We start from the raw sequence: 144,179 nt of genomic DNA on the forward strand, positions 1-144,179 counted from the left end.
AGGTCTAGTTGATCCGGGTCGAGACCTCTTTTGAATTGGTTAAGAACTGAGCGAACAGTTCGAATTGCCAGATCGTCGCATTTACTGAGCTCAATCTCAACTGTCCATGCTTGCATTGATAGAAGCCGTACCAGCTCCTTTGCCTCAGGAGAGACATCAATAGACTCCAATGGTAGCACATCAAGTGCAGTAGCAATGGATCGTATTTGAACCCGAAACTCTGATAGCACCAAATTCGACCGCATCAATATCCAAAATCGGGCACCCCTCTGGCCGCAGTCGTGAAGCAAGAACTGGATTTTTTGTAGGGCGAAATGGAGCTCCAACAAACACACAACTGCCGACTCAGGGAGGTCCCCGAATCCGGAACTGAAAACTTCCTCGAAGAAAACCAAAAGGAGGCCAACCTCCCGAACGGCTTCGAGAACAACTCGTCGGTGGATTGGATACAAACCCGAAACCCGCTTTGCAAGGATTTCACGGCATAGAGAGATGAGAGAAGGGAGGAGAGTGTCAGGCGAGATGGCCTCGCATGGATACACAGCTGGTAAAGATAGAAATTTTCGTTTTGGTAAATGGGTCATTTGTTTAGAACAGAGGAGGCAAAAGGAGACGGACTCGATGATTTGATTTTCCTTTGAACAATTTTCAATGTCTTGGTTTCAGAGAGTGCTCGACTAATATATATACTAACTGATGGAACTGTGATATGACACGTGTCAATGTCCGAATTCTGAACAGATTCTTCCATCTTGTGACACGTGTAACAAGGGACACGTGGAGATTGATAAGAGAAGAAGAGTCGCTTCGAGGATGGCGGGCGGCTCTCTTTAAAATATGAAGAAATGATGTTAGTTCCTAATGAAACACTTCATATGAGCGGAGAATGTAACAGGTCAGTTGATGAAGGCCAACAGGGAACTGCTACATGAAACGATGCAGCTTGAAAATATTAGATCAAGACTTGAGAAGAAAGGAAACAGGTACAGTACTATCCCCGCGCTAGCCCAATCGTATCCTCTGAGATATCTCAAAGTTTGCGTGATTTATGGAAAATCTCAACCGTTTAAATACGTTCTGCACCAATCACAAAGCACACATAATACTGACCCTATATCACCCCCGAATAGGCACCGGACACGTCGGTCATGCAAAAGTTGAGATATCTCAGAGGATACGCACTGGCGCTAGCCAGGGAAGAAGAGTTAATTGGTTAGCGGATAATGTTTGCAGTAGAATAGTTACGGGCTTAGCGGGTCCCACCAAACCGCCTTTGACACGTGGCACGAAATGGGGCCGCAATATGAGCTAGTGAGCAACCCTGTGACTCCAAGCTCCAGCTCGTTTGGACAATTTGTCCTCTCATGTTTATTTGTAGAATTTCACGCAGTAAACAAAATCAAAGCTTAATTTGGTATTTTCTTCTTCTTATTTGAACAATTGAATTTATAAACAAAGACAGCGAGAAAAGGATAAATTAAGAATATTGTATCATCATATATATATCATTTTTTTTTTCTAGAGAATTTACAAAGTGTGACCTTTAGGGGATTGGACCTCTATAAACAATTAATAGTCAATCTTCTCAATTAATGATTGAAATATTTTCTTCTTCTTCTTCGCTTTTATTCTTAAACAAGTTAGAATAGGATAGAAATGAAACTCAACTAGAATCAACAACACAGTGACTTCCCAGGAGGTCACACATCTTAGTATTATTCCTGCACGAATTGAGAGTTTTATTTCCAAAAAGAGGCTATTTTTTTTTTTACCGATGACTCGTCAAGCCTACCACGAACTCTTCTTTTTTATGACTTGAGATAGGCTGTGTAGAAACTACACAGACAGAGTTAATTAATGATTAAAATATATGAAACAAAATTAAGATATATTTTCTGAAGTAACAAGAATCTTGAATAGTTGTATGACTAAGGACAAAATTTGAAAGTTGAAATAGGAGGGGATTGGATAAATAAGTGTTCAGTAACTTTTATTTTATGATGACGATTAATAGTATTTTTTTATAATAAGTTGAAAATTTAAAGAACAAAATTGAATATTTTCAATCTATAAGAGTGTGTTTGGATCGTCAAAAATAACATGAGGTTAGTACTGTTTTTGAGTTAGTTATTATTATTCTCTACTATTTTACGTTTGGATCACTCTAAAAATAGAACTATTTCTAGTATTAGCGAAGAAATAACGCTAACTCCAGATTAATATTATTCTTATTATTCTTGAGGTAGCATCTAAACTCACTCTAAGAAATATTTAGCACATTTTTCCCTCTAATTACTACTATCTATGTATATGATATCAATAATACCTACAGTAATAAGATAACTTTCTGATACATCATCATAATACTTATTGCATTAATAATTCAATTTTTTTTTTTAAACCCTAACAACGGCTGTCAAGTAATAATTCAAATATTATTAGACGATCGAGCTATATATATATTATCACATTGCTCTATCATGTAAAAAAATATTTATTCACAGAAAAATAAGTTTCAAGGTTAAGAAGTCAAGGTGGATCGAGTCCACGTGACACCTAGGATCCTTTGCCATCGTCAGGGATAAACCACCTGGCCGACATTAATTGCAGTTCTCATGCTGTTCAACAGCAAACAGCAAACAGATCGGCATGCTCGTCTAATGAATGCCACATAATCTCATAATCTCATAATCTCATACTAATTAACATTAAGCACGCTAATGAGTGGAGAGAGACGGCACTAGTGTAAATATTTAAACTATTGGAAGTACAACTTGGACCAGCTTGTGAATGAGGACAGTGTGTCTCACGTCTGGGGATGCAGCCACAGGAGGGTCTACACGGATATATAATTGTACCATACAAAAAAATCTATGGCAGTATTATAATTGGGACGTGGCAATTTATATTTCACTAGAATTTCAATTACCAAAACAATGGATAACAAAATAGTGGATAAATAGGAATGATGTATATATATATTTTCCAGTTAAAACGCCCTTAGGCTTTCATTTCAAATATTGAATAAAGATCTCTTACAGCATGTCTCTTGATAGAGTAGAGAAAATCAATGCTTAAACTAAAGGCTAAAACAACCAAAACAAACCTTAGATATCCCAAAACTATCCTATTTCCCTATCTATTATCAAAAACTATGTAACTCCATCTGAGAATAACAGAATCGGGTAGGTGGATGTTTTGAAATTCCACTGTTCTTTAGTGCCCCTCTTCGCCAGTCTGTCTGTCAGTTCCAGTTGGCATCTTGGGATCTTAGAGCACCTGTAGCCTCTGTTCTCCTTAAAAATTTTCCATATTTGCATAACTTTCCTATAGCTAAATGTTGTCCAGTCCACTTTTAGAGGAGTCTGTAAAGCCATGACGGCTTCAGCTAAACTCTTGTTATTAGTTTCAAAGTGGCAGTCCGCTACTCCTAAGATTATCATGCGTTGTACCGCTTCCAACAGAGCCCTTGCCTACATTGGAGTAAACACCTTCACCCCCTTAGATATGTCTTCCTGCAATTCCTCTCCTAGCAGCACCACAATTCCCAGTCCCCCTCCCAATTATGCGTCCAAGAGCCATCCACCTTACATCTATAATGGGTCAGATCCGGTAAGGCAGCAGTATTATTTTGCATAATTGGTGCCTGAGCTCTATTCCCCATCTCTTTTCCCTTGTTGGATAGCATGGTTTCACTCAATTGCTTTGAAATATTTGGTGAAAAGCTCAAAGGTCACCTCTTTTGCAGCATAGGTTCGATCATTGTGGCACCTCCATAGGGCCCATACCACTAGTGGTTCTTTTAGGTCTAGCATGATTTTAACTTTAACAAAATGATGGCCATTCACAAACCCCTGCACTGGTGCCGAAACCGATGTTCCAATTGCTCTTGCCACCACTTGGATCCCTTCCTCATTCAAACAGTTAAAAGGGATGTTATAGAGCTGGACCCACGCGTCCACATACCCCACCAACTCGAGTTTCAATTCTAGTTGAGAGAATACCTGTTTTGTTGCCACTACATCTCCACGGTAGGTCCACAAGCCTCCCATCAGAGCCTTATCCAGATCCTCCTCATTGTTTAGTTCAATGACATAGCATTTTCTTGCCACTGGACGTATTATGGTGGTCGGGTCCGCCCCCCACACATTGATCATGGCTGCTGCAAATGGACCATCTTGAACCACCCTATCTGTGATCACTTTTGCTAGGATGCACCGACCCCAGTCAGTGCTTGTGGTGGCTGAGGTTGGGATGTTGACCACTGGGCACTGATGATTTGCTGTGCTTAGGCCAATGAATTTCTCTATCAATTCCTCATCCTCCTTAGTGAAAAACGACATGGTGCAGGATCTAGGTTTTGGGTGTAGTGACTGTGGATAATGATGGTTTATGCTTGGGCTGTTAGGGTATTTTTTTTCCTTGGTTTTAGATGTAAATTATGGTATGGCGGCTTTCCCAAAATGGATTTATATAGGGTCCCTGCTGATGCAATTAGGGTTTTGTTGGCAAAGGATTTCCTTGTCGTTTCTCGGATGCTTCTGGAAACAGTATTCATTGGGAGGTCATATGAGTGATGCAACATTCTTGTAGTGTCCTGTAGTATTCCTTCTTGCTTTTTTCCTGCACTCATGCAGATGGGTACAATTTGTTTTTTGTACAGGTGTCCCAAGCGTCCTCTTTCTCCTGCCTTTTGGGTGGTAATTCATGCCCTGCATCCGGTCTATTGCTGGCCTCCATAGACCAATCCTGTAAGGAGGCCAAGGTGGCTACCGCCGCCCCAGTTCTTGCCGGGTTTGGGTATCTGAGGATCATATCGTGCATATTCGTAAATTGGGGAAATCTTCTTGCCCAGTTCCCTCCTTGGTCTGACCCCGAGCTATTGGAGGATTGATCTGAGATATCCAGGGGGTCATCTGGAGGTGGCTTATCCCCCGGTGGGGATGTGGGCTCCGTTCCTTCCCTGTGAATTCGGCATAGGGTCCAAACATCATCGTGAGCTACGTATAAGCGACTTGGGATTAGACTTGAGTCATGGCATTCGAGAACAATGCGAGTATAGGATTTTGTAGTCCCATTCATACACACTGGATCTATTTGAATCAGTTTTCCCATCATTGCAGTAGCTTGTCGAAAATAGACTTCATGCCAAAAGTCTAAAGGAAAATCTTTTATGACTATAACCTCACGAGTGGGATTGGTAAGCCTGTGGGCTGTTCTCAAAGCACACCACTTAGTCATGGTGATGCTATGATGTACTTCCCATAACTCGGAATCCAGAATGGGTTCATCTGAGAAAAGCCAATCTAGAGATGTGAAGAGATACCAGATGGAAGGTAGCTCGCCCCCCCCCCCCCCCCTCCCCCATATCTTATCATCAGCAAGGTGATGAGGTGATTTCTAGAAGGGAGGTCTTCTCCAGGGATTGGTAGGAGGAGAACTATGCGAGAGAGATCTTGGAGGAGAGACTGGTGGTGTTGGAGAGGGGAGAGGAAACAGTATTTGGTGGTTGTAGTGGCCATTTTGGCGGCGCTAGTGTGAGGTTTTTTGGGGATAGCTAAAAGGTTAGGAAAGAGCAAAAAAGAGCCATGAGATAACCATATCCCCGGATAGGAATAAGAATACCTCACGTCTTAAACGAGAGCCATAGGAGTATAAGAATTGGACTTTGGAGCCCCAAGCAAATGCATGGTATTACTAGAAAATTTTATATTACCACTAGTGGAAAATGCAAAATGCACTTTTAGTATCAGCACATCAAGATCGAACATAACAAAAAAACGATACTGATATATATCTAGAACGAATAAAGTAAAGGGCCGACCTTAGAAACAGGAACGATTATTTATTAAAGAGATGTTTCTAAAAGAGTCTAGACAATCAGGAACGGTTGTTTATAAAGGTCTGTTCTTGATAGTGACCTATCAAGATCGGCTATTTATAAATGATCGTTCCTGATAGTTCAGACTATATTAGGAATGATTTTTTATAAACGATCATTCCTGATTTCATAAACATGAATGGCTTATTAATTGACCATTCCTTATTGTATAAACAAGAACGGCTCTTCGACCGATCCTGATTAGAGGTACTATCAGTAACTCCCTGGATCAAGAACACCCATAGGTCTGTTTCTGTTATCTGTTTTTGACCGTTCATGATTGTTAGTTCTCCACTAGTGTATGTTAACATCAATAAAATGTAATTTGTTCAAATCTACTGAATAAAATTTCAACTTGCAAATTAGAAAATAGAATTGATGTTTTCTAGTTTAATTATATTCCAAGTAGGTAACTCCAAATACCGACATTTTTATTTTTATTCAATTAAAAAATTATTTTAATAATAATAACCAAAGTTTAGTAATAATTTTAAAAATACCCCACCCGTGAAATTTTTCCACGGGTTGGAATTTTAATTCCATTTTTTTTTATAAAATAGAAATTTTTTTGTATTTTTTTTTTGTATTGAAATATTAGAAATGTTGGATATATTTCTTTGAAAATATATGGAATACAATATAATTTGATTTATTAGAAAGACTGTAACAAATAACCCGGATCAATATTTTTCAGCCCGGATTTTTCGCGGATGTAAGAAAAATTAATATATTTCTTTATGTGTTATTGGAAAAAAATAAAAATGCTTAGATTCTGAGTTATTGATCCCGGTTCAAAAGTCACTTCTATGTAATTTAGAAAATGTTGTGATCCTTCTAGGACATTTAATTTATGAAAAGTTGTATCTATTTTTGAAAAAAAAACAAAAACTTTAAGTTATTTAATAATTATTATTCAGAAAGAATTCTCAAAATAGATACAACTTTTTATAAATTAAATGTCCTAGAAGGATCACAATATTTTCTAGATTACATAGAAGTGACTTTTGAACTAGAATCAATAACTCAGAATCTAAGCATTTTTATTTTTTTTCCAATAACACAAAGAAATATATTAATTTTTTTTACAGCCGCGAAAAATTCGGCCTGAAAAATATTGATCCGGGTTATTTGTTACAGTCTTTCTAATAAATCAAATTATATTGTATTCCATCTATTTTCAAATAAATATATCCAACATTTCTAATATTTCAATACAAAAAATAAAAACAAATTTATGTTTTATAAAAAAAAAAATTGGAATTAAAATTCCAACCCGTGAAAAAATTTCACGGGTGGGGTATTTTTAAAATTATTACTAAACTTTGGTTATTCTTATTAAAATAATTTTTTAATGGAGTAAAAATAAAAATGTCGGCTCCAAATATATTTGGTGTTCTTACTAGCTTGGTCGGTACAAAAGGTTTCACAAAGACTTAAATAGTCAACATATTCGAAACCACACGTTACTTCAGGTCTTCAGCTAGTTTAGTTTGTCAATTTATAAGCAAACTTTAATAGTTCGCAATGTAAAACATATTATAAATTTTGTTAAAGTAAAGTTTAATCACACAGGTCACTACGGTTATTATAATATTAGACAGGAAGTAACCGTGTTCATTCAAATAATTCTTATTCATTTTAAGAATATAAATTCATATTTCCATTGCCCGCAATGAAACATAAAAACAATTTAAACATCTAAACAGTAATAAATTATATTCAATATCGGACTCATTTCATTCCTAAGAACTATGAATTATAGGAATATTATTCTAAAACTAAAACTAACTTAAGCTTACATATTTATACATTATTATGGGAGCTCGGGGGAAAATGGCAAGGAGAAAAAGAAATAATCAGAGCCGAATCAGAAGAGAAAAGGTGGAGAAAAATGTGCAAATGTTCCTGTTGCGGGCAAAACAATGCGCTATTTACATACTTCTACACGAAAACCGCATCGATTTATCCAGAGATGATCAGAAGGCAGAGCATTTTCATGTAGCCGTTTACGTCTTTGATTGACAATGATGGCCACTGTACCTGTGGAATATTTTAATTTAATTGCTGCGAAGCAGCAGAGCCAGAGGCCAGAGCGGGTCTACACGGAGAAAAGAAAATGAAAAGAAAGAATCCGTTAAAATTAATGAGGGGGACGTGGCACAGCACAACGCGTCGCGAGAGGTGAGATGGCGCCCTGAGTGGTGATGGGGACACAGCATAGGAGATGTGTACACGCTCTTGAGGCGTGTGGGTCCGACGTCGACTTAATTAGATACGATCGACTGAGGAATTCGGATCCTCTGAGATATCTCATATTTTGCGTGACTTTTTGGAGAATCTCGACCGTTCAAATACATTCTGCACGAATCTCAAATCTCAAATAATACTGTCCCCGCGCTTTTCCCGAATAGGCACCGGACACGTCAAGCAAAATATGAGGTATCTCAGAGGATACGCACTTGGTATGTTGGATTGTTTGACGCGATCAACTTGATCAATCAGCTGGAAGCCTGGAATTATGCTGCTGATTTGCGGTCACGCCTTGTTTGCTTGTCAATTGCAAGTTTGTAGTACTAGCGTTACTTCTAATGCACGGATGAAATGGATTCTTTCAAGGGGGGAAAAGAGTGGCAAATCAAGAACGATTTTATACTAAATAATTGTTTTCTGATATGCCGTAACTAGATGTGGCAACCAGCTAGCTCGGTCTGAGTTAGATTCTAGCTCAGCTTGTTAATTTTGAACTGAGCTACAGTTGAGCGAGTTAGATCTAGGACATCTAAGGTATAATCTCAGTTTGAAATTATGACAAGTCAGTCTGAGCTAGCTTGCGAGCTGACGAACTAGCTCGCTAAGTCTTGCTCGATCTTGTTTTAAAAAGAAAATGAATTCTACAAAGTTTTTGGATCGAGCTAAACTGAACTAGATAGTATAAAATGCACACAAATTCACAAATTGATACCTAGCCGAGCTGGCGAGTAAACAAGGCTCCAACTTGAACTCGTTAATTCCAAACCGAGTTGGCTCGTTAACAGCTCAGTTCAGTAACAAGCGAGCTATTAGCAAACGAGTCAGATGCGAATCATAATTGAACCACGAATTACGAGCTTTTTTGTCACCCCTAGCGGTAACGTTATCAATTTGGGGAAAGCTTTCACTATCTTTGTATTTTTAAAATTTCAAAAACTCAAAATTAAAATCAAAATATATTTTGAACATAATCTGTGCTATTTTATTACGACATTAAAAATTTATAAAATATTATTGCAATAATTTGTAGACGAACTTTTCACGGTCTTGATTACAATCAAAACAATTTAAATTGTTATAATATTATTATGTGCGTGTAAAAGATAATATAGATTACATCAAATCAAATGATTCCATTATGTTATTTGATTTTAAAAATATTCATTAAATATCAAGATATTTAAACCGACCATATTTAGCTTTAAATAATGGATGGATACAATCAATGCATCTGATCAAATGTTCGAAAAAAAGATTTAGTTCTGCAGGTTCCTTGTATATTATAATATCAAACTCCAGCGACACGACACCGCCCAAAAAATATCTCATATTTGATTCTTTTTTGTACAAACCGAAGTAGTTCGACAGGTATGGGTTGGTTGGAGAACATAAGGGTCCGGATCCCCTGAAGTAATTCAACTTTTGAGTTTTGGACCATGACTGTTCAATTCTAATTTATCGTTCGAGATTGCTTCGGGATTTGAATTTCTTCCTCGGGATATGTGCACTTTACTTTGAATGGATTGTCACGAATTCGAATAAGACAATCTCGATCTAAAATCCAACAATTGAGTTACTTTACTGGATCTGAACTCATAACATAATACATAGATATAAATTCGAATTCACATCCTCTAAGATATCTCATATTTTGCGTGACTTTTCGAAAAATCTCAACCGTTCAAATACGTTCTACATGAACTCAAAGCTCAAATAATACTGGCCCTGCGGTATCCCCGAATAGGCACCGGACACGTTGGTCACGCAAAATATGAGATATCTCAGAGGATACGTACTCTATAAATTGAATTCACATCCTCTCAGGTTACCGGACTGAGTACAATTGAATCGGATGATCCACAATTATTCTTTTTAATTTGGCACGAATCTCAAAGCACAAATAATACTGCCCCCCTCTGTCATCCCGAGCAAGGATCAGCTGAGAGTAAATCTGGGCCGTCCGTTTCAATTGTGTTGAGTCAGGTACCTGAGAGGATACGGATTCCTATAAATTCACCATTCCGGTATCTTGTCACTTGCCTTTGTTTAATGATCCCTCCATACCCACCCAATCAGCATATTTGTTTAATACGACACGCCTTGTTATCTATGATTATGACTTTCTAGTGCCATAGTAATTAATTAATTATTATAATTATAGCTATGTGCATAGATATGTTCAGGATCGAATTATTCGTACCATCTGTTGTTCAGGTGTGGTGCAAGTACAACTGCATGTCTAAAGTTGGCTTGGAAAAGAATTTTCAATTTTTATTTACACTGGAAACACTGTTTCTATCTATTTCTAACACTTTTAAAAGAATATTACTAAAATTTGAGAATTTTTTAAAGGACTAATTATAAAATATTGGGACAGACAGAGAGACAAACGACACTTGCTCTCAAATTGGATTTGAGAAAGGGAGAGAGGGGACAAAGTGAGATGTTCATTTTGTTTTTTTGTTTTTTTTTTATTTGTTCCCTTCTAATTTACAAGTTACAATGTAAGAAATTTATTCTCCTCATTATTTTATTTCCTTTTCTCTTTTTTTTTTCTTTTTTATTAACTCGAGTCGAGGGTTAACTATTATTCGGAGAATGATTACTAAATGCTCGTCCGGACACTAGCAAAAGCAATTGAGAACACGTGTGCACGTTTTGATCGATGCACCGGAAATGATAAATTATGTACAAATTTAAATTGTACATTAATTATTGATCATCGCAACGCATTAAAATTTTGTATATAAGTAGATGACATATACTTGTAAAAAAATTCAGCGTACTCGCATAAATTTTGATGTAAAGATGTAAAAAAACATGATTTTTGTATATTTTTTTAATGCACCGAGATGGATAAATTAAAACTATATGCAAATTTTAATTTATACCGAATTCATTGCTTTCGGTCCATCAAATTTTGCGCATGCAAATTTTTAATTTACTTGCGATAGCTCAGGCAAATTCTTTGAACTAGCCAACTTTGTCTCCCAAATATTAAGTGCAATGATGCTTCTATATATCGGCTAACTTAGCATCTATTCTAGTGTTTAATTATCATGTAAATGCTTGTGATATCTTGGTATATTTTAATAAGTCGGATGCGTGATAGAATTGAACTCATTTTCACGTGTAAAGTGTTAGCTATGGAAGATTGTAGCTACCTTACTATGTATTTGAAAATTTAGACCAACAAAAGAAGACAAAACTATTGACCAAAAAAAAAAGGAGAAATTAAAAGGGTAGGTGTCAAAATGCCATTCTACCCTTGCTCCTCTTCAAAAGGAGTTTGTATATTGCAGAGGATTATCCTCACTTTACGGTTTGAGATTTGAGTAACCATAGAGGGCAGTATTATTGGACTTTGAGATTCGTGCCAAGTTAAAAAGAACGGTCCAGATCCAATAATTGTAAAAGATTCCCTATTACGGTACTGGAGAGGATCTGAATTCCAACAATACAACATGCATAGACTCACATGAAATCCAAGGTATAGCTAATTTTTTTTTATTGCCACTTATACATTCATGAGCAAGGGTAATAAGGATAGAAAGGCAATTTGTTGCTTATTGATCAAGGCCAGTTAATTAGCATGATCACAATTATTTCTAGAATAATCTTCAAATAATAATACTCGAAATACACCTTAAAAGGTATTATTTATTTATTCACAGGAGAGGCATAAATGATTTATCCTTTCAATTGGTGGCTTCAAAATTTTAAATGTTACTTTATCAATGGAATCGTTAGTAGACATTTAAAGCCACTAACTTTCAAAACAATTGAATACAAAAGGCTAAAAATCAATTGATAAGACTATTTTCCCCTATAATAAAAAAAAAAAGCATAGACATTTTCCTAACTAATGTGCAGGCAATTTTGAATTATGAACATAGTTTATCTGGTGTATACCTGTATTTGTAAATTTTCTTGTCTATCTTTGTTTTCTTTTTGAGTAAAAGTTGAAGGTCAAGTCATCCAACTATTTAATATTCATAAAGGATTACTTTTTTCGGGTTTGACCTCCCATGAGGAGAGCATTGCCTTTGCCACTAGACCAAAGTCTGGTTCTCTGGTCTGTCTTTGCTTTCTTTTACTTGATTTCTGGATTTGCTCATATTCGCTATGTACTATATATTATTGTTGAAATTTGGTAGGAATGGTTGCTTTTTTATATTAATGATTGAAGGGTACCATGAAAGATGTTAGAGGAGAGAAGGCCTTCTTCAGCAGTGGAAGACAACACCTTATTATTTTGTGTTTCGGGGTAGAATTAAGTACGTTTGCTTCCATCTGTTCTATGCAGGATTGATTGGCCAATTTTTTTCTGATAATATCAGTCATATAACTTTCAGTTGTATGTTTGATATTTTGGAAACTATGTTGGTGTTATGGAAATTCTGACTGGTATTATCAGAACTATGTTTCATGTGCTTATGTTTTACTTAATTCACTTTCCTAGTGTCCTTAATCGTACTTATTTATTGACTAAATTGTATATGTGGAATGTTTGGGTGCTAATTTGCAAATTTATATTAGCTTTGGCTGTTAGCCTGTTACAATGGGTATTGTGATTTTTCCTGACAATTATTATCAAAACTATGAATTTGATATATTATGACTAAAATATCACCTTCATATTACTTGACCATAATCTGTTATTTTGGTATCTTTTACTATATTTTGATGATAGACATGTTTAGGTGATATGTTGTAAGTGATTTGGTACCAGAGATGGTACCAGTAAACATTTTAAGTAGTATCTTGGGTTAAAAGAATGAGTTAAGAGCATAAACCTCAAATTTGGCTCCAGATTCAAGTTCTTATTTTATGATCTGATTTATAGAAAGATTATAAGGCAAGTACAGAAAACATCCAAGAGGCAAAAGTGGAATAAAAGAAGTTGTTCTACTTCTCTCCAAAACCAAAATAAATGACAATGGATTAAAAATCGTGGGCTTGATCGTAATTTTGAAATACAAGTCCATCATAACTCATAAGGTGAGGGACAAAGATGTCAAAGTATTCAAAACTTAGAAGAACCTTAATTTAGATTTGCTTTGTATTAATCAGTGATCTAGTAATAACTCCTCACTATCTCTATGTCTTTCCATGGATTTTGACTTCCAACAAAACTCTAATTACAACTATGATTTTTAGAATTAAAACTTTTTCTGCTATAAACTATATAGTGTACAATCATATTACCAGTATTGACAGTTGTTGTTTCTTTGTTTGTTATTGTAATATAATCATTTTTCAGCTATACGTTCCAAAACAATTTTGTGACAAATAGAATCAAAACAGAAAAAATTTCCTACTCATTAAGCAATACTAAACAAAACATCAAAATATAAAAAGAAAAATTCATCAATTCACAACATCATCCACTTATAAAATGTTGCACAACAGGGGAATCAGGTGTCCATACCAGCGACGGTTATGGTCAACGAAAGCACCACCTAAGGTCAGAGTTTTCTTGTGGGTTCTACTAAAAAATAAACTTTTGACAAGGGCGATGCTAAGGAGAAGGGGGTGCCAAGTAACGGAGGGTTGTGTATTGTGTGGGGGTCGGTTGTTAGAAACCGGAAAGCACATCTTCTGGGAATGCCCTTTTCCTTACAATTCTGGAAATGCTTAATGGTGGCTGCCAACCTTGGTGCAATACCGAATGGCATACGGAACCACATACACTTATGGAGGGTGGGAGACCTGGCGCAAGAAATGTCAATAAGAAGGATCTGGAAGACAGCATGGGCAGCGGCCCTGTGGGAGTTATGGCGCGAACGCAACAGACGCATTTTCACTGATAAAAGGAAAACTCTCACTATTTTTTTTAGTCAGTGAAACAAACCAGGAAATTATCAGATGGTTTACGAATTGCTGAGACTTAAGTAGTTCTAGATTATAAGGGCCTATTTGATGTGATGTTTTCAAATAGAATTACCAATGCAATCATACGTGTAATATATCAGTGATGTATAGGACTGTGGACACTAGGGCTTTAAGACTCTTTATTTGTAATTAACTTTTTTATCAATCCAAAATCGTAAGATAGGCAATTGCCTTCTTACCATCAAAAAAAAAAATCATCAAAATCCCTCGATTAGTATGATGGTACAGGCTGGTACTGAACTGTACCAGTTGAATCGTTATTAGTCAAACAATGAGGTAAATATTTACATAAATTCTGAATTTCAAATATCTAATATAGAATATTCACAGAATCACAGTGGATTATGTTTCATATTTGTTTTCCGACTAACAGTGTGGCAACACTAAGATCTATTTTTCCTTGTTGTACAATGGGAGTTCAGATCAAGTAAAGTAACCCAATTGTTGGATTTTAGATCAGAACCGTCCGATTCAAATCCGTGACAATTCATCTGAAATGGAGCGCACATATCCCGAGCAAGGAATTCGAATCCCAAAGCAATCTCGAGCGACGGATTCGAATCGGACGGTCTCGATCCAAAACCCAAAAGTTGGGTTACTTCAGGGGATCCGGACCCGTACAATGGAGCATGAAAAAATTATCGGCTCATGTGATGATTTTTTCATCATATCATTCGTTACTCTTTAGTCTTTAAACTAACAGGCTATTAAATGTCAACAATAGTAGATTAATATTCTTTTGTGTCCTTTTTTTATTTATAACACTTTAATTATGTAATTACGAAGCAAAGGAAGCAATGTTTTCATTTTAAAAAAAACGTTTACACTATATATATATTACCCTTTACTAATAAAAGTTCAAAATAGATTACTGATAGTCTGGTAGAAGAATATTTATGGGCTTTTAATAAATGTAATATGGCCGGAGCCTTGAATACGCCTTTTACAAATTAGGTTTTGAGTTTTTAAGATACAGGCCTTATGAAGTGAGCTTTTAACCAGACCCATTATTTCAAGAACATGCAACAACAATATTTTTCTTTAACCAGCCTTAGTTATGCCTTTTTACCTTTCTTTAAATTTTGTCGGAAAAAAAAAAACGGTATGTATTTGGTGGATGGACATAGTAGCACCAGCTATTAATCATTTTACGACTAATTGATTATATTTTAACGCACAATTTGACATTCTCATTTATCATATGAAGAAATTCATATATGTTTTTTTTTTTTTAAATAAGATATTTATCTATAAATAATTGGATATGTGTAATGATAAGTTGATAGCACAATTATACAAAAACTTATAATCATAACATCACATAAATAACTCAAGTGTTTACTAAATAACCTAAGTTACTCAAAAAGTTGTTAATATAAAATATCATAGTTCGTCCTTAATGCTTCACAATAAAAAATATTTCGTTTCATTTGGTGGTAGACTGGTGTAGGGCATGTTCGGATGTGTGGGAACGGATGGGTTTTGAAATAATTCCAATTATAATTCTGACGCCCGTTCGGTTGCTCCGTTTTTTTCCCGTCCATTCCTATCCTGTTCCCAGCTTCCTGCCCCCACACAGCATAAATTCGTCGGAAAACTAAAATTTAGTCGGACTGAATTATTTCTTGCCCACATCGTGCGACAGGTCTTTCGTGCGGCCTCCCAGGCTCATGTCGCTCTACTTCTCTCCATCTCTCCATTCATGGTATGCTCTCTCACTCTCTCTCTTTAGTTTCTTCAATTTGTACAAAATGTAGATAATGGACTGAATCTTTGAGTTTTCTTGTGTATTAGGGGTTGACTGGAAATTTTAATTAATTTTCAGAAACTTGAGGAGTTGAATTTGAGGATCTGACAAGTGTGTTGAATGTACATTAACAATACAATATAAAGCTGATTTGGCAAAATAAGATATCATTTTTACAAGTAATGCTAGCAATGACTAGGTACGATCACAAGTAGCAAGAGAAAAAAAAGAGAACTGTCGAGATGGTTATTTATAATTTCCAATTTTTATTTAAATTTGTCTTTCGAATTTTTCATGTATGGATAAGTTATGTAAGCCTATTTTATGAAAGAGAACAAGTATGAAACAGTGAAGAACTAAAATTCTGAAATAGTACATAATTAGTTTGTTTTCATTACAGAAAAATTGACAAAATTGATGATGTTTTCTTTGCAACATTATTTTCTTGTGCTGGTATGAAGATAATATTGCAAAATTAGTAGGCCAATATGTATAGGTACTGCACTGAAGCCAAACCTGACCAGCTCAATATGAACTCGTAGAGGCCAACAATTAGATTGGAAAACAATTTTTATCAGTTGACTACTTCCAGTACCGAGCACTAAATTAAAAAATTTAACATTAGAGCAAATTTTCATCTACTTTACATTCTTGTATTATGTATATTTGTACTTAATAGTTTCTCTGATATGTTTTATTAGGTTGGAAAAAGTTTGTCAAAGAATGAGAAATCACAAAAGCTTGCTCTCCAGCACTAGCTCGAAGAGGTTGGCAAATTTACCTTTCAATTTATATAATTTTATTAATTGTTCTCTACTAGAGTGTGCGTGATTTTGTTAGTAAATATTTCTAATTGTGGACAATTTTCACACAGATTGATCCGTGCCACCGATATGGTCACAATTTGCATTTGTATTGTGATAGTATGACTTGTGGTAATCATAGTGACAAATTAATTATTCGGGTTCAGTTTGGCAGAGTCAAAAATTCGTGATTTGAGTATAATTCGGGAATGATTCGGATTATATATTTTAATTTTTTTAATTTTCAACATTTAAAAAAAAAAATTGGAGGCAAAAAAGAAGAAACTGTGCCTCTATTTGACATTCAAAATCTGCTTAAAAAATTAAATTTTTGATGTAAGATGGTGGTCACGTGGGGGGAGGGCCCACTTAGTCCTTTCAAAATTAAAAATTGTGTGTCTCTCTCAAAAACAAGTGGCACAGCTTTACCCACGTGTTGCTTTGAAGTGTGAAATAGCTACAATGCACGGATTACGGAGAGAAAAATGCGACGAACTTTCCGACTAAAACGCGAATAATTCGCAAAATATGTATTATACGCGTTTTTTTCACGAATAAATCGGTAAAAGTTCGCGGTTCGGTAACCTCTGAAAAACGTTTTATTCGCGTTTTATTCGCGAATAAAAGACGAATCATGTTACTATGGTGATAACTATTAGTCTATGATTTAACAGCGAAAGCACAGAGACATTTTTCTACTGATACTATTAGTCTCTTAATCTCCACCTTTCTATAGAACAACAAAGGCGGCTTCAGAACACTTGGCTGTAAATGAAAATCTTTGTTATAGCATTGTTGCATTTTTTGGTATTTACTGAATGCTTTGTGTTGCTGTTAAATTGAGGGGCCAAATTGTAAATATATTAAGGTTGAGGGTGTGCTTTGTAAATTATGTGAATGTGGTAATATTGCTTTCATGATTGTGTCGTTTAATTAGATAACATATTTGTATTCATACCTGACGATATAATAGATAACATTGTATTCTCTGATCGTTATTTTTTTCTTTTGGTTTTGATTTTTTCTTTTTCTTTTACTCAAATAAGAATTCATGATTCATGTTTTTGTGTGATGCTAGTTTCTCGATAGTTTTTAGGGGGTCTTCTAATGATGCCACTTTGATCGGATAAGTTTCTGTGTGATTCATGTATGGTCACTAAAATTATCTTGGTCGGATAAGTTTTAGGAATTCAAATATAAGCTCATCAAGCACAATTGTGTACCAGGTTGGTACTAGTACAAGCGTACTGGACTGATGCTGGTACAAGTGTACCGGACTAGTATGGGCTGGTGCTGGTACAAACGTACCAGACTAGTACAGACTGGTGCTAGTAAAAGAAACTGATGCATGGACAAAGAAGAAAGAGTGTACTGGACTGGTACGAACTGGTACTGGTACGAAGGGGTGATGACCCAGAGACCTTTTGCATAAACTTTTAAATGTCAGGGACTTCATCCTGACATTTACAATTATTATTTTAAGAATTTATAATGGCAACTTCATCTTGACATTTACAATTGTTATTATTTTATAATTTATAATAGCAGCTGATGCTTGCAATTTAATAATTATTTGGATACTTTTCTAAAAAAAGATTACTTGGATACAAAATTTGTATTGTTGTAATACTATTTAATATTTAATTATAATATTTTGGCTATATTATTATTTTGTAAATTCATAATTTTATCCACGTTAAAATTCAGCATTTTATTGAATATGATGTATTTTATTTATATTAGTATTCATTACGTTATTGTTCATTAATCAAAATTGAAACATTTTAGAAAGAAAAATAGAATTTCCTACTATTAATCCCATGGTACAACTGAACACTCATTTCAGCAAATTCTCATAATAAATCCCGTATGTACCCATATATATGGGTTCCCACTTTTGAAAAAGTGGATTCCCATACCCGTCAAATCCCACCCCGTGTAATTCCAAGCTATGGGAATTGGAAGCAGTGTTGTAAAAAACATCCGTTTAGACTAATTAGTCGTTGGTGGTAGTCAAACCGTCACAAATTTTATCAATTAATCGGCCAATTATTTTTTATTATAGCCAATTATTTCCGATTAATCGCTTGGCGGTACTATGTCCGTCTGATAACCGCATACCGTTATTTACAACACTGATTGGAAATATGGAACGAAAGTGGGAAATGGGAAGTATTGGACAAAAGTATGGTTACTATTTGAACTTTGAACTGTAGCGAATTTGTCATCTTGATTACTTAATACAATATGTATTTGTTTACAAAAATCAGCTGAGAAAAAGAGGTGAATTGACTGGAGATGAGAAAGAAATTTAAAATAAAACAAAAGGGTAAAAAGAAAAGTATGGGATTAGACAGTTCTCCAACTGCTGTGATCTCATGCTTCGTTTATTGAAAGAAACAAGGCTGCTCTTACGCAAAGCACCTTGTTTCTTCCTTTTTCGTTTGTTTTTTTTTAAATTTGTTGTTGCTTTTGTTTCGCCAATGCATTTGATGAGCTGCATAATGACAAAGGAGTCCGCATCTTCTGCATTAATGGATCTAGGTCGTCTGATTAGGATCAGAGCCAATCTGGTCCACACATATGTCGCAGGGTCTTTTAATATTTAATGCGGATCTCAATCGGAATAGATTAACAAGTTTGAGAAGTTAATTAACAATTAACCATCATCTTTAGTAATCGGATAAGTAGGACATTTTTTTAATCAAATTTTGTTTGACAAAGAACGAATCCTCTCCGACACCTTTTCGTCATCACAGAATTCAATATGTTAGAAAAATTGGATGATGGGTCCATTTGTTCATATCAGACGTAAATAGCGGCCTACTGATTGGGCTGGTTCACTTATAGGAAAGAAATAACTACGATAGTGACTAGACGGTCATTTTTATTAATATCCTTAAAAAAAAAATTAATTTTAAAAATAACTATACATTTAATTTTTTATTAAAAATGCCCCAACCGTCAGGTCCACGGGCGGCCCAAAACACAAGCGGAGCGCCCGTGGCTGGGGCGCTCCATACCACTAGCGGAGCGCCCCATGGCTTTTTTTTTTTTTTTTTTAGAGATCTTAGTATTTTGATTTAAATAATTTTGTGAAAAAAAAGTTTTCTTATTTAGAGTGTATGCCAAAAAATAAAATATTTGATATATTTACGAAGTGATATCGTAAATTTTTATAACTTTGATTTTTTTTATTTTTATGTTTTTGGTGAACTTTGATTTTATTTGTCAGTTGGATATCACAAGTCTAAATATAACACTAATAAGGACTTGACCTTTATTATGGTTTTTATAATATATGTATAATATACACATATACACATATACACATATACATATACTAGTATTTTGATTTAAATAATTTTGTGAAGAAAAAGTTTTCTTGTTTAGAGTGTATGCCAAAAAATAAAACATTTGGATATATTTATGAAGTGATGTCGTAAATTCATATAATATGCAATTTTTTTTTTTACAAAATTGATTTTCAGTGGTTCGTATAAAAGTTATACAGATTCAATTAATTTTATGTATAGATATTTTCTTATAATTTTGAACGAAAATTTTAAGTGAGAATTTTTATTTTTTATTATGTATGCACATATATGTTAATGAATGTCATTTGGAGATGCAATATGTTGGAGATCTTTAACCAAGAGACATCATGTCATGGATCACATGCATACTCTTTTTTTGATATGTTGGATCTAATACGCTTTAGTTTGTATAAAATTTCAGTCCAAATTAGATCATAACCAAGCATTTTGGCAATTTGAACTTACTGAATTTTGGGTCAAACCTTAATCACATGGTTACTAAGTGATAAGGACATAACTTTTATACAAACATTGTATTGGATCCAGATGAGTATATGTAGGGGTGTACAAAAATACTGTCGACCCACCCGACCCGTCTGACCCGTCCGACCAGATCCGTATTTTACCGGGTTGAGATGTTATTGGGTCGGGTACGGGTTGGATTTTGACAAACCCGTTACTTTGGGTTGGGTTATGAATTTGCTCTTAACAACCCGTTTATACCTGGACCCGGTCTCAAATCTATGTTTTTACATTTTTACATAACTTGTTAATAGATTTGTATTCAGAGAAGAGAAAGAGGAGAATTAATGAATCAATTTTTTTATTATCTTGATTGAATGATTTTACAGAGAGAGAGTTCGCATATATAGGTTCAGTAGTCAATTGTTATTACATGATTCCCTAACTGCTATTTTACATATTGGTACAATCTAATTTGCCTAATTATATAAATGACCTCTATTACTTCTCTTTCTATTTACTCCTCCCCTCACGTTTAAAGCACCATTTATTTCTACCCAATTTTAGGATATTTAAGAGTTTTAAGTTTAATTTGAATTTGAATTGTTATGCTTTTTTATTTCATGGATTTTACATGCGATTGTTATATGTCGCTACCTTTTTTTTAGGATGTTACATTTTAGATATATATTTTTTTGTTATGGATGTTATATGCTAAATTATTTCTATTTTATTTATGTTTGTCACTTTTATTTGTACCTAGTTTTAATAAAAATAGTAAAAAGATATATAATATATTTTCGATCAAAATTATAACCTGTTTAACCCGTCTAACCTATATAACCCGTAATAACCAGTATATAAAAAAATAGATGGGTTGGGTTAGGTTATGGGTGGATCAAGTAAAGAATTATTTTAACCCGGTGTAATCGGGTTGGATTCAAATTTTAACAAAATATCATCGACCCGCCCGTTGTACACCCCTAAGTATATGTTATGTTTTATCACATGGGATTGCATGTGTACAAAAGGCAATATGTATATATGTTGCATGAATTGAAATCTTCTACCTTTTTTTGTTACTAACTAATATCAAATTATAATTGTAGTATGGACCAAAGCAAAAGTGTATGTGTATGTGTATATGTATATTAATATCATTTGTTAGTTGGATATCACAAGTCTAAATATAACACTAATTAAGGACTTGGCCTTTATTCAAAATAGTAGTTTAGAGCTACTAAAATAGTATGTGTATATATGTAGCTTTGTATATGTATATGTATATGTATATATGTATATGTGTACGTGTATGTGTATATGTGTGTGTATATGTGTATATGTGTATGTGTATGCATATGTGTATGTGTATGTATAAGTCTTTATTAGTGTTATATTTAGACTTGTGATATCCAACTGACAAATAAAATCAAAGTTCACTAAAAAAAAAAAAAAAAAAAAATCAAAGTTATAAAAATTTACGACATCACTTCGTAAATATATCAAATATTTTATTTTTTGGCATACACTCTAAATAAGAAAACTTTTTTTTTTCACAAAATTATTCAAATCAAAATACTAAGATCTCTAAAAAAAAAAAAGGCCATGGGGCGCCCCAGCCACAGGCGCTCCGCTTGTGTTTTGGGCTGCCCATGGGCCTGGCGGTTGGGGAATTTTTAATAAAAAAAATAAATGTAGGGTTATTTTTAAAATTAGATTTTTTTTAAAGATATTAATAAAAATGGCTGGCGACTAGAGGAAGGAAGGGAGAGAGCGAAACATAAAGAAAAATTTTATAAATTATTCTATTTAGTTGAATATTTGATACAAGAATAAAATTAATGGAAGTCATATAATCTTTTAATTTTTTTTATCTCTTGATTTATATTTTAAAAACCTAGTATTTAATCTTCGATCAAATTTTCCAACTAGTAATTTTTGACCGAAATCATTTTGTAGAAAATCGCTAACATATTAGGTATTTATATTTGTCGAAATAATATCTTAAATTTAAAATTTGGTATGATTGGCGCTAGTTTTAAGAACTCCAACCATATGAGAGCAATTTTTCTGCTGGCTTGTATCTAAAGCTACTTTTAGTTGTTTAGGTATTTTATTTTGGGATGGACTAACTATTTTTCAATCAATTTCTTTCATTTATCCTCTAGTCAATAACTACTTGTGGGACCGTTAACTAACTGAACTTCATTAATTACTTGAGACCACCTAATATTTAATAGATTTTATAACTGCTGCGTGCAAATATGGATACCTATGCACGCAAGTGTTAATATATAATATATCAAGTATTCATACCTAAGATACCAAGTATTTCAAAAAGAAAACTGTATACTATCACACACACATCTTTTACACGTTTTTAGAGTTGGATTTTTTTTTCTCTCCGTTCAATCTCGTCAATATTTCTGACGATCTGTGAGGAAATTTGCAAATCTAAAATTATGGACGTCTTCTACGTAATTTTCTTTTTCAAATGAGATCCATGATGACGTACTTTCGAGTTGTCCGTCGTGCAAGTATTCGTACCTCGTAATGCAAGTATTCATACATCATCATGAATACTTTGTCATGTAAGTATTCATAACTTGTCAAGCAAGTATTCATATCTCGTACTACAAGTGTATATAATTCATGTCTGAAGTATTTGTACCTAACATATTTTATCAATTTTTTTACATATGATACAGGATGACGTCTGAAAAATATTAATATTAATATTAAGTAGTGCAAGTATTTATACATCGTCATGCAAGTGTAAATAGTTCATATGTCAAGTGTTAGTAACTAACAGAATCTATGAAATTTTTATTTTAATTTCCATATGGCACGGGATGATGTATGAAAGTATATACCTTGTTATGCAAATGTTAATAGTTTATGTATCAAGCGTTTTACCTAAAATATTTTATCAACAGTTTTTTTTTTCTTTTGGCATCAGATGACGTTCGAAAGTACTAATATAAAGTATGCAAGTATTCATACCTCCTCATGTAAGTGTAAATAGTTCATGTATCAAGTATATGTATCTAACAAATTCTTTTTTTTTCATATGGCACTGGATGATATCTAAAAGTATTAATATAAAGTATTGCAAGTATTCATACATCGTTATGCAAGTGTGAATTGTTCATGTATCAAGTTTTTGTATCTAACAAATTATATCAATTTTTTTCACATGACACTGGATGATGTCTGAAAGTATTAATATCAAGTATTGCAAGTATTCATACATTGTCATGCAAGTGTGAATAGTTCGTGTATCAAGTGTTTGTATCTAACATATTATCTATTTTTTTCCTTGTGGCACTAAATGACGTTTGAAAGTATTAATATCAAGTATTGTAAGTATTCATACTTATAACTGAAGTATGAATTGTTACGTTGAAAAATATCTTAATTTAATATTTTTTTACAAATATACTCTATTTGGTGCTTGATTGTATTAACACGTAATATGGAAAGTATTCACCCCCTGTGCATTTATGTACTAATATTTACGTTGTAGACTATGTTGCATGGATACAGGTACGGATATCATATCAGATACAATATAGATATGATACAAATACAACGATACTGAAGGATTTCATGATACGGCAAGGCAGCAAAATAAAAAAATTTAACTCTCTTACAAGCATCTACGTATCTACTTTGTTATGTTATTTTTTATTCAAACAATTCATATGCACAAATAATTATCTACTCATCCATTCATCACAAATCTATCTACTAAAGGTGATTTGGATATACCTCTACCAAATGTCAATTTGGTAAATAGAGAGAAGTCGAATTCTCTTCTAGGTCTCTTGGATACCTTCGTTTGTTGAAACGGCCTCCTAGTGTTCACCTTGAACTAAACAAGAATTAGAAAGACCTTGCTAGAGATCTTAATCTAATCTAAACTTAGAACCTAGTTAATAACCCTTCTTGTTCTTCTAATAATTCTTCATTAGAGAAACCAATAATATGAGAGGAAGAGGGGTGGCGACTAGGAGGGAGAGGAAGAGAAGGAAATAAATTTTCAGAAAATTGCTTGCTTAATGAATACCTTCTCTACCTCTCCTTATATACAAATATACTAGGGTTTTCATTGTGTAACCTTCCTAGTATATGATGAGTATTTTGGAGATAGGAAATTGTGCTTATTTTTATACTCTTTAGACTTTTAAATTTATAAACCTAAATACTCAAAGAAAGGTTAGTTGCAAGCGCACAACCTATCCTTGTAGTACTTTGGGTATCGATCCACAGGGAAATCGGAAAATACTAGTCTTTAACTCTATTGATTTGTTTCAGATTTGTGCAAGAAAGTAAAGGTTGATTAGGGGATTTTGTTCTAACAATCCTAAGGTTGGGGTTCAATACCCGAGAAGAGGAGGTTTAAAACAATAAAAGTAAAATAGGAAAGAAAGATTGGTTTGCTTTCAAGTTGAGAAGATATAGGGGTCTTTGGTCTACAATCCCTTAATAATTCTATCTATTCGGTATTTGTTTAAATTCATGTATAATTTGACGAGGTTTCTAACCTAATATGTCATTAAGGGTCACTTTCGTGAATTAATAACATGTCTAAGTAATTCGGACTTCACGATTAGGTCCATCACGCTAGCTACCTAGACCATAAGCTCTTGTTAGTCTCTCCTCTCCTCAAATATTGGTAATTCACGATTAAATCCATCATACCAATATCTGATTCGATTTGATATGTCCTAATTAAGGTTTGACTTCACGGTTAGGTCCTTCATCAAGTTCATAATCTTAATTTCTGTAGTTCCGACTTAGATTACAAATTGGTTAGATCCTAATCCAAACCTAGGGTATTTGCATTCATAATTTGGTACTATCCTATTGATCCTAGTCAATTTTGGTTCTTTCAAATCCAAAACGGGATAACTACAATTCAAGTACTAATTATGTAATTAACACAAATGATAAATCACAGAAATTAACAATCAAATCCAAATAAACAATCATAATAAAAACAAATAACCGAATAAGATAAAATTAAACAAGTTCATGCATTGACTTAAACCCCTAGAGAGAGATCTACTCCCTCTTGGAGAGATCCATTACAAAGTTTGACAAAAATAAGAAGAAATGAAATAAATAAATGATGACACCCTTTCTTGAATCAAAATCCTCAATCTTGCCGGCTTCTTGCTCGAATCTTCTTCTTCTCCTTCCTTGAAAAGCTTTCCTTGGCTGCAGAATTTTTACGCTAAGTATGTGATGGAAATGGACATGCACCAGGGGTGTAGAGAGAGATGAGAATGGATGTCCCTTGAATGAGAATGAACCCCCCAATTTATAGGAAAAGACTATGCCCAATCAAGAGGCATAGTTGTGGGGTGAGTGGGGTTAGTGGGTGTTATTTTTGGATTGTTTCCCATGATGCCTTGTCCAAGTTTGATAGTAAAAACGCGTCCATGATGCACTAAAAATAGAAACCGTGTTGAAAACGTGTAATTTTGGATGTCTGTGATCAAGGTGCGTTCACACTATGCTACTCAAGTTGTAGATCATCTCACTAGCTTTCTGAAAAGTGGTCATATGCTCTAAACGGAGTTACGAGTCAAAATCTACGGCTATTATAAGTTCAGGCTCCAGTTCTGCGTTCTGCTACAGTGCGTCCGGATCACCCGCACTGGCTGCTACAGTGCGTCCGCACTGGGCTCGGACTTTTTCTGTGCGACCAGAGTGCGGCTGCATCGAGATCCGTGCATTCGCACGGATTTTGATGTATAGCTTATTATACCTTTTTAAATTGGCGCGTGTCCAGAAATCCATCTGAGTACTTAGTGCGGCCGTATCGCAAACCGTGTGTCCGCACTAGACATTTTTCTTCATTTCCTGCAAGTTAAAACCAAGCAAATGCAGTAACTTGATTCGAGGTGTATTCTATTCTTTTTATATTCAAAATACAAGATATTTGGTGTTATTTCGTGATAAAAATCATATCGAATATGTATATAATTTAGGTCTATCAGCATAGTAACTGCTACAGTACCAGCCTCAACTCATATTAATTTTGGGTTTTAATAAACTTATGTTATAACAATGTTTTACACATTATTATATTTATGTGTCATGTATATTATACTATATAATATGCACCATATTATACCAAATAATATACATGCACACTTCTCATAAATTTATCTTCGTTCTAAGCAGTCATGATATTTATTTATCACTTGTATATTATTTCATGTCATATGAAACAATATACATCATATAAATAAAATATCCTTCTTGTTTCTCGTTCAGTTGGTGTGACCTATATGGAGGATCTGTGTTATGTTAGCAATGACATAAAACATTTTATTACTATAAACTATAAGCGGTATTCTAGCTATACATTATAGTTACTCAAATAACATAGATGTAAAGTATCTTTTTTTTTACAATACATGACTTACCACATGATATTATGAATAATATACAAAGTCGGACTGCATGCATTATAACTGAAGTGCAATTATATATCATTTTTGTTTCTTGGTCTCTTAAGTGAATTATAAATATATAATTGCACTTCAGTTATATTGCATGCATTATAATTCTACTTTACCAAGGGGCCCATAAAATATCATCACTCATTATAAATGAGGGGCAATGATATTATTGACATATAACTTTCTCCCGCATAAGTTATATACAAAGAACTAATATTTTTATCACCACTTATGATAAGCAGTTTTTAATACTAATTACATTATATACTTCTCCTGTGAAAAAAAAATACATCTCATATCTTAGAATTCCGAGACACAATGAAAATATTAATGATACTAACATAGCCCATATAATATTTTCAGTTAGGTCTGTTCAATATATGAAACATTTCATATACTCATGTTATTAAACGATAAGCCTTTATCAACATTTATAGAACTACAATGTACTTTAATTAATATGACAAACTTATCATGGTATATTAGTGTTCCATATTAATAACCAAGTTTGTGAACATTTTAGATATTTATATTTGTCATCGTATAGAGTTCTATAGTTCAAGACCAAGAGCATCTTTTTGAACACTTATATAGATAAACATAAATTTCATAGAACAAAATGCATGTAGCATCAAATTTATAAACATAACATGTAAAAGTAATCAACATAAGATAACTTTTAGAACACATATCTAACAGATACGGTAATTTTTAAAAATCTAGAATACAAGTATTCATACAATATCGAACAAATATTTATACATTCGTAATGCAAGTATTCATACCTAAGGTACCTAACATATTTCTAAAATAACTGGATGCAAGTATGGATGCTTATGCGCACAAATATTAATACCAAAATAACAAAAAACATAATAAAACATATTAAGATTTATCAAATTCAAGTGTTTATACCTGGTAGATTTTATCAAATTCAGAAAATAAATATAATCAAACATTTTGAATTCCAAAAATACAAACACTTATTTCGTGAATAACAGAAAACTGATAAATTTATTTAGCATTTCATTATATTACACGGTTTTTTTATAAAACATCCACTATGTACTAATATAAGAAGTAAATTAAAAAATTACTAATTTTTCAGTAAATATTAGCCATCCTTGAATATAAGAATTGAAAGGATTTTTCTGAAAAATTCCAAAAGCTGCCACTTTAGTTCCTCAAATTGCTCCAGGCAGATCGATTCTTATTTTAATTCGAAAAATATAAAGTAAAAATTCAAAAGGTGAAATTGCGGTGAAATTCAACCACATCTTTTTGCTCTGACGAATCCATCTCTTATCATCTTCAATCCATGTCCAAATCTGTTTTCTATTTCTCTCTAAATGATCTCAAGATCTCTCGCCATGAGTTTGTGACAGTGCTTCGTCGCCTCTGTATGGATCCGTCAATCAACGAGGTCTCCTCCATCTTCGCGACTGGAGATGGCGAGGGGTGCATAACCATAGCGGATCTCACAAGATCTACAAGTTTGATGGGGAAGAAGAGCTCAAAGAGACGTTCAAGGTTTTCGACGCGAATGGAGACGGTGAGGTCTCGACTGAGGAGCTTTTAGAGGTTTTTCTCGCCATAGAAGATGCTTGTACGATAGAAGATTGTTGGAGGATAATATGAGTATTTTTGTTTTTCATTGGACTGGAAGGGACCGGAAGAGAAGGGGTTAGACAGTTTAATTAGTTAGAGTGATCCATTAGACAGTTAATTGAGTTGGGGGATAAATGGGGAAAATAGGATGGGAGAAAAAATCTTTTCCCTTTTATTTTTCTTACATTCTTATTCCTTCGTCTCAAATTTTGTTCCCTTTTCTTGTATCATATAACTTTGACACAGTTTGTATCTTCGTAAATAAAATTTGAGAGTTTGATCTTTATTTTCTCCTAAAAAACAATTGGTATCATTTCGTACAAATTTCCCAACCAATGATTTTTTACTAGGACCAATGTTACTATATATTAAATCTTTATAACAGATCAAGCCCTTATATCTAACATATCAAATCTTAATATCAAGATTTAAAAAAATCAAAGTACAAGTCTCAGTTAACAACATTATTTAGTATTATTTAGTCTTTATATCTAGCATATCAAGTTTTTATAAAATTTTAGTGCGGATTTTTATATCTCATGAAAGCTTTTCCATTTATCCATTCTAGAAGATTAGAATTAGTTAACAACACTAAAGAGTACTCGTTCCAGATCTCTATACCTAGTCTTTGAAATGTTTAGAGTTGGAATTTAGATGGGAGATTTGATGCTAGAAAGGAAGAGATGAAATGAGGGAGTTAATGCGGCGAAGGAGGCTTGAGGCAGAAGAGAAATTGGAGGTATGTTTGACAGCGGCGGAGGCGGGTGAAAGAAATTGGAAAAGAGGGTAGGAGAAAAAATCACAGCGACGAAGATTGAAAATCATGAGGTGTGACTAGGGGTGAAAACAGAGCCGGATTATCGGATCTGAATCCGGTTACTATCCGTATCCGAATTAAGCGGATCGGATAATAGGAGGATACGGATCCGGATAGGATTATCCGATCCGAATCCGGTTACTATCCGTATCCGAATTAAGCGGATCGGATAATAGGAGGATACGGATCCGGGTAATTTTGGAAAGCTAAGGAACAGTAGCGGATTCGGATAAATTTTCTTACCCGGAAACGGAGCAGGTATCCAGATATCCGGTAGTAGAGCCCAGAGCGGGTATTAAGATCCTATTCGAACTCGCTAGTCACTTCTCCAAATAGCTAATCCAGCTACTTTTTACTTTGCGAAGGGTCAAATCCAGCTCAGCTCATGCCTTTTTCATTTGGACTCCAATCACATGGGTTCTTAGGAAAAGTTCTGCTATATATGGCCTCACAACATTCATTTATTATATTTGTGCGACTATTTATTTTACAGAAAACCGGACAGTGGCGTAAATTGGATCGCACCTGTTATTTGTTAACAAACGAAATCTTATCTCAACTATCCGCTTTAATAGTGGTAATCCAACATTCGTGTTTTAATTTTTGTTTTGTATTACTTTAAATATATATATATAGAGAGAGAGAGAGATAGGCCAATGTGCTTTCAATAGCATATGGGTCGAAATACACACGGTCCAAATTTGAAATTTGAAATTTCAAAAAGTCGATCTGAACCGTTCATCTTGTTCTTCATATTAATATGTGCTTGGAGACCAAATTTTACATTTTTCTGAATTTTTTACTATTTATTAAGCCACTTGGAAAATTGCTGATCCAACGGTGGCTTAACAAAACAGTAAAACCGTTGGATCAGCGATTTTCAAAGTGGCTTTATAAATAGTAAATAAATTCAGAAAAATATAAAATTTGGTCTCCAAGCACATATTAATATGGAGAACAAGATGAACGGTTCAGATCGACTTTTTGAATTTTGAAATTTCAAATTTGGACCATGTGTATTTCGGCCAATATGATACCGAAAGCACATTAGCCTATCTCTATATATAGAGTAAGGCTACGCTACTTCGCGAATTAAACGGGCTGTTTTAATTCGCACTCATATCTCTAGTTTCGAAGTCCAAATAGCTGATTCAAACTGTTAGATGTTTAATCTATATTAAAATGTGCTTGGAGACCAAATTTTATATTTTTTGGAATTTTTTACTATTTATTAAGATAGTTTGAAAATCGCTGTTTTTATTGAAATTCTGCACCATTAGAAAACAGCGATTTTCAAACCATCTTAATAAATAGTAAAAAAATTTCAAAAAATATAAAATTTGGTCTCCAAGCACATTTTAATATAGATTAAACATTTAACGGTTTGGATCGGCTATTTGGACTTCGTAACTAGAGATATGAGCGCGAATTAAAACAGCCTGTTTAATTCGCGAAGTAGCGTAGCCTTACTCTATATATAGATATAGGCTAATGTGCTTTCGGTAGCATATTGGCCGAAATACACACGGTCCAAATTAGAAATTTCAAAATTCAAAAAGTCGATCTGAACCGTTCATCTCTTTCTCCATATTAATATGTGCTTGGAGACCAAATTTTACATTTTTCTGAATTTATTTACTATTTATTAAGCCACTTTGAAAATCGCTAATCCAACGGTTTTACTGTTCTGTTAAGCCACCGTTGGATCAGCAATTTTCCAAGTGGCTTAATAAATAGTAAAAAAATTCAGAAAAATGTAAAATTTGGTCTCCAAGCACATATTAATATGGAGAACAAGATGAACGGTTCAGATCGACTTTTTAAATTTTAAAATTTCAAATTTGGACCGTGTGTATTTCGACCCATATGCAACCGAAAGCGCATTTACCTATCTCCTATATATATATATATATATATATATATATATACAGAGAGAGAGAGAGATGGGCTATGGTGCATTGCAATGCATAGGCCCCTTGTGCATTGGACCATAAATCACCGATTCAAAGTCCAAATGACCGATCCAAGCTGTTCATCTTATTCTCCATATTAATATGTGCTTGGAGATCAAATTTTACATTTTTTTGAAATTTTTTTACTATTTTTTTAGATTTATTAAAAATCTGAAAATTTGGGTGAACAGTAAAAAACAGTAAAAATTTCTGGACCATCAGATCAATGATTTTCAAATTGGCTTAATAAATAGTAAAAAAATTCAAAAAAATGTAAAATTTGGTCTCCAAGCACATATTAATATGGAGAACAAGATGAACAGTTTGGATCGGTCATTTGGACTTTGAATCGATGATTTATGGTCCAATGCACAAGGGTGCCTATGCATTGCAATGCACCATAGCCCATCTATATATATATATATAGAGAGAGATAGGCTAATATCAAAACGTTTGCACCACGCCTCCCGTGCAACCAAGTCATTTTCCAATTTTTAAAGTCCAAATGATCGATCCGAACCGTTAGATGTGTTCTCCATATTAAAATGTGCTTGGAGACCAAATTTTACATTTTTTGAAATTTTTTTACTATTTATTAAGCCACTTTGAAAATCGCTGATCCAATGGTGGCTTCTGATTTTACTGTTCCAAACAGCCACCGTTGGATCAGCCATTTTCAAAGTGGCTTAATAAATAGTAAAAAAATTCCAAAAAATGTAAAATTTGTTGCACGATAAACTGACAAATGTTGCACGATGTTTCTCAAACTAGGCAAGTTTATAGAAATTTATCAATTTTTAGCTGTGTTTATCAATAAATAACTTGTATTCATTATTCTTTTTTTTATTTTTTTCTTTTTTGAAAAATATTCAATCGAAATGTCAATGACACTTTTTTATTCGTTTATCCGACCGTATAATTATAACGGATACGGGTATGAAAATGCCTCCATCCGACCCGTATTGTATCCGTTGACACTCCCTAGTGGGGACTGGAGAGGGTATAATTGTTCTATTAATTTTTAATGAGTTTTTAAAATCAATTTAATTAGGATAAGAAATATTATGGGTGAATTTTCTAATTATTAAAATTTTAATGAAAATTTTTACATTTGAAATTTCAACGGATACATATTCAAATAGAGAGGATTTGATGTAGGGGTGCAAACGGGTTGGATATTATCCGACCGTATCCGACTCCGTATCCGAAAATTTAATACGGATATCTGATATCCGAATATCCGTGCGGATACGGATACGGATATGGTTTTGAATTTTAATTATCCGTATCCGAATAGTTATATAATTTAATATGTATTTTGAAAAAAATTATGTCATTCACTATTATAAAAAGCGGATATCCGTATCCGTATCCGGTTAATATTCGATCCGTATCCGTATCCGGAAAATAAAAACGGATTAAGATATGATTTTACCACTATCCGATCCGTTTGCACTTTGCACCCCTAATTTGATGGGTATATATCCGATTTTTACTTAATTTTATAATCATATCCACCGCCCAAATCCAACACGCCTTGCGTACAAAACCAGGTTTACCCAGCATGATTCAGGGAGGACAAAACTCGGATCTCTTATATAAGAAATAAGTACAACTATCTCTGTAACGGGTAGTTAAAACGCTTGCTATTCTCATTTGATGATGTATCTGACCTGTCGGTCCCACCAATAATGAAGTTATACAGAAATAAGTACCAGATTAAATACAGACGATCTGTTTGTCGGAAAAAAGCGAGTCGCGTAAAATAGTCCAATCAGTGAGGAGAGTGTTCCAACAATCCAACACTCCCGCGAAGAAAAAGCCAAACCAATATAAATCCGATACAAAAACAGCTCAAAGTCAGATACAATAAACGTTTAAAAGGAATCACATTAGAGAAGTGATCAACTACAATGGAGGAAGAAGAAGATGGGATTGAGGAGGTGGCGAGCAGCGGAGGTACGAGCGCCGCGAGGTTGATCAGGTCCGAGTCGCGTTGGGTCGACGGGAGCGAGGTCGATTCGGCTGAGTCGCCTGCTTGGTTCAACGACCTCGAAGAACCTACACGAACCTTTTCGGGTGGCGGTGGCGGTTCGATCAGGAGACGGTTGGGGAAGAACCCAAAGCGAGTCGATTCGCTTGATGTTGAAGCCATGGCTGTGCCTGGGGCCCACAACCATGGCCACAAGGTAATACGCGTACGCCGTACTTTTTTGTTGCAACAGTTAGAAATTTGGGTTTTTTTAATCGTTCTGGCTTTGATTGTTTGATTACTTACTGAGGCGAAAGATTTTATTTTCTACATTTTAAATTGTTGCAAAATGAAGATCACAGCATCACTGAAGGTCGTATTTTAATTTGGGGCCTTCTAACGTTCTCTGAATAATGCAACACATATTTTGAACCAAACATTACTGCTGCAAGTGACTTTTTTGTTAAATAAAGGGCCAAACAGAATTTAGTATTTCAGTAATAACCAAATCATTTACATTCTGCTTTAACTGCGTTAAAATAATTCCAGATACCCAAATTCAATTTTTGATGGAATTGTCAGTGGCAAATTACTGGACCTCCGCCGCAAAGTCGTTTTATAGACGTGGTTATTTGGAAATAGAAGTATTTAGAACATTCTTCATTCTCTTTTCGTTTTTCTGAATTGCAAAACATGCAATGGGTTCTCTTGTGTTCTGTTTTCGAGCAAGTTTTTAATATACTATCCAAGGGTTCTTTTTGCAAATCACCAATGGATACAGAGTTGTGGATTATTTTTGTCAAGCACTCTGTCGGTTTGTCTATGCAGAGATCAAGGTGTAGTAGTACTGCTTGGATGAGTACTAAAATAGAGGGTATGCAGTGCAATGTAATGTTTTAAACTAAAAAGACTAAATTTATGGGTGAACATTCTTCTTAGACAGAATAAGAAATTAAAAAGAGTGATTTGTTTGGAATCATGTAGTTAGGTGACAATCTGGTCTTTATCCTTATCCCAATTTCTGTATACAAAATTTAATTAAACATGACAATGTTTCTAACCTCCAAGTACAACAGGATTTGCCAATCTGGGCCACGCTTGCAATGGCTTTCCAAACCCTAGGCGTCGTGTATGGAGACATGGGAACAAGTCCTCTCTACGTATTTAGTGATGTATTCAGCAAAGTCCCGATAAAATCCGAGGTTGAGATACTTGGTGCTCTTTCATTGGTCATGTACACAATAGCCATAATTCCCTTTGCAAAGTATGTGTTTATAGTGCTCAAGGCAAATGACAATGGTGAAGGTATGTGTTATACTCGTTCAATTACCCATTTTGTTGGTTCTGTAAAATTAATTGCATCATATGTGCATTTATGATTTCAGGTGGTACATTTGCATTGTACTCCTTGATATGCCGTTATGCAGAAGTTAGCCTACTGCCAAATCAGCAGCGTGCTGACAAGGACATCTCCAGTTTTCGGTTGAAATTGCCAACCCGTGAGTTGGAGAGAGCACTTTATGTTAAAGATTGTTTAGAGAAGAACAAAATTTTCAAGAATCTTCTCTTGCTTTTGGTGCTGACGGGTACTTCCATGGTTATTGGAGATGGCATTCTCACCCCATCCATGTCAGGTACTTTTCTGTCTTTTCCTGTTTCTAGACCTCATTGTCTGTACTTCATTTAACTGATAATTTATTACAATTAATTATTCTGTCTTCTTGCTTAATTGCCTTCTTTCGTGCATGTTTTGTTTGCAGTAATGTCTGCAGTGAGTGGTCTTCAGGGTGAACTCCCAGGATTTAACACAGGTTTGAAATTTACCTTGTTTCACCATTAGACCTAATTATACCAGGACAGCTGTTCTTTTGTGTTTTTTTTTGGCCTGACATGACCTATAGTTGTTTTACTGTAATTATTTTTATAATCATGTTATCGAGCACAACTCATGTTGAGGTCCTGAACTGTCAAAAATAATCCGATTCTGCATCTTTCATCAGTCACTGGTAATTCATTGCCAACTGAACCCAGACCAACCTGTCCCATGTGGCCATCTCTAAAGGGTTTCAATTTGATACTTCACAGTTAAAATTGTGTATTCAGTTAACTCAATCGTATTCTTCGAGGTCTCAATTTTAAAACAACGCTAAATAATACCAGCAACTCTTCAAAAAAATATACATATTTTAAAATTGTAATATTTTGTTCAAGTGCTAATAAAATATGGATGAAACTTTGTCGATTCAAACATGTTAATTTTCTGGTTTGATTTTCTTTCTGGTATGATGAACTTGTAACGTTTTTCTACATTAAATTTAAATAACTACAAAGAGACTGCTTTTAATAAAACGTGCTGCTATTTGAATTGATAATCTTCTAAACAATCATCTTATTCCACAGAATAATTAAATATTGGTATTAAAATAAGTATTTGAACTGCTCCTAAAAACCATCCAAATTGTCATTGTTGAGATATGTTGCCTAAAAATTGTCAATTATCAATAAAAAAAACAATTATCAACAACAATTCATCAACAAGAATGGAGAACTTTGTTATTTGGGGCTGGTGTCTATTATTTTTCAAATATGGAAAGAAGGTAACTGGATAATCTAAAAATTTCTTGAAATGATTTGCAGATACGAAAGTAACATAAATAAATTAGAAGCATACCTGATGAACTGATGAAAATACCTGATGACTTTCTACAATTGTATTTTTGATACTTTAATTTGTTATTTTTTTTTCGCTCTTGCTGAAAATTTGGAAGAAAGAATTAGACAGTTGGGATTTGGAAGCTTGTTATATGAAGATATTTATGGGTCCACTTAAGTTGCACACAGCACAAGAGCTAAATATTTTTCTTGAAAAGAATACAGATGTCATCATAGGATATTTTGGGAAAAAGCTTGGGGTCAACTTGAAGTACACATAACATTTTACTTGAAGAATGCAGTAAAATTACATATAACAGAATGGATTTTTAAAAAGAATGGTCACCCCCACTCCTTGAGCATGTATCCGCCCTTGAATGCTGTGATGTGTGCCCAACGGGACTGAAGTAACTGATATCGCTTGATGTGGCAGCATGCCAGGGCACTGGTGTGGCACAATGCTTGACCCTAACAAGAGGATATTTGGGCCCCAAAGTCAGATACATATCATGAAAGGTTGTATTAAGCGGCTGGTCTCAATTACATGATGCAAGAGATATGTGATATGGCCCACCGGAGATACTTCTGAGAGACAAAGTAGAGAGAGAGAGAGAGAGACAGAAAGAATGAGATACACAAACCTCCTCATTTGTCATGGACCTCATAATTTAGAAACCCTTCTTTCCAAAAAAAATACTAAAGACCCTTATGGGGGAATGGGACCTAAAGGATAGGCAAGACTAATAAAGATGTGCATTTTCTCGACTAGTAGCTGTTTCATCATCAACTAACTATTGTTTTTATTGGCAGATGCTGTGGTGATAGTTTCGATAGTGGTGCTTCTGTTGCTGTTCAGCATACAAAGATTTGGCACAGGCAAAGTTGGCTTCTTGTTTGCCCCTGTTCTGGCTCTCTGGTTTTTTAATTTGGCATCCATCGGCATTTACAACATCATAAAGTATGATGTGTCTGTTCTGAAGGCATTCAATCCGGCATATATCTATTTCTTTTTCAACAGAAATGGAGTAAAGGCTTGGTCGGCTCTTGGTGGTTGTGTGTTGTGCATAACAGGTTTTCTTACTCATCTTCTTTAATACACTGTCACTGTCAGTAACCAGCTGATCTATTCTTGTAGGGTTCCCAAGATGGTTTTGTACCTTTCAAATGTTGCACCAAACAAAACATAATAATGAAGTTGTTTTATACCATAATTAGCATACTTATTTACGGAAGTCACTTTTTTTCTTCCTTTTTCCTTGTTTTGGACAGATTTAAATGATGTTATCTTGTATATTTTCACCTGTCTCATCTGTTTTCGTTTCTCTTGATCTAGGGGCTGAAGCAATGTTTGCAGACCTGGGTCATTTCTCTGTCAAATCTATCCAGGTCAAACTCTAAGCTTCCTCGCAACTAATCTATCCAGGTCAAATCTTCAGCTGAATTTATGATGTACAACTAATCGTGCTCAGCCTCTTATTTACATGCAGATCGCTTTCACATTTGTTGTTTTTCCTTGCCTTTTGTTGGCATATATGGGTCAAGCTGCGTATTTGATGAAAAACCCTCTTTCAGCCGATAGGATTTTTTATGACTCAGTACCCAGTAAGTCGTCAAACTAAAAAATAACTTCTGAACAAAATACAATCTGTAGTATAGTAATATATTTTGGTTTTTTTTTTTTTAATTGCCTAAAGTGGAGTCCAAATTAGTCCTTTCTCGCGCTCTATGTGCAACCACTTTCATGTTAAATAAACCTGATGATGGCATCCCCCGACTCTTTTATATTAAAACAAGTGAGAGTAAAGATTGTTTGAGGACTTGCTTGCAATTTTCATCTTTTGAGAACTAAAAGGAAATTTCGTCAATGCTATTTATTTTTGTCAAATAAAAGTTCTCAACTTTAGCTTTAGTTGCTAACTTGGTTGCAAACAAAGGTGCGTTATTCTGGCCGGTGTTTGTGATCGCTACACTAGCTGCCATGATTGCAAGTCAGGCGATGATATCAGCCACATTTTCATGCATAAAGCAGTCAATGGCACTCGGCTGCTTCCCACGTATGAAGATAATTCACACCTCCAAGCGAGCAATGGGGCAGATCTACATCCCTGTGGCCAATTATTTCCTCATGGTCATGTGCATTATAATTGTTGCCACTTTCCGTAGCACCAATGACATTGCCAATGCATATGGTTAGTTATACAATTTGTTAAATTAAATGAAAATCATGACTATGTTTATTCTGGATTTTGCAATTGAGACTAAAGTCAATTTGATTATGCATCAGAGCAAAACTTTAATTCCATAATCATGCTCGAATCCCTATCTGCTGGACTCTTTATTCACCTTTAGTTGTTAGTTAACAAAAAACAAGCCAGTTGGGAGAAAAGGAAAACCTATAGTACACAAGTGCTCATAAACTGCATAACTCCATATTGAGCATATGCATAATAGTGTAACTCGTTCCACTTTCCTCCTTTCAGGTATAGCTGAAGTAGGGGTTATGATGGTTAGCACTATGCTTGTGACACTCGTCATGCTTCTTATCTGGCAAAGCAACCTAGTTTTTATACTGCTATTTCCAGCTGTATTTGGTACGATCGAATTTGTGTACCTGACCTCAGTTTTGACAAAAATTAGTGAAGGTGGTTGGTTGCCGCTTGCATTCTCATCATTCTTCCTCTCCATCATGTACATTTGGAACTATGGCAGTGTACTCAAGTACCAATCTGAGATGCGGGAAAGGATATCTATGGACCTTCTTGCCGATCTTGGGTCTACACTCGGTACAGTGCGCGTACCTGGTATAGGTCTTGTATACAATGAGCTGGTACAGGGTATCCCTTCCATTTTCAGCCAATTGCTTGTGACACTCCCCGCAATACATTCTACTATAGTTTTTGTTTGCATAAAGTATGTGCCAGTACCGGTTGTACCATTGGAAGAGAGATTCTTGTTCAGAAGAGTTTGCCACAAGGATTACCACATGTTTCGGTGCGTGGCTCGGTATGGTTACAAAGACATTAGAAAAGAAGATCATCGTGTGTTTGAGCAACTATTGGTCGAAAGCTTAGAGAAATTTTTGCGAAGAGAATCACAAGAAATCGCACTGGAGGCTAGTACCATAGAACCTGATGTAGTAACAGAGCCAGATGAAACATCAGTAAGGTTTAGTGATTCTCAATCTGTTGAAATGACTAATGAGTTGCATGTGCCATTACTGTTTCGTCATACGATAGGTGGTATTGAGGACTTACCAGCGAGTGCTTTTCCCGAAGAGGAACCAGGTTTGGAGTATGAACTGTCTGCCTTACAAGAAGCAACTGCTTCAGGTTTCACATATTTACTTGCCCATGGTGAGGTCAGGGCAAGAAAGGAATCTTTTTTTGCCAAGAAATTAATGGTAAATTACTTCTATGGATTTTTGAGGAGAAATTGCCGGGCAGGTACAGCAAACTTGAGGGTGCCACACATGAATATTATTCGTGTAGGTATGACCTACATGGTATGATCATTAATCTAGTATGAGATCGCTACTTTTTATAATTCCAAAAGCTGTTTTCATGAGCTCAAACTGTTATCAGAAATAGCTTATGTTCTATTTAGAGTACCTTATGATATTTATGGGTGGCTCCAAGTTCGCTAGGACATATTTATGTTTTGCATAATGTTAATGTTTTATTGTAACTTATAAAAACAGCTGGTTCTCTTTAAAATAGACAGAAAGTGATGTACTTTAGAGGTCAAATTTTCTTTGTTCTAGCACTGGGCAAGTGATTCAGAATTTTCTGTTTCTCATTTTTACTGAGAACCAAGTGGAATTTAATTGTAAACAGTTTGAATGGTAGAAAAGGCACAAGGAAAAATTACAGAAAAAAATAGAGAGATAATATGTACCACTACCAACAGTGGTAATGGTGCAAAACGAAAGATTAACCAAGGACAGGCTTTACCAAAAAAGTAAAAGAAATAATAAAAAATAAGGCGAGCCAACCACTAATCTTTACCAAAGCGATGCTGCCAACCTCTTGGCAGAATCAGTGGAATTTTACACACCAGTAGCGTCTCTCATGCCAAATTGTAAAGATAGAATACTAGTAATAGAAAGTGAAGTGGTATTGCCAACACCAATAGTTTATTCTAGCAATTTGTAGATAGAAATTAGTTCACTATTTGAAGCACCTCAAATGTACATGGAATGTGTTCAGCAGAACCTTCCGCCACATGGCAGAGGAAGCAAAAATTGGTTAAAAGTGAGGAATATACATAGTTGGTGAACTTTTGTGAACCACTTTCCAAGCAAAAACTTGTGATTTTGTTGGTAAGGTGTAACAACCGGAGCGCTCAAATTCACTGGGTGTATTCATGTAGTAAATGGTATACAATTCGTAGTGAATATAACGCTTTTGTGATAGCCATGCCTTGGGTAATTACTTGCACTGTGTATAGTTGCTGTTGTGCTTGAGGTGGTAAGGTTGTTGAAATTGGGTCCTATGGCTGGTTTGAAGTGCCTTGTGTCCTGTGATGTCAAGTTCCATAGTAAAGGAGTGTGATTTGGAGAAAGGTTAACCCAACTCTGACTCGGCCCAATTACCATGTCAGAATAGGGTGTTTGCTCCTTTTTCTAGCGTTTCTGATTTGTCAGTACAAGAAGAATCAACTGAGAAATGCTTTGTAACTAAATGGTTACTTTTAGTAATTTAAATGCTTAAAGACTTATTTAGGCTGGTATCTGGGCACTTGCTATTGCACATGCAAGCATTTGGCTGCATACTCGTGATCAGGATTTCATTGATTGAGAATCACTTGTTCAGTAGATTTTAAATTCAACTTGTTAAAATGCAGGATTTTCCAGAGGAAATTTGATCCTTGCAGCCATGGTGACTAGACTAATTAGGGGCTGCCTCAAGCACTCCATATAGGCTCAACATGAGAAAAGAAAAGAAAAGAAATTATGTAATATTATTGAAAATCTATAAATTTAAGCAATGTTATGAGTACACAAGACAGACAAATAACAGTCAACCACAATCAATGGACAAGATTTCATAATGCCATTAACAGTGCAGATGCTACTACAAACTATCACTAATTTAAAAGCCAAGCAGTAGCAAATAATCTTATAATTTCTACTCGGAGCGAGCAGCAAACCTCTCAACCTTGGAATCATTGAGGTTGATGCCAACCATGGCCTCCCCAAGCCCGCTGCTCACCTCTGCCAGTATCTCCGGGTCAGTGTAGTGGGTCACTGCCTGCACAATAGCTCTGGCCCTACGTGCAGGATCCCCGCTTTTAAATATCCCCGAGCCAACAAACACCCCATCACAGCCCAATTGCATCATCAGGGCTGCATCTGCTGGTGTGGCCAATCCACCTGCCGCAAATTGCACAACGGGCAGACGGCCAAGCTGCTTTGTCTGCATGACAAGGTCGTACGGCGCTGCAATCTTTTTAGCAAAGGTAAAGACCTCATCATCATCCATCGTGCGGAGGGAGCGTATGTCCCCCATAACAGCACGCACATGGCGCACGGCTTCGACCACATTGCCCGTGCCAGCCTCCCCCTTGGTGCGGATCATGGCCGCACCCTCGCGGATGCGGCGCAAGGCCTCTCCAAGGTTACGGCAGCCGCACACAAATGGCACGTTGAAGTTGTGCTTGTTGATGTGGTGCTCCTCGTCAGCTAAGGTGAGCACCTCGCTTTCATCCACATAATCAACCCCAATTGCCTCAAGGATCTGAGCCTCCACAAAGTGGCCAATGCGCGCCTTTGCCATCACTGGGATAGTAACAGCGCGCTTGATGTCACGGATCAAGCCGGGGTCACTCATGCGAGCAACACCGCCCTGGGCACGGATGTCAGCAGGGACACGCTCCAGGGCCATCACCGCACAGGCACCAGCTTCCTCGGCGATGCGAGCCTGCTCAGGTGTGACCACGTCCATTATCACCCCGCCACGTAGCATCTGTGCTAACCCGATCTTCACGGAGAAGGTCGCCGTCGTCGATTTCTTTGGTTGCTCAGACAGCTCCCCGCCGTTTCCGTACACCGCCACCACTCCATTGTCAGCCATATTTTATTCTTTTCCTTCCTCCTTTGTCTTATCTGGCGTTCTCCTTTGCCTGCCTTTTCTAGTCTTCTGGAATCCAGAGAGCAGATCGATCGATGGGAACCGCGAGAATACGAGGACTTACTAGATAGCTCTAGAATCGCTGGGTGACCTCCACGTAGCGTTTCACGAATTCGTATCCCCTCAGACGGTCCGAAAATGAAACTTTTAACTTGGCACGCATCTCAAAGCACATATAATACTGCCCCGTACTGCCCTTCCGATCCCACCGGCTGAAATTAAATCTGGGCTGTCCACTTATAGATAATTCGGGAATATGCTTTATTTCCTGGTGAGGTGCGTCGGTCTTTTTGTCCGTTGGACTGCGGTCTGTGACTCTGTATAAAGGGCTTGTTGGGCTTAGCAAAATGATCTGCCAATAAGAAGTTAACAGCCTAGCTAGGTTCAGCATCCTCTTGGGCTGTAGATAAAAAGAGAGAAAGAGGCATGTATCTCAACTTGGGCTAACCTGGCGGGCTGTTAGGTTCAACTAATTAAGGATCATTTTTTTTTTTTTTTTTTTACGTTTCTTTTTTTTTTTAATTTGTGAGATTGCACTGTGGTTCACTTAACTAGGGCTGCACAAAAAGTCTGTAGTTCGTGATTCGATTTGAGTTTGATTCGAAAAAAGTTTGTAATTAATTCAACTAAAATTAGTTCGTTCTGAAACAAATCAAACTCAAACTAGATATAATTCGTTCGAAATTGATTCACGAACTATTTAGGTTCAAATCTCAAATAATACAACTAATGGATTCAACTATCAATCTTTAATAATGCAGGAACCAAACTTGTAGCAGACCTCAAAATTATTAATATAGTGGTAACTTGTACTAGGAAAATGTTTCAGCAGCGTAACATATTAACAATGGAATAAGTTCAATTTGACTAGGTCTATACCGTGATTTTAATCAATCCAGTTGCGTAGAGGGTAAGGGAATCTTGAGTTGGTCCATAATCCATCAGTGTGAATTCGTGAAAGGAAACCATGTGAATATTGTTCCGCGAAAAGAAAATTAATACATAAACTATCGATATAACTAGGACTGCCAAAAAAATGTTCTTCATAATATATATTAAACTATATAATATATATCTACTATATATAAAATTATATATGTATCATATGCACACAAATATATAAATATCAGATATCCATATTTTTTTCTTAATCTTTTATATACAAATACGGATCCGATATTAAATTGATATGGTTCAAATATTTATTAAAAACAAATAAAAAAAATATTATTAAAAAATACTTAAGTTCATAATATTTATCAAATTATTAAACTATATAATATATAGAGTATGGCTAATATAACATCAGTGTCATTTCAGTCTATATAACACCAACTCCAAAACCTATCAAATTGAATTCAAATGGTGAATCCAAACCGATCTATTTCATTAGTTGTGCGTTTACATGTAAAATTTATAAGTTTTTGAGTTTATTTGGTATCAAGTCAAGCGGTCAAATGTTTGAGTTTTTAAGTTAATTTTAATACATTCATTTTTTAATTTTTTTTGCCGCTTGATTTGATACTAAAATAACTCAAAAATATAAAAAGTTTGCATGTAAACGCATCACTCATAAAGTAAATTGGTTTGAACGGTTTGGATTCACCATTTGAACTCGATTTGATAGATTTTGGAGTTGGTGTTATATAGACTAAAATGACACTGATGTTATATTAGTCATACTCTAATATATATCTATTATATAAAATGAGGAGGGTTCAAATGCCTCCATTTTTTGTGCCGCCATCATGCCTCCATTTTTTAGAACTTTAATAACTCAAAATTTAAACCTTAAAAGTCAAAATAAAACCGTTAGATGTGATCTATGTTATTTTCTCTATATGCTCATAAAAAATTATCACATTTCAATTTTGTTTTTATATGAATCAATAAGTTGAAAAATCAACGTCTATAAATTATCCACATTAGTACGTTTTTTACAAGCTCTTGATGACATCTAAAATAAAATTGAAATGTCATAATTTTTTATGAGCACATAGAGAAAATGATCTAGATCATATCCAATGGTTTTATTTTGACTTTTAAGTTTTAAATTTTGAGTTATTAAAGTTTAAAAAAATGGAGGCATGATGAAGGCACAAAAAATGAAGGCATTTGAACCCTCCTCATATAAAATTATATATGTATTCATATGCACACGAATATATAAATACCAGATATCCACGGCCATTTTTATTAATACCCAAAAAACAAAACTTAATTTTAAAAATAACCATCAGTTCTGGTTTTTTTCAAAAATAACCAAACCGCCAGAACTACGGGCGGTCTCCTATGGGACCAAACCGCCCCCCCCACGGGCGGTTTCCTATGGGACCAAACCGCCCCCCCCCCCCCCCCACGGGCGGTCCTCTATAGGTATTTAACCCGATTTTTTCTCTCTCCTGTCCACTCCAACCATTCTGTAAACCAAAATTTTACTGTGCTGCGATTTTATTGTTTGAGAGAGAGAGCTCTGGCGATTGTTGAGCGATTTTACTGTAGCAACAGGTTTTTTTTAAGTTTCTTGTTAATTTTTTGCTAATTATTAATTACTGTGTGTAACTATTGCATTTACTGTACAAATTTACTGTAACTGTTGCAATTTTTGTAATTACTGTAATTGTAGCAAATTTACTGTTACAATTTACTGTAACTGTTGCAACATAAATTACTGTAGCAATATGTAATTTTTTTATTTTTTATTTTCTAATTTGCCATTGATTACTGTACCTGTTATAATTACTATACAAAACTTTAATCCTTATGAAATAATTTTTTTAAATGTAGTTTGTTAAGGAAAATATGTTAGTTGCACTGTATGTGGGCGGCAGGCTACAGAGAGGTGAAGATGGCGTGCAGTACACGAAAGATGCCGCATTTGCCTTCGAGATTAATGAAAATACCACATTTCAGGAACTGAAGCAGCTAATATACGAAAAGACTGCTGTAAACCCCAACAGGTATGAAATAGAATTGGCTACACGGATTGACAACTCACCTGGGGTGGGGGGTAGACCTTACTTTGTGAAGTTTCCAATAACAGATGCGAATTTGCGGAGAGTTGTGTACACTCAATTTGCGGCTAGTGGGGTCCCGATAATGGAAATATATTTGAAGAGGGTTCCTCGGACTAGGGCTGGACCTTCAAGTGCGGCTGGGGCTGGGCCTTCAGGTTATGACAATTCGGGTTATGACAACCAGGGATACCACCACCACTCCCCTTATGACAACCAGAAGTACCACCACCACTCTCCTTATGACAACCAGGAGTACCACCACCACTCCCCTTATGACAACCAGGAGTACCACCACCACTCCCCTTATGACAACCAGGGTTACCACAACTCCCCAGAAAATACTGAAGTGTTACCACCACCACCCAGACAGACACCCATAATCCCTAGATTTATTCTACATTGGTGCTTGTATTCAAGCTGTGCCATACATCAGACCCGTTATAAGCATTGATGCATGCTTCATGTCTGGCCGTTATGAGGGGAGGCTACTGATAGCATGTGCATATGATGCTGAGAACCAGCTGTTGCCTTTGGCGTTTGCAATTGTTCATAAAGAGGATGGTGAGAATTGGGGATTCTTTATGGAGTTTTTAAGAAGACGGGTGATTTGGGAAGGGAAGTTTTTCTGTGTGATATCAGATCAGCACAAATGAATAAAATATGTTTTTGATCGTGAAGATTATGGTTGGTCAACCCGTACTGGCCAGTGTGTGCACAGGTTGTGTATGCAACACGTTGCGGAGAACCTTTCCAAGGCAACTGGGGGCGACAAGTGGGTTACTGATACATTTAGATGGAATTGCATAAAGAAAAAGTCGAGAAGGGTGGTAGAGATGACTAGCAGTTTTGCAAAGGTACATGTATTTCAATTGTTTACATATATTATTGTACTTTAAGAAAATAATTTTTTTTAGTACAATTGTTTACTTACATTATTCTATTTCCTTATTTTTTATGTAGTACATGCCAAAGGAAAATCTCTACTTAATGAAGGTGGGCAAAAATAATCCCCGAGATGTCAACGAAGATCCAGCATACGAGAAAATATATCAATCCCGTGATGGAGGTTGGCGTTGGGGAATTATGACCACCAATGGATCCCAGTCGCTGAATGCAGTATTCAAGCAGAGCTGGATGTTGCCTGTGGCTGCAGTTGTAGAGGACACATTCTACAAGTTAAATACCTGGTTTCAGGAACGGCGTGCTAAGGCCGCAGAATTAATAAGGATGAACCAGTAATTTTCAACAAGGGTGGAGGAGAAACTAAGACGACACAGGGACAAAGGTGCAACTATGACCGTGATCCCGATGGGTAATGATGGAACAGAATTCGAAGTGCAAAATCCAAATGAGTACGTTCCTACCAGCCGTAAACCAGATGGCACTATGGCGTTTGTCAAGAGGGCTTGCAAGTATGTGGTTAAATTCGGAGATGCCAGGGCGGTAACCTGTACATGCCAAGGACCCCAGCTAAGTCACATACCCTGCAGTCACGTGATGGCGGTATGCCGAGTGAGGAACTACTGTGAGGATCACTATGTTGCTGACATATACCGTACCGATTACCTTGCTTCCACTTGGGGTGGATCTTTCCATTCTTATCCCGATCAGCGTGAGTGGCCTGCATATGTCGGTGATAGAATACTCCCTTCAGAAGGATGGATAAGAAAGGGGAGGAGGAGACACAAGCGTATTATAATGACCATGGACGAGATGAGTGGCAGGCGACCGTCGGGAAATCAGGCTCGCCGTTCTGTTTCTGACAGGCGCAGGGCAGGTATGTAGCATTGTACGAAATTCATTTATGATCTTATTATATTACTAACTGAATTGTGTTCTTATGTTCAGATGCCATAAACGAGCACAACGAAAGAGAAAATGCCAGAGTTGTTGCTGAAGCAACTGGTAGAACACAAACCCCCCCCCCCTCCTCCGAGCCAATCATCTAGTTGCCAAGGCTCTACAAGTAATGTCGCACCTGCAGCTGGTACCAGTAGAACTAGTCGTTTGTTAGATCTATTGAGACGTGGTGGCAGGGGCAGATAAACCTGCTATTTTGCTAGTGTGAGCTTATTTCGATTTGTTATAATTATGTTGTAACTAATTAGTTATAATTTGCTAGTATATGGAATTGCTTTGTTTTAAAACTTGCTTAGTTATAATCTGATATGTTTTCATTCGATTTGTTATAATTAAGTTGTAACTAATATGTTTTAATTCGATTTGTATATGTATATATTTATATATACATATATACATATATTATAAAAAAATGAGTTTATAAAAAAAGTTATATTTACACTTGTGATATCTAACTGACAAATAAAGTCAAAGTTATAAAGAGTAACGACATCATTCATAAATTTATTAAATATCTTAATTTTTTGGCATACACTCTAAACAAGAAAACTTTTTTTTCACAACATTATTTAAATCAAAATACTCAGATGTCTCTCTTAAAAAAAAAAAAAAAAAAAGAAAAAAAAAGGAGACCGTCCGTGGGGGGGCGGTTTGGTCCCATAGGAAACCGCCCGTGGGGGGAGCGGTTTGGTCCCATAGGAGACCACCCGTAGTTCTGGCGGTTTGGTTATTTTTGAAAAAAATCAGAACTGATGGTTATTTTTAAAATTAAGTTTTGTTTTTTGGGTATTAATAAAAATGGCCGAGATGATACAACTATTTTTTTGAATACAAATCTACGAATATTCTTCACACAGTTTTTACCCCATACGAAATCTTTACCTTTGCAAAGCAAATGATAGAATCTAGACTTTACCTCATGATATTATCCAATGATACTTTTCCCAGTAAGTTTCTTGTACGCTAAACTTGGCGGCTGCAGATAAGACTGGAAAGGATTGGGGTATTTGTTCCTTCTCCAATTACTTTACCTCAAAAAAAATTACTTTACCTTTTTACCATCTACCTTAGTTTTTTTTTTTTTTTTTTTTTTTTTGCAAAGACATTAGTTTCTTTCACGTTTCAAGAAATGACAATTGGATGTATAATTGAATTTGTCAGAAAAGAATGTTGTATTTATCTTTCCGACTCCTCTGTGAATGTCCTTCAAAAGTTATGTTTAATTGAAAAATTAAGCGAGCGTTCTAAAATGAACGAATGCGCATCGTATGATATTTGAAAATCTTTAAGAATATTTCGAGTAAGATAAATAGCATAAGATTTTCCGTGCTACAGTCTCAAATATCTATCGTATAAATTTTAAACTTTGATCTAAGTAGTTCAATAAAGTAGTTATATAATGAGCTTGTAGAATATCAATTTTTACTATTTTTGAAAGAAAAAAATTATGACAAAAAATATGGCAAAAAATGGTGTGGCAGTTTTTTTTTTATTTTTAAGCAATTTTTTCTATTTTTCATAAATTATAAAAAATAGCAAAAAAAATTCAAAAATAATAAAAATTGATATTCTACAATTTCATTATATAATCAATTATTAAGCTACTTAGATCGAAGTTTAAAATTTATACGATAAATTTTTTAAACTGTGACATGAAATAATTTATACTATTCATAGCACTCAAGTCTTACTCGAATATTTAGGAGTTCAAGAGAAAGTGTTGTACATATGATCTGTTTAAAAAAAAAAAAAAATGAGGAATTAAACAGAAAGTTCTACACTTCAATTTTTATATATATTGAAGCCTGACTTCCTTATCCACAACGACTTGACCAACAGAGGCAGAGAGATTTGTTAGATAACCAAATTGGTGTTAACAAATATAAATTATCCTTATTGATTTAAAGAAGAATTTTGATATAATAAGTAGAGTTTAGATATGTATTGGACTTTTCTTTTGGCGGAAAGTGATACCAATTGTAGAAATTTATCATCTATAGGTCCTAGGTCGAGGTTGGTGCGGATAGAATAGAATGGTTGGAAACTCTGAAATTTTTAAAAATATCATATTCCAAAACAAAAAAATTAAATTACTACGGTTTTTGAAAATTTTAAATTTTGACACGGCTGCATCTAGGAGATGCGGACCATTAATAGAGGCTGCATCCCCTAGATGCGGTTACTTTTTTTTTCTTCTTCTTACAGCGCCTTCAATTCAAATAAAAAAACAGTCGAAAATTTTGACCAACTGAAACATTGACCGAAATATCTTACCAATTTAAAAACGTTAACAGATAAAGAAAAAAAAAAGTGGCTGTAACACCCCGGTATGCATTTTTAATTATTTTGTACTTATTTGTAATAAAAAAAATTACAAGGTTTAAATGTTAAAACATAAAACTTAAAAGAAAAATATAAAAGCCAACGTGGCACTAAGGCCACGTGGTCTCCATGCATTCATCTCCTTAACACCCTTTTAATTTGTTTTCATCTTCATATGACTCGGTTAAAAAATAAAAACAGAGAAAGAAACGAAAAGAAAAATAGAAAAAAAAAATAGAAATATTTTGATTGTATATTCGATTGGAATTCGGACTACGTCGCGTTGATTCTGAACAAGTGTTGTATCTCGAATTGGATTCCTGAATTGATCGTTATCAGGTAACCAGACTTCTCTATAATTAATACGTGGTTTCGATTTATATGGTAGATTTGGTATTGAATTGGATAATCGGATTATGATGGTATGTTTAACTGGAATATGGGATCTGGATACTGAAATTGTTTTTAATGGCCTAGAAATACTGGGAATTGCCTGTTTCAGGGATTCTAACTGGATTGGAACTGATTTTACTGAAAACCTAGACCCAACTAATATTACCGGTTAAATATGCATACATAATTTGATTTTTAATTGTGTGGATTAATCCAGTCCTATTGAAATGGTTGTTTATTGTTAATATGTTATTAAGCCAATTATAGAGAAGCTGTGTCGTTAAATAACTGGTTACTCGGCTTTGTAGCTGACTCCGTATTGTTTCTATTTTCTTTCTGTTGCGACGTAGGTTGACAGGACGGCGGATGGATGCGAAGGTGTCGTTCTGTCGCGTTGCATGTCCGGCCCAACTGCTGGGGCGTGACAGACCGCATTTAGGAAATGCGGCCGTGTCAAAATTTGAATTTTTCAGAAAACGTTGTTTCCTTTTTTCTTTTCTTTTTGGGTATGGTATATTTACAAATTTCGGTTGGAAACTTGATAAAATAACAAAAGAGATCATTTCATTGATTGCGTTCGCTTTCCTGAAAAAGTAAGGAAAATTATCCTAGTTCAATTCTCGTTCTTGCTGGGTCGACGAAATAAAAGACTCCAAGAAAAAAAAAAATCCTTACAGCAGAGATATAGCTCTGGCCTCTGGCTATTTTTTTTTTTTAATTTTTGATAAAATCATGTCATACAATATTTATGTTCAATATATATATATTACGTCTCTTTCCGACGAGACAAAATAAAATCCTCCAGGACCGAGCAGATTTTTTATTCCCACCGAACATCGTGTATAAAATCCAAATACTATTATATCTGGATTCATATCTTAAACATATTAGGTTTCGAATTTTTATTAGTATATATTTTCAAATTGGATCGGACACAGATTCAACCAATACGTTGTAATTTGTTTACGTGACGTGATTAAAATGATAGCGGACAATCACATACATGTAGTTCTGTCGTGATCATATGTGACGTGACATAAATTAGTCACGTCAAACTTTTTTTTATCTTTTAATTTAAATGGTTGAAAATACAAAAAAATATATATATATAAAAAATATGAAAAATTCTAAACTAAGTAATAATGTTGTAATTTATTTTTTTAGAAAAGATCGTTGGACATCTGACATTACTTCAAAAAATTTAATTATAAATATTTATTAGACTAAAATAGAGAAAATAAAAACCAGTACTACATGAGTACTAGTATTACTTTAGCTACACTAAAAGAGAAACCTAGATATTCTATACGTACCAAAAAAATTAATACTAAGTTTCATACCGTGACGTGATGTGTAATTTTCACTCGAATGCAGTCACGTCACGCAACACGCGAGTCACGTCACATAATCGACACACGTGACATGACATGACTGATCACACTGTAACTAATTTACTTCTTTAATTCAGATACTGCATTTAATAATAAAAAAAAATTAATATAACATAACGTGATGACAAATTTTAAATAACAATTCTTAATCAAGTTATAATCTATCTAAACATTAAAACATTTTTCACTCATGCAACTTATGTAAGAAAAAACAAATCATTATTTTAGAATTGGAGAAGGAAGAGACAATAAATATGAAATTTTGACAAATTTTTATCTTCGAACGGTTGGATTTAAACATTTAGGAGCATTAATTAGGTGTCATAAATATTTTTGCCCTACATAATATGAAATATATTAAACAATGCTTTCAGGTGTTATATAAATGTACTTGTGCTAAATTAAGCAAATATCCCAAATATTACGCATGCAACTTTACTAAAATGTATTTTCAAGTGCATCCGTTTGTTTCTGTTCAGATTTTGTACCAAAACTAACAAACAATTTCAAGCTTATGTCCAAATGTCCAATGCATGTACATTAAAAATATTACATGTCTAATTTTACTATATTTTATTTATTGTGTATCTGTGTATGCTTATTTAATAGTTTATCGGAGCTCCAGAAGAAGGTAAGAGGTAGGTTGATGATTAAGTAAAAATAAATAAATGTTGACCAGTCAAAATATTGACTAGTCAAATCAAATGTTAACCGGTAAATATTTGCAGTTTTTGAGTGGTATATATGAAATTCTCCCTATTTAAAGGGCACTATCATGTAAGAGTGGCAACGAGCTGGCTTGGTCCGAGTTAGGTTCTACCTCAGCTTGTTAATTATATACTGAGCTACAATCGAGAGAGCTAGATTTAGGGCATCCGAGCTAAAACTTCAGCTTGAAATTGTGACGAGTCAGTCCGAACAGGCTCACTAAGTCTATCTGGATCATGTTTTAAGAAGAAAGTGAATTATATAAACTTTTTTGATCGAGCTGAACCGAGTTAGATGGTATAAAATGCACACAAATTTATACAAATTCACAAATTAATGCCTAGCCGAGCTAGCTTGCGAGTTGGCGAGCAAGCTAGGCTCCAGTTTGAACTCGTTAATTCTAGACCGGACTAGCTAGTGTCGAGCTGACTCGTTAACAGCTCGGTCTAGTAACAAGCGAGTTATTAGCGAGCGAGTCAGGTATAAGTCACGATCGAGCCACGAGCTACGAGTTTTTATCTGTTCGTGATCAAGTTGCGTTATTGCACGGACTTTGTTAAAAAAAAGAAAGAGAACAAAAAAAAGCGGAAATGCACAAAGAGAATAAAATGAACGAAAGACACAGATCAAAAGATGTAGGCGGAATAGATTTCTGGAGAAGTTATTTTTATTTCAACAAATAATAAAATGTTTGACTCCAAATTTTTAGATGAGCGTTGACAATTAGTTTAAAATTTTGAACTGAAAAAAGACAAAAAGAAAGGAGCTGACATGTCTTTTTAATAAAACCGAAAGTCAATTAATGCATTGTTTTTGTTATAAGAAATCGATACATTTGAAAATGAAATATTTTGTATTAGAAAAAATAAAACAGTGTACCGGACTTTTTCAAGAATGTTGTTTTAGCAAGCCAGCAAGGAAACAAAAGCTTGAGAAATTTAATAGATGGAAGCAGAGAAGTGTTTCTATATTACAACTATAAATGGATGAAAGTGTTTCTATTTTACAACTGAATTTTAATTATACAAATATATTAAAAATAAAATATGTTTTTCTCTCTAACACTGTCAACTAAATTTGTTTTTCACCCATTGCCTATATGTTCTAGAATCCATATCCTCTGAGGTAATAAAAATATTTATGTTTGAATCGCAGTCATCCGATCATAGTCCAAACCAATATGGTCTGAAATAGAATGCACGTGATCATTTTAATAGTTGTGCGGATTTTGATTGAACGGTTCAGATCCAAACATAAAATATTATGTTATCTTAGGTGATACAAATTCAATGTTCTGTGTCTGATGATTCCTCCGTAATATTTTTTTGTCCTGAGTCCCCAACTCCTTTTTTTTGACAAAATTAGGAGGTCATATTTTCCATTCTTACTCTTTTCAAAATTTTATATATTCATAATTAATGTTCAAAATATAATTACTGCATAAATTTTTATATAATGATATTCATGAATGAATTAGTATATAAATGCTTGACCGTGTAATTTTAAACACCATTTTATTGAAATATAAATGCTTGATTATCCATGTGGTAATATTTTGTTTTGTATAGGCAAGGTTTTACGTAGGTTGTTTTTTTTATAAAAGTGGTCTAGACCACCTCTTTCATTAGAAACTAGAATGTCTTACAAAAAGTGACTAAAAGTCACTATCTAAAATATGAACAAAGTTAGAAATAAAAGATCCCTCAAATTGTGAAGCAATAAGAGAAATATCTAAAGTACTAAACTGAGAAAATAAGCTAAAGTTTGTTTGGGATTAAGAACAGTCAAGCCAAAATTATTACAAACTAAATGACATAATATTAAGGTGCTACCGAAGAACTGGCATGAGAAGAGCTAGGGTCATTAGGGTTTGTTGAGTGAAAGTATGCTACATTTATTGCATCATATTCCGCTCGATCTCGGAGGTATTCAAACAGGTCTGAACCCTCTAATCCAAGAAAGAGTTCTTCCTTTGAATTCCAACTTGGCTCTTCCTCTATCGTATCGGTCTCCAAGAGGATTATAATGCCGTACTGAGACAAGAATGAAGTATCCATAGGTAGAACTAGGGTTAATTTAAAGAATGAATCATCGGAATTAATTTTGCACCAAAAAGTAGTTAGAGATATGATTTGTGAACCTAAGGAATAGGTATGGCTGTATGATTAAAACATACTTTATTCCTAACTAATCAAACAATCCAAATAGTTGCAGCTCTTATAAGTTCTATTAAGAATCTGTCTTTTAGTGGTATCCATGCATCTAATAACCATAAATCAGTTAAGTGTTCACAATTGAAGATAAAATTATTATGTAGTGCAATCCAAGACTATAATGATGATATAACATGGCATGTTACAAAAAGATGGTCTAATGTTTCTAAATCATTACAAAAAGGACAGAATTGGTCACCATTCCATCCCCTCTTGGCTAAGTTATTCTTAGTCAAAAAAATTTATAATTTCTCTCCCTAACAAGTCAGATAAATTTTTTTTTATCTTAAGTGGTATTTTAGTTTTCCAAAGAGTTGTGCAGTAAGATTCTTGATGGTCCCATATTCTAACCATTTGTATAAATAATTTACAGTGAATTGTTTTGAGGGGTGCCATCTCCATATTATTTTATCAGAATTTGTAGGTTTTACGTAGGATAAAAGATATAAATTTTTAACAGTGAAGGTCGGAAGTATAAATATTAAGAATTGATAGCGTAGGTATAAATGTAAAAAAATTAAACACATGTTTCCACAAGAATAAACAATCATAATCTATGTTATTCTAATATTTTATATATGATTTTGTACTCGTATCTGATACGTATTAAATATATATTTGATACTTATATCTGTATTGTCGTATCACTTTAAAAATTATCGTATCATCGTATCCAATAAAATAACTTTAAATATGTGACAGTTGAAGTATTAATACGAGTGAAATAACTTAAAACACGTAAAAAATTGAAATTCAAACTCCAAACTATTCAGTTATTAACATTTAGTTTTGTAATGCACAAGTACTTATGTAGAATTTCTACATAAACATATAGATTAATAGTAATATAATAAATACTTAATAGTATTGATATAAATATTTAATGGTTTAGAATTTAATACTTGTACATAACTAATTACTGACAAGATGTTTGGTTCGAACACAGATTAAGTGCGCAAATTTGCACGTGAAATGTGAATACCAGCACTATTGCATGTTCAAAATGTGGTGGAACACTTTTTGTTAATTATTAGACAATTTTTTTTTCTAAAATGGTTTGAAAATGAATTTAAAGAATTGAAGTTGGGTAGCGACTTTTTGTAACAATTTTTATTTATTGAATAAAAAGTTGTTGTCTATTAAAGATAAAAAAGGAAAAGGAATGGATATAAAGTGAAAGATCAGGTCAGGAGGTCCACGAATCCGAGGTATATTACTGGTAAAGTAATAAAAATAAAAGTTTAATAACACCCCACTATTAATAAACTTTTCATGTACTATTTATCAATTTATTATGGCAGCGTCAACATTCGATGAGAAACCCGAAACAATACCGTGGCCTGTTAATGTCCCTCTGGACCCCACCAAAATCGACCAATGGATAAGATCGAATTATCTCGGAAATCTCTCATGAACTCGTTCTACTCTTGGAAGGTCTCATGCCGTCATGCGCATGCGTTCCACCTTCCACGCAAAGTGGTCGTCATATGTTGGAATTTATTGTGCGCTACCGACGCAATAAATCTACAGTTTTGTAGACCAGGTCTATCGAAAGTTCCTCATGGAAAGCGGGCCCCGCAGTTCCCAACCGCTTTCAACGCGCCGACCGATGTGGCGGAATACGCGGCGACCCGGGTTTGAACGTTTGAGTATTTAATTTACGTTCTTATACTCACGGCATTGTACTTTTCAATGACGTGGAATGTAATCAATGGTTAACATCGCCATAATTCTGAATGATTCATGGAAAAATCAGCGTTTATGTAAAAGAGAGTAAAATAGTCGTGTGGATGAAGAAATAGCTTTAATTTATCCGACTGGCGCTTATTTTTCGCTGCCTTTGCGGACTGGATAGGAACCGTTGGATGCAGATGAATATGGGTCGCCCGTATGACGTGTTTGGAGTTAAGTGGTTTGTGGTGGGGCCAGAGCAGAGGTGATGGTCTGATCGATTGTTGCGTAGCTGTCGTGGTCGTACGGAGTCGGATGCATTTATTAGCATGCGGATCCGCGTTTATCCTCGTTGGGCTTAGGTGCTGTAGAATGCCCCTATTAGTTAAGGTAACTACAAATATGCCATTGTAAAGTGTGAACCGAAGCGCTGCATTGTGATTTGTGGCTAAGAATAAGATATTTCTTTATTCCAAAATCAAAGGGACAATGAGATCGTTTTAAAAATGGTAAACGACAGTTTCAAATAACCAACCAAGGAGAAGAAAAAGAATACTTAAGACTCCAAACTTATCGGATTGAGCTCACCAAGTAGAATTAGTATGATAAGAAACCTTTGCAGTCTAAGCTTATTATCTATCAATTTGAGCATGTCAAATTAAAGGCTCATCTTTTCTGTTCTGAGTACGGTTCTATTTTTGTTTTTTGTTTTTAATTTTGTACATAAAAATTCAGTTGTAATATTTTATGTAGTGGTATAAATTGATATATGTATTCTTATGTACTGTTTCTATACTGGTATGAACTTATATATGCAATTAATTTTTCATGAGTAATGAAAATGTCTACGGTTTGTTAATAAAAAAAAGTAGAATTAGAGTAGAACTAGAGTGTTCAAATCTAATCGTACTTAGAGTAGAATTAGAGTGTACTTAAGCTCAACATGTCTCTTAATAAGGTTAACTTCAAGATCTATCATATTGATTTAAATAACGAATTTAACTGTTAAAATCGATCTACTTCACGAGTGATGCTTTCATGTATCAAACTTGTAAATTAATTTAAAAAAATGATGACACGTTAAAATTAACCTATAAATCATTTTTTTTTACCGCTTGACTTTATACTAGTTAATTTGAAAAATAAAAATTTGACATGTAAACATATCACTCGTGAAAGAGATCGATTTTAAAGGTTTAGATTCGTCGTTTGAAGTCAGTTTGATAGGTTTTAGAGTTAAACTCATGAAAAACTTCGTGAAAGTAAGAACACTGAGTGGAGGGAAGAAGAGATTATGGAGGTCAATTGATTCTATTTTTTTTTGTTTGCTTGTGTATTATTTTATTTATAATTTAGAGTAAAATAACATAATATTGTAAAATTGACTCTCATTTTCCGTAGAAACTTTTTTGTATAATTGACTTCTCATCGTATGAAAATTTGTTTTTATTTATAATTTAGCTTTTGTTTTTGTTTACTTAGTGGTCTGTTGTTGTTTTGTGTAGTTTTTATTACTTTCTTGGTTGTTTTTTGTATGTTTTATTATAATAAAAAAACTATATATTATAAATATTATGATAAAAAAAACTATGTTACTCTGATACTCTACATTGGTCTTCATATTCTTATTGGGTGCTTATCGGATACCGATACGCGTACAATATGTATCTAATACGCCAGTCGGCATATCCTTAACCACCTAATATGGTTGTTGGTACGCGATTAAACGCGCCGATATGGCTCCTCTCCTCTCGGATACGGAACCAATACGCCAACAGACGCTTTTGATTCCTCCTGTGGGTTGTGTGGACCAAACTATTCTCTCCATTTCACTTTTGTGTGCACCGTGAACCGCACATAAATTGGTAGTTGAGCAACAATCAGAGCTATCAACAAGAATAGAACCAGAAAACTATGGGCAATGCAACATACACCTTTGCCAATTCATTCAACTTTATTGTTAGAATATTATATTTTAAGTATTAACATATATAATATACTTTATTCATAATTTGTGATATATAATTTATATACTACAAGTGTTGAATTAATAATATAATTCAAATAATAAAAACTATATATACAATAGATGTATCATATTCAGAATTTTTGAAAATTACTGAAGTATCGTAGTATCCGTATCGACACAACATAGTGAAAAAAAAAATAAGAATGAGAAATCAGCAGAGCCATCATCCAAGAGAAAATTTGAAAGGCAAGAATGAGAAAGACCAAAAGTCAAAGTGTGGTTCGAGAAGGAAAATTGTAGCTTTCGGTAAAGAGGTCAAGAAATGTAGGCTGAAAAATCCTTATTCCTTAGCCACCGGCCTCGCCCCACAACCACACCTGACCCTGTGTGGTTCACTGTGGCGGTCGGGTGATTTGTAGCCCCCACAAAAAGATTGGTTTCGCTCAAATCTATCCCCACAAAAGATTGGGTCCTCGTATAATCCAGATCTCCTAATACGACGGCTGTTATATTAATTAAAACAAGTGCATTCTAATTATAATATTCATCGTGGGGTTGGAGATCATGGATATATATGAAGCTAACTGATATTTCAACGAGAACACTAATTTATTAATCATATTGAAACAAGTACATATATACCTTCTAATGAAAATTACAATGTTTATTGTAGGAATATAAAGCTAATTGATAATTTTAACAAGAACACTCACGTACTAAATTGCAACAGATTTCAAGGAAATATTACATACATATAGAATTACTTTTTTAAGTACGTATTATGATGACTTAGTGGATTAAAATGATTTGAGATTTAATGACTCATGCTCTGTTAAAAAAAAAATTATTAGGACAACCAACACGCCTGTTGTAGACCGTTGTGAATTAATCAATTCAGACTGTAAATTATCTAAAAATGACAAAATTTTCTACAGAAGTAGGTAACATTCACATATACCTACATCTAATTTTATAAAATTCACATGTAAACAATTACTTACCTCTTATTCAATGTCGCTCCTCCGCTAATTGCATGACATATAATTTAAAGCACCGCATATGCCACACAAAATAATTAAATAATTTACAATTTTGTAGTTGTTATATGTCATAAGATTTTGTTATAAAATAGGACTAGATGAAATGCAATTAGGTCGGAGTGGATTAACAAAGACCGTCATTATAAGTCGATGAAAATTTTTACTATTATGATTGAGTTCTTAAGTAAAATGTTGTACTGTTATATAGTTACAAAACATTATCAAAATTTCTATCAAAAAATTACTAATGATAGAATAAGTTCACGTTTAATGTTGTAAAATATGCAAAAACAATATATAAAAATGAGAAGAAAAAAATCACAGAATATTTTACAAATAAATTAAGATTGCTCAATCACTAATTCATCTTGTATTGATTATATTTAATTCTAGTTATGATCAGTCTAAAATCACATACACTCGATTTTGCAAGCGTTTTTAGTTATTTTCTTCGATCCATCTACGCAAATACTTGGACCATATTGAATTTTTTTTTTTTTTTTTGCCTACCCTACATTTCAAAATAATAATATGACTAGTTTTGTTTTCAAATATTTGACATGATTGCGTTTAGTTTCTGAAAAAAAAACCATCAATAATTGTAACCGCATTCATTCGTTCGGCTGACTAATCATTTTTTTCAAGTGCAAATTAACTTATTAAAGCAGTGTTAATATTAATACTTTATACATTAAAAAACTAATTATAAATTTATTATGTTTAAAAATACAAGGAGCAAACAATTTAGATTTCTTGAGATAGTTATGGGATTCGGAGAAAACCAAATGCGATTGACATGTTTTTTTGTTTATATTCGACCAAAATGATTTCATAAAAGTGTTCGATTTTTTCTGGCAAAAACATCACGCTCTGCTCTTGTCATAAATGGTCACAACTCACAATATCTGTAGATTTGGAAGATCCAAAATGGGACCCAAGAAGGGCCAGAGATGCATTACCATTTACCACTTGTTTCGCCACCAGAGAATTCCAGTGTCCTTATCCGAAACCCCTTTTTATGGATAATGACATTTGACTCCTCCATAAACAGATAAACTCTTTATATATATATATATATATATATATATATATTTGCTCACACTCAGTGACTATTTTTTTAAAATAAAATAAAATTTAATATTTTTAACAAAACAAGCACTATAAAATAGCTCAACTGATCCGCAAGATCAGTGCAGGCACACATATTTGCTCAAGCGATTCATTTTATGACTCATATATATAATCTGACTACAAAAATCAATAGTAAATAAGTGCGGATTGGTGGAACAAATCTATTTATGTCTCGTTTACTGCGGATCGGTGGAGCTTTTTTTACAAAAACCAAACCAATGCTACTTGTTCTTTTAGGGGGTACGTTTGGATAAGAGCTAGAATAGTGAAATTTAAGAATAGAGAAAAAATAGTGATTTTTAGATTAGTGTGAAAATGATGCTATTCGGATTAGTAAAAAAGTTGTTTGGATTGTACATTTGGAATAGTGAATAGTTGTAACTGATAAAATGTTAACAAGGTGCTAATTAAGAAGAAATATAGACAAGTGAGGTCTTAAACAAATTGTTACAACGTGAAGATAACATAAAGTAGTGTCAATTTTGTCATTTCGAGAGTGTGTTGAGGAAAATCCGATAAAGAATCATTTTTCTCTCTCTTCACATTTTTGAATATTAGCTATTCCAACATTTACAAATAATAAAGAATAGCAACTATTATAACTATTCGGAATAACAAAAATGTTGTTTGAATGTACATTGCTATTCCGAATAGCCGCTATTCTAAAATAGCCTCTATTCTTGACAAATTCAAACATAAAGTATTTAAAATTAATTCTATTTAAAAAAAAAAATCTCTCACTGAACTCGCACGTTCAGAATTTATGGGTAACCTAATCCATTAATAGGTTTCACACATTCGATCCATTTAACCTACTAATAATAATCTACGAGAGTCTTGGAAATAAATAAACTTTTTAGCCAGGTTGTTGAGATCGATTTCTTGGTCCGGACTCCAGACTCCTCTCATGCAAGCGTTTGTTGGGACCCAATCGGGGGTCCCACTTGCGGCGGGGTGTCGGTTGCAAAGACAATTGAGATATTTTTGCGCACTTTTAAGGAATATAATAAGAGTGAGTCTATGGTACTATGCATATTACGATTTGATCCGTAATACGGCTCAATATTCGAGTTTTCAAAATTTTAACGGTCGATCTGAACTGTTCATCTTGTTCTCCATATTAATATGTGTTTGGAGACCAAATTTTACATTTTTTGAAATTTTTTTACTATTTTTTTAGATTTATTGAAAATCACTGTTTTTGGATGGTCCAGAATTTTCAGATCAAGTGATTTTCTAAATATCTAAAAAAATAGTAAAAAAATTTCAAAAAATGTAAAATTTGGTCTCCAAACACATATTAATGTGGAGAATAAGATGAACGGTTCAGATCGACCATTAGAATTTTGAAAACTCGAAAATTGAGCCGTAGCACGGACCAACCCGTGATATGCATAGTACCTTAGACTCACTCATATAATAATCAAGTGCACCGCAGTAACTGATAAAAATATTTTTTTTCTTTTTTGGTTGAAAGTCTGTAAACGATTGTATTGATTGAAAAAATACAAACTAATTGTTATTCAAGATTAGACAACGAGTGTCTGTGAAAACATATAACTGTAAACAAACAAAATTGCACAGGAGTATGCACATCTTGTGGACACACAATTAGTTCATTCTCTGTACGCATATTTGAAAATATATTTCGAAAATAAAATTAGAGTATAAAAATATACTTTTTTCTGAAAGAGAAGCATGGGAGTCAAGCTTTCAAATTTCATTGATACGGTCATAAATAGTGTCAGATTACAAAAGGCAAAAAATAAAAAATAAAAAATAAACAATATACAAAAAGCAAAAACTATCTCTTATCCTGTATCATTAGTGGCAAACCAACTGTCTATCTTTGCAGTGAGTTTCCTTACCAGTTGTAATGAGATAGTCCTTTTTTCTGCAAAAATGCATCTGCATCGCTTCCTCCAAATTACAAATTTAATTAACGGTTCATTATTTAAAATAAATAAATAAATGACTAATTAAAGAAAATCACGGAGATAAAAGAAATGTGATGCACTATGAATCATAAAGACACGAAATTTTTTTTTAACTCCTCTTTCAACAAATACATCATTCACTAGTTATCCCTAAATAATGGAATCAAATATGTTAATCTTCTCTTATAAAAGCATGAATCTGATTTGCTTCATTCCAACTGTTCAAATGCTCTCAGGAGTCCAGATTTATTTTCAACAATACACTTTCCAGTTCTAACGGTTAGAAAAAAGAACAAATTGAAACTGTTGAAAATATTTTTACGGCCAGAATGAAAATAAAATTCTATTTTTCTGAAAAAAAAGTAGCAAATTATGATCTTAAATAATATATCACTCAACAGGTGGTGGCGAAAAGACGAGAATTGCCGTGAGTGTGATTCAGTGTCTTCTACAATAAAGTTTGTCAGCATGACAACTTTGCACACAAAGAAAACAACCACTAAGTTACTATCATTTCTATTCAGCAAGAATAATCAAATTTATGTTCACATGATACACATACTCCTGTGCATTTTTAGTTTGATTACAACTGAATATTTTATAAAATACTTGTTATCTAATCATATGTACCAACTAGTTTGTAATTCTTTATATCAATAAAATCACTTGAGTGCTTCACAAATCACAACAACACACACCCAAAAAAAAAAAAAAAAAAAAAAGGCACTGCCGTGAGTGACAAATATCGACTTTCTTTTTTTCTTCAAAAGATCCGTGGGCGCCAAATATCGAAATTAGAAAGGACAGGGAATGGAAAAGTGTGGGTAAGTAATTGGAGGGTAATTGGGTAAATAGCGGTGAAGGAAAAAGATAGTCTTATCCAGAAAACTGCCAGCTCAGAGGTCGCGTGGTCGAGCAGCTGAATGCAATCGGCTGTCACGCGCAGCATACAATATTTATTTTCAAACTCTCTATGCCTCTTTCACACAGACATAGAGATAAGGAGTCGTTTTCCCATAAATGTATGACTCGCCGCACGAAATATTTTAAGTTGAAGATCACAGAGGAACTTTTCTCTTTTAAAGAGCCTTTGAGGAAATGAAAAGAGCGCCTTGTTTATTTCTCATTGGGCGGGTTTGTCTCCAGCTGTCACGTAATCACTTTTGTGTGGAACCCCCAAAGTTAATCCGTATTTAATATTTATTATTAAAGAAAGAAAACCAGATGGTATTGAAAGCGGATCGAGGATAAAAAGGTGGGTCTCATTTCCCTCTACGAGCAAATCTGATCCTTATTCCTTGGTAAACGACCAATGAATTGGCTGTTTGGGGTTCTACCAAGAAAGTTTATCGATTGGAAAAAGTCTAAATTACCCTTCATCTGATAAGTTATTTATTCTGATTATTTGGGATTAATTGGGAACTAAAATCCTGTGGGAGAGCTGCCACCAAATTCGATTATGTTCGCCCCTAGATTTGTATTCTCTTAGGGCCCGTTTGGTAGTCCAGTAGGGAATAGAAATGGATGTGGGAATCAAAAATTTTGAACTGAATTTTACTGTTCACCGTGGGAATAAAAACTTAGCTCTGAGCAAATTTTTTTTTTTCCCACGGTGAACAGTTGTTCACCGAACGAGCCCTTATACTTATACCCGATGGATTATGGCCTTATCTTACGGGATCAATGCTTAAAGTTATTATTGAAATTAATTTTCACGAACGAAACGTCTAATATCAATTGAATTGGACGGTCCAAAATTGTTCTTTTTAACTTGGTACGAATCTCAAAGTACAAATAATACTGCCCCTGCACCATCCCGAGAAAGAACCGTCCAAGAATAAATCTGGACCGTCCGTTTTAATTGTGTTGAATCAGGTACCTGGGAGGATACGGATCCAGTATCAGTTAAGGCCTTAAGCATTGCAAGAGTTCCTTAAACTTTCTTATTAAAAGGTTTTAATCCGTCTTACTCTTGTCAAATAAGAGTATCTTTTGCAGTATTAAGATATGCCTGCATAAATTTAAGATTTTTTTTAAAATAAAATCAATTTTAATTATTTTAATAAAATAAGCACTATTAATTTTTTTTTTTTTATAAAAAACAGTTTCACCGATTCTAGAGATCGGTGGAGAGAGACTAAATTTTGTTCTATGAAATCTGCATTATTTATTTCTACTTATTCTTTCCTCCACCGATCCCTCGGTGGAGGGAGAATTTAAACATATGATTCTTAAAGTTCATGAATTTTGTGACTCTAGTGAATTTAATGGATTTTTAAGAACACTTTTTTTTTTAAAATCTCAACCATTTACAAGTCACCGATCTTCAATCTGTTCCATTATTTTTTTTTAAATTTAAATACAGTGTATTAAATAATAACGCAAAATGTGAGATTGACGGAGATCATAGATATTATAGAAAGAACTTGCCACCGATTTTACGCAATTAATTGTACCGTACAGATTAGGAATTGTCTAACAATTAATAGGATCAGAAAAGCAGCAAACCAAACCAACCATTTGTCTCCTGTTTGAGGTACTGTTCAAATCAAGGGTAGGTGGTTCATTATTCTGGCCTTATATGGTAACATGTCCATTTCCTGTGCTAGATCAACACATCACTATATACGAAGAGTAATTAATATTAACAAACCTATAGTCTGTCATTGCTAAATACACTTTTTATGCAAAGAGAAAAGGAAAAAAAAATAAAATAAAAAAACTTAGGTGATAATGCCAGTAGGTTAACTCCATTGCATGCTTATCTATTAAGAAATCACGTTTTACCACTGAAAGCCAAAAAGGCTTCCATGGCATGTATTAGGTCAGACTAGAGATAATGTTATTTAAGAAACCCTAGTTGTTAATTGGGAATGGCCAAACCATTTTTCCACTAGGTCTAATTTTTCGGGTTTATTGAGCTTGGTAGCACCAGTGTTTTAAAATGCGGCCGCATGGACCTCATATGCGGCCGCATATGCGTATGCGGTCGGCAGCCGCGATCAGAACGGCCATGCAGTCATCCCATGCGGTTTTGAGCATGCGGCCGCATATGCGGTCCGAATATGCGGCCATGCGGAATAAAAAAATGCATATGCGGATTAAAAATGCGGCCATGCGGTCCTCCCATGCGGATCAGCAGCCACCGTTGGATCAAAAATTTTCAAAGTGGCTTAATAAATAGTAAAAAAATTCAGAAAAATGTAAAATTTGGTCTCGAAGCACATATTAATATGGAGAACAAGATGAACGGTTCAGATCGACGTTTTGGATTTTGAAATTTTAAATTTGGACCATATGCATACGAATGCACATTAGTCACACACTTTCTCTCTCTATATATATACGTGGATTTTTATTTTAAAATCCGCATGAAAATCCGCATATGCGTCCGCATACCGCATATGCGGTATGCAGTGGCCTTCCGCATGCATGAACAAAACCGCATTTTAAAACACTAGGTAGCACTGAATACAGCAAGTGGCAAATAATCAATGCCTCTGTTTTTTTAAATACATTTTTCCAAACTGATAAATAAAACAAGTAGACAATAGTCAATAGGCCATAGTAGTGATTATATGTCGAGACACAAAAGAGACAATAACAGTACGATGTGCTGCAGATAGATCTGAAATATTTTAATATACATTAAAAGCAAAGGGACAATCTTGCAAAAGTTACAGGGAAAAATAACATGAAAATGGCTGTGTAGACAGTAGATAGGAATATAGGATGCATGCTTCACGACTTCTCTGTGAAAAAGGAAATATTAATTCTTAAGGCAATATTAAACATAGTGCAAATTTAAAAGTTCATATCAGTGATTAGAAAATAATTTGCTTTCAGGCGCCATTAGATTGGGAAAAATGGCACGACAGAGTCGGCTCTGTCATGAAACGGCACGGTTATAGTACGAAACGGCACGATAGCGTAACTGTCCCGTGCCATAACCATTCGCATGCCGTGACCAGTTTTTGAAAATTTGGCACGGCACGACACGTCACGCGAAAGATCCGATCACGACACATAATCACGTGTAATTAGGGCTGTTAGGTCTTAATCAAATGGTGAATCATTAATAAACTAACTTAAATTATGAAAAAATAGTTAAACGTGAAAAACGTAACTAGTTATGTTTGAACACGGCATCCGAATAGTCACGGCATGCAAGTCACGTACGCTGTGACCACTTCTTAATATTTTTATCACGACATGGTACGTGTCACTCTTCACTTAATCACGACACAAAACCAAAATTATAGCATATTAGTTGCGGCATGGCACGACACGTTTTTTCCGCTCTAGGCGCCATCGAGATGGAGCAGATTTGGGAATGGTTAAATAGAGAAGGATTACAATTTACAAAGGACTTGGAAAGTAAATAATTTAAAAATACCGCCCAACCAATGGATGCGAAGCAATATATATCTAAGGATGGCATTCATGTAAATATCAGAAAGAACAGAGGCAAGACCATAAACCAAAAGGGCGGTATAACTTGTGATCTTGACCTAGCTGGAGTATTTTTATCTCTCTCTTTAGATAAGCAAATCATTATAATAAAATTCGTATATTCGCGAGTTACCTTCTGAAGTTTCGATATTATCTTCTCCGCTGACGTACTTCTCTCCCATAAATAAATATAGAAGAAAGAAGAAACGAAGAGAGAGAAACACACAAAAACCATAATCCAAAATCGCTAATTCCCTAGCAAGGAAAGAACAAATCGACGATCTTTTATTTTCTCACGGAGATATACATACTGGCGGGTGCTTCGCTTGCTCTATTTTCGGTCAGTAATGCTCTTTCTCTTGCGAATTCATATTTTAATTTTAGTTTAAATACAAGATCGATTGGTGCTCTCTTTAGTCTTTGGTTTTTGTTGACGAAGGAGAGATCTTTCATCGTACACTTGATCTGTTTCTTCATTAAAGTTCGTGGATAATAAGCCTACGGACATTTCTAGCAAAAAAGTTCGTGGATAAGGTCGAGAATTTTCTTGTCTATTTATGGTAAATTTGAAGTTCCAATTTTCAGTCTCTTTTTCTATTTTGATGGTACGGTGTGAAAACTATTGGTGTTAGCCTGTATGGTACTATATTAGGATTGTTTATCTTCATTAAGTTTCCTATAAATGGGTATTAACTAATAGCCACGAGTAAATCCTGTTTGAACGAATTACACGATTTTCTTGAAATTTGCCTCTCTCTTTAGACGAATAAACGATGTGCATATTCAATCCTGTGTTTTAGTTATTTACAGGTCATAAACTGCTTTTTTTTCTTTCAAATATAGTCAGACTGAATTTTGTACTTCTATTCTACTTGTATAGTCTTTTTCTTGGTTTATTATATATTTAAGTAGATTGTCATCTACTGCCTTAAATTTTTTTTTTTTTTTTTTTGCTTCTAGTATGAACTGGTATTCCTTTGTGTTTTTGTTAGAATTTACTTCCTCTCATTAGTTAGTATACAGAGGAAGATTTATAAGAAGGCCGTGTAGTATAATGAGATGCTAAACAGATGTTCTATGAAGAGTAAAATTCTGAAATTACTGAAAATGACAGCCCCAAACAAACTGTTATTGAGGCCAGTTGAAATTTTTAATTTCTCAGAACATAATACGGTTTAATATTTTAGTTTTTTAATGACTCTATCCACTCTGGCAGATGCAGATGTAATACTTTTGGTACTAATATATACATGCATGCAGTTTAAGCTGACCTTTTTATTTTGTTTTGAATTAGCAGAACACATTTGCACAGGTGAAGGAAAATTGGAGCTAAAATATCTAGTAAATGGTTTCCATGTCTTGTCCTGACCTTCTCAGTCTATGTTCGGCTGAGTTACCTGATCTTGACCACCCTGTAAGACCACTTCCACGGGTAATCACTTCCCCCACATTCATGTCGGGTCCTGGGTGGGACCCATATGTTGACTCTGATTCTGAGAGCTCAACCCCAGTTACCCGGAAACGCAATATAATTGTTGCAAACTTTCTCCCCATAAACTCCTCAAAAGACCCAGTTACTGGTAAGTGGACTTTCACACGGGATGAAGATGGCATTCTTGTGCAACTCACTGATGGCTTCTCTGATGACACAGAGACAGTTTATGTCGGCAGTTTGAAGGCTGAAATAGACCCGATTGACCAAGAGTACATCTCCCAAGTCCTTTTTAAGGAGCACCAGTGCATTCCCACTTTTTTATCTCCCGAGTTGCATAAGAGGTATTACCATGGCTTTTGCAAGCAATATCTATGGCCTTTATTTCATTATATGCTGCCAATATGCCTTGACAAAGGAGAATTATATGACCGGTCACTTTTTCAGGCATACGTATCAGCCAATAAAATATTTTCAGATAAAGTATTGGAGGGGATAAACTCGGATGATGATTTTGTGTGGGTGCATGACTACCATTTAATGCTTGTCCCAACCTTTTTGAGAAAGAGGCTGAACCGGGTCAAATTAGGATTTTTTCTACACAGCCCGTTTCCTTCTTCTGAGATTTACCGGACACTACCCGTTAGAGAGGAGATCCTGAAAGCATTGCTAAATGCTGATCTTATTGGGTTCCAGACTTTTGATTATGCACGACATTTTCTATCTTGTTGTAGCCGCATGCTTGGGTTGGAGTATGAGTCAAAACGGGGTTATATTGGCATTGACTATTTTGGCCGTACTGTCAGTATAAAAATTTTATCGGTTGGGGTTCATGTTGGGCGGCTGGAAGCAAACTTGAAATTACCATCTACAGTTAGTAAAATCGAAGAGATCCGAGAGAGATTTAAGGATAGAATGGTAATTGTGGGCATAGATGACATGGACATCTTTAAAGGAATAAGTTTGAAACTACTGGGATTTGAGCAGTTGTTGGAGAAAAACCCTAAATTAAGAGGGAAAGTGGTGTTGGTGCAAATTATAAATCCTCCTCGAAGCACAGGAAAAGATGTGCAGGAAGCAAGGAAAGAGGCTGTCTTAGTTGCGCAGCGGATCAGCTCTATCTACGGTTCTCCAGGTTACAACCCGCTTGTGCTGATTGAGGAATCGATGCCGTTTTATGAAAAGATTGCATACTATGCCTCTGCTGAGTATTGCATTGTGAATGCTGTCAGAGATGGCATGAACCTGGTACCATACGAGTACATAATTTGTAGGCAAGGTGCATCTGATGAAAACCCAAAACCTGACCTCACCCATACTAGTACCTTGATTGTTTCTGAGTTTGTTGGCTGTTCTCCTTCCCTTAGTGGTGCCTTTCGGGTCAACCCATGGTCCATTGATGATGTGGCGGACGCATTGTATCGAGCCATTGATTTGCCGGTGTCAGAGAAGCAGCTCCGGCACGAGAAGCACTACCGGTATGTGAGCTCGCACTCTGTGGCTTATTGGGCCCGCAGCTTCATGCAAGACTTGGAGAGGGCTTGCAAAGACCACTACAACAGGAGGTGTTGGTCTATCGGGTTTGGGTTGAGTTTCCGGGTTGTTGCTCTCTCGCCAGGTTTTAGAAAGTTGTCTCTGGATCCTGTCACAGCTGTGTATAAGAAGAGTGCCAGAAGGGTGTTATTCTTGGACTATGATGGTACCATTGTACCAGAATCTTCCATTAGTAAGGCACCGAGCGAGGAGGTGATTGCTATTTTGAATAGCTTGTGTTCTGATCCAAAAAATACGGTGTTTATTGTTAGTGGGAGGGGCAGGGAGCATCTTTCTGAGTGGTTTTCCTCATGTGAGGGGCTTGGTATAGCTGCTGAGCATGGCTACTTCATCAGGTAATATCGGTTGAAATTTTTAACTACTTATCTTTTACACAAGTATTTTAGGGTTCATATATGCTGTTCATATATTTTAGGGTTCATAAATTTGCATTCTGCTTAAAAATTAGTTGAAGAACACAGGAACATTACTCTTTTAAAAAGCCAGCGAGGAAATGAAAAGAGTGCCTTGTTTATTTCTTGCCTTCTCGGTTCTCTTTTCTCACAAATTCACCAAACCATGCAAGTAATTTGCCATCATTTTTTTTTGTAAAAAATAATCAAGAAGGCGAGAAATAGACAAACCCACCTAATGAGAAAAGAGAACCAAGAAGGCGAGAAATAAACAAGGCGCTCTTTTCATTTCCTCATTGGCTTTTTAATGGAGTAATGCTCCTCTGTGTTCTTCAACTAAAAACATTGTGCAGTGAGTTTGGAAAGGAAAATCATATTAATAATACCTGGTAAATTTACTAACTGATAATTTGCACACATGTTAGAAACTTTCAATGTGATATCATATTTTTCTCTACAGATGGAGGAAATCCAGTGAATGGGAGACAACTGGTGCAGCAATGGGGTCTGATTGGAGGAAGATTTCTGAACCTATTATGCAAGTATACACAGAGACAACCGACGGATCTTTTATCGAGCCCAAGGAGAGTGCTTTGGTGTGGCACCATCAGTATGCCGACCACGATTTTGGCTCGTGTCAGGCCAAAGAATTACTTAGTCATTTAGAGAGTGTGCTTGTCAACGAACCTGTTGTCGTCAGACGGGGCCACCAAATTGTCGAAGTAAAACCACAGGTTTTGTTCTACTTTGTCTATATAATGAATTCCAGTTTCCTTTTTGTTCTACCTTTTAGTCATGTCTGCATTCATCCAGAATTATTTATTTAGAATTGAGTCCCAGGCTTGGTGTTATTTGGGAGTGCGTATCCTCTGAGATATCTCATATTTTGCGTGACCGACGTGTCCGGTGCATATTCAGGTATAGTGCAGGGGTCAGTATTATTTGAGCTTTGAAATTCGCGCAAAACGTATTTGAACTGTTGAGATTTTCCAACAAGTCACGCAAAATATGAGATATCTCAGAGGATGCGAATTCGTGATTTGGTGCATGTTATAATATTCTGATTCATTAGTTCAAGAAAGAAAACAAAATTGTACTGGTATAGAAAAACTATTAACTAACTAGCAAGATGCGTGATTTGTAAATAATTTTGTATTGGTACGCGCAACTTATGATTTGGAAACCATCATCTGACTAGCAACTTATGTGGGTTGGTTTTGTAGGGAGTGAGCAAGGGATTGGTGGTAGAGAAACTAATAGAATCCCTGGTTAGAAATGGAGAATCGCCTGATTTTTTGATGTGCATCGGTGATGATCGATCAGATGAAGAGATGTTTGAAAGCACAAGTAAAGCTGCATCCAGTAACCTATTTACCATGCCTCCTGAGGTCTTTGCTTGTGCAGTTGGTCAAAAACCGAGCAAAGCCAAGTACTATGTTGATGACACCAGTGAGGTGATCAGGCTTTTGAAGGGTATTTCTGGCATTTCCTCAAGAAAGGAGAGCATGGTACGTGCGCGCGTCTCATTTAAACTGCCTATTGAAGGGGGGGTTGACCATTGAGCTTGTATATTCTTCCTTCTCATTGCTAATCCAACTTTCTCTATTGGGGGATGCAACTTTTTTCCTTTTACGGAGTGGGAGAGATGTTGCAGGGAGTGAGGTTCTGACTAAAGAAGAAAAAACAGCTGATGTCTAAGAAATTTTGATACATGAAAAAGGGGAGGGGCACTGGATATATAACGTGGCAGGATGAGAAATGAAATAGCCCTGATTGTTTGTACAGGTTGGTTGGTGTTTGTACAGATTGGCACTTATCTACCTTAGCAAATGATAAATTTTCTTTGTTTTTTTTTTTTTTTCTCAAATGTAGAGAGCCATCTGTTCAAATTTGAGTACGCTTTTTTTTGTTACTGGTGTTCTTTACTTTTGATTGGTTGTCTTCCAAGATATAACGTGCATTCAATTTCTATTGGTTGTTTGTGTACTGTGTCCAATCACTGCAATTGGGACACATGCATTTGGTGCTGGGGTTTAGTTGTTTGAATATTCTTTGGCAGAAGGCTTGAAACACTAATCGGTGCTTCACTTTACCAGCCTTAAGCATATTTACTGGCTTGGGTCTAAATGATCTGTGTTGCTTTTAGCTTCTCTGGCAAAACTGTATTTGGATACAAACCAAGGATTTCTATCTCGGATCCAAGCAGAAGTAAATTCCTTTGTTTTTCCTTTTAAGATGGGACTTATTTTCCAGTTTGACATGGGTCAAGTTCATAGTGTTGTACTGTCCATTCAAGTTTTATTGAAGCTGCTGTTTGAAAATTATTACTTGAACTTGCACATATAAACATTATATCTTTGTTTTATTGAGATCAAAATTTCTTCATCCAGTCATAAAAAAACACGGTAAGTTGAAGTTCTAAACAGATTAGCTGTGGTTGACTCTGATCGAACCACACTACACAAATAGTTGGGCTATGCACCATCAAATTAGATTTATTCTGGTCCGTCCGATTTAAATCACTTGTATCATCGAGCTGTGCGGTAAGCCTAGACTGAATTATTCTTTCGTGATTTTTTAAATCATGTATTCTATTGAGAGTTGCGACTTCAAAAGCTGAAAAGCACCAGAATTCACCCCAGCTCTCTTCCAATCTTCACCGGAGAAACATATTCGGAAGCTAATGAAATAAGGGACAAGTTCAGAACTGTCATTGTCATGTCGAAAAATTCAGTGTTCCATAGCCGAACAAAGCACATCAATCTCAAACATTATTACATTCGAGAAACGGTTGAAAATGAAGAAATTCTTATCAAGCATGTGAAAACTAGAGATCAATTAATGGACATCTTCACCAAAGCATTTTCATGTGACAAGTTTGTTTATCCTAGAGAATTATTGGACATGCCAAATAAAAAAACAACAAGGAAGAGTGTTGAAATTAATGTTTTTGATATAATGTTTATTTTGAATTAGCATTTGTCTATTTGAGATGTAATATGACAAAATAGCGGACTCTTGATTAATATAACTATTGTTCTATATTTAGGAGTGTTTAGATGGGTTATAGAAGTAATATTGATGTCATAAATAGCCTATGTAAGATCTAGTGCGAAAATTAGTTTATATGTAAACAAAACAATGAATTAATTAATTATTAATGAATGAGAGAAGTTTTTAGGAATTTTCAGCCGCCATTCTTTCAACACAGAGATTATAAATAGGCCAATACTAAAACCATAACCCTGTGCACTCTTCTTCTCCTCCACATCCTTTTGCTTTCCATCTTCTCATCATTCTCCGATCCCTACTCTTTGATCCCAAGGTAGATTCTGGAGCAATTAATGGTTTATGCGAAATAATTTTGTATGCTACATATTCATGTTTAACAAGTATTTTTGTCTCTTTTTTTCTTTGAAATAGATGAATCCGGATGATGTCACGATCAATTCCGAACCTTCCATAGATGAAGGCGAGGATACTGATCAGAGAGATGCTTGATATGGATCATCTTTATTTCGTCAACAACAAGGATATTCTGAAGTGCACATGTGGATATTTACTCCAGCCACCTGTAAAGCAGGTAGGCATTTATGCTTTAATATTTTCTCTAGTTTTCAATTAGTTCCTAGTAACAAAATTGGAATATTTAAATTAAAAGAACTGTTGTATATGTACCAGTACGGATCTATAACTGATTCATACAACTAGCTAGTTACCTCATCTCTATTGGTAAAACATTTTAATTATATTTCCCTTCGTTTCTCGGTTTTATTCACAAAAACTGAATAGCCCAGATGTTAACTAATGCATACGAGGGATATAATCACGCCACATTATTAATACCAGGTTTATTATTAATGATTTGTCATATTTCAGGCTATTGGTACAATGTTTTTTTTTTTCATGATGTCAATTCAATTTGAAAAATTGAAAGGTGCATATTGAAGGAATACATTTACAGATTTTATTCCAAAGGGATATTAATCCAAGTGCGCTATTTTTATAATTTTGATAACTAGCAACATTTTGTTTGTTTCTTAATACCTAATTATATATGTTGTTATTTAAACACTTCAGTGTGCTGCTGGACACATGTTTTGCTCAGACTGTCATCAAGGTCTCACTGTTTGTGTGTCATGTATGAATAAACTTTTCTTGATACCAAAGGTGGATGCTATTTTGAATGCAATTCTTGATATTTGTCCGTATCAGTCCCTGGGTTGTGACGTTCAATTTCCCTTCTATGAAATGAGAAAGCACATCGCTAGCTGCCCACATGCTTATTTAACATGCCCAATGCCAAACTGTGACCAAGTTCCGCAAGTAAAGAGTCACTTGGCACAACACCTGGCCACTGAGCATTCTGACTTCATAACCATGTTCAAGTTCGGGACCCAGTTTCTGTTCGCTTTTCAGATGGACAGTCAGACCAAAGTTTTTATTGAAATTGAGTCAAACCATATTTTTGTTATTCGTTATGTTGCTCGTCATGATGCTACACATTTTAAATTCTTCTCAGTTTCTCTTGGTGATGATTTGTGTCTGAAGTACACCATTCTTGATAGAATTGGTGTATGCCCTCTGATTGTTACTTCAACAATACCTACCACAGCCTTTAATGAAATGGAAGGTGCGATAGCTGCGAAAGGCCTATCACACCAATATAGGGATGATCAGTCCGTCCTGAATTGCAATTTCCTTGTGCAGTTAGCTTAGTTTAAGGTGGTTTCTAATCACCCCTCGTGACGCCTCGTCTCATCTCTGGTATGTAGCTGTCACATTTCATATTAGTTATTTTGTTATGTTGTTTATATATGTTTCTGTTTTTTTCTTTTTGCCCAATAATCTTGCTTCACAATAGAATGGTTGAGGCTCTTTTTAATTTCACCCTTCAAAAGTGAGAGAGATGTACAAACCAGTACTTTTATATTTTTTTTTACTCAAATCACTTGGACAGATGGCTTTTAAGTAGATTTGTGCTGTCTGTTTCAATTTACAACTTGTTTTCTCTTTATGTGGCACAATTACTAGCAGGTGTTAGGGCAGTAAAAAAACAGGACGGGGTTCCGGTACCAATGGAAGAGGCGAAGGCTAAGTTTGGAGGAGAGTTGAGTGCCTTTCCTTTCCTTTTTTTTTTTTTTTTTTTTCTTTTTTTTTTTTCTTTTATAGTTTATCAAACTGTTTGTTTCATATCAATGTCAGTTTTTGTGGTTGATATTTTAAATGTAGTTGAAATAGTTGGCTTTATTTTAATACGATAGACATTTAGAAATCCTTTGATATCGGGGTGTGATATCAGTTACGAAATTTAGTTTCTAAGATAACCTCTATTGCACAATCTATTTTTATTTCCTTTTATCTTTTAGTTCTTTTTTTTTTTCCTGTGACAAATTTTTGGCATGTCTAGTTCTTTGTAATAACTGGAACATTGGTATTACAAAAGCTTTAATGTTGCAGTTGAGTACCTTAACATAACCTATTTACTGATATTGAGGAAACATGTTCAGTCTGTTATGTGGTGACCCTTGGGCTAATCCGTTGCGTGTCATGTGCTCGATAGAACGTCAAATAATACAAGACTAGTTAATTTCTGAAATTGTTTGTGTCTTCCACTTATGTTTTGATGGTTGCACGTAATCATTATGCTGGCTGCATGCATTCCTCGTATACTGCAAGGAAAAGATGAATTTTGAACACAATTGTTATTTGAGGGGTACCTAAAGTGATAATCATAGGTCTTGAATAGGAAAATTAGTAGTCAAACTGTGATGAAACACAAAAATCATGTCATATGGTGACTTTCTGATTTCAAATTGAAGCAAACTTCAATTGTATTTCTTCTGTCAAATTTTCAAATTTGTTATTGTAGGAATAACCAATCTTTCAGCCTGATGTTCTTGTATCAACTCCTGGTGAACTCTTAAATTAAGCCTACAAATTGCACAAGGTCCCTATACCTATCGTTGATTTATGGTAAAAAAAAGTATTAAGCCTACTAATCCTTGATATCCCTGTAAGCATTTTTCATTACCCAATTGTAATTTGTGAAGCAAACTGTATAGTTAGAGCGAGAGAAGCATCGGATTTTATAGAAGAAATTATCCTTGATTTTATTGTAATAATGTTCTTCTCGAATCTGACCAAACTCTAACACTTCCGGCCTTCTTTTTATGCTGTGCAGATTGATTCTTTTGCTGCTGTATCAGTAACAATTAGATCTTTTAAATGAGACGGTGATTTTTATTAATACCCTAAAAAAAAAAGTTTTTACAAAATTGCCCCCAACTTTGTTTTTTTTTTAAATTGCCCCAACCGCCAGGCTTATAGGCGGCCCACAATCCTAGCAGACTGCCTGGGGACCGGGCAGTCCAATATATATATATATATTTTGTTTTTTTGCCCTATAAAAATCCCGTTTCGCTCTCCTCCCTCTCAAACCCACGAGAATTCAAGGAGAGAAATCTCTGAAGAGAAAGAAAGAGAAGGCGATTTCAGAGGCGAAAAAGGGCGAATTCTAAGGTGATTTCGGATAATTTTTTTAATTAATTATTATCTTAGTTTATTATTTGAAATCATAGGTCTTACCATGTCCATTTCACATAAAGAAAAACATGAAATTATTAACAATTTCTAGACTGGTAAAGCCCTCATGAGAATGCGAATGCAACGTATGTATTCACCTGAAAATTACGATGGATTCCTGAGCACTGTTGATCCGTCAATTAGAAAAATAGTTGAGGAGAATCCTCCAAGTGGGTGGGCAGACAAGAAACCACCAACTGAATGAGGACATTGTCTTTTATGTTAGGTGAAGGGGCATATGGTGGATATGTTTTTTTGTTTTAATTGTGGCATAGTTATTCACCCTAACTGCATGGACAAGAATGTAGATCCAGTGAAGGGGTGGAAGGGATGAAGGCATGGTTTTTTTTTTTTTTGGCGGACGGATTGAAGCAGAGACAAAGGGAGAGAGACGGATCACGAGACGAATCACGAGGGTTTAAGGGGTCCCTAGTGGACTGTCTGGCCCCTAGGCGGTCAAGTATCTAGTGGACCGCCCCTATCTCAGATAGTCCGCTAGGATTGTGGGCTACCCGTAGACCTGGCGGTTGGGGCAATTTAAAAAAAAAAAAAAAAAACCAAAGTTGGGGACAGTTTTGTAAAAACCTTTTTTTTAGGGTATTAATAAAAATCACCAATGAGATCATCTGTTAAATTTTTATTTTTACTGACAACTTTATAGTGGTGTAATTGGTGGTTATATGAAAATTTCTGCATGATCACCTTCCTAGTCCTCAGTATTCCATAAACTCATTCTAGTGCAGTATTGATATAAAATTGAGAGTCAATGAAACAATATCAAACTCGCCAACTCGGAAAATATATAGGTATGCAGCTCAGCAAGAAAAATTTACAATAGATAATATTAAACATTAGTTCCCGTATTCTTATACATAGCACAATATCAGGAGATATGACATCCTGTAGTTAAAAGATCACCACAACTACTAAAACAAACTAAACTGTACTCAGTGCCTTTCAAGTCTCAACTGTATTACGCCTCCTAACGAGGCTTGAACCAGACTTTTTAGATTGCTCCAACACATCCTGCTGTTTGGTTTGGCATGAAAAATCTGACAGGTGAGTCAGAATCATTTCATCCAACCTATTCTTCCCAGTCCCACTATCTCCTATATAAGCATCTATTATCTCCCCTTGTTTACAGAAACCATTACTAACACCAGTATCCAAACACATCAAATCTTTCACACTGTCATTCTTCTTGGAAGAATTAGGATCAGGTGCCACATCTAGATCCATCAAAGAAACAGATCCACTCTCATTAGGGTTACCTGCTACAAGTTGAGGCCTAAAGGTACGGATTATTACAGACATATAGCAAATACTTAACTGAATCAGCTTAACTAAACAGATATATGCTGCAGTGTTAGCAATTGCGTTTCTTGCGCCTGAGAAGTTCATCAGTGTTGCTCTCCCCTGATTGGTTTGGTACTGCTTCTGTATCATGTTGAGATGACGGTTGGCCAGGAGTCCCTGCCTAAATACATTTAAAAAACACCTTAGTGCAATTCACGAACATATAAGTGCAAAATTAGACTTTTCTTTAATAAATCAAAACAATAAGGTTTATCCTATTTTCTAAAGGTAAATACCAGTTTTCACACACATCCCTCTAACCAAATCGGAGTCCTAAATGCCCTTCAATGTACATCACTACCAAAAATACATTGGATAACCAACTGGCAAATACGACACGAGGTAAAGTTATTGCCAAAAATATAACAAGGTCATCCTGGCCATCACACAAATTATATTACAAGACTTGAATCTTGTAGTCTTTCCGAAGGGTAAGTTCAACTGGTTATGCCCTTTACAGCAACCCCAATTTGTGTTTATAATAATTCCAATTGAAAAAAAAAAAAAAATCCTGCTTACCCGAAAGTTTACGAAGGGACGAACAACAAATCCAAGTAAGGATCCTAGCAGGAGAGATGCAATTGCAATCACGGTTATCAAGGCAGCTTTCAACCCTTGATAGAGAAAAGACAATTGATTAGTACTGATGTAACAATGTCAGAGGACAGAGGGTGAATCCACTGGAAAGACCCAAATGTGATAATGTCGTTTCTAGTTTTTAGTGTAACAATCTATTGAATAAGAAATAAAGGATACCTGACTGGGGGTTTTCACGTGCACAATCTTTCGAATTTAAATTTATTTGTCGGATCAGTCTATCTCCCCGATCAACTACTAACAATGCACATTTTTTGTGCATGTACACCAACTCAAAATCGTTTGAAAAGGATGCGTTTTGAGCAGGCCCATCAGTTTTTCCAATTTTCCTCGAGTACCCTCCAGCAATTGTGGTTGTAAATCCTAAAAGAGAACAAAAGATATGCCTTGTAAATATGTTAAGATACTTCATTATTAAAATGGATACAGTTCATTTAGTCTAAATATGTTAAGACACTATTATTTTTTCTATGATCAGAAGAAAAGTTACATTCATCGAGCTTCAAATATCTGGTACATAAGACTAGTATATAGTAACTACTTGTCCAGTATATATATGCTGGTAACAAGAGAATGCTGCACATCAGCAATGATCTTTTTTATCAGGTTTCAGCAAAAGCTTTGTCATGCAATAATCAGGTAGTGTGAAGTACATATGCATGTACAGGATCGACCCCTTTTCCTTTGTTTAATTGGTTCTTGTGTGCACAGCCGATAGACAATTGAGGCTAAATTGACTTAGATTGGAGCACAATTGCCAAATCAATGATTGATTGAGTATGAATTGAACATTTTAGGAAATCTCTACACCAGTTTCATATGAATTCAACTAAGATATACTCTAACAATGAAATCTCAGAATATATTAAAAAAAGTTACCTGATCGATTGATCTTTCTAATAACATAGTTCATTCGATCAGCCACGTATACATTACCAGCCTCATCAACTGCGAAGCTCTTAGGCTTGTTAAAGCTCGAAACTTTGGCATCACCATCCACAAACTCTGCCTTACCATTTCCAGAGAGGTGCTTGATCTCCGCCTCTTTGTCCTCCGATGAAGGAAAAGAGAGAGTATAGAAGGTCGAACCTGTGGAGTCCAGGAGAAGCAGGTCTTGAGAAGAGAGTAAAGGAACAATCGTGTAGGGGTAGACCTGGTTGGCAGGAGGAGAAGAGAATTTGTTGAAATCTATGACCGTAGAAACTGTGTATCCTTCCTCCAATACCAGCTTTGATGTTGATGAGGCTAAAAAAATGATAGATCGATTAATGTAAACGAGTTTTTAGTAATAGTATCTGAAATCTGAATGCTTTGCAGTTGTATTCAATGTTAAACTTTTACCCTTCTATGATACCTGGGTTGATAGCCAGAGCAGCGATAAGCAAAGAGCCGAGTAGCAGAGACGCCATTACGATGGGGAAAGTTCGCTCTAGGAGTGAAGGGTTTCTGGGTTTTTACTTTTTAAAGTATTTCGATCATCTCAGACGATAATGACCGAGCATTATGCTTCCTTTAATTATACGCGAAGATGAAATACTTTCTGTGGCCAATCACCCTGTAGTCAGGCATGTAGAAGCAATGGAAAAACAGTGGGAAGGGTTCTAAATATGTGATGTGTTGTTACTTAATTTATGGAATTTTTTTTAGAAACCATAAATAAAAAAAATATATTTAACCAAACCAACTTGATTGCTTTATTTTTTACAAAAATTATAAGAACCGAGATGTCATTTCAGTCCCAATTGTTTTAACATATTTTGAGAAAAAAATACATTGAAAAATATCTGGAACCAAATTGCCATTTAGGTCAAAAAAAATAAAAAATTTTGGACCAAAATGACATTTCATTTATTATGATTTTTGTAAAAAAAAAAAAGTAATCATGTTGGTTTCATAAAAATCTTTTTTTTTTAATTATGGTTTATAAAAAAAATTCTGAGTTATGTGTCGTGCAGTGATTAATTACTCTATAATTTGCTATAACAAAGTTAGATTTATACGTATCGTATTGTGCCGTAATTAAATTTGGAAAGATGATCACAACACATTAGTCACGCCGTGTCTATTTTTTTTCCTCATAATTTTAGTTTATTCAAGATTCACAATTCATCAAGTTCTAATGATTTTAATTACATGTAACTCGCGTGACTATGTGATTTATTATGACTAAATTTTGGAATGATATGTTGTATCAAAATATGATCACATCACGCAATTCACAGCACGTGAGCAACACACATGCTGTACCATAACGTATCTGATTACGCTGTGATTTTTTCAGATCTCTAGCAAACATATTCTCCAATAATATATTTTCTGTCCTCTGTCTTAGCCATTTATCTATATCAACAGCTTAAATAAAAAGACCTCTTATAAATTGAATTCTCTTTTTATTTATCGAAATTGCACCCGTAGATGTTATAGAGCCTCAAAAAATGTTGTAAAATGCTGAAAAAACAGAAAATGACTATTCAACCCTTCCTATGTTGAAATAAAAATGGGTGATTGATATATGCAAGGGTAGCCGTGAAAAATAATATTGAAATTATCAATTATGTGAATTCAATTTAATGGCTAATTGTTGTTTTTTTTTTTGTTTTTTTTGCCATTTCATCACAATGACTATTTTGTAAACATCGCTCATATCTATTATTTCATTCATCCAAAATTAATCAAATATCAATTTTCTCAAGCAAACCAGGCTCTGAAAATCTGCCTTTATATTCTCATATCTCAATCACCCATTTTTATTTCCTATTGTAATTCCATTCATATAAATATCGATATTTTTTGGAGGAATTTACAAGTTGGATCTCCAAAAGTAGGTATGAATTTTCTTTGTTGTTATAACATATCGAAAATTTTTATGCTTATTTTCTTGCAAATTCTGCTTAGTTGACTAGTTTTTTTACTTAAATTTTAAAAAGTAAAAAAAAGTTATAAATGTCTAATTTTTTTAAACTGAATATAATGTCTAAATTAGTTTAAGGAAATTAGTAAGTTTTAAAGTTGTCATATTTATTAGTTTGTTTGATATTGATCAAATCAAATTATATAATACAATGTATAAATCAATTTTATCATAACTTATTAATCAAATAAAATTTATAAAATATTATGATAATAAAATATAGTTAAATATAAAAATATGATTTTATATTGAATTAATTATTTTATAAATAACGCGTATGAAATAACTCTTAATCATATTTTAATATTGTAGACCAACAAATTTTCTGTTTTTTCAAGCAGAGAGACAAAAAAAAAAAATCGGTCAGGTCCCGTGGTTCAATTTTTTTTATAAACCATAATTAAAAAAAATTATGAAACCAACATGATTATTTTTTTTTTACAAAAATCATAAGAGCCGAAATGCCATTTCGGTTCGGAATTTTTTTTTTGGGATCAAAATGGTAATTCTGTCTAAGATATTTTTACAATTTTTCAACATATTTTTTTTTCTTAAAATCTGTGAAAACGACTTGGACCGAATTGTCATTTTGATTCAAAAAAAAAAGAAAAAAAATGAACCGAAATGACATTAAAGTCCTTATAGTTTCTGTAAAAAAAAAAAAAAAAATGGCTTGGTTTGAACTATGGTTTCTAAAAAAATTCCCCGTCGTTACTCGTTAGTGGGAACGATCGAATATGTCGCAGACTTACTGCTGATATTATAAGCAGAAAAAAGAAAGAAAAAAAACTAACAGAGTTATAAAATGGAATTAGTGAATAACACCTGGATCTACTGCTGTTAATCAATTTGTTAAAATTTATTAAAAGACACAAGGAAAAAGGAGGAGGGGCTACTAGCAAATCAGCGCCCCGCTCAGATCCATTCAGTCTCGCTGCTTCTCTCTCGTCTCTCTCTCAGATCCCTCGATCCCCTCATTTGATCTCCTTTTTTTTCCTCTCTTACCTCGGATCTCTCCGCTCGCTCTGATCGGATCAAGAACTCGGTGGAATTTTAGAAGAGTTTCACCGTGAATTTAGCCATGAATCCCTTCTCGTCGGGTACCCGGCTCAGGTAAGATTTAGTTGATTTATTCCTTTTTTTTTTCTTCGTCAATCGGATAAGATATCAGTTTCTTGTATTTGAATTAACCCGAGCTCTGCCATCTGAATCCAAGATGTGCTGAATCCGTGCTCATACGGACAGGTCCCTAATCGTAGACTCGCCAGAAACGGTTTTCTCACTAATTGTCCTGTCAGGCTAGCTACTTGTTGAATTAACAACTTCTCAGGTTGTCAACTGTTAGGTCTCTTAACAGCGACCAGTGCATAGATGGTTTATTTGGTCTAAACATGGTAATGAAGCACGTGATATGCCATGGCATGAGTCCAACTTAGAATTTACAACTCTCAATCAATCTCATCTTCACTCTGTAGTGGATACTTCCCAAAAATTTTAGAAAATCTCTTTAATACTGAAAATATGCTTTCTGCTGGCACTACATGACACTTAAAATTAAACTGTAGGGACATGATCCGATCTATACGAGCATGCAAAACAGCGGCAGAAGAGCGTGCGGTTGTTAGAAAAGAATGTGCTGCTATTCGTGCAGCAATTAGCGAGAATGACCAGGATTACAGACATAGAAACCTGGCGAAGCTAATGTTTATTCACATGCTGGGATATCCAACCCATTTTGGCCAGATGGAATGCCTCAAATTAATTGCAGCATCAGGTTTTCCTGAGAAGAGAATTGGGTATCTGGGGTTGATGTTGCTTCTAGACGAGAGACAAGAAGTTCTCATGCTGGTTACAAACTCTTTGAAGCAGTATCCTTTTGTTTGTGGAATTAAAATTTAGATATATGATTATATTATACTAAGGCATTGCATGGTTGAGAAGTAGAAACTGAGAATTCCAATCCAAATTTGGAGAACAATTCATTTATGTTTAGTTGTTTAATGTAATTACCTGGAACAACCTGATTAGAGATAAGGGCTGGCAAATTCTAGGCCTTAAGATGGTTCTCGTCATACTAGAGAAGGTTTGACAACTGATAATGTGTTCTCTTTTATTGTCAAATCTTAGGTTCTTTTTTTCTTCTTTTTGCCAGTAGCAAGGTTAATAGTAGGTCCTATTCTTACATGGTTGTACTGTGGCCAAACATGTCATACTTGGTCTTGTTGAATCCCTTCTAACCGAGATTTAAAATGCTTAGAATGCACTAGTGTCCATTGCTCGAGCGAATTTTGGATGGTGTAGTCTTTGTGTGATTTTATTTTTCAAACTTTTGGTAACCTTGATGCAAGATGCACAGAGATCTAAACCACTCAAACCAGTACATTGTGGGTCTTGCACTTTGTGCTCTTGGAAACATATGCTCAGCTGAAATGGCACGTGACCTTGCACCTGAAGTCGAAAGGCTACTTAACAGCAGAGATCCCAACATCAAAAAGAAGGTGCGCCTCTTTCCGTCTTTTAAACTGTATACTTCCTATCTTGAATATCATACCAAATTTTTGCCTAGTATTATTCTTAGCTGCTAGTTAATTGTCCAGTTGTTGTTCAATGCATCTCTTATGCCTAAATTGACCTTACAAATACCTATCTCTCACTAAAATACCCTGATATTGGTACCATTTGCTGGTATTTACCAATCTCGATTCATTTACTGTTGCTCATAACAAGACTCAGATGTATCTTAAGGCTGTACTGGCCTGATACATTTGCCTTGTGCCGGCTACTAAAGGGACTTATCTACATTTTGGTTTTAGGCTGCTCTGTGCTCTATTCGCATTATCAGAAAAGTGCCAGATTTGTCAGAGAATTTCATGTACCCGGCAGCTTCTTTGCTCAAAGAGAAACACCATGGGGTCTTAATATCAGGTGTTCAGCTCTGTATTGAACTGTGCAAGGCCAGCAAAGAATCCCTGGATCATATTCGACGGGTAAACAGTTTTACACATGCATATTCAAGCAATGTTTTAATTTCCTTTTTGACTAAGTCAAAATATTATTGATGCCTTACCGTCTTATTGTCAAATTATACAACTGTAGAACTGCACGGATGTTCTTGTTCGCATACTGAAGGATGTTTCAAACAGTTCATATGCACCTGAGTATGATATAGCCGGTATAACTGACCCCTTTCTTCACATCGGCGTGCTCAGGATCCTGCGCATCTTGGGTCATGGAGATGCCGACTCGAGTGAAGCTATGAATGACATTCTTGCACAGGTATGTTACTGCTCTTCTTTTAGCTTATTTCATCATTTGAACGTTTATAAAATCAGAATAAAGTGAGTATGTATGTATATATATATATATATATATATTTATTTTCTTGTAGGTTGCAACCAAAACAGAGTCAAACAAAAATGCTGGGAATGCCATTTTGTACGAGTGTGTGGAGACGATAATGGGCATAGAAGCCACTAGTGGTCTACGTGTTCTGGCTATTAATATTTTGGGGAGATTCTTGTCAAACCGTGATAATAACATCAGGTGAAATCTATTTTATCTTTATAATTATATTTTAACTGCGCTGATTACTTATCTGTGGCTTCATTTATACATTTCAGATATGTTGCTCTTAACATACTGATGAGGGCGATTTCAGTTGATACACAAGCTGTGCAGAGACACAGAACTACAATTCTGGAATGTGTCAAGGTACTTGCATTATCTATAAATTTCTTGATTTCTTTTGCTTTTGTTAGTAAAAAAGTTACATCTTTTCCACTCACATTTGTCCTTTCCAGGATACGGATGCCTCTATCAGGAAAAGAGCTCTTGAGCTTGTGTTTTTACTGGTTAATGATACTAATGCGAAGCATTTGATTAAAGAACTTATTGACTATCTTCAAGTCAGTGATCCAGATTTCAAGGAAGATTTGACTGCTAAAATTTGTTTGATTGTTGAAAAGTAAGCAATTCTAAAATTATTTCTGAGGATGTATCTTTTTACTGTCTATACTTTTAATTAAGTCGTGCCATTTGGTGATGATATGTAGGTTTTCTCAGGACAAGCTGTGGTATCTGGACCAGATGTTCAAAGTTTTATCATTGGTAGGTGAGAGGGTAATTTCATTGATCGGTCAGAGGTTACTACACCATTGAAAACCAGTACATACTGGTTTTGGACCTGACTATTACAGTTCTTTCTGAATCTTTTGATATGCAAGGTCCTAACCTTTTGAGAAAATTATGGAGTCATACGAAAATGGATAAACGTATTTATTACATATATCTAAATTTTCTAGGCTGGAAATTTTGTGAAAGATGATGTGTGGCATGCCCTTGTAGTTGCTATAAGCAATGCGCCTGACCTTCAAGGCTACTCTGTGAGGTTGTTGTACAGTGCACTGCAAGCTTCCCTTGAACAGGTTTCTAAATATCGAATAATTGAATTCCATTTGTTAGTTTATAAATCATATAATGCTGATATATCTTTATATATATGTTTTGTTAAAATATGATATATATTAGGAAAGCTTAGTGCGAGTAGCTGTCTGGTGCATTGGTGAATATGGAGAAATGCTGGTCAACAATGTTGGTTTCCTTGATTCAGAGGAACCGATGACAGTAAGTTCTTAGTACCTTCTAGCATGTCTCTCTATTACTTTCAAGTTAGTGTTAATCTTTTCCTGAATCAAGTAAACTAGATTGGTGCTGATGTTGCTTATGTTTGGTTATTTGTACAAATTGAAGAGTGAACTTATTGAAAATGGGTTATAACTTTTTTCCTGCATTTGAAAGCTTATCAATCAGGTGTTTTGGGTACTTTGGCATGCTTCTTAGAGTTGTAATGCTGAACTTTTCAGAGTTCAAAAAATTTTAAGTATCAAATATGGCATAAGGTGTTGATTTTGCATTGTTTAGTGAAAACAATAGAAAAGTTAATTGTGTTAAAATATTGTGTAGTATTACAATAGAAACACTTTCTGAGGTTTCAGTTATGCAGGTCACAGAATCTGATGCAATTGATTTGGTTGAGCTTGCGTTGAAGCGCCATACAACTGATACTACAACCAGGGCAATGTGCCTTGTTTCTCTCCTGAAGCTTTCCTCCCGTTTCCCTCCTACCTCAGAGTATGTTAGACTATTCATCTGTTATAGTTAAACAACAGTGGCTGTCGATTCCTTCTTTGAAAAGTTTGTAATGGTTATTTTATTGTTTAATAGGAGGGTAAAAGGAATTGTCATTCAGCACAAGGGAAATGTTGAGCTCGAACTACAACAAAGATCAATTGAATTTTCTTCGATCATACAGAGACATACAGGCATCAAGTCAGTAAAAAGACTTTCTGCCCTGTCAAATATTTACATACAAGTTATAAATGCTGATTCTAATGTGTGGATTGCAGTCTTACTAGTCGTTGGCTGTTTTTTTTTTCTTTGGTTTTCCTTTGATTTGTCTTCTGTTTTAACTGCAAGTTGAGGTTTATTGAGGGTCATTTATGCTGAATTGCATAATAATAAGTGAAGGGTAATGGGGACTTAATTTAAACTTATTTTAAATTTTATACATGCCAGATCTACATTGCTAGAGCGGATGCCGGTATTAGATGAAGCCTCCTATCTATCAAAGAGAGCTGGGTCCACAGAAAAAACCTCATCAGGTTATCCCAAATCTACTGCTTCAGGAGATAGCAAAATCACATCTTCTGTGAAGGTGCCTAATGGTGTTGCTAAGCCACCTACTACTGCTGCCATGCCCAATCTTATTGATTTCAGCATTGACGATGCACCAGTGCCTCCTACTAGTACTACTGCATCAGAGCCTCCCAACTTCATGATGGATCTGATTGACATTAATCTGCCAAGTTCACCTCCATCAGGTTCTACTTTGTCTTTTTTCCTTTCTCGTTTCAATGTAATTTTGTTTCATCAAGAAACTTTTGCGCATGCTAATCTTTCTTCTTTTTTCTTTTCTTTTTTGGTATGCTTAGGTGGAGAGCCGGCTCCAGTAATAAACAGAAATATAATAGACGACCTTCTCTCAATTGGAACCTCTCCGGTTGAAAATGGACTGCCTGCATCTAGTTCTTTCCCCACTATTACTAAGAGTTAGTTTTTGTAATGTCTATGTACTTTTCTTACTTGAATACTTTACTGTTTACTAATAAATGTGAAATAATTGGATGTGGTTTGTAGGTACAGTACCAGAAACTAAGTCAGCACCAGTAAGTGATCTGCTGGATGGATTGTCCTTGAGTTTGGATTCAAGCTCGTCTCCTTCAAGTAATTTCTCAGTTTTAACTGCCCTCAACAATTACAAAACACTTAACAGTTGTAAATAAAAAAAATCATCACTCTATACATCTTTGTGAAAACAGGAGAAGAGGAGCATAAATCAATTACAGCATTCCAGAGTGGCAACCTTAAAATCACATTTAGTTTTAGAAAGCAGCCAGAAAAACCGCAAGCCACCTTGATTCATGCCACTTTCACCAATCTCTCGTCTAATGCTTATACCAATTTCATTTTTCAAGCTGCTGTTCCCAAGGTACCTTCCGTTTTTTATGTTTGCCATTGTACCCATCTTTCTCTTCACATGTTATTAGAAGCAATGACATGATCTATCATGTTTTATACCACAGTTCATACAGTTGCACCTGGACCCAGCTAGCAGTAATACTCTTCCAGCCAATGGAAATGGAACTATCACACAGAGCCTCACTCTTACTAATACCCAGCATGGCCAGGTAGCTCTCTCTCTCTCTCTCTCTGTTATATTTTAGTAATTTGATTTTGACAAATAAAAATAGAAGTGACATATATGTCCTGTTGCTTAATTATCTGTTAGCACTCTTTTTCCTCAAGCATCTACCTGTTCTTAGAGGTTTACTATTTATAGAGGAGAGATTTAAGATAACTTATTATTACTAATATTTTTTTTGTGTTAAAGAAACCGCTGGCAATGAGGATAAGGATGTCATACAAAGTGAACAATGAAGAAAAACTGGAACAAGGTCAAGTCAGCAATTTCCCTTCAGGATTGTAGTCATAACTCCCATTCATATATCATTTATTGTTTGCTGCACCTTTGTTCTCTTTAGTTTGAGCCAGGAGTCTGAGTCAAAAGCTTGTTCTCTTCAACTAGTTTTGTCCTCTTTTCCTGATTTTAATTTCACATCCCTGATGGGGATTCGAGACTGTTAGTTGGGATTTTGGGCCATTATTATTTGTTCCCTTATATATATTTTGTATAGTAGTTCAAGAGAGATATGCGACCGTCGGTTTTACTGAAATTGTATTCAATTGTTACTTTCGATTGTTATGCTCTACACAAAAGGTTTGGGGATACTCTTTCAAATAGCAGCCTGTACTTTGTATTTATTTTTCCTTTATTTTTATTTTTTATTTTTATTTTTTATTATGCCATAAGGTTTGTTCTCTCAGGAATCGGGATGTTAGTTTGTTCTGCACAAAAGATTTATAAGCTGGTGACAACTAATCGCAATTTACAAAAGATCCTAGCATTACTAATTTACTACTTGCATGCTCTATTTCCTGGCCTCTGATTATTGCTCTATTTTTTAATAAGTGGGCTTATATGGCTTCTTGATGCAAATGTGAGGCCTTGCAAGCATTTCTTTTTAGTGGGAGGTGGTATCATGGATATCTGAGCAAGCACAACCAACTAGGCTTGTCAGTCTGTTCCGTTTCAACAATGAAAACGGAACACAAGTATCAGTTCCGTTTCAACTAAAATTCTGTGCCATTCTAGCAATCTAGCTGCAGTTAATTTCATCTGAAATGACCAATGTATGGTAATTTGGCGTTTCAGAATCATTTCGTTCTCTGGAGAGAGTAATCGCAAGTGGAATTTCAAACCTGAGATTTTTCATAATTCTACATTCTTACCCCCAAATTTTGTATGCTTTTGTACTAGTACCTTTTATATACAAATAGTTTGATGCAACTTAGCATGTGATAAAATTGAAAAGGAACACGAATTTGCCGACAAATTGCCAAGCAACATGCATTTGACAAGTTTGGTTCTTGGTCATGGCCCAGTGAATCCTCAATTCTTCTTTCTCTATTCTTCCTTTTTGTTAGAATTTGAGATTGAATATTTGAATTGAAAGAGAAATGATTTCATTGATTGATTAATCATTCATTGCTTACAATGATTTACATAGGCTAATTAGCTATTATAATATTTTCTAATTATTTTACTAGCTGTTTGACTTTCCTATTACAGGGAAAATATAATTCAACAAATTTATCCTACTTGATTGGATGTTAATGTGATTGGTATTGTAATATTGATCCTAATAGATTGGAACTAATGTCTAATGTGATTGATATTGCAATCTTGAAAGTGAATATTGATAAGATTGTGTGGGAGGTCCCAGATTTGAAATCCTGATGAGAGAATTTCTTGTGGGTATTAAAAAATTTGAGTTGTTTGACCTTCAATCTTTACTATAAAAAAAGGGTAGTGCTATATTGAGATCTAAATTTACAATTTTCATGGCTAAGAGAATTTTTTCTTCTTTGTGTCAATTTTGCCCTTATATAATACATGAGGAGGGTTCAAATGCCTCCATGTTTTTGTGCCTCCATCATGCCTCCATCTCTCTCTATCATTTTCAAAGTTCAAACAATCGATCCGAACCGCTCAACCTAACCTCCATACTAAAATATGTTTGGAGACCAAATTTTATATTTTTAGGAATTTTTTTACTATTTCTTTAGATAGGTACAAAAATACTGTTTTTAGATGGTTCAGATTTACTGATTTTGTACCTATCTAAAAAAATAGTAAAAAAATTCCTAAAAATATAAAATTTGGTCTCCAAACATATTTTAGTATGGAGGTTAGATTGAGCGGTTCGGATCGACTGTTTGAACTTTGAAAATGATGGAGAGAGATGGAGGCATGATGGAGGCACAAAAACATGGAGGCATTTGAACCCTCCTCATAATACATTCTTTTTAAAACTGAAATAAGATTATGCATTAAGATTAGGAAATAATTTAATGTGTTTAATTTAGAACAACAACATTATTTACTTTTATAGAATGATATTATATACGTACCTTCTCTATGGTTACTTATACTCGTGTGATTTGATTTCACAAGCTAATACAATTACTTATTCAGTAGTTTGCCAATTATTAATTATAATACACAAAGTAACTTATCTGAATCAATATTCATCTATCAACCTTTTTTTTTTTTAAGAACTTACATATGATAATCTTGTATGATATAATATTTTTGTATGTAAAGTTGATATCTTTAAATATAAAAATCATCGCATGACAAACAAAAATAACGAAAAAAATAAATACTATTACAAAATATATTATGTGCTGTTGAAAGTTGCATGTAAATTTTCAATTATCATTAATCTCTTTAAATATGAACAAAAGCAATGGAAATAATTAAGTTTTTTTAAAAAATACTACAAATGCGTATCGCAAATTGAATGTAAATACCGTTGGATTAGATGTTTCATCAAAACATTAACCTTAGAACGTTAGATAATAAGAATCCTGAAAATTATAGATATCAATAATACCCGTATTAACATAAGTTAATTGAAAAATGAAAAATAACTATTCAACTTAAATAAACAATTATAGAACTAAATAAAGCGAGTGTGAGTAAACTATTCAATTTTTTAATAAATTCAGTATATTAATCAACAACGTCAAATAATAATATGAACTCCAAAATTTATTCGTCAAAAGAAAAAAAGAAAAAGAAAAAAAAGAAACTGATGTGAGATACCCACAAGTTCAGTAGATCATGGCTATTAATCCTTCTCTTCACACTAAAAGAAATAAACAATAAATATATATTTTTTTTTATCAAACTTAGCTACTATGAAATAGCCAAGTCTTTTTTCCCAAGATTTCATGATGCAAACATTTTGTTTATTTTTTTTCTGTTTTTTCAGAATAACTAACGACTTAAATGTATTAATTAGAATAATTTTTATATCAATATAAATTCTTAGATACAAATGTAACTTGTACATTTTAAAATTCCAAATTTGTAAAGATAGATAAGGAAGGACGTATATATCTCATTTATGAGAATAATTAATTAGGATCTTAAATTTCTTAATTTGGAATACATTAATTACTCATAGATCTTAGCATATATGCAAAGTCTTAATCAAAGGCAAACTGGTATAAAAAGAAGAAGAATATTTCAGAGTCCTCAATATTGTATTTTGAGCTCTCAAAATAGTGAAAATATTGATAAGATTGCACATGCTACTAAATATCTCTAGCTATTGTCTCCAAATCTTGCATAATCTTCAACACTTTTATAAAGAACTATGAAAATATTTTTATCAGTAAAATTTGAAAACATATATTTTTTTTTTTTCTGTAGTGGTCTCTCAAGAAACATAAAGATTTCAACATTGCATTTACAAACTTTAAATGCATGTTCATACAACATATTTGAACGCATGCAGTCGAATGTCGCTATGTCAGACATACAAAACAATAACTCCATTGTTGTTAAAATTTCAAAAGCTTTCTGGGGTCATGCGTCATGGTGCATGCATCTATAAATTGCTTTGATAACTTTGTATCTCAGATTTATCCAGTGATACAGATAGTCAATAGTAATCGTTGCGTCGCTTGTTAATTCTTGCTTTGTATGCGGGGTGGCAACAAGATGGCTCAGTCAGAACTAGGTTCTAATTCAGTTTGTTAATTTTAAACCGAGTTAAGTGAGCTGGACTTAGGGTTCTGAGTTAAAACTTTAGTTTGAAATTGTGACAAGTCAACCCGAACTAGCTCGCGAGCTGACGAGTCGTCAGCTCGCTGGGTCTGATTGGATCTTGCTTTTAAAAAAAATGAATTCTACAAACGTTTTGGATCGAGATGAACCGAGCTAGACAGTATAAAATGCACACAAATTCATACAAATTCACAAATTGATGCTTAGCCAAGCTAGCTCGTGAGCTGACAAGCAATTAAGCTAGGCTCTAGTTTGAACTCGTTAATTCTGAACCGAGCTAGTGGTGAGCTGGTTCATTAACAGCTCGGTTTAATAACGAGCGAACTGTTAGCGAGCGAATCAGGTGCGGATCACGAGCTTTTTTTTGCGACCCCTACTTGTATGTCTGAATTGATGTTTGTGCGCTTCTCGTTTGGTAATGTTAGGAACAAACGAACCCAACGGTCAAACTAATTTTAGAATCAGCTCTGAAAATCCGTATATATAAATCAGAGGAAAGAAACAATAGTTTATCTTATTTTAGAAATATAGAATACCTAATTGCCTATATTCTTATAATAAGAATAATTAATAGTGATTGAACTTTCATCGAGAGTAAGAATTCCTGATTTAAAGCAATAGAAAATTAAGTCGATTCCCAACAACAAGAAGAACATGGGAAGGAACAAAAGCGTGCGCTTGAAGGCTTTTAAATACACACATTTCTTGGTTTGTGCAAACTAGCTGCAATCTTGAGATCCTACATTTGGATTGAAAATGAGAAATTATTCCATATGGATTAGATTAGATTAGCTTGTGAATACAGGCAACCCATGTAAAATTTTGCAATCTCAAGGCAAGATAATATACTAATAAATCAGATATATATCCCCAGTCAATATATTTGTTTAAGAGTGAGTCTATGGTACTATGCATATCACGGGTTGTTATCGTGCTACGGTTCTATATTTGAGTTTTCAAATCCTAACAGTCGATCCGAACCGTTCATCTTGTTCTCCATATTAATATGTGTTTGGAGACCAAATTTTACATTTTTTGAAATTTTGTTTACTATTTTTTTAGATATTTAGAAAATCACTTGATCTGAAAATTCTGGACCATCCAAAAACAGTGATTTTCAATAAATCTAAAAAAATAGTAAAAAAATTTCAAAAAATGTAAAATTTGGTCTCCAAACACATATTAATATGGAGAACAAGATGAACGGTTCGGATCGACCGTTAGAATTTGAAAACTCAAATATAGAGCCGTAACACGGTAACAAATCGTAATATGCATAGTACCATAGAATCACTCTTTGTTTAATATATTGAAGGGTCACAAGACCACCACTCTTCCCAGAGCAGTCAACACAAACTACAAAACAAAAAGCTATCACAACGGCCAGTTCATTGTTTGTTAAAGATGCACTTGTTTAACAGAAAAATAAAAAAGTAGGAGAAAAGAAAGACAAGCGCTGGTACCATATGGGCAATCCAGAATCCAATATATATATATATATTTTGGTTTTACCTGGATCAATGATCAATGATCAGTCAATCATAATTTCCATAATAACAAAGCACATATGACAAGCAGAGCTACTTCTCCTTTACTTTTGTTTTCGAACCCAGTACAATTTTCTGTTATTTGGTTCTTGTTTTTTTTTTTTTTTTTTTTCCTTCTATAGCTATTTCAAACAAACAGACAATAAAAAAGTCTAGCAGTTCAAGTGACACAGTAATAGAATTACTTCTAAAAAATGTAAATTCAAGTATCCACTAAATATTTCTCTCAAAAATAAGTATCCACTAAATAATAAAGATGTAAAATTTGTAAGCTTTCTACATTTTATTAAACTTTTTATTTCAATAAAATGCCACTACAACTACAATTCACTTGGGACTACCCTTAAGATTATTATTTTTAACAAGATCTTAACTTAGCAAGTCCTCGTCTCGAGGGGTTGCACTGTGCAAACGGAGTGCCATTTTTATCAATCTAGTAATACGGAAACAAGAGATCACCTATTGTGGGATTGCATGTTCGCTTGGATCAAGACTAGACAGCCGCTGAGGCAAAGATTGCGTTGGAATGTGATTTGAACAGCAGGGGCATGGGCGCTATGGAGAGAGAGGGACAGAAGACTCTTCTCCAACAAACAAAAAAAAAAGTGTATTTATTAATTAATGATTCTGCTTTGGAGATAAATAGGTGGTTGGACAATAATTAGAATTTTATATCTAGAGTTATTAGAGAATACATATATAAATAGTAATTATGAGAGAGTACCCTCCATGCACTACTAATCTGTAACAATTTCCTTTTATCAACAGCAATTGTCGTTAACCATAAAAAAAAATATATATTATTTTGAATCAGAATTATAGTCACTAAAGCATAACGCAATTTGACAACAGAGAGGATTTGACGGGGGAATAACAAAAAGAAAGGTGCATAAATAATTATCTCGCAGTCAAACCAACCAGCAAAACAATCGATTTGTCCCACTAACTTTCTCTTTTTTCACCCGGGCAGAGGAAATTTTTTAAGATTCCTGAAATAAAGCAAGGGGAAATGATAAAAGAGATAAGGAAATGTTCTGGTGGAATGCGAAAGATTGTTCCTTAAAGTGACCACTTTTAATGAAAGTGCTCCAAAACGAGAAAAAAGATGTAGAAAAAAGGGACCATGGAATTTGTATTCATGCTCGAGGTTTTTTTTTTTTTTTTTTTTATAAACTGTAATTAGAAAAAAGATTTCTATAAAATCAACATGATTACTTCTTTTTTTTTAACAAAAATCATAAGAATTGAAATGCTATTTCGGTCCAGAATTTTTTTTTCTTTTTTTTGAACCGAAATGACATTTCAGTCCAAAATATTTTACAATTTTTCAACTTATTTTTTTCTTGAAATCCGTGAAAATGACTGGGACTGAAATGCCATTTCGGTTTCTATGGTTTTTGTAATAAAAAAGTAATCATATTGGTTTCATAAAAATCTTTTTTCTAATTATGGTTTATTAAAAAAATTCTTCACGCTCAGTGCAAATTCTATTTCATAAATGCATCTTAGGCCGGCTAGTCTGTGGTATTCCGTTTTAAAAAATATGACCGAACCGACTGAAATAAACTTATCAATCAAATCGAATTAAATTTCGATTTGCTTGATTGAACCGAAATAAGAAGATTAATCATAGAAATAAACATTTTTTGTTAATTTTTTTTAATATGAACTTAAAAATTTTGTTTGGTTCGGTCTAACTAGTTTTGAACCGAACGAAGCAATATACATTATGTTGTAATATTTTAATTTTTAAAATGTTTGGTTCAGATGGGAACAAGTTTAAAAATTTCGATCGGTTCAATCTAACCAATTTAAAAAAATTCTAAACCGAACTGAACAATTAAACCGGTTTTAAAAAAGTGAACTGATCTATTTAACCGGAAAAACCAAACCGTTTAATTTGAACTCTCTCAATTCGGTTTAAAATCGATTAAACCAGACCGATGAACACCTCTATTTCTAGAGCATAGGATGAATCTAAACTCCTGCAATAGCTAATATTTTAGAGAGGTTTTATAATCCAGCGCAATAACATGTTTGATGTTTCTTCTATTGTTTGATTGCTAGGATAAAACTGGAAAGTTTTCAGCCTGCATAACTAGATACAAGAAATAAGAATATGACAACTTCACATGCAGCAGGAGCACATGCAAAGCAAATGGAAATAATTTTTAAAGCAATATCACATTAGGATTCTCTGTCAAAAGAGTATCTTTGCAATTTTAAAAAGTTAGGAACCGTGAAGTTCACCAATCCAGCCTATAATCCAGACATAATAAGTTTCTGTTTGTTGATTCTCAGAATAAATAGTTGTGGATTTGGTTATTAGTCATGATTTACCAATTAAATTAGTGATTTCCCCTCCACACTGAAAGGAGATATATTACCATACTTGCAATAACTTGCATTGCCAGCTAAGAAATTTATTTGAAAACACATTTAACTAACATGCACTTTTTGTTCTTACCCATGCACCTATGAAGTTGACAGACAAAATTAATCAAACAAACAAGGCAAAAGGGCCTTGTAGAACACTTTGTTACATAGTATAAGCCTGTGGATGCTGTTTTTGCTTAAAATTTGGCACTTTCTGTTGTTTCAATCAACTGTCTACTGAGACAAGGAAGCTCTTTATGCATGCAAAAATTTGACACTAATTAGAAAACTTAAAATAGAAGAAAAAAAAAAGTACTTCTTGATGGATTTATCTTAAACAAAAAATTTCTATGTCAAATAAATAAACATAATATACCCACCACTACCAAATAAATTAAGAACAAAAACAAAAACAACAACAATTAAGTTTACCAAATAACCTCTGTATTTTCAAGTATCAGCTAGACTCCGCCTCGTAGAAGCCAAGCTCGAACTGTCCATTGATGAGATTTCTGTAGAAATTACTGGCATTTTCCCTTTATTATTCGGCCATTGCCAAATCTTAGAAACTGAGAAGCTCTCACCTTTACTACTTGCGCTTATCCTTTTCCCATCTATATCCTCATTGGTCACACTGTTTGCATTTATGCCCCTGAACCTCGGTTCACCTCTGGTACCAGCATCCGCAAACCTCTTTGACTCGGTACAAAGAGAAACCTTCAGATTGGCATCACCAACTATATACTGGTACGACCCCATGGAATAGCATCGCCTTGCATCCAAATTGCTGCTACTACTCTCTCCTTCTTCTCTCTTTACGACCCCATTTTGATTTGAGTTTCCATTCATATCTTTACCTTCACCACTATTTCTATTGTTCACATTTCTGAACTTCCCGAGCCGTACTGGGAGAATAAATTTCTCTCCTAACCTTGCTGCATCAATTTCACATGATTTTCGACCTGATAAGGAGAACCCATTATCCCTGCTACACGACAACCTCCCTTCCTCCATTAAATCTCCAAATTCAAATACCGGGCTTTCAGTTGCCAGACCTGGTACAAAGAGAGCACCTCTACAGAGGGGGCAAGTAGAATTTGAGAGCAGCCATGTGTCAATACAATTTAAATGAAATGCATGGCCACAAAGGGGTAGGAGTCTCAATTTATCTTCATCAGAGAACTCGCATAGACATACAGCACAGTCAAACGGCTCCTTGGCCCCCACAATCTCCTTGTATAGGAAAACAGGCAGTGCATCAATAAATGCTTGGTCCAGACCTGAGTCGTGTAGGTGGAACAGCTGTTGCAACTGCCTTTGTAGTGCCTCTGAACCCGAAATTTCGGTTTGTTGGTTTTGATTGGAAATGGAGGAAGAGTTTTGTGGTTGCTTTCTGATTATAAATCTCACAAGGAGGTGTAACAGACCAGAGATGAAGAAAATTACAGCTAGAATTACAATTATAAATAGAACAGCAGGGCTGATTTTACTGCTTGGAGAAGGAGCCACTGTTGCTTGGATCGGTACGGGTGGAGGTGGCGAGATTTGGGCTGACTGGTATGATACCGGTACCGGTACAGGTACAGGTACCGTGTCTCTTTGGAAAGAAAACCCATCTTGAATTTTGAGATTCCGAGAGTTTAAAAGAGAATTCTTAGTTGAGAAGTAATCTACAGATACCATCTCCTTAGTAGAACTTGAAGAAAAATACAATTCATTTGAAGCTTATTTGGTAAAGTTAAGATTAAATGGTTTCCCCTCCAAACCAACTAAAAGGAGGGGATTGGAAAAAACCTAGAAAACTTCGCACAACTACTAGACTTGAGGTTAATTTCCAATCCCTTTCGTAGAAGATAATCTATGTGTACCTCCACTTGCTCTGCTTTGAAAGAGTAACACAACCTTTTCTTCCTTGCTTTCTTTTCCTTTGTACTTGTCTTTACAAGCTAGTGTGCAGGTACCCAAGTAATAGGTACAGGTGTTATATTGGTAGCCTACCTCAGATTTTGTGAACCTCCATGAGGGAAAAACTTTCAGAGAGAGAGAGAGAGAGAGACTAGCTTTGAGTTGGTTGGGGTTTAGGGATTTGAGGATTTCCCTTTGGCAAGAAAACAAATGATACATGGCATTGTTTTCAAATTTATGGTTTCTTACCATAAAAAAGAAAGAAAAAATGAACAAAGTTACTGCGTGGGGCGCAAAACTTGTGATGGTCTGGTGAGTAGGTGACATTAGAATTATATCTTAACAAATCCTGCCAGTGACTCGCCATATGATATGTAACAATATACAAGTCTCGGGAAATCCAAAGTTCCAGACTTGAGAGAGAGACGTGGTGGACCCGATAGCGAAATCATTTATTTCTTTATTTCTTTTTCCTTTGAGAGAAGGCCAGAAGGCCAGAAGGGGACGAATTCGTATCCTCTGAGATATCTCAAACTTTGCGTGACTTTACGGAAAATCCCAACCGTTTAAATACGTTTCGCACGAATCTCAAAGCACACAAATACTGATCCCGAATAGGCACTGGACACGTCGGTCATGCAAAAGTTGAGATATCTCAGAGGATACGCGGGTGTTTTCGTCGGTTCAGCTTCAAAACAAATAATGGGTCAAGAAAAAAGGACATTTCCTTGCACGGCGCGCCTTTTGTGACATGGCTATGTTTTCAGGTCAAAACGGATATAGCAACGATCAGACCACGTCCATTTTATTTTTTTAATACAAATGTAGATATCAAATTTTTATATGATTAATCTTATTTTCACATCTATAATTTGAAATTTTAACTCTACTTTTATTCGCTTCCACAAAAAAGCGGATACGGCTCACTTAAAACTCTACTTATGTCCTTATATATATCCATATTTTTAAACTAGTATCATTCCCGTCAGCCCGTATATTGCAACGGAACATATCATAAGAAAAATATATGTTCGTACAAAATGATATATTTTCATAAAAAATAGACTAAATAACAAATAATATTTTTTAAATAAAATATATGTTTTTTTTTATTTTTTGACAAATTTCTATTAAAAAATCTCATACAAAATAACATATTAAATTACAAACAATATTCTTTAAATAATATTAAAAAATAGAAAGAAATAAAGTCATGACCAATTAATTATCAATCAATTAAAAGTTTCCTTAAACGACATTTAAAAAATATAAATAAATCAGGACCAATAAGAAAGATAATACAATTTGCGAGCGTACGCTAGTCTAAATAAATTTGGATTTTTATATGTAAAAAAAAATATCAACAAGATGCATAGAATCATAAAAGAACATATTAATTATTTGAGTGGATGCTGATATTAAATATGAAATTCCATCTTTTAATCACAGTTATTGACAAATCAGGACATCTACATGTTTAATATAATAATGAAAATATTGAACTGTATTAACAAAAAATCAGATTTAAATAAAATTAATCAAACAATATCTGATTTATTTAATTACATTCCCATTGTTTGTGCTTGCTTATATATTATAGTGTCTTAATTAATTTTTCTTATGCAATCAAACTATATAGCTCAGTATCTTGTGAGCTATGGTGATGGTGAGGTCCGAACAACGGGTTTAATTAGCTCTCTCCAGTAGTATAGATTGCAGTAAGCCAGTGCTGATTAGATATAAATCGTTTATTATAAATTAAACAGACATTTAATTCTGAATAGAATTAGACTGTTTATTTTAAATCAGACGTTACAGGTCAAATTTAATCCACTTACTCCCTTGGCCTAATTCCACAATGTGGATTATTAGTGAAGTTATAATACCGCATAGTACATATTGATCTGTACTATATGAATCAATGTTTTCTTATTCAAAGTTCAACCAATTAATCTAAATAGTTTATAATTTTCGTATAGATATATGTTTAGTTATTTACATATCAAATTTTAGTTTTTTAGATTTTTTTTTTACTATTTTTTTAGATAATCTCAAGACCTTTCTGAACATATATATAATATGGTAGAGTTGTTCAACATATTAAAATATCCTTTTCGATTCCTTTTTTTATAAAACAAAGAAAAATAATTCGTGCTTTATATTCCAAAATTAATGATTTAGTCTTAAATTCATTGTATTAGTAAATGGTAAGTGTGTATACACTATAGAATAGTGTAGCATACTAGCATGTATTAAGTAATTATTGTTTGTTTATTAGAAATCTTGTATTGGTTCTAATTTGTAATGTAACGGGTAATTCATGTGCTATCATAAAAAAAATATATTGAAATATTGAAAAACGCACTATGTGATGCTAGTGTTTAGAGACGGAATACACATGTTTAAATTGTGCAATATATATATATATATATTTTTTATCAAATGTTAGATATTAAGTCATCTAACTATTTAATATCTACAATAATTTTTTCATTCAGATTTCAAATATGTAACCTCTGAATTGTACAATATCTAATATCCATGAGAATAAGAATGCATATTGTCTAATATCCATGAGAATAAGAATGCATATTGACTTTCACCTTAACTAGATCTTGGTCGGTGCTATTGAATTTTTACAAAGAAAGAATAGGGAAAAACTAAAATGGGATGCATTTTTCTTTTAGAGAAATGAATGGGACTTATTTGATATCACTTAATTGTTTATCTACCTCTATTCTATCCTTTTCTTTGTGGCCGTTTGGTAACAAGGGATTAAGCCTCCTTAAGGGTTAATTTGTTTTATTTAGCTTTCTTAGCTATTTAATCCTGCCGAACACCGATTTCTTAGCGCGGATTAAAAACATCTCATTTAGTCTCTTTTTGTCAGAATCTAAATCCTCTGTCTGGACCTTAATGCACCTCTACTCCTTCCTTTAGCTTCCTTAACTTTCACCCATGAATCAAGACAACCGAATATTGATTCTTTAGCGCTCTTTAAGTTCTTAATCCTTTATAAGAATTAATCTATAGAATTATCTACCTCAGTTCTATTCTATCCTTTGTTTATTTACCAATTATTCTTACGACGGTAATTTTTTTTTCACATAGTACCGTTTGTTTCTGAGCCTTGACTATAGCAGCTATATGACTCGATTATCCGACAACTATTCGTTTTGCATCCGTATTCGAATCTGTATCCGTGGACTATCCGTTCCGTATCCGTTTAAGGCGGATTTGGTTTTGAATTTTGATATCCGTTTACTATCCGTATCCGTATTCGTATCCGCTCATTATCTGACGGATGCGGATATGGTATCAGCATTATCCGCTCCGTATCCGCTCCGTTTTCACCCCTAGTATAGCTGCATGAGCTGCATTCCTGCATGCACTTTTATCTCAGGGCATTGTATAATTGTCGCTTTCTCTAAGCAACAGTTTTTCTTGTACCCCAAACAAGAAACAATGCAAGGACACGTTCAGGAATCTGTGCTCTTTGAGGGCCTCATTCACAGATAATCCATACAACTCAGTTTTTGTCTGCTTTGCTTATCATCAGTAGAAAACAAACCGAACCAAAGACCAAACAAATAATTAACTCCCAAATTTGTAGTTATATTCACAATGTTTTGTTTTGGGTGCGTTTGGATGGAGCAAGAATAGCCATAGCACTATTTTTTTGAACTATTATTTGTTTGTCTTATATAGATTAGCTCATTATTTTACTAACCCAGTCAAAAGTTAAATTAGTTACTATTCTCAAACTTGAAATTAACTCTATTTTTGCTCTATTTTTTGTTTCATTCAAACGTACCTCCATTTATGTAAAGAAGAGATCGAGATGGCAGGCTGAAAGCAACATTATATTTATTTAGTTTTTTACTTCTTTTTTTAAAATAAAGGATCTCATTCACTCCGATATTCATAGAAACTGGAGATGCATTTTTCACTGAAAACTAAATTCATCATTATTTGTGCTAGACTTGTGGTTATTGATATTAAATAGACATATATATTATTGTAATAAGTTCGAGATCGATACAGATCAAATAGTGTACTTTTTTTTTTTCTAATTAAATGTAGCGGTACATTTCAGTATCTAAATTAGTTGTTATTTTTGAGAATTGAGCATGTATTCTCTTAGAATAGAGATGAGAACTCGTGCCACTGTCAGAGGCGCAGTTAAGATTTTCATCAAAAGCAGAATTAATAAGTTGACCGTGAAATTAAAATTAAGAAATTGGTAGGAAACGACCGAATCATATCAGAAACTCTATTTTTTTGAAAAACTATGTTAAGTTAAAAAATTAATCTAAAGCATTGAAGTATTAAATTTTATTTTAGAGCATAGTCCACAAGACTCTTTTTTTTTTAAAATTTAGCATGTTTTTTAACAACTAAACCTCATAAAATAATTTAATACATTACATTAAAATTCGGCTTATTACTATGTAAAAGAATTGACTCATTTCAATAGAAACAAATAACAGGTTCATTGTGCTCCCACTATTAGTCCCTTTTTAATTACCCTCCCCTTTTCGTTATATTCCGAAACATATTGATGAAAAAGTTTGTCAAATTTGTAGCAACTCGTTTGATTTCACTGAGAATTAAGACTCAATAAGGGACAAAACTAAGATTCAAAAGCAGGGAAAACCTAGATCCAAGCCAATTGCACACGGATTCGTTGTTGCAACAAGAATGAGACACTTTTCGCGAGGATAAAAAAGTGACTTTTTGCGACAAAGTATCGTCATTGTTTAGTTTTTTCTTTTCGCGACGGTACTTTTCGCGAGATAGTACCGTCATAAATGCGTTTTTTCCCTCGCGAAAAGTCTCCACTCTGTTGTATATATATATATATTGTTTTTCAAAATTCAGATATAGATAGCTACTTACTCTTGAGTGATTGGGGCTCTGCCACTAGCCACTGCACTAAGTTTGTGATTTTCAAATGATGTAATTGAAAATATTACTGTATGTTTTTGTCAAATTTCATTGATGTTCATTACAATTTAATCCATATCAATCAATAGCATGAAATTTGATTTGGTTCTCTCTCTCTAGTATTTATCTTAATGATCCAGTCATCACTTCAATATGTCGAACTAGAAAATTAAAAATAGTTTAGACGCAGGAACCGAAAAAGAGAATTAAAAATGGAAGATTGAAAAATCTAATTTATTGTAAATTTTTTTTTACAAGAACACGTAATCAGTATTGATATATATAAAAATTATAGAAATTAATAGACGAAATTACAAATTTTTAATTTACAGAAACGACTTAGCCCATTCCCTTCACTATGATCCGATTCTGTTTGTGTTAAAATACAACAGCTGACACAGATCATAATCTTGTTAGAGAAAGCATGGCCATGTTAAAAAATTAATGACAATTTTAATGAAAATTACCAAATCAACAAATTAGAGTAGAACTAGGGTGTTCTTAAGTTCACCAAGTTCTTTGGTGAACTCAAGTCTAAAACAAATCAAATCGGTTTTAAACAACGAATCCGAACCGTTGAAACCCACCTACTTTACGAGTGATGCGTCTACGTGTAAAAAAAAATAATTTTGAAATTAATTTTGCATAAAGTCAACTGGTCAAAAAACATTCAAAAAATAAATGCATTAAAATTAACTTATTAACCTTCTAATTTTGACTGTTTAACTTTATACTAAATTAATTTGAATGTTTAAAATTTTGAAATTAAGATAGGCGGGTTACAACAGTTCGGATGCATTATTTAAAGCCGATTCGATAAGTTTTAGACTTGAGTTCATCAAAAAACTTAGTAAACTTCAGAATACCCTAGTTCTTGGTTTTCTCATGTGAAGAAGGAAAGAAGTCATGATTTAAAGAAAGAAAAAATTAAGTAATTTCGCTGTCAAATAGAAAACATGACCCTTTATTTGCTTTGAGTGCAGTTTTGCTACCATGTTTTGTCACATGTCAGTGGAATAATGGTGCTATCAACAGAAGTAAGAACAGTATGGAAAAAAAAATAATAATAATAAGGAAATGAACAGAAGAAACAGAGGTGAGAACAGCATGATCCATGATGACATCAGTCAGCATATCTCAACCGGTCCCATGCTTGAAGGGCAATTCTTATCCTCTACATTACCTCAAAAGAGAATCTTTTGAATTAATAAATCTCAACCATCAAATCTGTTTTAAAATTCGTACATACTAGATCTGCATTAATATTGAAAGGTTCCTTATATTATAAGCAGGTATCGGATTGACTTTGTTTAAAATTAGATGGTCGATATTCATAACTCAAAAGATTCCCTTTTGAGTCAATGCAGAGGATACACATTGGGTTGAAGGGTCCGGATCTCCTAAAGTAAGTCAACTTTTGGATTTTAGATCAAGACTGTCCAATTGGAATCTGTCGCTCGAGATCACTTCGGCATTCGAATTCATTATTCGGAATGTGTGCGCTTTCACTTCGGATAGATTGTCGTGGATTCGAATCGGACGGTCCCGATCAAAAACCCAAAAATCAAGTTACTTCACTGGATCTAAATTCATGGTTGAATAGGTCAAATGCTATTAGATGAATTTTGAGTTTAGATCTGGACCATTCGATCTGCTTTTGACACGAATCTTAAAGGCTCCCCGTGCATTTCATCTCGGACCGAATTGATCCGGATTCTGATCGGACGGTTCGTATTTAAACCCAAAATTTTGAGTTACTTCAGAGGATCCGGACTCCTGTAAGATCAAGTCCTCTCCATTTTTTGTCTGGTTAGACTTCAGATCTTGACTGGATACATGTATGAAAAAGTCAATAGTAATAAAACTATTTCTACGAATGTGTCTATGATATGACATAGTAGAAAACACCATCAAGAAAAAAAATCTCCAAGTGGAACATATTTTATAAAAAATTTGACTTGAAATTTAATTGTTAGACTATCTATATAGCAATAATTATCCATAAATTTACTTTATTATTTTTTTTTATTAAATTGAGTTGAAAAATTATCATCAAAATTGTCAAAAGCGATCCCGCACCTTGCAAACATAATTAGTATTACCATCACTAGAGATGGAAGCGAAAAGGACAGCGCATCAGCTCAAATAATCAAAGCATGTTTAGTCTAAGAAGAAAGATCGGAGCCAATAGAAATCTGTGTGGTGATCAAAGATATCTACTATTAGAATCGTCGAAAGATATAATATTAAACCCAATGTTTTATTCGGGAACATGATTGATTTGGCAACCTACACTATGTTTCTTGAAATTTAAAAATAAAATAAAATAAAATAGGCTTGTAGACGGACCAAACTAGAAAACTTTGATAGAGAGAGTTAAAAATTAAAATATGTAGCGAGTGAAATTTGAATTCTAGACCTCTCAATTACAAGGTAAAACTCTATATAGAAAGTTCTGAAAAAATAAAATTTAATTAAATTTCAATATATATAACTAAAATTTTAAAATTATAGGAGTGGCTTAACCACCTTTCCAATACACTAAGATTCTTCCCTGACTGTAGATAATCTAAATCATAGTGCATAATTGCATATATCAGATTCTATTCAATTAAAAAATTCATTGATAATTTATCGATAGATGTGAAAATTTAGTGGTAAATTTTATTAAGTTATGAAAACCAGCCTTTGATATAGTGGTAAAGGCAATATTTTTCGTGTGGGAGGTTGCAAATTCAAAATTCAAAAAAAAAAAAAAAATTGGTGAATATTAAATAGTTAATATATTGACCTTCAACCTTTAAAAAAAAAAAATTATTAAGTTATACCAACACCTATAATTTTTTCTTTAATTTTGGTAAAATTTTAACATCAGTTATGAAAATTATTTAAATCAGTTGGTTGTCAAAGATATACGTGGTAAAGCAATGGGTAGAGAATCCTAACAGGCTTCTGATAAAATAAAATGGGCCTGTTGTTAGCCCAGTTCCAAAATCTGGAAACATTCAATATGCTTGAAATTTTGGATCTGGGCCCATTTGACCAACGGAACCTTGGTTGTTTCGTGGTTTGGGTTTGATAGAGTTGTATGGACTGGGCTGTCAATTTGATTTATCTTTTCTTAAGAAGTATTTAGGCTAGGGGTGTAAACGGATCGGATAATATCCGATTTCGTCCGAATCCGAATCCGGAAAAGTAATTAAATTATCCGATCCGTATCCATATCCGAGACTATCCGTATCCGTATCCGCGTATCCGAAAAATTATAACGGATACGGATACGGTAAAACCACTATCCGATCTGTATCCGACCGTTTACACCCCTAATTTAGGCAGGACAACCGACCCATGCGGCCATGCCATTTGCATTATTTGCCACAGCCTCTGCCGCCTGTATCTAGGGGTGTTCAAACGGTTTGGTTTGCTCGGTTTTCAACTGAACAGAAAAATTTTGGTTTAAATGGTTCGATTTTTCAGTTTAAATGGATTGGTTCAGTTAAAAATTTAAATTATTTTGGTTTAAATGAATTGGTTCAGTTTAGACTTTTCAAAACCGACTAAATTGAACCGACCGAATTATATTGGTTCAAGTATGATTTATTTTACTCAAAAAAAGAGATGCATTTACTCAAAAAAAGTATGATTTATATTTTGTTTGGTCCAACCATTGCTTCCTTTCTTTCATTTTAGTTTAAATATTTTATAACATCTACATATTTTGTTTGGAATTGAACAACTTGTGTATGAACATGTGTAATTTTCGTTAATAATGACACCAATAGGTTTATTTCGGTTTGGTTCTTAATCGGTTTATAATTTTAATCGGTTCGGTTCTATTTTTGAAAACTGAAGAAAAATTTAGTTTGATTATTTTAGTTCGGTTTCAACTGAACCGACCGTTTGAACGCCTGTGTATCTCATTATCTGTATTCTATGTGACTATATTTTCAGAAACTGTTTATACCAAATGATAAAAATATGGAGGCGTCTAATTGTCCACAGCCTTTTGTCCACCATTTGTCCACAGCTTTGACTTGCGCGAATACTGTAAAATTACTTCTACATGCTGTATAATTATACAATATATCACATAAAATATATAATTTAATCACAAAACATCCAACAACTATTTGAAGTGGTCCCATGATAGTTAGAAAAAGATTGCAACTTGCACAACAGGACAAAATAAATGTACTTTCAAACTGTACTTTCGGAAATTACAGTTATAGGAAGTTATTGGCAGTTAGAGTTAGTTATTAGCGATTATTAGCACTGGGTTGAATCTTGTATACTGTAAAATTGAACATTGTATACTGTAAAATTGAATATTGTATACTGTAAAATTGAATCTTGTATACTGTAAAATTTTGAATTAAATCTTGTATACTGTAAAATTGAATCTTGTATACTATAAAATTGAATCTTCTACACAATAAAATTTACAATTGAATCTTGTATACTGTAAAATTGAATCAGCAGAACTGTAAAATTGAATCTTGTGTACAGTAGAATTTTCAATTGAATCTTGTTCGGATGAGTAAGAAGCCTCTCTATCATCTCTTTCCTCCAGATTTTCACAAGATGAATACTGTACAATTACAAGATAAATACTGTAAAATTAACAAATCAATACTCCATATCGCCTTTCTATCATCTCTTTTCTCCAGATTTCCACAAGATGAATACTGTAAAATGACAAGATGAATACTGTAAAATTAATGGGGCAATACTATAAAATTAACAGATCAATACTCCATATCGCCTCTCTATCATCTCCTTCTTCCAGATTTCCATAAGATGAATACTGTAAAATGACAAGATGAATACTGTAAAATTAACAAGGCAATACTGTAAAATTAACAGATTAATACTCCATATCGCCTCTCTATCATCTATTTGCTCCAGATTTTCACAAAATGAATACTGTAAAATGACAAGATGAATACTGTAAAATTAACGGGGCAATACAGTAAAATTAACAGATCAATACTCCATATCGCCTCTCTATCATCTCTTTCCTCCAGATTTCATTTGAAATGCTAGATCTGTTACTGCATACAACGAAAATAACAAATTCAACAGAAATAACTTACTAGATTTGAATTTTGCCGTGCTCTTCAACAAAAACAACTTCTATTCGATCGCACTCCACAATTGAAGGTTCCATTGCGATCATGTATAAAAAATGAGATCGAGTCAGTAATCTCAATTAAAATCGACATTGCAAAGGAAAAAATGAATCAGAGAAGGTAAATACAAAAAAAAACAATTACAATTTCGTTGCTTATTAGTTTGACTGGTGTACCTCTTCTGTGTCGTGCCACAGCAGCAGCTAATCCACGATGATCTTTTGTTTCACTATTCTGATGACATCAACAGTTATCGCTGCCGATCCCAAGAATTCGACGGAGAGAGAGATCGGCGGAGAGAGAGACCGTCACTGCCGTCGCGGCCGTCACTGCCGTCAGTGGTGCCCAGCCCGATTGGTAGAATCAAAGTTCATTCCTCCCGTTTTTTCCAAGTGACAAAAATATTGATTAGAAGGTAGAATAGGCACCACGACTTTGTCCTTATAAAAGCAAAGGTCAAAGTCAAAGGAGATTCTGCTTTAGGCAGACGGAGGTAGCAAAATAGAGGTAGTGAGAGCTCGCTCCAATCGGTGGCAGAGAGAGAGAGAGAGTTCCAATCGGTGGCAGAGATAGAGAGCTCCAATCGGTGGTGCCCAGCCCGATTGGTAGTGTTTGTGCTTGATCGAGATCAGCAGAGGGATTCGATTAAAAATTTATACGGAGAGAGAGAGAGATTTGAATAGAGAAGCATCGGAAATTAATTTGTAAAAACCATTATTTAATGTTAAACAGGAAGGTTGGTTCATTTATAGTAGTATCGGACAGTTATAATTCGTTAGAAGCGCGTGGGGACCTGTCGCTGTGGACAAATGGTGGACAGAAGGTTGTGGACAAAAACCTTTTCTCTAAAAATATATTTATATTTTTCATATAATAATAGATTTAAACATTTTCGTAACGTATCAACTCGAAATAACATTAAAGTTCATATCGCATTGCATTGAATATGTTATACAAATATTTATACATATTATTCGTAAGATACAAATATTTTTTTAATAAGATGTATGTACTTTTCTTAAAAGAGAAAAATTAATAAACACTTTTAAAATTAGGATAGTAGACGTGATTATCATTTCTGAAATAAAATCACCAAAATTCCCTGCATACATATTATACAGGGGCGGAACTAGAAAATTTTAATAAGAGTGGTTGAAAATTATTAAAATGCACAATGATAATGAGTGGGATTTGAACTCAAGACTTCTCAACCACAAAATAGAGCTTTAACCACTAGGCTACAACTAAAATAGCTGCTATTCCTAGCGAGCTATTCTCAACACAACACGTTTGGGGTGAAAAAAAACACTATTCTCAACAAAGGAATAGCTCGGGTTAGCTGCTATTCCTTAGAAATGTCGGGTTAGCTACTATTCCGAACTCAGGAATAGCTGTTATTCCGAGCTATTAATTATTTGTTTCATCCAAACGCACCTAAGGGTTTTAAACACAAAAAAAATTCAATTAAACTTTTATACATACAATTAAAATTTTAAAATCATAGTAATGACTTAGTCACATTTAGGGCTGGCAAAAAAGCTCGTGGCCCGCTTGGTATTCGTTCGCGACTCAATCGGTAACAACTCGTTCGTTAGTGGATCGAGTTAAAATTAGCTCGCTCGCCACAGACTCGAGCCAGAATTAATGAGTTTGAGTTTGACCTGGCTCGGTCATTAACGAGCTATTTAATATACGTAGTTTAATAGTTCAATCGGATCCGTTCACTTCAGATAGGGGATATTATGGCCTATGGATGTTATAGCTAGTGTTATGGTAATTGCACTTTGGACTGTGCTTAAGTTGATTGGTAATTTTGTATAAAATATGTGTGAATTAATTATAAGCAACTAAGTTAATTTGTATTAATTTGTTTGATTTGGTATGTATGAATTTATTATGTGAATATTTTTGTATGTATGAATTTAGCTGTAAACTTAATTTATAGTAGTTGATTTGCTTAATTGCAGTTGAATTAAGAGTATTCCTCAATAACTAGTCATATAAATATTATTTTGTTTTAGCCATAATTGATAAGATGTGTTATGAAAATTTAAAATATAGCAGGAAAGAAAATATACAAATTTATGAATCTGCCAAGCTAGTAACAAGCTAGCTCGCCTCGCTCGGACAAGCCACAAGTTAGTATTGAGCAACACTTTCAGCTCAAAACCTAAAATTCAAACTCGCTCGCTCAGCTTGATCCATAAACAAGCTGATTACGAATAAGACCTAACTCGGTCTTTAACAGCTCGTTGTCACCCCAAATCATATTTGACTAAACCTTAAATCCGCACCTATATTGCCAGACATCCCTACTCTAGCCTCTCACGAGAAAATAATCACCGGGTGACCGAATTATATAGGCCCCTCAACATGAGGCGTAGCTTAATTCCCTTTGCACTCCATTTCAACCCTGCAACGGAGACGTCCTGCTTATCATCTATATATTGTATTTGTATTCTTGCTATACTGCTTATCTTGGTCCCAATCTAAGCTTGAAGGGATGGACAGAACACAGACGCCTTGATTTCTATTATTCATGAACTATACTGCTTAGCTTGGTACAACTATATATGTCTATTTGGCTGAATTCATAAAAATAAAAAAAGCTGTCATTTTCTCATTTTGGTCTGAACAGGAGAGAACAAAAAAAATAGTGGCATGGGTCTATCTAGCCTAGGTGGCAATGAATGGATTCACATGGAGGACAACATCAAGAGGGCTTTTGCGCTTTTAGGTTTTGTTCTTAGGTCATTTTGGGTGTGCACTGTACGCTCTTAGTTGCCAGCCCTAAGAGCCGTTACAGGAGAGAAAAAAAGAAGAAAATTTAGAGATGATGTATCTGTAACTGGGGCCACCTCCTTAGCTGTGCAATGCAAGGTGGGGCATACGTCGTTCTCTCCTAAAGGCTTTTTTTGGATAGATGGTCGGATCGATAGAGCTAGAAAATTATTGAACTTACGTGGACCCGGTTCAGGAATTTATCCTGTACCAGGAAAATGGGAAAACATACATATGCATGCATGCACTGTCATTGCCTCACTTCTGCAACTTTCTGACTTGTCATATTCAGTACTATGTTTACGTAGAAATAAAAAATCCTTTTCAAATTATTGCATATCGTAAGCTTTAATAAATTAACTTTGATTACTTCAATTTCAATATGAAACAGCAAGAAGAGCTATTATTCCAGTCGAAAGCTCATGCCAAACGCCACATTGGATAAAAGATACTGACAGAGTAGTTTTTGCTTCATGCAGTGCGGTTTTGATTAATTCTATTATATATTTGCGGTGTATGAAGCAAACTGCTCTGTCAATATCCATACCCTGAATAGCGAAACAGAATTGTGTCTGGAAGAGTCCCCCGCTATTTTTTTGTGGTCCGATCCTCTACAGTAACCCAAATTTTGAAATAGATCATTATCGTCCGAGGTGGAATGCAGACCTTTAATATTTGTGCTAGAGAAGATTAAACGGTCTGGATCCATGCTCAAAATTGATGTTACTCTAGGGGTTTTGAAAAGCAGAATAGTGCCCAGTTTGAGCGCCTGGAATAGCAAAAATTTTCATAGTTAACTCTGCTAATAACCCACGAATGGGGCGGAAGTATAAGGATCGAAAGGCCACGACTTCACTGAGGTAACCTTCTCTGTCCCTCCGTGCCATTAATGGCATGATTTACATTTTTTAAGGGAATTTTAAGGGGTTATGTGGGGAGTTTGAAAAGTTTCACCATGTAAATTAAGTGTGTGGTGCATTCAGGGGCGGAACTAGAAAATCTTGATAGAGGAGACTAAAAACTAAAATACAAAAATTGTGACTAGTGAGAATTAAGCCCAAGCTTTTTCCAACACTACATAAGCTCTTACCACTAGACTAAAGTGAACATGCAATCATTTATGACGGGGCTGGATTATATAAAATGTTTTAAAAAAAAAAATTTAATTAAATCTTAGTACATATAACTAATATTTTAAAATTATAGGGGTGACTTAGCCACCTTTTGATTGACTTTAGATCCGCCCCTGAGTGCATACATGAATCTTCTCAGGTTTTGGCTGAAAATTGAGAAATTTTGCTTCTCATGCAAACCGTAGTTTTATTTTATTAGGATTTGGTGTGATGCAATTTGGGGCAGTGAAAACTAAATTGAACCCATTATTACGGCCTAGTATAGTTCTCTTCTAAAGGAATGTGAATATTTTAGGTTCCACATAATATATATATAGAGAGAGAGAGAGAGAGGCTAAGCTCAAATCGATTTTTTCTGGGCCCAGGAACAAACAACTCGGTTCTCTAATTTCCAAAGTTCAAACGGCCGATCCAAACCGTTAGATGTTTAATCTATATTAAAATGTGCTTGGAGACCAAATTTTACATTTTTTGGAATTTTTTTACTATTTATTAAGATAGTTTGAAAGTCGTTGTTTTTTTATGGTGCAGAATTTTAATAAAAACAGCGATTTTCAAACCATCTTAATAAATAGTAAAAAATTCCAAAAAATGTAAAATTTGGTCTCCAAGCACATTTTAATATAGATTAAACATCTAACGGTTTGGATCGGCCGTTTGAACTTTGGAAATTAGAGAACCGAATCGTTTGTTCCTAGACCCAGGAAAAATCGATTTGAGCTTAGCCACACTCTCTCTCTCTATATATATATTTTTTTTTGCTTATTTCTCTCAAAAGGTGCATTTTGGAGTAACTTTGTGCCTTATAAAAATTAATTCTATTTGTATCATTTGTGAGTCCTAACACTAATGACACAAAAGTCAAAAACTGTTTGTTTGTTTGTTCCCCATCTCGGCTGTTTGATAAGGATCTGGGTTGAGGTGGAATGCACGGATCTCTTTAATATCCGTACTAACACGGATCGGACGGTCTAGATTCATTCTGCAATGCAGACATACGACTTCCCTCCATTTGGAGAGGTACAACTTTTCCCCTTTAACTTTTTATATCCATTGGAGTACTGAGCAGTCTTTGTTGATTGATAGTTGCTTGTTTATTTTCTAGATTGGAAAGGTTTAGTTGAGATTTCTTTCTTGAACGAAATTTTTCACAAATAGAAATGAAAATTTTCTGCAACTTTTCATGGAATACATCATACATGTGTGACCCATGTTCATTATGTTTTTTTTTAATGTTTGTACCACTGGTACAGGTCCAGGTCCAGAACTGAACTGATACAGGTCCACAAATAGAAATGAAAATTTTCTGCAACTTTTATTGGGACACATGTATAACCCATGTTCATTAATTTATTTTTATTTTTTATGTTTGTACCACTGGTACAGTTCCATAGTAATTGATTGTAATTATAAAAAAATCACTATTGCAGGTTAAGAAGAACATAAACCAAGGAAAGGGACAAGAGGCCAGGTGGCATATTTTAAGCTTAGTGATTCTGCCATTATGAACTGTTAGGACTTGGTTTATACTCGTTTTATATATACTTGATTGTAACAATTTAAACAGTTTAAATATATAATTATGTTTTAGTTTTTGTTGACGAATGCCTCAATCGTTAATTGGATAAGTAGATTAGTTTTATTGAAAAGCATGGCGTAAAAAATATTAGCCAACTTTTATGAAAAAAATATATAGCCGTACATGTCAACTTATCCGCATAAGCTAGTTGATTTATTATTTATAGGCGTCAAGAACAATATAGACATACAAATTACGGATAGGGTTATTCCGTTATATATATTGATCTTTTCCGTTTCCCCACTATTTTATACACTCTACCATGCCCACGGGATTTTCATAAATACATAATTACATATACATATAGAGAGATGGGATAACATGCTTTGGAAATTAAAAAGAGTGTTTTATACTTTTTGGTTATATTTTTATTTTCAAAGTTTAAATAGTCGGTTCAAACCTTTCAATATATTCTTCATATTAAAATGTGCTTGGAGACTAAATCATTGCTTTGTTGAATATATTATTATTTATTTATTTAATAAAAAGTTGTGATTTTTAAAAATTCTGAAAAAATAGTAAAAAAAAATCCAAAAAATTGTAAAATTTGGTCTTCAAGAACATTTTATTATAAAGATCATGATGAAAGGTTCGAATCGACTATTTGAATTTTAAAAATAAAAGTATAAGCGGAAAGTAAAACACCATCTTTAATTTCCAAAACAAGTTAGCCAATCTCTCTCTCTATATATTTGGTTTAACTTTTCACCAAATAATATCTTCAGCTAGTGGTTTGCTAAACCCCTAACGGGTTCAACCCGTTTTGCCCGGCCCGTACCCGTTACCCGACCTACCCGTACTCGTTGCCCGGGTACAAACGGGTAGACTGGTACGGGTAATAAACGGACCGGACAACCTAATTTGAAAAAAAACCTGTTGTACCCGCCTACCCGTACCCGTCTACCCGCATACCCATACCCGACCCGTTTCACTTCAAAAAATTTTGAATTTTTTGAAAAAAAACAGAAAAAAAAAAATCGGGCAGACCGGACCCGTACCCGTCAACCCGCAACGGGTACGGGTAATAAACGGACCAGATAGAGGTTTTGGAAAAATTACCCGTCACGGGTTTTACCCGTCACGGGTTTTACCCGTCACGGGTTTTACCCGTCACGGGTTTTACCCGTACCCGGCCTACCCCTTTACCCGTCCTACCCGTTACCCCTAACGGGTAACCCGTTAGCAATCCACTATCTTCAGCCATCCGAATAGTACAAAAATAACTCTTTTATTTCACTTGAATAGTATTGTTTTAGTACTATTATAATAACATTATTCTAGCAATTACACTCTTGTATTATCTAATATTATCCTAATTAATTACATTATTCTAATACTATTTCTTAATTAGTCGATCGATGGCCGTTTTTCTTGTTGCTTGTAGAAAATCAGCATATGCTGAATTGCTGTCATAAAAATTGTGGTAGTTTCTGTTTACATAGGATAGAAATTAAGCAAATTAATTAGGTGATATCTTGATTTTTTGAGGAAAAAAACTTTAAATTTCAATCCGTGTCATTAATTTATAATATTTCTAATGCATTGATCCCAATCTTGTATTTTTAAGCTTGTAAAAAAATATATATTAAATCCTATCGATCCGGTAATGACATAATAGACAGAAGGATTTAAGCGGGGCCAAAATATTAAAATAAGTTAAAAGAGTTCCAAATTCCAATGCATTGATGATGACCTGTCATCATTAGTGTTCCAATGATTGCTGATATACAAAAGTTTGGTGATATTGCCAAAAATCTATAAATCATCTTTCCCCAAGTAAGACTAATTTCAACTTAAGCTTCACATAAAAATTAAGTTACTTCAAACTAGTCTATAGTTCATCAGGATTTATTGGTCAGCCAAACATGCAATAAATATAAATAAAATATAATTTTTAATTTATTAGATATAAGCAATACTTATAATTTATTATGAATTAATCACCAGATAGGTTATTACATAGCAAGGTAATATTTATATTGTATTAATTACTAGATGGGATATATTTTTGCCAAGTATAAGATTTCTTATACTACCTTACCAGATAAACACATGTAATAAAACAACTTTGACTAATACATACCGTATATATTAGCATTTATGTACATATTTACATCTGAATTTTTTTTTTATTTCATTCCATACAAGATCAACATTTTTTTTCTCTTTTAAATATCACTAACTCGGTGATTTAAAATGAATATTCAAAATTCGACAGAGGCAAATCAAATAATTTGTGTACAAATTGGAGGGCAACCGAACCGGAACCTAATCTGCTATAATTCTTCAAGTGCGAATAGTATCGTGAAATATCTGTTTTTTCAAATTCAGTTGTGCAAATTGTTTTGAGGTGCGTATACAAAAAAACCAGCTGTTTTGAGATGCGTGCACAAAAAAGTTGAATGGTTGGACTGGAAAAGGCAAGAGAAGTTATTGTTACAATTTCGGATCCCAGGAGATTTATTGGATGGTACTGGTACGTGTGCATGATATTGTGAAATATCTGTTTTTTTAAATTCAGTTGTTGAATTGTTTCGAGGTGCGTACACAAAAAAAAATTAACTATTTTGAGATACATGCACAAAAAAATTGAATGGTTGGATTGGGAAAGGCAAGAATAGTAAGTTACTGTTACAATTTCAGATCGCAGGAGATTTATTGGGTGGTACTGGTACGTGTGCATGATATATACCTTTCCTCGGTGAGATTTATTGGGTGGTACTGGTACGTGTGCATGATAGATACCTTTCCTCGGTGCACACAAGCTTAGGTGAATAAGTTGTGGATAGGTAGAAAAGAGGTGGGGTTGAGAGGCATGAGCAAGCATGTGCACCGTCCCGTTACAACAATACACAGCTTACAGCTAGCTAGACTATGCATTGGTAACGATAAAAGGCTCAATTAAGCAGCCATCTATATATCAATCCCCACCCCACATTTCCACTACTATATGCATCATGCATGCATAGCCTATACTTGCCATGTTATCAAGCCCATGGTCCCCCCTCTCCTCTACCTCCTCATGTACAATGATTAGTGCAACATATAATTGATACTCATCTCCAAATTATTCAACCCAAAATTAACTAACAATCATGGATTTATATTTCATTGTCTATATCAAATGTGAAATTGTACGTAGTCATTGTCAAGTTCTAGTGAGTTTGTCACAAAAAATATATATACCTATTGATTGTGATTCACTAATTAACTCGAAAATTTTCGAGCTTAGGTTGAAAAAATGTATGGGAAGCTAAAACTTAGTTGTTCATATTTGTTTAAGTGAATTCATTTTCTTACAAAATTTAGGAACTAAATTGAAAGCAAATCAAACAATAGCTAGCTCCTTATCTTTGTTTGATCGAATATGCTCAAAGTTAATTACTAATTAATTTTTTCTCACAGATCATGTGGTAATTATTCTAAAACATTCCAATAAAATAATGTTACTTTCATTATTTAATAATAAAATTTGTACTATTGGATTTGATTTTACCCTGTTTTTAGATGTCAAAATTAATTCTAGAGCAGTGACATCCTTAAAATTCATTTTAATAATATTTTTTTAGGCGGGAGGCGGCCTTTTTTTAAAAAAGGCTAAATAAAGAATTGTGTAGGTAAGCATTTGTTAATTAGCTCTCAACAACAGATTACAAATTAAATGACTGTTGAGTTGGGAGTCATGAATCAGCCCCTTGATAAATTAAATAAGTTAACACTCTTGACACAATATTGGTCGGGTAGAGGTTTCGTGGCCTATTGGTCTTGGATTAGGTTTGAAGAAACTAATAATCATACTCTATTATATAATAATTAATTGGTTTAGCTTGATTGCCATGTATATATATATATATATATATATATATATATATATATATATATATATATATATATATATATATCATGAGGAGGGTTCAAATGCACCCAAATGCACTCTATCTTTCAAATCTTTTTTCTATGTTTTTAAAGTCTGAATAGTCAATCCGAACCGTTAGTTGCGATCTACATATTAAGATGTGCTTGGAGACCAAATTTTACATTTTTTGGAATTTTTTTACTATTTATTAAGCCACTTTGAAAATCACTGATTTTACATTTTCTGGACCATTCAAATCAGCGATTTTCAAAGTGGCTTAATAAATAGTAAAAAAATTTCAAAAAATGTAAAATTTGGTCTCCAAGCACATCTTAATATATAGTTCGCATCTAACGGTTCGGATTGACTATTCAAACTTTGAAAACGAAGAAAAAGGATAGGGTGCATTTGGGTGCACAAAAATTTGAGTGCATTTGAACCCTCCTCATATATCATATATATATATGTGTGTGAGTTAGGCTGGGGTGCTATGGATAGCATAGTGGTCTCCCGTGCTACAGCTCAATATTCAAGTTTTCAAAATCCAAACGGTCGATCCGAACCGTTCATCTTATTCTCCATATTAACATCTGCTTGGAGACCAAATTTTATAATTTTCTGAATTTTTTTACTATTTATTAAGCCACTTTGAAAATCGCTAATCCAACGGTTTTACTGTTTTGTGCAGCCACCGTTGGATCAACAATTTTGTAAAATACTTAATAAATAGTAAAAAAATTCAGAAAAATGTAAAATTTGGTCTCCAAGCAGATATTAATATGGAGAATAAGATGAACGGTTCGGATCGACCGTTTGGATTTTGAAAACTCAAATATTGAGCCGTAGCATAGAGACCTCTATGCTATCCATAGCACCCAAGCCTTACTCATATATATATATATATATTCATGCATGACAGATTGAATTGGCTTCCTACTAACTCTCCGACATGTATTTATTAATTTTTAGACGTATAATTAATAACAGGTATGGCCGTATAGCGCCAAATCCAGGCAAGCGAGGCCTAATTTTTGGGAAGAAAACTAGCTAGCTAGCGTATCGGGCTCTATCCACATGCTTGATATGATGCAATCTAGTAAGCATAAATTGTCGTAAATTAATTATTAAGGGAATAATATATAAGAGAGCCAACTTGGCTAATATATATGCATGGCTTATTTGCAATTAAAGGATCCATATATGTTTCAATTATATATATATATATATATATATATATATATATATATGTTGTCATGTCGTAATCTTTAATTAATTATGCAGAGTGGTCCGGTCGTTTTAAGGCAGTTTGCAACGTGTTGGTTCGATCGTCTGTCTATACTCTATACTAACCGTATAATGGCACAAACGCTACAGCTACTCAAATTATTGGACCCTATTTTTAAATGCTAGCTAGCTACCAACCTAATGAAACTATATATATATATATATCGTATATTATAATAATTAAGGGTGTTTCTCGGTGCGGTTTAATTATCGATCGGTTTTAAATGAATAGTGAGAGTTCAAATTATACAGTTTAGTTTTCTAATTAAATTGATCGGTTCGGTTTATTTTTAAAACTGGTTTAATAGTTCTATTTTTTTTTTTTTTTGAAACGTTTAGATTGAACTGATCAAAAATTATGACATAATGTTTATTACTTGGTTCAGTTTAAAACCGTTTAGACCGAACCAAACAAAAATTTTAAAACCATCTTAAAAAATTCAAAAAATTAACAAATTATTTTTATTTTATGATTAATCTATCTATTTCAGTTCAACCGAACAAACTAAAATTTAGTTCAGTTTTAATTTGTCTGATAAGTTTATTTTAATCAATTCGATTGTATTTTTAAAAACCAAATAAAACTTTGGTTTACCAGTTTAACTGAACCGAATCGATGAACACATCAAAAGTGCCAAAATTAATTAACAAAAGAAGTAATAAATTCTCTTTAATGTAATAAGGTACTTAATTATTTCTCCTGTTACATAAAGTTCTTCTTAGGAACGATACATCCAATTAATTTGTAACATTATGACCATGTACAATTGATTGGTACGCTTTATGGTTTATGTCAAATCAATTAATTAGCCTCTATCAGCAACCAAAGATAGCTTTTATTTTTCATCGTGTGTGCTATATATATAGTCAAATAAGGGTGTGCTCCAGAAGTCTGTCACGCAGAGGAAGGAAGAGGAACGCGATCGTGTTACTCCGTCTACACGTACTCTGAATCGGGGGTTACGAATTTCGCAACTTTCTATGCTTAATTTCTCCCTACCACAGTACCGTCTCTCTTCTTCTCCTCTCCGATCTGTTCATTTCTGAAGCAAGTAAACGAGACAAACAGCAGCGGGCTGAGCGTGTCTCCCCTCTCCTCCCTTTAATGAGGGACTAGGAGCACACTCTAAGAAGACCGAGTTAGGTTTGGAATTAATATCTACTGGATTGAACTTGTCGAACTCGGTACCGGTAAGAAGATAGTTTTGTGGAATGCAATTGATGGCGGTAGGGAGTTGGTGACTGGACATTAAATGGAGCAGTGCATGAACACGTGCATGTTATGACACGTGTAAGTAGTCTCAAGGTGTTTGACATTTTACCCCAAAAGAAGCTAAGGGAAATCTCAATGGTACTGCGTTTGGGTCCCAGTCGAAGCTGTCAGACACGTGTACACGACAGGACGTTTCGTCCACGACCGGGTCCCACCTTCAGCTAGACGACGAAACGCCTTCCACTTTCCCGCAGCCGACACCTCTTGCGTAGACCAGGTCCACTAGACCTAAACCCTGGATTTAAGCAGATTACTCGCTATATTTCCGATAAACTACTTATAGGTCGTATTCGTTAGGGCAGATTTGTGTAAAAAAAAAAAAATCATTAACGTAATGAGTAATTTATGGATAAAACTAATATTTATTACCTTATTAAATGAGGATACGTACGGACAATAATTTTATATAGATAAATATAAAATTATATGTATATAAATATATTATTTTTATTGATGAGATTGATTTAATTATAATTTATATTAACATGAGAATGATTTATATGATATTTGATTATTTTTTATGATTCATAATTGAGGAGGGTTCAAATGCCTCCATTTTTGGTGCCTCCATCATGTCTCCATTTTTTAAAACGCTAATAACTCAAAATTTAAAACTTAAAAGTCAAAATAAAACTGTTGGATATGATCTACATCATTTTATTTATGCACTTGTAAAATATTATGATATTTCAACTTTGTTTTGGTTGCCATCAAGAGCTTGTAAGAACGCACTAATGTGGATAATTTCTAGACGTTGATTTTTCAGCTAATTGATTCACATAAAAAGAATACCAAAATGTAATAAAAAAATTTGAGCACATAGATATAATAGTATAGATCACATCTAACGGTTTTATTTTGAAATTTATGATTTAAATTTTGAGTTATTAACATTTTAAAAAATGGAGGCCGCGCGGCATGGTGGAGGCACAAAAAATGGAGGCATTTGAACCCTCCTCTTCATAATTTATGCGAAGATTGATTTATACAACACTTTTTATTGTTTTATTTAATTAATAATTTATATGCTTATCAATTTATTTAATAATTATTCATTATTTGTTTTTGTTGTTAATTTAATTTAACAGATAGTGTATTGTACTGATATAGGTTGAGTATAATGTTAGCAAAGTCAATTTTAGATCAATAAAGATTGAAATATCTCCATTCGATATGTATCTTATTTATCGACATTCATGTATATCTTTTGGTAAAGTCGAACAATTTTTCTAGAAAAAAAAATTAAAGAGAAAAAATTAAAACCTTAACTGTAGACCAATGAAAAAATTAACATATTTTCACAAAATAATAGACTAATGAAAAAAATAATTATTCAATGTATATATTCTATTTCTTATTCAGTGAGATTATATATATTGAAGGAGATAAAAAAAAATAAGACATCAATCTTTACATTTTCTTAACTAGTAAATTTGTTTTAGGAGAAAAACAAAAAAAAGGGAGAATCAGGAAAATCATAGAAAAAAAATTAAGGAGATAAAAAAAGAAGAAGTAAGATATCAATAGCTTTTTTATTGTACAACTGCCAATTTAAGTACTCAATTTTAATTCTAACTAAATCGTGTGTAGTATGTGTGACGAGTACATATCTAAATAACTCTAGACTTCTATACACAAAAAATCATGAAAATGATGCATTGAATTAAAAAAAGGTAGACTATTTGATTGGATGACTTGTATTTAATCTGAAATTTCATCTTTTAATTACAGTAGTTGGCTGATCAGGACATATACATGCTTAATATAAGAATGGAGATATGTCTTATTGTTTTCGTGCTCTTGTCATAAGTCATAACTCATATTTTTTTTCGTTTTCAAAGTCCAAACAGTCAATTCGAACCGCTCAACATTATTTTATATTTAAATGGGTTTGGAGACCAAATTTTACAATTTTTGAAAATTCTACTTTTTAGATAGTTATAAAATCATTGTTTTTGAATGATTCAAAATATTTTGAAAAACGATAATTTTATACCTATTTAGAAAATAGTAGAAAATTTTCAAGAAAAAAATATAATATTTGGTCTTTAAGTATATTTTACTGTGGATATTATGTTGAGTATTTCGAATCAACTATTTAATCTTTAAAAATTAAAATAACACCGTGGCCGTGTAGCATGATTAAAGTACTAAAACAATAAAACATTTCAATCCTACTCTATAATCGAGGATCACGTTTTTTTTATCAGATCTTAGTAAAAAAAAATTTCATATTTTGGATGATTCTTGAAATAACAAAATATTTTGTATAACGTGGCAATACTGTTTTGTTTCATTGATAATGTTGAAATAGATAAAAATAAGGAGAGAATCAGCTGAAAGGGGGAGGTAATTTTTAATAGAAGCAAGGTACGTATGATAGATATGAGACTCAAATCAATTTGATATTTGTTCGAAACTGTTTGATTTGTTTCATAATCTGTATATATTTGATCTGCACAAATATTAAAACAGTGTGTATGAATATTTTTTTAAAGTCATTAGTATTACGTACGAATATTGAAGCGATACACACAGATTGTGAAATAAATCAAACAGTCTTGAATGAACATTGGACCGATTTAAGTCTAATTTCTATTGGAGTTCCGAATGGTGTACAAAATTTTCAATAAAAATAAAAGTTGGCGAAGTATAAACTAATTCAACTTTTATTTTTTATTTTTCTTGTAATATAGACCGAATTGATGCAAAAAATTTACAACAATAAAGTAGGTACTTTTCGCGAGAGAAAAACACATTTATGACGGGACTTCATCGCAAATAGAAGAAATACGTTAATAACAGTACTCCGTCGCGAAAAGTCATTTTTTATTTTCGCAAGAAATGTCTGTCTTTTATATAGTTTATACTGAACATTAATTATTTTATAAGATATAAGAAGATATATACTGAACATAATGAAATTATGGCAAACTTTATTTTTTTATTAGAACATGTCCAGCCATTACTTTTTCCTGGTAGGCGGCTCGGCGCACATGGCCTCCCTTCCCTACCCCCTTCTCTCTCTCTCCTTCTCTTATAAACACCTCACGTTCTCTCTTCACAACCTACCAAGCGACCATATCTCTATCTATCTCTCTCTCTCTCTCCTCTGTTGGCGCTTCTCTCCACCTTCCTCTGCCTTTCTCGCTTGCAATGGAGAGACAATGTAAACACCTAAAGAAGCGGGGAGGTGTTCGCCGGAGAAGAGAGATGCGACACGTGGCATCTTCTCTGAGAAGAAAGGTGAGAGAGCTGCAGAGGATCGTACCGGGTGGTAGAGATGTACCAGCTGATCAGCTTTTGATCCGTACAGCTGATTACATTCAACAGTTAAGGTTAAGGGTTATTCTCTTGAGAACTCTTTCAAAGTTGTATGTTGAGTAACAACACAAGGGATTGTTACATGCATGCATGGATAAAGAAAGAATAGTAAAGGAGTTTTAGAAGGAATTGGATTGGCTACTTAATTGTATAGGTCTTATTAGTTAATTATATGTGTTATACATAACTAAGGTGTATTTGTTTATCTATTATTATTATTATTATTATTATTTTTATTTTATTTTATTTTTATTTTTTTTGGTGGGGGTGGGGGGGGGGGGGGGGGGGGGGGGGGGGGGGGGGGGTATAATTAATTAAGTGTGTAGTCATGTAGTTGATTGTTTGTTGAATTATGTGAGATCATAAAGTTGAGTTCTTTTACTTGGATTTATTAGTTTTCTCTCTAGCTATTCAATTCTTGTTAATTCATTTATTATAGTGAAAAAAGTATAAATGTTAGGTTGGAATCTTATCTTGAGCAGAAAGTATCTTTTCTTATTTAATTTTCTGTACTTTTTGTTTTAAAAAAGAAAAAAGTGTATCCTATTTTGATGATTGCATCTTACACAAGCTCCATTTATTGGGAACCGAATCTCCTACCTCCCGGGTGCAGGAAATTTCTGTCCCCAGAGTCACTGCGGGGTGGGACCGGTTACTATTAAAGGATTTAATTACTATTACCCTTTTTAAATAAGGGTCCACCTGCAATGACTCTGGGAAAAGAAATTTCTTACTTTCCGGGCAGACGATTTGGTCCCCATTTATTGGTTTCTTATCTCTTATACTTGCTAGATGTGCTTCCTTCAAATTTGCATACTGATGCTATTAATTGTTCTATAGTAAAAAAACAATTGTCAACAAGTTAATATATTTCTTGTGCATCAACTTTTACGTAGCGAAGAAGACAAAACAGAGAATTTTAACAATTAAATCTGATCATATGAAAAAAAAAAAAAAAAAAAAAGTGATGAAATTGTGCATGTGTATGTTGGGCCGCAAAGATGGACTTATTAGCATAAAGCTAATTATGTCGTTTTATAAGGAGATTGAGAAAAGAAAACAAGAGCTAAATTTGTTTGAAATATAAAAATTGGATTTTTGTAGGGGAGTCGAAAATGTCGCTTTTGCACAAATTAAGAGCATGTTCGGAAATTACTGTTCACGTGGGGAAAAAAAATATTCACGTGAACAGTAAAAATCAGTTCAAAAATTCTACATTTCTATTTCTATTCCTACGTGCACGCCGAACAAACCCTAAAAGTCTACCTATTCCTATGCAAATATATACTGCACTATTTAAAAAAAAAATAGCTAGAATGGATAAAGGTGACTCCTCTTTTTCCTAGCTAGGTAGAATTTATAATAAATAAATAATGATCTAGCTCGGTGGCAATCTGGCATGGCATGGCATTACATGCTGGAGAGAACCGAAAGAGGATTGCACTAAGCAGTCTAAGCTCCAAGGAATAACATCAAATATTTTCCTACATGCTTTTAAAGAGGGAAAAAGAAAAAGAAAAGGATATGATAATTATATGACCATGTTCGGCATAGAGAACTCGACCATTTAATGAATGTGTCCCATCGGCATGCTGACATTATTTAGGATCAGTGGTTTAATTTCAAACCGTTTGGTTTGTTTGATATTCAACCGAATTGAAAAATTTTGGTTTAATGGATCAGTTTGGTTGAATTTTGAATTATTTCGGTTTGATATTCAGCCGAACCGAAAAATTTCGGATTAATGGATCAGTTTAATTGAACTTTGAATTATTTCGGTTTGAGTATATTGGTTCGATTTAGATTTTTCAAAACTGACTAAATCAAACTAATCGAATTATATTGGTTCAAGATGGTTTATATTTTGTTTGGTTCAATTATCGCTTCCTTTCTTTTATTTTGATTTAAATATTTAAGAACATATGTATATTTTGTATGGAATTGAACAATTAGTGTATGGAAATATATATTTTTTTATTAATAATGATACCAATAGGTTTACTTTGGTTTAAACCGAACAAATCAAAATTTACTTCGATTTGTTCAGTTCGGTCTTAATCGGTTCAGTTTTATTTTTGAAAACCGGAAACAAATTTGATTTGACTATTTTACTTTGGTTTCAACCGAAAACAAATTTGATTAGACTTTTTTTTTACTCAGAAGAAAAACTGAACTATTTTAGACCTTTTAATGAAGGCCAACCAGTCCATGCGAAAGAACGAAGGAAAAAAGGAATAAATAAATAAATAAACCAACAACCCAACAAAAATAAGAAAAAGGTGCAAAAATGGTTGTATGATCACCCCCTTTCTTCAGGAATGCGTAACTACACAGCAAATGGAGATATGATCGGCGTTAATATATTATTTTAATTTCCTAAAAGCATCACACCTAGCTTAATTTATTTTCTCATGTTCTTTAATTAAGCATCTTTGTCGAATGTTTCTTTTGACTTATCCAACGGACCGTGTTTGGATGTATAATTTAAATTAAGAATTTTAGATTCCCTCTGTTGCCTGTTGGTGTATATTTACTGGCATCTCTGCATATCCTTCTCTTTCCTTCCTCTGTCAGTCTGTTGTGCAATATATTGTCTGGTAGGGGTGTTTATCGGTTCGGTTTGATTTCAATATTGGCAGGTAGGGGTGTTCATCGGTTCGACCGAACCGAACTAGGCAACTAAAGTGATAATTTGGTTTTAAAAATAGAACCGAACCGAAGTTTTATTTCGGTTTGTTTGGTTCAACAAACCGAAATATATTAATTTTTTTATTTAAAGCAATTGAATTATAATAAACCGAAGTATATTAAGAAATAAACCGGGATATTAAGAAATAAACAAAAATATTTGAAGCAATTGATTAAGAAATCAACTGAGGTATTAAGAATAAAATAGAACGGTCCAAACCAAATTCATAATATATAAAGGTTCGGTCGGTTCAGTTATTTTGGTTTTGAAAATTTTCAAACCGAACCGAAGTTATAATTTGGTTTTAAAAAACAAACCAAACCATTAAACCGAAAAAACCAAAATGTTTGGTCCAAACTAATTTGGTTCGGTTCAAAACCGACTAAACCGGACCCAATGAACACCCCTATTGGCAGAGATTCTCTTAGGCTGTGCTCCAGTATCGTCTCATTAAAGGGAAGGCAGGGAAGGGGACAGCGGGGGAGGCTACCCTCGTAACAGTAAAATCTACACCCCGATTCGGAGTGACAAATTTCGTCCAAAACTGCGTTGGCTCTCCCCTCCGAACAGTGTTTGTTCCCTCTCGTTCCCCTTCGCTCCCTCTCGGATTCTCCTCTTCTGGAGCAGGGGACGAGATCTGAGCTGACCAGATTTTGAGATTTTTCACCTCCGCTGCCGTTCCTTCCCTCTGCGTCCCTCCTTCTGGAGCAAGCTCTTAACGGTGCACACAAATAGTTCGAGGATATATAACGACTAACGAGTGATTCGCAGAAAACAGATTACCAAAACAAAATGGGAGAGGGGGGTTTCCGATGGGCATCGGACACAAATAGGGTTCGATGAGGGGTTTAAACCGTCGGATCTGCTTTAAGATTCGTGTGTACGGATTTTAAAGCAGACGCGAAATTGCGAGTGCGAATCTTAAAGCAGATCCGACGGTTTAAACCCCTCATCGAACCCTATTTGGTCCGATGCCCATCGGACACCCCCCTCACTCAAACAAAATATGTACATTTAGACAAGGATAATAGGTAAATCAATTTTTTAAAAGTAAAATCCACTATACTACCAAATACCAATATTTGCTATAAATAATACGTACTTTGTGATTACACTAGCTGGAGACACAAGTACAAACTAAAAAAAAAATATGTATAAATATTCCAAAGCCAAACCTATGAACTATAAATGGCTAATTGATTCTAAACTAAAAGCAGTAAAATCCCTATAAAGTTTTGGGTCAACATCTAGGTATAGCATTTTGGATAAATTTCCATGAATATTTACAAGAGGAGGCAAACTTGAGAGGCACAAACCTCAGTCGTTTCGTGCCTTCAGAGACAGTAATCACATCTAGACTAAACAAAAATATGTCTCATGATTTTTTAGATAATGATGTTATATTTCTTTGCTGAAAGTGATCATCATGGTCCTCCGGGTCAGGAAGAGAAGAAAGCCATTGTTGAATGTAGCTTTCGCCATCTGCATAAAACAAATAAATAGTATAGCTATATGTTGTACCAAATTAACTCCCTCTTTATACCAGTTGGGATCAATTGGTACTGAACAAAAATATAAACAGCACATGGTTGTACCAGTCAAAGAACAAATGTAATAACAACACAACTACAGATCAAACAGAGATTAACCAGTCAGCACTCTGTAAACAGTCTAAGTCAGGTTCGGTACCAGTATGTACCAGTCTATACCAGTACGCCAAGAAAATTCTGAACTCACCAGAGACAGTCCTGTCATTGGGCCCCACACTTGAAAGCCTGTTGAAGGAGCTTGCCTCTTGCTGGATGGTACCGGTTTTGTAGCAGGGCACAAGAACTGCAAAGCTTGAATCCTTTTGTTGTCTCCCGGGTTCAAAACCCGGCCCGTGAGGCTCCAACCAACCAATTGACCAATCTGACCCATCAGAATCAGACTCAGACATGCACTCCCCATCTGAAGGGACCAAAACTACATTGTACTCCTTGTCAATGGTGCACTGTCGGGGTTTTTTTACCTGTCTTGGAGAAAAACGGATCGGGGTTTTCGTGCTTGAAGAATCAGGGTCATAAAACCCTGATCGGAAAGAAGAAGAGATTTGAGATGAATCTGATGAGATTTGTCGGGATTGTTTAGAGCCTCGAAACCAGTGAGTGAAACGCTTGATAGTATCCATTGTGGTCTTTGGAATTGATCTCTGATGATTTGTGACAGCAATTGTGTTGCTGAAACAAATAATTGGAATAAACAGTAAGTTAGAAAAAGTAAAAGAGTAAATCAAGAACAAATAATAAAAATTGAAAATTGAAAATCATCGAACATCCCCTCTTTTCATCTATTGTCTGAAATGTCGCTCCAAAATATTGACCAGTATCAGATAACCTTAGCAAAGGAACTACACGAAACAATGTGTTTCAAATGTAAATGATCAATTTCAAAGATAAATGTTTTGTAAACACTAACATTCTTAAAGTTATCAAAACAAACTCTTTGGAGGCATATCGTCCCCAAATTCCCACAAAAGAAAAGAAAAGGGAAGACGATGGTAAAAATTTTCGCTTACCAGACCAAAATTAAGTGATTATCTCGATCAAATTTGAAAAGAAACAAAATAAAAGGCATTTTAAAATTACCAAAAAACTAGGAATATTAAATTCTCAGCCAATCCCACCGACCAAAGACCTAATCAAGCGCAATTAGGTGCCTTTTCCAGCACCGATCGCTGGTGTTAAGCCATTATCGGTTTCATATAATAGCACGGTTATAACTTATCACGATCGACCGAGAGAGAGTGCGGAGTGGGAAGACGATGAATTTCGAGACGCGTGCTTTGAACTTGGCCTTCTTTAAGGCCCGGTTGGATCAATTATTAAAGCCTTCGCCTATTCTTGGCAAGGAAGTTGTAATTATATGTGAACTTGTTCGTGTTGAACTCCGTGTGCAATTTACACTGGTAGTGGACCTAGCGGCTCATCGGTCGGATACTCGGATTTGATCCGGACTAGCCAACAGAACTAGAGATAATGTAAAATCACGTGGTGAGATTTATTTCGAGGCGAAATTGTTTTCTTTTGAGAGAAATAAAGAGGCTAGAGGTCTAGCCTCTGGATTCCATTAATCGGGACACAAGTGGTATCATTTTTACAAAAGGAAGATGACATAAAAGTAAAAAGAGTTTAAAAATAAGTAAAGAAAAGAAGATGAAAAGAAGACAATAAAGATTAATACAACAATTATGAGATGTTTATCTCATATTTTAGTTCCACATCATTCTAGCGCCCCCTGAATCTGAAACCAGCTTCTGTACTCCATTCTTATCTCTTGTGCAATAATTTTGGCTGAGTTATGCTTTTCTGTGAACGTGCGAAGGCACCTCTCTCAAGGCGAAATTGTGACGCATTCTTTTTTTGTACAAGAGTTCGTTTATTAAAAAAAAGGTATTAAGAAGATTATATATTGTTTCTAAGTATATTGAATAAGAGATTATACAAAAATTATACGGGAGCCAACCGATGAACATAATAGGAGATTGAAAACAAATCGGATGGATGACAGTATAGATTATGTGACATAAATAAATAAAAAAATTGAAAGTTTAACCTCTTTATATATAATAAATTTTCAGGAGAATTTCATGTATACCCATTAAAAACATGTAAATTACGTATTTCTCTCTATAAACTTTATAATACCATATTTATCATTCTAAATTTTAAAACTCACAAATTTACTTTTTTTTTTCTATTAAAAGTCATTTAAAATTTATAAAATATCTATTTTACTCTTTGTATGTAACTCAGGAACAGACTTCTTGGGAAGCCTTTTTCATTGCAGTTGCTAATGTATGCAGCTAATGTGTTTGTCAAGTTCATTTGCTACTCTAATGGACCTCTCTCTGAGGAGCTTCGTCCAAAAGGGAATTTATTTCTCAAAAACTAATAATAAAATATCTCAGGTATTCTCACAGGTATTTCTCTTATCGCGTCAGCACAGAAGCAGAAGCCGTTGAATTGATCAGCCCATGTCTCAAATGTATAAAAGCTACCATTGAGCTCTCTTGGGTTGGGTTTTGTCTGTACCTGTTTCCGATAAGATCAGTGGCATATGCTATCATAACCCGGGTTGCGATCGACTCGTTTCAACTCTGATTTTCACTCCGTCGAAGTTATGATTGAAAGAGACGAGCTCTTGTCTCTTGAGCAGGCGGGGCAGATGCACGCTCAGGAAATTGTTTAGAAGACATAACACTGCGACTTGGCCCCTTTTTTAATGATCTGCCAATAACCATGGGAAGGTTACGGACACTGACGTGTGGGTCAGCTGAGTTCAGTCAGAAAATTTTCCAAAGAAGCTGCTGGGCCAAAGTCTGACCTGGAGGCTGATGTGGCGTCCGTAGAACTAATACAGCAATTTAGATAGTGATTTTAGATTATTTCTTTGGTATTAGCTTCGCCTATAAATGGCAAATAGATTTATGGATTCAAATCAGACTATCATATTGTGATTTTGTAGTTTGAACTAAGGTTTGGCCTAAGGCCGTGGCATCCCATTTCTTTGAGTTTCAATTAAATTGATTCGATTTCTTCACTATTCGTGTTCTTTGTTACTTCGTTACGTTTAAGACATATATAACACATACTCTGTTGGATCTTACAAGAACATGTATATTTAAACAGTGGCGAGGTGTGTGCAATTAAATCAGAATCCGTATCACTCCAGGTACCTGAGGAGCAAGCTATAAATATGAACCGTTCTTTTTATGTGGAACGAATCTCAAAGCAGACCCTTGCAGTCCCAACTGGTTCCGAATTGAGTTTGACCCAACTGGGATTAATCTGGGCCGTTCGTTCTTTTAAATTGCACCTCACGCAGCTGGACGGATACGCACCAGAAGCGTTGCAAACACCTTGTTGACTGGTCAATTGAACGCGAATATCTGGACAGGCTGCTCAAAAGGAGTTTACTGTACTGGTATTGAAAGCCCCAGTACCATCACTCAAATAACTATGGCATGTTTAAAATTAAAATGAAAATTTGAAGATGAATATGCATGACTTTCAAGTTGTCTAAATATGCAGTTCTGGCTAAAAGTGATTCTTCGAAAGAGCCTAGCTCGTACTTTTATTTTTACCTTTGTTTTAAAGATTAAAATAAAATCGTTACGTTATTTTTAAAATAAAAATAAAATCGGATGGTAAAATGTCTAATAAAAGCTCTCATTATTAGTAATCATTTGGTAACTCATTATTTTAATATTAGTACTATTTTCCAATAACAGTTGGCGGAGAATATAAATTTGCTATTTATAAGTGTAGAAGATCTATTTTCTGTTATTTAAAAAAATATTATTGAAATAACAAAGAGAGGGAAATAAAATTTGGTTATTTTTGAAAGTTGAAGGATCAAATTAATGCAAATAAAACTTGATTTCTTTAAAATAAATCCGAAGATCAAAATTTGGATTATCCATAACTGAGAGAATTAAGATTTTAGTCTTTAAATTTTAAAAACGAAACTAAGTTGGCCTTTATACCCTGAAAACTGAACAAAAGTCAATTCTTGTACTTCATTAGCGTCACAATGATGGAACGATTTGGGTCCAAATGGACATCAATCTCAAAATGTTAAAACTAATAAATCATGTAGAGGTGAAGAATAGAAGGGAATGGAATGAAATTGAAAGGAAGATTATCGTATTTAATCTCTTCGTATCTGGATGATTAATGAGGGAAAATAAATTAATTTTTTTTCTGTCTTATTTTTTATTTGATTGATTAAAATTTAGAAGATTAATGAGAAATTTGATAATTGTTATAAGATTGACAAAAAACTTATATGAGAATTATATAGGTAATATATACAGTTTAATACTTGTGTTATTTTTTCTAAAAATATTTACAACAAAATTTATTTTCATCCATTATACTTCAAATTAAAAAAAAAATTCTATTAATTATAATGATACAATGTTAAACTTTTCACTTTCAATATAATTTGAGTAAAGCTAGGGTGTGGTGTGCTCATCAAGAGAGTTTGGTAAGGATAATTTTAAAAGTATATTGGATCGATTTCAAATGCCGAATTCAAACCGTTGAAATCCTTGTACTCTATGAGTGATACATGTTTATATAAAATTTTGAAAGTTTCGAGTTTATTTGCTACAAATTAATTGGTAAAAAAAAAAAAAAAATTGGATATATAAAATAACTTATAAAAAATTCATTTCTTTGACCGCTTTTCATAGCAAATAAATTCAATTTCAAAAATTTAGATTCAACATTTAAAATCAATTCGATATAATTTTAAAACTATGCTTATCACACTCTCGTAGCAGTGAGCACATCCACCGATTTTTTTATTTTTATCCAAAATTTAAAATAAATTTTAAAAATTAACCGAACCGGCTGTCAAATTTTAAAACTACCCAAACCGGTTAACCGTTAACCGGACCAAATTTCCAGTTAACGGTTAACCGGACCCTAGGTTCGGTTAACGGTTTAGCGGACCCTAGGTTCGTTTAACGGTTTAGCGGACCAAGGGTTCGGTTAACCGTTTAGCGGACCAAGGGTTTGGGTTCGGTTAACCGTTTAGCGGACCAACAGTATGGGTTCGGTTAGCCGTGAAGCGGAAATATTTTAACATCTGCTCTATAAATATCAGTCCGACAGAGAGATGAAACGAAAAAAAAAAGTGTTGTTTGAGAGACGAACGGAAGAAAAGGAAGAAAAAAAAAACCGCTGTTTGAGATACGAACGGAAGAAAAGAAGAAAAAAGAAGGTAATTTTTTTTATAATTAATTTGTAAATTATATAAGTTAATTTTTTAACTATCGATTTTTGAAATTTTTTTGTTGGAGAAGAAGAAATTAAAATATGATCTCCAACCAAAATACAACATATTATAACCGTAATATTTGCATATATTATTGTAATTCAATATGTACCACAATTTTTTTTTTGACCAACTTGTGATAAATAAAATAAATTGGCAAATTGTTCATTATTGTTATAAAAAATATAAATCAAAAGTAATGGAGAAAGAATGTTACTTATTATTTAATTTATTATTTAATTTAATAACAAATTACGGATTCTTTTTTTTTGAAAACTTGGTAGTAGCTACCAAGGTTCCAAAATAGTTTAGAATATGACAAAAAAATTCTAAAATGATTTAGAATTGTTTTAGGAATCCTTGCGGAGCTCTGACTGTCTGATCAATCGGCTCTTCGATTCAGGTATTTTTTATTTATTATTTATTTTAATTGATAATATAATTAATTAGTTCATTTTAAATGGTTCAGAATATTGTCGAAATAATTTAGAATTTTTTAGAACATTCCAAAACGGTGTAGAATAATTTAGGAATATCCAAAATGATATAGAATAATTTAGAAAAATGTAAAATGATATAGAATAATTTTTAGAGGTCCATACAAGTTTTAATTACTTATATGTTGTTATTTTATAAATTGTCATACTAATCGAAACTAAAAATGACAACCATTTGTGCGAAAAATTTTATTGGAGGGGAAATCCAATACAATGATGACGGGGTCCTTTACAGTACCCAAATTGGCGCATGCAGCATCAACCTGTTCATAATTTTATAAGAACTTAACACCCAAAGGTAAGTAACATAAATAAGGAAACTGACGGTGAGTAAACCTTACTTGTGCAACTCAACATGCGTGTGCCTATTCAATGGTTCTGGCACCGGAATCTCTTGAAACAATCCGAATTGGCGCATGCAGCGATCCGGATAGGTATGCTCAATGATCCAATAAAATATCAGTGGACCGCGATACAAGTAGTAGGGCTGATAAATTTATCAAGAATGTGAGTTATAATTTATAAATACGGTAACACATAACTAAATAAATAACTAGATTGAAACATACCCTTCCCTGCTGGGTCACTGTCGGAAGCTTGCTGTAGACCCTCCCGTACGGCTCCCAATTCACATGATCCTCCGTCAAACTTTGAAACTGGCCCCGCGGGATACGTGCACCCTGGGTCTTGAAGTGGGAGGATAACACGTATTTGTGCGGACAACACCATTTGTACGCAAAAGATGCGCATGTATCAAGCGATGGAGCGCCCCAGGTAGGTTCCCAGTTTTTAGTTTGAGGCTCAGGCCGGAGAACTGGAAAGCGGGTCCACGACCAGTGCTGCAGAAGCATCACTGGACCATACATAGATCCCCTCCCGGGCTCGGTAGCGACACATAGATGCCGATACAGATATGCAAGAACTGCTCCACCCCAATTGTACTGTACCGGCGTGTCCAAATCCACAATTAGATCGAGATACCACAACGGTATCCCGTCCCCGCCACTGTCTGGGTACAAACTGGACGACATCAGGTCCAAGATATATGCACGGACATACCTAGCAAAATTCAAGACAAGGTGAGTACATTATTGATAGGCTAAAGAACGGATAAATTGATATATATATATATATATATATATATATACTTACCACTTCAGCGTCTGCTCGTCGCGTTCTACTGGTACCTTCTCAAATCGTTCACGAAACTTAGATTTGAGGAAAGTCAACTCCATGCTTCTTTCATTTCTCTCAGACCCCCGTTTTTTCAAAAGATCACTCTGCTCATGCCCTTTGATTCCTAACAATTCGAAGAGCCTGCCTTTTGCATTCCTCCCGTCTGTACTCCCTGTCACCGGGACTCCCGTAATGGGCAAACCCCATAAACAGCTCACATCCTCCAAAGTAACTGTAATTTATCAAATAAAAAAAATATAAATTTCTTCATTTGAATTGTCAGTAAATTATCACAAAGAATAGATTTATTTGAAATAGTTTCGAAGTTAATACCTATCATCTCTCCGAAGGGAAGATGAAAGGTGTGTGTCTCGGGACGCCATCGCTCCACAAGTCCGTGTATCAGCGCCGCATTGATTTTTTTGTGAGGCATGACTGCGATCTGGTATAAACCCAATCGAATCAAGAATGGCACGTATGTAGCGTGGTACGCGGTCATGCAACAGTAGTGCTTCACGTTTATAACATCCTTTTTCTACAATACTGAAAATAAAAATTAGAAATTAAAACAAGATGATATTTCTGAACAAGTCAGAAAAAAAAGAAATAAGTAATTGCTTACCTCCTCAGAAGCCTGACACACCCTGTGACTGCTATGCGGGATCCACAACAGATCACTAAAAGTATCCCGCGCCATAGGTACTTCATCATTGATTTCGTCGGCCATGCTACAAAATTAATTCAAAGTTAATTCATTATTTTCAAAATTTTTAAACTAATCTAAAACGTTTTGGATGTTTCTAATTATTTCTAAACCAATTTAGATTACCTAAATTTTCTAAACTATTTTATACTATTTTTGAACTTTTCTAAATTATTATCAACTATTTTGGAACATTCTAAATTATTTGGGCACCATTTTAAAATTTTCTAAATTATTCTACACTATTTTACAACTTCCTAAATTATTTTTCACCATTTTGGAATTTTACAAATTACTCTAAACTATTTTGGAACTTTTCTAAATTATTCTACACTATTTTGGAAGTTTTTAAATTATTTTTCACCATTTTGGAATTTTACAAATTATTCTAAACCATTTTGGAACTTTTCTAAATTATTCTAAACTATTTTGAACTTTCTAAATTATTTTTCACCATTTTGGAATTTTACAAATTACTCTAAACTATTTTCTAACTTTTCTAAATTATTCTACACTATTTTGGAAGTTTCTAAATTATTCGGGCACCACTTTAAAATTTTCTAAATTAATCTATACTATTTTGGAGCTTCCTAAATTATTCTACACTATTTTGGAACTTTCTAAATTATTCTACACTATTTTGCAACTTTCTAAATTATTCAGGCTACTATTTTAAATTTTTCTAAACGGAACTAAACCATTTCAAAATAATCAAAACAATATTCCAAATAATATTCCAAACAAATTCTAAACAATCTTTCAATATTCCAAACAATATTCCAAATAATATTCAAAATAAAGATTCCAAATAAATTTCAAATAATATTCCAAATAATTATTAGAAAAGTTTTAATTTCACTTTTCGGTACAGAGACATGCATTTTTGTTATTTCCAAATAATTATTCTAATAATTTTTCAAATAAGAAATATATTCCAAATAATTTTTCAAACAATCTTAAACAATATTCCAAATAATTCCAAACAATCTAAACAATCCAAACAAATAATTCTAAACAATCTAATCAATATTCTAAACTATTCTAATTAATATCATAAACTATTTTAATATTTAAAAAAAAAAAACCTGCTTCAAAAGCCTCCTCTTCTTCTCTTCTTTCCTTCCCGCAGATGCCCGAGCAAATGGCGAAACTAAACTCAAATTCGGCTCAATTTCAGCACATCACTAATCTCCTGTGCCACGTGTCGACGCCCTGCATGATGACCCCCACGCGTCTAAAAAAAAAAAAAAAAAAAAGGGCTTGTTCGGTTAACCAATAATCGGACCGACAAATCCACACCACGTGTCGACGCCGACCCAGCATGACCCCCACGCGTATAAAAAAAAAAAATCGGTTCGATTAACCAATAACCGGACCATTCTTTCCGGTGCATAGCTAACCGAACCCACTAAACCCGGTTAACCGTTAACCGGACCCGGACCAAATTTCCGGTTAACGGTTAACCGAACCCATTTAAAAGGATCCGGTTAACCGTTAACCGGAAATTTGGTCCGGTTAACGGTTAACCGGTTTGGGTAGTTTTAAAATTTGAGAGCCGGTTCGGTTAATTTTTAAAATTCAATTTCATTTTTGGATAAAAATAAAAAAATCGGCACATCCACCTTAACTTTACTCGTATAATTTTATCAACCAAACGCGAATCAGCTTAAATTTTTTTTTCTCCCTCCCTCTACTCTCTTGTAACGCTAATGAAGCTTTCGAAGGAAGCTGTCTCCGTTTTTCAGGGAAAACTGTCCGGTTCCATTCCCGCCTCTTTTCCTCCTATTAATTAAACCCTAGTCATTTGGCTTCTCCAAAATCCACGCTATCACACCATGGGGGAAACCCTAACAAATATCTCTGTATCCGACCTTTTACGCCTCGACTGTCCCGTCAATGGCGCTGCCTCACTCCAACCTTCCTCCTCTCGACCTCTCAAACGGATCAAACTCGAAAAAACCCTACTCTCGAACCCAAACCCAAGCCGCAAAACCTTTAACCCAATATCTTTCCCAGTGCTCCTCGTTGGCACTGTCAACTTCTTTTCTGAGCTGTCCGATCACCGCACCAGCTCCTGCCTCAACCACTGCCTCTCTTTCTCTGATTCTTCTTCAACAATCTGTTGCTACATTGTCGATTTTGATTCAGGTATACTTGGCCGAGAGATTCATGTAATGGCTTGGAATTATCTTCCAATCGAGCAATGCAACAGTCAAGGAGTGTTAGAAATTATCCAATGGAGTTTTCCTTCCCTGGATACAGATCCTTGCAGGTCTTTTTCTCTCCCACTTAAATTGGCTCAAGATTCTGGTGTGAAAGCCAATTCTTCGGCATTTGGTGTGGTTAAATCAGTTAGCCTTACTTTCACTCTTCCGATTGAAACTGCTGAGATGGGGGATTCTGTTGGATTTCTTGCTGAAATTCTCACTTGTTTGTGTGACAGCTGTGCTAAAAGGCGTTTGAATGAAAAGAGTGTCTTGCATCAGTTTACTGAGTCAAAAGTTGTCTATTTTATCAAACCTACTCATAAATGGCGGCCTGTTTTTGCTAAGCTTGTTGGAAAGGTAATGTACCTTTCAGGATTGAAAAAAAGAATGGTAGTAGTGAGGAATGAATCACACATCATGTTGGTATCAACAATTAAAACCAAAGTTTCATTAGGTGCTTCCATTGTGAGTGATTTACCTACTAAGCACCGTTCTCGAGGAGCCTATAAAGGAATTGTTACGGGAATTTATTTGCATGGTGTGGTAGTTGAATTGGATAAGAAGGTTTGGCTGTTGATTCATGATACACTTCTTGTACCACACCATTCTCTCAGGATTGGTGCTATTGTATGTACTCTGTCTTTGAACTCTACCTCGATCTCTTTTAACATGAAAACTTCGTGATTTTTATTGCTGATGTTTGATTATTTACTAATGGCTTCTAGGTATCTGTCAGAGACTTTCATGTGGTGCGTGCTAATTTTGCATGGGCAAAGGTTATTATTCTTGGTACTTGTGTTATGACTAGAATACACATCGACTCATTTGCATTTTCTGATACAAAGTAAGTCATACCTTTTTACAAAGTTGGGATCTTGTTAAGTAAGATTAATGATTTATTCACATTGTTATTCTCAAATTTTGTAGGGTATTTGTGAAAACTAAAGAGAAGAGTGTTCTGGGAAATTTTGTTGAATCTCTGAAGTTATCCACTAAATTTTGGTAATACTCTTCAAGATGGTTGATCCCATACGGGCTGAATTCATTATTATTTGGTTGTTTATTTGTTTCTTTAGTTTTCAGGGCCCTTCTTACGGTGTCATGCTTCAAGTCTAAATTCAGAACAGTTCTACCTGACAAGGAATTGCTGGGCTCAAACAATGTAATTGTCTCTTTAAGCATGAAAAATTAATTTGTTAACTAGATTTCTGGGCGTTTCAGTTTGTTTAATGATTTGAAGAATATTAGCTCATAATATGTATCCATAAGGTCTTAACAGAGTGCAGGACTGGTCCAAACATATATGAGTCGATCTTTGCCTCCAGATGTCTTTCATCCTCATGTGAGTTTAAATAGATCTTGCATTATTCTATTCGGGGTGGATATCAGTGCCTCAACCTCTCATTTGCCTTGACATTTCAAAATCCAAAGTCCAAACCATGAATCCAAACTGTCAATCTTGCTAGCATTTTATGATTTTTTTGAGTTCATTTTATACAAAGATCAAGATGCCAACAAATGATTACAAAAGATCCTTCACTTAGTCCGTTGTTTTATGTACTCTTGATCTTGTGTGAAACAAACTCAAATAACTATTGTGGACGCATCACTTATGAAGAAGAACAAGGAGTTAGGCTAGTGTACCAATGTTAACATATTGGTCTATATGCTAATGAGTCGATCATGTTTATTCATGTCTGAACGGTTGACTAGCTGTCCAATCTAATCAACATATCAAATTCTTGCAGAATAACAAAATTTACTATCTTTTTGGATCTTTGAAAGATGGCCTTATTAGATATGCAAGCACTTTTATCTTTTATTATTTGGGGTCATCTTTCAAAAATAAAATATAATAAGAGAATTATAAAAATAGTAAAATTTGGTTTCTACAAGATTTTGATATGCATATTATATTGAGTCGCTTAGGTTGACTGTTCGGGGATTAAAAAACATAATTTGACCCGTTACCCAATATGCTAACGTTAGTACATTAGCCTAATTATGAAATTTAATGGAGAAGGTGAGTTGCGGCAACTTTTGGTACATGAACCCTCCTTTAATATTAATTTCTTTTTATTATAATAATTTTGAAATTTGTTATTCTTTTAACAGAACAGCATGTTCGGGACATTTTCTAACCATGATGAGTGCACATACAGCACTGGACAAGATCAGGCAATATGCAAATTGGTAAGAAACATCAAATCTGCCTGTTATTAGAGCATGTATCTGAATTTAACTCTTTCAAGCTAATCAATTCTTCTTTACATATTGTTAGGTAGTGCCACTGTCTAACTTTGTGGAGAAATGTGAAGAATTATGGATTGCTATTCAATCTGAAATGAGTGAAAATTCTGATATTTGTTACAATACATGTGATGGCATATCATATCCCGGCTTTATTAGAAGGATAATACCAAGTGACGATTTTGGGTGTATCCTAATGGGAAATATCCGGGTTGGTTTCTTTATATGCTATAGCTTGGAATCATATTATAAACTTGGATCATCTTTTTTGGCAATTGTTTCAATTCAATGTTCTTTTCAGTTGAGCTCTTTAGCATTGTTGTTCTCAGTTTTCACTGTACTTTCTTTTATAATCAACAATAAAATGCAAATGTTTTTGGAATTGATAATTACTCATTCTTTGTCTTTGTTTCTGGTTTTTTTCTCCCCCAAATTCAGACATGTTCTTCTTCTGGGAGGTTGTCATTGGTTGATGCAACTGGAGACGTAGAGGTTGTAATTCCAGATCTACCATCTGATGTCAATGTTCAAACCATATATGAGGTGGCTTAATTTTAATTTTCTAATATATTCTACTTCTTTTCAAATAATTTGTAGCATCATGCTGTACCCTTAATTGTCATCTGTGTATATCTTTCCCCTTCTGTTTAATCATAATTCTATTCTTCATCAGGTGAGAGATTACAAAGTTGTATTAGAAGGCTTCAGAATTGAAACAGACACTTCAGTCTATGACTTTGGCGAGCCACTATCATGTAGTGCTATATTTAAAAGCCACACCTATAGAAAGAAGATACATGGTCTTGTGCTCTATGTTCAGTTCTATTTGAAGAACTCAGTTTGTCTTACTTCTCCATCTCATGTACCCTCCAATCTGCTTCATAGTGCTAACCATGGTGCTCACCTTCTTGTCATTTCTCACAAGTTCCCTTTGACCAATAATGTAAGACTCATTAATTTAAGTCTGTTTTTAGTGTTAATTATATTTGCTAGAATTGCTGCTCATATATGGTGAGAGATAAGAGTTGAAAAGGAAGGTCATTATGGGCATTTTGGGGTATATCTTTATTAATCAGACATTCATTTGATTTGCATTGCATACAGTTTTCAATCAATCCAACCATGTCGAGATGTTCAAGTTTCTTTGCCGAGGCTTTGATCTTCCCTTGCAAATTCAAGCTTTCTGAAAATGGTGAACTTATCCAACTTGAAAATGGTTTTCAAGATGTTTTGAAAAGAGTTTCAAGAAGAGATCACAATGAAGCATCTGCAAAGGGACCATGTCTCGCTCCTTGTTCTCTTTCCAAGAGAAATAGAGGTGTTTCAGCAATAACTTCAAATAAATTTGATGGTGATAGTTCGAATTGCTTGGTTGATGCAAAATCTCTTACAAGGATTCTTCTGGAATTTAAATGTGAAAGCTTCTCCAAGTACCAGGTTAAATTAGCATTCTTGTCTCGTCTTTTACTTAAAAAAGAAGTCCATTTTTAATCCCTTGAACTATTCGATTTGATTTAATTGAACCCTTGAACTTTTTTTTTTTGTTCAATCAACCCCTTAATGAGTTTTTGGTTCAATCAGCTCATTCCTTCACCAAAATGTTAATTTTCCGTTAAGTTTGCTGATGTGTCATATATACTCTAATTCCGATGATGTGTCATATTTAAAAAATAATCTAATCTATATCACCTCGGCTTTTATAAAAGAAACAAAACAAAACAAAACAAAATATTAATTTCTCTTCTCCCTTTATGGACTCATCCCTTCCTGTCTAAAAATTTCATCTCCCACTTCATCTGTTACTTATTCTTGTCTCTTCTCTCTCTTTACATTAAAATCCTAGATTCACCCAAAACTTACTCTCCCTCTCTAGACCCTTTCTCCTGCTCCATCATAATGAATTGTCAAAATCCAAATTCCTCTTAAGGTTTGCACAAATCGAGCTCCACCACCATGGTTGATTGTACAATCTCTTATGTTGTTTTTCCTTCATCTTGTCAAAAGGCAGAAATCAGAAAAGGTATGCTTCAAAACAATAAACTCCATGGTTTCTCTGCTTGCATTTTTTTTCTTGGTCGATTCTGTGTTCAGGGGCCAGTATGCCCTTGCAGATACAAATTGAAGAAATTAGCACTTCAAAGCTCATATGTAGATATTTGAGTAGGTGAGATGAAGTGCTTAATTGACGTGCTCAGCTTAGTCTTAAGTATTTACATGTTGTGTATGGACAATTTGTGATCAACAAACGTAATGATTAAAAATAGCAACGAAATAAGCTTGCTAGTTAATAAAGCTACAATTGACAGATTCCATGCAACATCATGAGTAAATAAAGCGACAAAACTCCTAAACCAGTTTACTGAACTTATTAATACCAGACTAAACGAGCTTGCTGCTTACAAATTAATTGTGTTGATTTAACCAATGGAGGCAGGGTTTATTGATTGAACTAATCGATAGCCAGCTTACCAAAGTAAAGCAATTGGAGCAGTCATTCTATAAGTGCACTGGAAAAGAAAAGTGGAAGCAAATTTGAACAATGGCAGGCATGCTTTTTGAGAGAAAGGGAGGAAGAGAGTTGGGAGAATAGAAAGAAAGTTGAGATGGGTTTGCTTTTCTCTCTCCAAATCTACTCATGTTATTTTTTTATATTTTTATTATTTTAATGATTCATACAATTAAATCTCTGTTAGATGACATGTCAGCAGATCTAACGGAAAAATTAACATCTCAGTGATGGAAAGGGCTGATTGAACCCAAAAAAAATTTGAGGGCCCAATTGAATCAAAGCAGACATTTCTTTTTTCTTAAATAATTGTTCCAGGTGTTAATGTACCTTTGGTACCAGTAAATGTAGTATTTGAGTATGGTATCCATACTAAGGGTTATTTTTTCTAAATATTTTTCTATTGACAGTTACTTAGAATTGGCAGCTGTTATCTTCTCAACTGCTTTGAAGGCTTCAGTCCAACCAGAGAGTGCAAATGTCTAGAAAGGGGTGGAAGTTTAATTGTTACCGAAAATACCCTTCGGAGCCTGTCTCTTTCATTCTCTGATGATATACATCAGAGGGAACCTTCTGGAACTTCCTTGGATGAACTTGTGCTCTTAAAATCTCTGAGTGAGCTCCATGAAATTGTGGATTTAAAATCTGTGTCATCTTGCATGCAACTTATGTTTCAACGAAGTAGGATAGTTTATGGCTCTAGAGACCTGGAAGGAGAGAGACTGGCTCAAGGTGAACTTATATCAGTTTGTGGAAAAATAGATGCTTTTCATGTTAGCGATTGTGATTCTGAATTTTTTGTGGCCAACTCTCCTGGAAACTCTAATCAAAGCGGAAATAATATTTGCATTCATTTAGCAGATGACCATCAGATGGTATTATTTGTTTTTCTACTATATAGCTGCTTTTTCCTTTTATTACCTTGTTTTCTGTTGTGTGTTTTGAGTCAATTGTTCCTTCGTAGGTGATCATTAGAGGTAACCTGAGCAGGAAGCTATATCCTGTTGGAATTGGTACTGGTGCAAATGCAACATTTCATCGACTCCTGTTGACATGGTTAGCATTTCTATTTCCTTTTTTCTTTTGTCAGTGTTTGTACATATAGCTTATTCCATGCCATTATTGTCCAAAACTTGAAAGCTTCATATAATCACATCCTGGGCTAGTTCTTGGAAGGATACACTGTTCTGTTGTCATCGATTTGATTTGTTTTCTTATTAAATGCATGTTTTTCATTTATTAGTTATTGCTCTTGTTGTTTGATAATTTATGCGTTAGTGACAAAGTACCACATTTAATGTACTTTTTATCTGTTCATTTTCAGCTCTTCAAACAGGGGGGGGAAATTGCTGCTGACACCAGCGACTTACATTGAAATTAACTCAGTCAGAGAAGTCAAAACAAATGTAGAACCAAACCAGCAAATGATCAGGGTTGATTTAATTGAATCATTATGTAATATTCCTGCATTGGGATTGTTCTCTGATTTTCACAATGCAGATTTAAAAGTTACCAGGTTCCACTGCAGGGTATATATTTTCTAATTTGCACGAATTCCAAATATAGATTAAAAATATGCTTTGTGCTCTAGTAGTCATTAATTCAGTTGATGATGACAGGTTTTGACTCTGAATGTGTTGGTGCTTGAAAGTTGTTCCAGTGGGAGTGTTCCGTCATACAAGATTCCACTAGCTGGATTTGTCTTAGGTAAGATGTAATATCAGGTCAAGGAATCTAAATTGTTCGATTACTTCTTTGTCACTTCTGATTTACTTAATGCGCATTTGTGTGACATTTTATTTTATTTGCAAAGATGATGGATCAGCACTGTGTAATTGCTGGACAGATGATGATCAGGCCAGCACATTACTTAGCCTACCTGACATCTGTAGTTCATTCTTCTCCAGTGATTTCTCCAGTTTAGAAAGATCTCCTAAAAGGCTACTTGCTAGTGGCCTGGGTCATAGCAGCAACAGCAATGGTAGTAATAAAAACATGGTTGGCTATTACCTGGTGCACATGCTCAAAAAGCACCATAAGGTGACAGTAAAAAATCGTGGTATCTCACTGGACATCTCCTGCCAAGATCTCTCGTTTCATTCCGGCACTGGTAAAATTTTCAGCATTCTAGAGGAGAGGCTCCTCAATTATATTATTCTCAATTCCTGCCAAGGACCGACTTTTGTGAGCTCCTTTTCTTCTTTGTCCATCCAATAATTACTTTTTTTTTTACGAGCTTTCTTTAACTATTGATTGATAATTCCTTTTGGAATGTAATTACAGAGTGCTACTGGTTCAGATATGGATGTAAATGCCGTGAAGCAGTTTCATACTTACATTACAGAGTGGGCGACTTTAAGGAGGTGTGCACAAAACATATGGTTTAGAGATGTTGCTCATATTGACCCTCTGAAAGATGCCTTGAATATGCTCCGTGATATCAAAATAAGGTAGCCTCAATTCCATCATTTTTATTGAAAGCATAATTTGATCTGATTTGAGGGACCAGTTTGGTATCTTTTGCATAAAATTATCATGGCAAATA

At 34.3% G+C, this 144,179-nt stretch overlaps 11 protein-coding genes across 16 annotated transcripts in view; 5 read left to right on the forward strand and 6 right to left on the reverse strand.

Moving 5' to 3' along the window:
- The window catches only part of LOC144558087 (U-box domain-containing protein 19-like), a 2,350-nt gene extending 1,692 nt beyond the window's left edge, over positions 1-658 (reverse strand). Inside the window, exon 1 of the mRNA XM_078306799.1 lies at positions 1-658. This exon is cut by the window's left edge and continues 1,692 nt beyond it. Coding sequence (XP_078162925.1) covers positions 1-584 — 584 coding nt within the window. The 5' untranslated portion in view covers positions 585-658.
- A 3,034-nt stretch (positions 659-3,692) lies between these two features.
- On the reverse strand, positions 3,693-4,343 carry LOC144558551 (uncharacterized). The gene has a single exon (XM_078307395.1). It carries the CDS (start codon positions 4,341-4,343, stop codon positions 3,693-3,695), a length of 651 nt encoding a protein of 216 aa, XP_078163521.1.
- Positions 4,344-32,975: 28,632 nt separating this feature from the next.
- On the forward strand, positions 32,976-39,594 carry LOC144557706 (Potassium transporter family protein). Its single transcript, XM_078306261.1, has 9 exons — positions 32,976-33,397; positions 34,257-34,485; positions 34,566-34,814; positions 34,941-34,991; positions 36,643-36,903; positions 37,166-37,218; positions 37,320-37,434; positions 37,767-38,021; positions 38,313-39,594. The coding sequence occupies exons 1-9, from the start codon at positions 33,122-33,124 to the stop codon at positions 39,338-39,340; spliced, it is 2,517 nt and encodes an 838-aa protein (XP_078162387.1). The 5' UTR covers positions 32,976-33,121; the 3' UTR covers positions 39,341-39,594.
- A 1,178-nt stretch (positions 39,595-40,772) lies between these two features.
- On the reverse strand, positions 40,773-42,049 carry LOC144557707 (putative pyridoxal 5'-phosphate synthase subunit PDX1.1). Its single transcript, XM_078306262.1, has one exon. The coding sequence runs from the start codon at positions 41,901-41,903 to the stop codon at positions 40,959-40,961; it is 945 nt and encodes a 314-aa protein (XP_078162388.1). The 5' UTR covers positions 41,904-42,049; the 3' UTR covers positions 40,773-40,958.
- Positions 42,050-66,214: 24,165 nt separating this feature from the next.
- Positions 66,215-71,349, forward strand: LOC144557708 (putative alpha,alpha-trehalose-phosphate synthase [UDP-forming] 10). Of its 3 annotated transcripts, none has more exons than XM_078306264.1 (4): positions 66,215-66,408; positions 67,362-69,385; positions 69,903-70,176; positions 70,666-71,349. In XM_078306264.1, exons 2-4 carry the CDS (start codon positions 67,410-67,412, stop codon positions 71,002-71,004), a joined length of 2,589 nt encoding a protein of 862 aa, XP_078162390.1. In that variant the 5' UTR covers positions 66,215-66,408; positions 67,362-67,409; the 3' UTR covers positions 71,005-71,349. The 3 variants fall into 3 exon arrangements, with proteins under 3 accessions (XP_078162390.1, XP_078162389.1, XP_078162391.1); XM_078306263.1 differs by having other exon boundaries at positions 66,215-66,404; XM_078306265.1 differs by lacking the exon at positions 66,215-66,408 and adding an exon at positions 66,441-66,874.
- A 1,559-nt stretch (positions 71,350-72,908) lies between these two features.
- On the forward strand, positions 72,909-74,161 carry LOC144558552 (uncharacterized). The gene is made up of 2 exons (XM_078307396.1): positions 72,909-73,025; positions 73,523-74,161. Exons 1-2 carry the CDS (start codon positions 72,909-72,911, stop codon positions 74,159-74,161), a joined length of 756 nt encoding a protein of 251 aa, XP_078163522.1.
- Positions 74,162-76,828: 2,667 nt separating this feature from the next.
- On the reverse strand, positions 76,829-79,463 carry LOC144558464 (NHL domain-containing protein). Of its 2 annotated transcripts, none has more exons than XM_078307305.1 (5): positions 79,335-79,463; positions 78,860-79,225; positions 78,140-78,343; positions 77,903-77,997; positions 76,829-77,504 (listed from the first exon to the last, which is right to left on the reverse strand). In XM_078307305.1, exons 1-5 carry the CDS (start codon positions 79,387-79,389, stop codon positions 77,394-77,396), a joined length of 831 nt encoding a protein of 276 aa, XP_078163431.1. In that variant the 5' UTR covers positions 79,390-79,463; the 3' UTR covers positions 76,829-77,393. The 2 variants fall into 2 exon arrangements, with proteins under 2 accessions (XP_078163431.1, XP_078163430.1); XM_078307304.1 differs by having other exon boundaries at positions 76,829-77,500; positions 79,335-79,455.
- A 2,130-nt stretch (positions 79,464-81,593) lies between these two features.
- LOC144557709 (AP-1 complex subunit gamma-2-like) lies at positions 81,594-88,300 on the forward strand. The gene is made up of 19 exons (XM_078306266.1): positions 81,594-82,004; positions 82,457-82,759; positions 83,248-83,389; positions 83,705-83,878; positions 83,988-84,167; positions 84,280-84,434; positions 84,512-84,602; positions 84,692-84,855; positions 84,944-84,998; positions 85,193-85,315; positions 85,419-85,514; positions 85,894-86,021; positions 86,115-86,219; positions 86,466-86,770; positions 86,882-86,998; positions 87,087-87,173; positions 87,269-87,438; positions 87,533-87,637; positions 87,841-88,300. The coding sequence occupies exons 1-19, from the start codon at positions 81,973-81,975 to the stop codon at positions 87,934-87,936; spliced, it is 2,628 nt and encodes an 875-aa protein (XP_078162392.1). The 5' UTR covers positions 81,594-81,972; the 3' UTR covers positions 87,937-88,300.
- Positions 88,301-95,873: 7,573 nt separating this feature from the next.
- Positions 95,874-97,650, reverse strand: LOC144557711 (RING-H2 finger protein ATL46-like). Its single transcript, XM_078306271.1, has one exon. The coding sequence runs from the start codon at positions 97,251-97,253 to the stop codon at positions 96,021-96,023; it is 1,233 nt and encodes a 410-aa protein (XP_078162397.1). The 5' UTR covers positions 97,254-97,650; the 3' UTR covers positions 95,874-96,020.
- A 28,847-nt stretch (positions 97,651-126,497) lies between these two features.
- Positions 126,498-127,747, reverse strand: LOC144558198 (uncharacterized). Its single transcript, XM_078306973.1, has 2 exons — positions 127,208-127,747; positions 126,498-126,952 (listed from the first exon to the last, which is right to left on the reverse strand). The coding sequence occupies exons 1-2, from the start codon at positions 127,638-127,640 to the stop codon at positions 126,846-126,848; spliced, it is 540 nt and encodes a 179-aa protein (XP_078163099.1). The 5' UTR covers positions 127,641-127,747; the 3' UTR covers positions 126,498-126,845.
- An 8,635-nt stretch (positions 127,748-136,382) lies between these two features.
- The window catches only part of CTC1 (conserved telomere maintenance component 1), a 9,543-nt gene continuing 1,746 nt past the window's right edge, over positions 136,383-144,179 (forward strand). The window contains exons 1-16 of one of the 3 annotated variants that reach the window (XM_078306268.1): positions 136,383-137,505; positions 137,604-137,722; positions 137,806-137,880; positions 137,962-138,040; positions 138,158-138,220; positions 138,994-139,071; positions 139,160-139,339; positions 139,567-139,671; positions 139,802-140,071; positions 140,233-140,565; positions 142,045-142,509; positions 142,599-142,690; positions 142,959-143,163; positions 143,254-143,341; positions 143,448-143,818; positions 143,918-144,179. The exon at positions 143,918-144,179 is cut by the window's right edge and continues 202 nt beyond it. In XM_078306268.1, the coding sequence (XP_078162394.1) occupies positions 136,507-137,505; positions 137,604-137,722; positions 137,806-137,880; positions 137,962-138,040; positions 138,158-138,220; positions 138,994-139,071; positions 139,160-139,339; positions 139,567-139,671; positions 139,802-140,071; positions 140,233-140,565; positions 142,045-142,509; positions 142,599-142,690; positions 142,959-143,163; positions 143,254-143,341; positions 143,448-143,818; positions 143,918-144,088 (3,693 nt within the window). In that variant the 5' untranslated portion in view covers positions 136,383-136,506 and the 3' untranslated portion in view covers positions 144,089-144,179. The remainder of the gene's footprint in view (positions 137,506-137,603; positions 137,723-137,805; positions 137,881-137,961; positions 138,041-138,157; positions 138,221-138,993; positions 139,072-139,159; positions 139,340-139,566; positions 139,672-139,801; positions 140,072-140,232; positions 140,566-142,044; positions 142,510-142,598; positions 142,691-142,958; positions 143,164-143,253; positions 143,342-143,447; positions 143,819-143,917) is intronic. The other 2 variants (XM_078306267.1, XM_078306270.1) reach the window with 2 other exon arrangements.

Source organism: Carex rostrata, chromosome 8, assembly GCF_964058835.1.
Source record: "Carex rostrata chromosome 8, lpCarRost1.2, whole genome shotgun sequence".
NCBI classification, from domain to species: Eukaryota; Viridiplantae; Streptophyta; class Magnoliopsida; order Poales; family Cyperaceae; genus Carex; species Carex rostrata.

Coding starts and splice junctions, on each gene's coding strand:
- LOC144557709 (XM_078306266.1), top strand. CDS start 81,973: ATGAATCCCTTCTCGTCGGGTACCCGGCTCAG. Junction 84,856..84,943: donor ATTTGTTTGATTGTTGAAAA/GTAAGCAATTCT, acceptor GATGATATGTAG/GTTTTCTCAGGACAAGCTGT. Junction 87,174..87,268: donor TTCAAGCTCGTCTCCTTCAA/GTAATTTCTCAG, acceptor TTGTGAAAACAG/GAGAAGAGGAGCATAAATCA.
- LOC144558552 (XM_078307396.1), top strand. CDS start 72,909: ATGAAGGCGAGGATACTGATCAGAGAGATGCTTGATATGGATCATCTT. Junction 73,026..73,522: donor TCCAGCCACCTGTAAAGCAG/GTAGGCATTTAT, acceptor TAAACACTTCAG/TGTGCTGCTGGACACATGTT.
- LOC144557708 (XM_078306264.1), top strand. CDS start 67,410: ATGGTTTCCATGTCTTGTCCTGACCTTCTCAGTCTATGTTCGGCTGAG. Junction 69,386..69,902: donor GAGCATGGCTACTTCATCAG/GTAATATCGGTT, acceptor TTTTCTCTACAG/ATGGAGGAAATCCAGTGAAT. Junction 70,177..70,665: donor TTGTCGAAGTAAAACCACAG/GTTTTGTTCTAC, acceptor TTGGTTTTGTAG/GGAGTGAGCAAGGGATTGGT.
- LOC144558198 (XM_078306973.1), bottom strand. CDS start 127,640: ATGGATACTATCAAGCGTTTCACTCACTGGTTTCGAGGCTCTAAACAA. Junction 126,953..127,207: donor CAATGACAGGACTGTCTCTG/GTGAGTTCAGAA, acceptor TGTTTTATGCAG/ATGGCGAAAGCTACATTCAA.
- LOC144557706 (XM_078306261.1), top strand. CDS start 33,122: ATGGAGGAAGAAGAAGATGGGATTGAGGAGGTGGCGAGCAGCGGAGGT. Junction 36,904..37,165: donor TTGTGTGTTGTGCATAACAG/GTTTTCTTACTC, acceptor CTCTTGATCTAG/GGGCTGAAGCAATGTTTGCA. Junction 37,219..37,319: donor TCTCTGTCAAATCTATCCAG/GTCAAACTCTAA, acceptor ATTTACATGCAG/ATCGCTTTCACATTTGTTGT.
- LOC144557711 (XM_078306271.1), bottom strand. CDS start 97,253: ATGGTATCTGTAGATTACTTCTCAACTAAGAATTCTCTTTTAAACTCT.
- LOC144557707 (XM_078306262.1), bottom strand. CDS start 41,903: ATGGCTGACAATGGAGTGGTGGCGGTGTACGGAAACGGCGGGGAGCTG.
- LOC144558464 (XM_078307304.1), bottom strand. CDS start 79,389: ATGGCGTCTCTGCTACTCGGCTCTTTGCTTATCGCTGCTCTGGCTATC. Junction 79,226..79,334: donor TGCTCTGGCTATCAACCCAG/GTATCATAGAAG, acceptor TCATTTTTTTAG/CCTCATCAACATCAAAGCTG. Junction 78,344..78,859: donor TAGAAAGATCAATCGATCAG/GTAACTTTTTTT, acceptor GTTCTCTTTTAG/GATTTACAACCACAATTGCT.
- LOC144558551 (XM_078307395.1), bottom strand. CDS start 4,343: ATGTCGTTTTTCACTAAGGAGGATGAGGAATTGATAGAGAAATTCATT.